The 101482-nt window shown below is 38.0% G+C and overlaps 4 protein-coding genes across 6 annotated transcripts; 2 read left to right on the forward strand and 2 right to left on the reverse strand.

Annotated features, from left to right (window-relative positions):
* The first annotated feature begins 13548 nt into the window (after positions 1 to 13548).
* Positions 13549 to 40701, forward strand: LOC584395 (ZZ-type zinc finger-containing protein 3). The gene is made up of 12 exons (XM_030998026.1): positions 13549 to 13701; positions 15340 to 17283; positions 18986 to 19124; positions 20184 to 20326; positions 21219 to 21291; positions 22008 to 22088; positions 23173 to 23274; positions 23985 to 24083; positions 24708 to 24857; positions 26454 to 26549; positions 27417 to 27544; positions 38946 to 40701. Exons 2-12 carry the CDS (start codon positions 15383 to 15385, stop codon positions 39100 to 39102), a joined length of 3069 nt encoding a protein of 1022 aa, XP_030853886.1. The 5' UTR covers positions 13549 to 13701; positions 15340 to 15382; the 3' UTR covers positions 39103 to 40701.
* Positions 40702 to 44263: 3562 nt separating this feature from the next.
* Positions 44264 to 69763, reverse strand: LOC762572. Its single transcript, XM_030997439.1, has 11 exons — positions 69432 to 69763; positions 68408 to 68497; positions 55481 to 55573; positions 54670 to 54766; positions 53906 to 53997; positions 52825 to 52927; positions 49564 to 49755; positions 48767 to 48937; positions 48326 to 48455; positions 46777 to 46844; positions 44264 to 45583 (listed from the first exon to the last, which is right to left on the reverse strand). Exons 1-11 carry the CDS (start codon positions 69512 to 69514, stop codon positions 45176 to 45178), a joined length of 1527 nt encoding a protein of 508 aa, XP_030853299.1. The 5' UTR covers positions 69515 to 69763; the 3' UTR covers positions 44264 to 45175.
* On the forward strand, positions 56530 to 58666 carry LOC115929139. Of its 2 annotated transcripts, XM_030997443.1 has the most exons (3): positions 56530 to 57634; positions 57749 to 57961; positions 58212 to 58666. In XM_030997443.1, the coding sequence occupies exons 1-3, from the start codon at positions 57377 to 57379 to the stop codon at positions 58641 to 58643; spliced, it is 903 nt and encodes a 300-aa protein (XP_030853303.1). In that variant the 5' UTR covers positions 56530 to 57376; the 3' UTR covers positions 58644 to 58666. The 2 variants fall into 2 exon arrangements, with proteins under 2 accessions (XP_030853303.1, XP_030853304.1); XM_030997444.1 differs by having other exon boundaries at positions 56530 to 57961.
* LOC115929138 lies at positions 69746 to 72553 on the reverse strand. Of its 2 annotated transcripts, none has more exons than XM_030997440.1 (4): positions 72490 to 72553; positions 71730 to 71889; positions 70869 to 71051; positions 69746 to 70459 (listed from the first exon to the last, which is right to left on the reverse strand). In XM_030997440.1, exons 2-4 carry the CDS (start codon positions 71840 to 71842, stop codon positions 69769 to 69771), a joined length of 987 nt encoding a protein of 328 aa, XP_030853300.1. In that variant the 5' UTR covers positions 71843 to 71889; positions 72490 to 72553; the 3' UTR covers positions 69746 to 69768. The 2 variants fall into 2 exon arrangements, with proteins under 2 accessions (XP_030853300.1, XP_030853301.1); XM_030997441.1 differs by having other exon boundaries at positions 71730 to 71884; positions 72490 to 72550.
* Between the last annotated feature and the right edge of the window lie 28929 nt (positions 72554 to 101482).

Genomic DNA, 101482 nt, shown 5'->3' on the forward strand with positions numbered 1-101482 from the left:
AAAAATTTCAACCATACATGCACCCAAAATATAATAATTGCAAATATGTTTCTATACTCCCCCTGCAAGGAACAAATATATATTCCGTCATCAATAACGAAGAAAACATGATTTTATGGCATATTATGCACAAAGCAAATGAAGAGGCTCGTATAATAAGTCACAGAGTTACCAATTTGTATTTGATTGATCACAACTTCAATAATTCATAACTTTCTTATTTTCATTCAGAATTTGTTCAAACTTTCACTCACCTGATTTTCTTATTATTCTGCCTCTATCGAAACAAACTTATTTTGGGGGTAGACTTTCCCTTTAAAACGGAAACTGAAGGAACAAATTGCGCGAAAATTAACGGGCTTCGAGACGATTGACTGCCAGAAAATACGGGGATTGCGGTTGCTCTGATGAATGCAAGGCGGAAGGCGTCAGAATGTCTACATTCAATCATATTCTTCGCTTTCTGGAACCAAACAAATGAGAATGTTTCTTAATGCCCTGTTGAAAGATGATGTTCACGGTCCACTTCTGCACTCCTGTCATTACATACACTTAAAGGCTTTACCCCACCCTCCTTGAGAAAACGATGATAAAGATTCAATGCTATGATCAAGGCGCAGAAAATATTAAGAACTCGAATTCAATGCATGATCTGACAACAGTACTTGGCATACCACCTTCTAACATTATCAAACTCAAGCTTGGGTATGAGCCATCATAACTTTAGCATGTTTGTTGAGTAAAATATACCCAAAATTGGTTAAACACTTTCTAGTATTGGTATGAAGTCTTTAATACCCAAGAAATATATATGGTCCGTTTTTGTCGATGTAAATTGTAGCCAACTTCTTCGAAGGGGAAATCTACCCTTATATTAAGTTGGTTTTAATGAAAGCAGAAAAATAGACAGAACGGGCCAGTGAAAATTTTAGCATAAACTGATTATTAATAAGAAAGTTATTCTTTTTGTTGAAGGTGCAATCAATGCAACACAAATTGCCAACGCTGTCCCCTCCCATTTGCCCTGTACTAAAAGACTTCAAAGATTGATATATTCCTGTAAGACAATATTCAAGCATACATTCACCCTAAATATAATTATTGCAAATATGTTTTATACAACCAGACCTGTATGAAACCAATTACCAATCTATCCTGTCATCAATTTATGAGATAATGAAAGTTTATGAACTTTTCTGTACAGACCAAATTATTATTATTATTATTATGTATTTGGCGTCACCTGAGCCTGGGAGGTGGAAAGCAAACTGAATCACTGTAACCCTCGGGTATCTCCTTCCAGTATAACTGATTGAGGTATGCAGGTGGACCACTACAACGGGGTTTTCCCCTACTCTTGTACGAATAGTGCAGTGGGTTCTTAACGTGCAAAGGTGGTGACTCTCCTCTACACGGGTCATCCGTTTAACGCCCTATCCGAGGGACGGGGTGCTTTCCACTTAACATAGCCTGTGTCTGTGAAACAAGGGGAGGGGCACGTTAAAACACAACGCAGGCGTCAGTCATCCGCCTGGGTTGGATTCGAACCCGAGATCTTTGGTTCGACAAGCAGACGCTTTACCGACTGAGCCATTGGAGAGTGGGTCGCAAGATACGTCACAGTGTTGCAAATTTGTGTTTCACTGATGACAGCTTCGAAAGGTCTATTAAAACATACATCTTCCGTCAGTAATAAAGCATGATTTACCTATTTATTAATGATGATGTTTCTATTCACATTATATTACTGAGTAAGCGATAAGGTCCCTTTTTGTTAATAATCGATATCATTATCAATACAATTACAAAACTGACAGAATTTATAGAAAGACGTCTCATGTGCAACAAGAATACTTGGGCCTACCTGATTTCGATGTGATGTTCTAGTAGAATTCTGTGAGATGATAAATGATAAACTTTCTCGAGACTTGATGTGACGAAGTGTCTCTATCCAGCTACCTGTTGAAGTACTGCCTAGATAGCTTCTACTAGTTTTATAGAATATCGAAGGCCATCGCGACCATCTGCTCTAACCTTGGAAGAGAAAATACAATTATTAACTGACAATTCTCGTGTACAACTATTAATTGCGTCCTTGTCAATATGATCGAATTTGTTGCAAATATTTGGAATCTGAACACGGTAAACCTCATCCGATCTAATCATTCTGCTGTATCTGAATATTGCGCGATCAAGGCCAGCAAAGTACAAGAGTACAAGATAGGTCGTATTAGAAATGTTCTTGATCGAAAATCCACCGAAACGCTTATACACGCATATCATATACAAGAATATCGAAGGCCATCGCGACCATCTGCTCTAACCTTGGGTGAGAGAATACAATCATTAACTGACAATTCTCGTGTACAACTATTAATTGCGTCCTTGTCAATATGATCGAATTTGTTGCAAATATTTGGAATCTGAACACGGTAAACCTCATCCGATCTAATCATTCTGCTGTATCTGAATATTGCGCGATCAAGGCCAGCAAAGTACAAGAGTACAAGATAGGTCGTAATAGAAATGTTCCATACATGCCAACATTTGAAAATCAGAAATCTGTACAAATTATGCTATTTAAAAAAAAAAGAGGAACAATCCTAACTCTCCTATTCAATACTACAGACAAATTTGTACAGGAAGAGGAACACCTGCATTAAAATGATAATTATCTTCTCCCAAAAAGAGGAATGTTCCTCTTTAATCTGAACAGTTGGCATGTATGATGTTCTTGATCGAAAATCCACCGAAACGCTTATACACGCATTTATCAAGATAACAATCAATCAAAGCAGTAGCCTTCGTTGTGGCCTTCCGGCCGGACTCACGCATTGCAAAACTCCAGAGAATCCAAAACTCTGCTGCCAGGCTTGTAACACGCACACGTTCTTGTGATTACATTACTCGTACTCCAGGGGGTGTTTCACAAAGACTAAGATCGACTTTAAGTTGGACTTGACTATTGCAGGCCGTTCATGCCACTGTTTGCTGAACTTTGCTCTCACCATTTCTTGGTATTGGTCTCTCAAGGGACGAACAAATCAAGGTCACAAATCTACATTTTTTTGATAATTTAATAATTGAAGGAAAAATAGTATCTAAAGACCATAATGGTGAGAGTAAACTGTGGCATGAACGGCCTGCCATAGTTGAGTCTAACTTTAATAATTAAGTCGATCTTAGTCTCTGTACGTGAAACACCCCCCAGTACTTCGCAAATTGCATTGGTTGCCGGTGATGTACCGCATATGTACAAAATCTTGGTTTAACTTATAAATGTATTCATGAATTGGCACAAATTTATCTGCAAGAACTAATCCACGAATACAAACCCTTACGCAATCTTCGGTCATCTTCACAATTCAACATAGCGTCTACTTCGGTGTCAACTCTTTCTTATAGTCACCGCTCTTTTTGCAAAGCTTCTGTTGAACTTTGGAACAGTGAGCACATTTTTTTTTTTTTTTGATCCTCAAAAAAAAATTCAATTTGCACCCCCCCCCCTTGAGCGCCAGGGGGGGGGGGGGGGCCAACCCCCCAAAAAGGTAAAAATCACGTGATTTTACATGATTTTTTTCTCCCCCCCCCCCCCCCCTCCCCCCTGGATCCGCCACTGGGATTGCCTGTACAAACATCCCCCTGATATTACAACAAAAAGAGAGAAAAAAAGGAAGAAGAAGAAGAAGAAGAAGAAAAAAATGTGATTGTTTCAATTTCAGCATAATACATGAGATTTTTGTTTAAGTATGTATAACTGTATAGCCTACACGTACTTGCGCCGTGTGTGGTCGAACGGTCAGTATAAACATAGTCTATTGTATAAAGCGCCGTTGCAGGTTAGACCGTTTCAGCTAAGAGGCTTCAAGTAATATTACACATTCTCTGTGACTGGCTTAGACCTAGTTTCTGAGGGACCAGTCACCGAAGATCCAAGTATTTACAGGTGCCTCGAAAAGAGTGCATGGTACATATGATTTCTATCCTTCTTCAAGAAGTAAAAAACTAAGAATGCGAACTATAGGCTATAAAAATACATTATATCAGGAATCAAGTACCAATTCACACCTTTGTCCAAAATACACACAGATCGACACGCACACACACACACACACTCTCTCTCTCTCTCTCTCTCACACACACACACACACACACACACACACATATATGTATATTGTCAATGGATATGCGTATATTGTACGTTTGTATAAATGTCATTATTATAATAAAGCTTGAATCTTGAATCTTTAATAAAAATATTTATGAACATAAATATTATAACTGTACATTCAATCAATGCTTACATTTAAAATGGGTCGAGTTGAAAACTTTCTAAGCCTAATCTATATCATTTGGATTTCACACCGATTCGAAAAGGATCTAGAAAGTTTTTATTGCTTTTGTGAAACTTCTACTTTTCATACATTACATAATTTTAACATTGGATAGCATCATCATGATCATCATTTATTAGAGTCAGGATTTTCACCATTTCGAGGGGTTACCGACTTTCGCGCCATGTTGACACTCCCTCCACTTCTTCTTGTCTTAATTGGGCATCTGCCTAGGTTAGACCAAACTTACTGCTTTCTCTCTTCACCATATCTTTCCATTAAATTTTCGATCTGCATTTCCTTCTTTTTAACTGACGTCCACTTCCAGATCCTTGTTCTTTTAACATGTTCATCATCTTCCATTCTCAGCACATGACCCATCTATATCTCTATCCGCTCCTCTTTACTACTTCCAAGGCAGCTTCTTGCAGACCCAACCTTTCAATGAGCTCACTTGTGTCATTAATTTCTATCTGAAAATATCACACCACATTCCATGGCTATTCCTGTTCTCCTCAAGATACCCTATTCTATCACTTCACAATTAGCATGTGCTATTTTCCTTAAACAATTATGGATAACTAATAACATTCCCATGGAAACCATTTGATCTCACAAACTTTTTGATAAATAACACTAGGATATTTAAGTGTGTAAACCGCAGAATATTCCTAAAAGATTTCAATGCAATATTATTGATGATAATTTACTTTTCTTTTTTAAATTGACTTTACTTCTCCATGCAGGGTTAAATTTTATGGCCTACTTTTGAGGAGAGAAGTAAACTTTCGTATTGAAATATCTGATGAATTTTGGAAAATGATTCGACGCCAAATGCTGGAATAGTACCGAAGATATATATTCTGCTATTCATTATCTACTGTGAATAATATAGTATTAATGACTGCATTGAGAAAAACAACTATTTTTCGAATATTAAAGCAGTCATTAATACTTTTATATGCCGAAAAAAATGAGTCAACATATGACACCACCTTGGCCTTTCTCTAGTTTATCTGCACGTTTGTTTTGTATGACTATGACTGAGTGTATCTTTGAGAGTAGACTAGATCTAGATTCTACTAGTCTAAGGAAGATATTTTTACAATTTTTGGGGTGGGCCGGCCCTGTGGGGAATATGGAGAAAAACCTGCTCTTTCATAATTATGACACCTCACTTATTGAGTATCACCTTCAGGATCACGAGCAATATTAGTTTGAATCTCATGAGTGCGCAATGCATAGGGATGTGTGCAATCTCTATAATGGCCCGGTCCCACTGGCCGATGGACACAACACGTATGCATAAAGGACACAGCGGACGAGCAAAATTTCGCGGGTGGCTCCATCCGTTTTCATCCGCTCCAGAAATGGACACAATTTGCGAAAATTTGCGAAAACAGAACGGAAAATAACGGACGTGGGTAGTATGTAGCGGGGATGTTAAACGGATGTTCATCGGAAGCCTAGCGGATGAAAGCGGATGGAAGTGGATGACAGCTTTGAATACTTTATATACGAGATGCATACGCTTACATCCTTTCTATTTCCGTGCTACTAACGATGTATAGACGTTCCGTGTACCTTATCTTTCCTCCCTCTTTCCGTTTTCAGCTGCAGCGGATGTGAGTTGCGAGGATGCCCAGAGGATGCAGAGAGGATACAGCGGGCGTTTAACGGATGATAACGGACATAGAACGTTTGTTGCTCGTATTTGTCGCGGATTTACGTCGTACACGGCGGAAGTTCATCCGTTCTAAAAGTTTTGTGCAGCTCAAAACTTTTTGCGCGGATGAAATCACAGTGGACGGATGCTCGATGGATAGAGCGTATGAAACACGTATGCAATGAGTAAACAACGGAAGCATAGCGTTTTCCAACGGATGGCAAGATTTTTTTTACGCTTTACATCCTCTTTGCATCCGTAAGTGCAGTGGGACCGGGCCTTAAGAGATTGCACACATCCCGGCCTATGCATTGCGCACTCATGAGAGTCTATGGGAATGATTTTAGCACTACTACTAGATCTATTTTCAATACATTATGGAGAATTTGACGTACCCTTTTGATGTTCTTGCTGTCAGCAAGTCTTGCATTTGATCATCATCAAGAAGTTTAAATCTTGGGAGAGTTTCTTCAGCCATTTTTGCCCGAGAATGCCGTACGTACGGTCGTTTGCTCTGTGCTGTGCTGTATCAAAAATATCGACCAATTCTTTGCACACGTACGGTATCCTCGATCGCTCAAACCAGTTTTTAACATGTGAACCTACGGGTATTTCACCAAGACTGAACTATTTCCCCGGTAACCATGGTAACTGGAATTTTGCCGGGATTTTAGAACTATTATTTTAGAACTATTACATGGGTTTGGAATTTTACCGGGAATTTTACAGGAATAGTTAAAGTTTATGAATGCAATTTCGACCAATCAGATGGCTGGATTTCTTAAGTGAGCTATATAAATAATAATAATAACAATAATATTGGATATAAATTTTATATAGCGCATATATCCACCATGCATGGTACACAAGGCGCTCCCAACTATTACCCCTGCTCTGCTAGGCAGCCGATTTCGGCGCTCACAGCATTCAAGGAATTCCTTCCTACAGGTCCCCGTTTAACACCTGGGTGGAGAGTGGCAAGTGTAGATTAATATCTTGCACAGTCCAACAACTTATCCACTAGACCACAACACCTCTACAAATGTGACCAGCTGAAATCATTCCTTTTTAATTATCAAAATAAAATGTTTGATGTTGCTACGACTACATAATTATTAATAAAGAAGTATTACGTTTGAATTTGAATTTATTAACAACACATAATAATGAAATGTTGATTGAACAGTAATGGCTTTAAAACGATATTTAGACATAGCTCTGCATACAATTAAATGTATAAAAACATAAACAGGTAAATATGTGTATTGCTTAATATTTAGGTAAAGTTGTTAATGGGAACTAGAAGTTCCTCTTTTCCCTGACAAGTTCCCAGTTTCCTTTGCAATAAGTGTCTATTTTCCATTCTCATAAGTGCCCTTTTTAATCTCTAGTAGGTGCCCCTTTTCGGGTACGAGAAGCGCCCCTTTTCACTTTTGTTAAGCGCCTCCTTCACCTCTGATAATTGCCCTATTCAAATCTTAGAGGTGCCCTTTTTACTTTGACAATTGCTCTTTTTCCTTTGTAAGAAGTGCCCCTTTTCCTTTTAATAACTACCTCTTTTTAACTCGGATAAGCACACCTTATATTTTCACATGTGCCCCCTTTCCTTTCTAATAAGTGCCCCTTTTCCTTATGATAAGTGCCCCCATTTAACAAAGAGCCCTTCGCCTTTTCATGAATGCCCCTTTTCACCTATGAAAAAAAGTCTTTTTTCATTCTCCTACTAGTGCCCCTTTTCATGTCTGGTAAATGACCCTATTCAATTCTGAGAGATGTTCGTTGTTTTTTTGGACAAGTGCCCCCTTTTCCTCCTGATGAGTGCTTTTTTCATGTCTAATAACACCCCCTTTTATTTTGACACGTGCCCCTTTTCCTTCCTAATAAATTATCTTTTTCCTTCATAATATCCGCTTTTCATAAAAGCCCCCTTTCACCTCCAATAAATGCCCCTATCAAAATCTGATCGGTGCTCCTTTTCTTTCAACAAATGCACATGTCCCTTTATTATTAGTGCCCCTTTTTCATTCTCATAAGTGCCTCTTTTCACCTCTGCTAAAGTTAACCTTTTTAACAATGATACGTGCCCCTTTTCCTTTCTTATGAGGAACCTATCCCTTTTTCAGAAATGCCCCTATCAAAATCTGATGGTTGCCTCTTTTCCGTCGACAAATGCCCAATTTACATTCTCATAAGTGCCTTTTCATCCCTAGTGAGTGCCCCATTTTCACCTCTGATAATAACCCTTTGTACTTTGACACGTGCTCCTTTTATTTTCTAATAAGTGTCTTATCCCTTCGTTAAGTGTCCCCTTTTCCTCTCATCATTAAACGTGCCCCTAATTTCAAGCGGCTAAGAGCAATATCTCCCAAAGCTCACTCGCTACGCTCGCTCACATTTATAGATGTTATAATTATGTTACTTATCAAAGGTCTTTTCGGTTTTACTGTTATGAGAATGTGCTTATTTATAACCCGATGAGGATTGTTTTTTTCCTCTTTAAAAGATGTAGTTTTTGCACTGCGACCTCACAAATCTTATATTTTTCCTCGCTCGCTTTGCTCGCTCGCAAATGATTTTTTCGACCATCACACCCAACTGCTAGGTATGATGCTAAAGCAGTATTTTATACGATGTATAAAGAGAAACAAATATTGAAATCATCCCCGATAATGTAATCAAATTATAGGGGTATATACCAATGTCTAAAAATTGTATATTTTCGCTTTGAGATTTCCCTTTGTAGGTGCCCTTTTTTGTTGGTGCCCCCCCCCCCCCCACTTTGGAAGTCGCTCCGCCGCCTCTGACCGTAAGAGTGAGTGATAGGGTTATATAAATCATGCAGAATCACTTTTCATCAACCCATCGTTGGCTCAGTCAGTAGGGACAGCTTGTTACTAATTTCACTTTGATTTGAAGTTGACTTGAGAGTTCAAATCTCAGTTTATTCAGTTTTTTCCTCTATAAATAGTGAGGCAAAGCAATAAATAATCAAAGTCTAATTGTTTGTGACCTTATTCCAAGCTGCTAATGACGTAGAACATATCAGCCAATCAGAAAAACGGGAATATAAGAAATTGCAAACCTGTTTGGGAATAAAAAATTTGCAGCCCGGCTCAATGAGTTGCCCAAATCAGCGTAACACTACATTATCTTCAAGGTTTGTTTGTTTAACTTGTATCATAGGACGTTGTTATATATATATATATATATATAATGTAAAAATAAATGGTTCTGCGTCGGTGCATAAAATGAATAGGACACAAGGTAGATAAATAAAAACACCGGAGAAGTGAATATTCCACTGACGTTTCGGGCATAGCCCTTTTTTCGGGCTATGCCCGAAACGTCAGTGGAATATTCACTTCTCCGGTGTTTTTATTTATAAAAACACCTATTTATAGAGGATTTGGGCTTTGATAAAGGGCTATGCCCGAAACGTCAGTGGAATATTCACTTCTCCGGTGTTTTTATTTATCTACCTTGTGTCCTATATATATATATATATATATATATATAGATAATCGAGGGGAGTGGGTACTCTCTAAAAAAAATCGAGTGATCACTGACGTCACTCCTCTGGAGAGTGAAAATGTAGTGAAAATAGAGTAAACATTCACTCTTTTCTTCTTAGAGAGCACTCTAAAATCAATAGATATTCACTCCTTAACAAGTGATCACTGACGTCACTCCCAAAAGTGAAATTAGAGTGAAAATTCACTCTTGTCATTTTTTTTTTTAGAGTAGATGACCCCTAGCTCCCTCCCATACCCTCCCTCCGTCCTCTTATCCTTATCCCCGGGCCTTATCCTTGGCACCGGCAAGTAAAGAAATTTACGGAAGACCTTCTGTTTGCTTATCGGATAATTCTCAGTCGATTTGGGGGGGGGGGAATTTCGTCATTACGGTACAGACATCACTTGCCAGATTATATACTTAGAAGATGGTTGACATTTTATTACCTCTTATTTGTCAGTATTGGAGGAGTCACGGTATAGTGGTTATCACTTGGCTCTCAATCAAAGGGTTCAGGATTCGAATCCCATTTGTATTTTCCTTTTCATTAACATCATAAATGATAGCGATTCAATGATCGCAGACAGATAAAGTCACTCCATTATCATTAAGTAGCATAAAATATATTTTTAATCATTTAAATGTATATATAAGCATTTTCATCTCATAATCAAGATAGACAGTGTTAGAAATAAATCATAATTGAACAGACATATATCCAGAGGCAGCGGAGCGACTTCCGAAGTGGGGGGGGGGGGGCACCAACAAAAAAGGGCACTTTCTGGAAAAAAGGGGCACCTACAACGGGAAATCTCAAAGCGAAAATATACAATTTTTTAGACATTGGTATACCCCTATAATGTGAATACATTATCAGGTATTTCAATATATGTTTATCTTCATACATCAAATAAAATATTGCTTAAGCATCATACTTTAGGCCAAATTAAAAAAAAAACATGTTTAAACGAGGAGGCCCTTTTTGTTTTTGTTTTTTTTGTTTCAAAATGGCCGCTCAATACATTTTCCCTGACAGTCGGGTTATTTTTCAAGATGGCTGCCGACCTTTTTTTTACATTTTTAAAATCAGAAATAGATCCATTTTAACAGTGTTTTTCATGTTTTTTTTTCTTAAAAAATTCTTTTAAAAAATTCTCTAAAAAAAAATAATAGGAGGCGGCCCCCAAAAAGGAAGCGGGCGGGGACGCTAAACATGTATATTTTTTTAATATGGCCTTAGATGTGATGGTCCGAAAATCCTTTGCGAGCGAGCAAAGCTATTAAGATTTGTGAGGTCGCAGTGCGAGAAATTACATCTTATAAGGAGAAAAAAACCCAATCCTGATAGGGTTACTGAGGCGGCCCTCTTGGGGGCAGGGGGGGGGGGGGGGGTGCACAGTGGCCTCACTTTTTCAAGCTCCCGAAAAGTGCCCCTTTTTTCTCGTAGGAAAAGTGCCCCTTTAACTTTGTAAGAAGTGTCCCTTTTTACATAGGAATAATGCCCCTTTTACTTTGACAAGTGCCCCTATTAATTTGTAAAAGTGTCTCTTCCCCTTTTCAGCTCTGATAAGTGCCCATTTTATTTGGACATGTGCCCCCTTTCCTTTGACAAGTTTCCCTTTTCCTTTGCAATAAGTGTCCATTTTCCATTCTCATAAGTGCCCTTTTTAGAAGTGCCTATTTTCACAAGTGGAATTTAAGAGAAAGTGAAGGGGGTTGTTGTTCAAAAGGGGAAAGTACACTTATTAAAAAGGAGAAGGGGCACGAGTCAAAGTTTTTAAAAAGGGCAAAAATATCAGAGGTGAAAAGGGGAATTTCTCGCACTAGCTGCATGAAAAGACGAACTCACCAGAGATGAAAAGAGAGGAAAAGACAGTTATATTACAAAAGAAAAAGAGTACTTGTCCTATGTAAAAAGGGACTTTTGTGGGTACCTGAAAAAGTGGGTGGCACAGTGAACCCCCCCCCCCCCCAGATAGCAAAATGTTGTGGGGCCCATCTGGGTTTTATCTGGTTACAACTGGGCTGGCCCACTTGGCCCAGATGGGCCAGCCCATCTATTGCCCACTTGGCCCATTTGGCCCAGATGGGTCCCAGATAGGCCCCATGTGGGGCCCAGCAATCTGCACCCGGGTTATAGAAGGGCCCCAGATGGGCGGCCCAGATTGGACCCACTTGGCCCAGATGGGCCCACGTGGAACCCAGATGGGCCCCACAATTGGCCCATCAATATACACAAGGGTTACCTATTGGGCACCAGATGGGCCATGTGGGTTTTATGTGGGACCTACCACATTCTATATATGGGTCAAGTGGGTTCTATATGGGCCCCATATGGGCTATAAGCGGGTTTATATATGGGATCCATTTGGGCCAAGTGGGTTTGATCTGGTCCCATATGGGCCAATTTGGTTTAAATGGGCTTCATATTGTTTAAATGGGTTCTATTTTTACCCCGTTGAATTCATTTATCCCATTTCAATATACAGGGTTACCAGTTGGGTCTAACTGGACCAGTCGTACCATTTGGCACAACTTTCAACCAGTTAAAAGCTCCAATTAGCAAACTTAATTAGTAGCTTATGTAGCACTTGTACTAATTAATTTTGCCAATGGCAACAACACATTGTCTAAAATTTCCAATGTAAAGGCATTGGTGTTAAGAAGACTTGGTTAATTTACTGTGATGAGACATTTCCATATACTTGTATTTTATTGAATCTGTTTTAGATCACAGTTAGTGTTTTTCCTAATTCATGTTTAATTAAATGAAATTTATACAAAGTAGTGAAATATCCTAAATATTAGCAATTTACATTTTGTAGTATGTTCGAAATGAATTGCATATAACTAAATCATCAGTAATTAGGAAATATCCTGTAAATTCAGATAAATTGTAAAAAAAAACATAGATGTTCACGCACCCCATATTCATTATGCAAATTCTGGGATATATTTGTGGGTTTTGGGTGGGAAGGCCCATCTGGTTTACATCTGGTTTTTAGCTGGGCCCGGCCGATGCTCGATGTGCAACTTTCACCACCAAAAGACCCACATGAGGCCCACATGGGGCCCACATGTGTTGGTATACATGTGGGTTTTGGGTGGGAATGCCAATATGGGTTTTTTATGGGCCACGTGAGCTCAATATACTTGTGGTTCTGGGTGGGAAGGCCCATCTGGTATACATCTGGTTTTCAGCTGGGCGAAGACAATGTTCGACTTGCGATTTTCATCACCAAAAACCCACATGGGGCACATATGGGGCCTATATGTGTTGGTACTTGTGGGTTCTGGATGGGAAGGCCCATCTGGTATTCATCTGGTTTTTATATGGGCCACGTGGGCTCCGTGTACCTGTGGGTTCTTGGTGGGAAGGCCCATCTAGTATACATCTGGTTTTCAGCTGGGCCCAGCCGATGTTCGACGTGCGATTTTCACCACCAAAAACCCACATGGGGCCCATATGGGGCCCATACTTGTGGGTTCTTGGTGGGAAGGCCCACCTGGTATGCGCCTGGTTTTTAGCTGGGCCCAGCCGATGTTCGACGTGCGATTTTCACCACCAATTAAAAACCCACATGGGGCCCACATGGGGCCCATATGCGTGGGTTCTGGGTGGGAAGGCCCATCTGGTATACATCTGGTTTTTGTATGGGCCACGTGGCTTTAGTCAGCCCATACAAAACCCAGATGGGCCCCAGATATTTTGCTATCTGCCCCCCCCCCCCCCCCTACCGGGAGTGCCGCCTCTGGATTAATGGGCAAAAATGAGAGAGAGAAAAAGGAAAATCATGTCATTTCAGCAACATTTGTAGCTGGTATCGAATTAGAAAACCACGTTTTTTATTTTGGGGGTCGACTGCCCCCCCCCCCCCCATCAGTACTTATATACGTATGTATATACAACCACAAAGTTTTTTCCCTATCCGTGGTGTCCCCGTCCCCACCCCTTTCCTCCTTTTCTTCTATGTCTTGCCTATCATGCGATTAAAAAATGTAGCGCCCGCCAGGGACGTCTACTACCACAGCACAATGAACTGTTAGCGTACTAGGTTAAAAAAAAAACAGCACGTTTAGACGGCGAAAAGGAGAGAAAATAACCTCATGCTCACGCTAATAAATAAATATGGAGACTAAACAGATGAAGTGAAGCACAAGGATAATTCCAGACTCATTTTGAGCCCGGTAAGAGATAATTAAACCCATGAGTGATTCATGGACTTAGACTAATTTGATTCCGTTTCACTTCATATTTCACTTCAGTCCCACACCTTCAACTGCGTGCAGTGTAACATTAGACTCTAGTCTATTTTACGTGATGTTTATCGAGTTGGATGATGATGTGTGTGCATGTGCACTCACTCGAGCAAGCATTGGAGAGTCAATGCTAATGTGTATTGACCTCTAGCGCTGTACTATGTGCTGAACTATGTGCTGAACTACGTGCTAAGAGTAATAAGGGGCAGAAATTGCACACAATACACACATTACACACTATTGCACACGTAATGCACACAATTATTGAATACAATGTGGCTGATCAGCAAGTTTGACAGCTGACAGTAGACTCACAATTTGAATTTTCAAACTCAAAGTATTCTTTCTAACATCGTAATTTGAAAAGATTGTATTTTACTGCTATTTAGGTGTCATCAATTGTCACTAAAGACAAGTACCAATTTTTAGTGAACTCGGTTGAGTTTTGTACAGTCACAGTGGTGTTTGAAAAGATTGTCTAAAACAGTTTTTAATACACAGCCAAGCGCCAGGATAGTAATTGTAGCGGAAGCATCTTTGACTTTTTTATTGGTCATTTCTTTATTGTTCCAATTCTCTCGTTGCTCCAAATGCTCCGTAAAAACTGCACAAATGAAAATAGATCGAACGGATCATAAATTAACTGTTCATCAATATACATATGCTTATCAATAATATGCACCTTACAGCTAAATAACCCCTTGTTTTAACCTTTGTTTTAGCTCTTTTCCTAATCTCACACATTAACTTGTACTGCATATAAACTAAATACAATTCTAACTGTTTGTTACTACCATAGTACCAGTTCATGTATGCTTAATTGAACTAAGTCAGACTTCTGACATACATCCTTTGTATCACTTCTGTTCATAATTACAGCATGTATCTTTATAACTAAACCATCTGTATTATCAATATAAACTTGTATAAATCATATAACAACTTTCCCATATTATGCACCCCAAGTACTCATCTTTGTACATTAACTCAAACTAGGCAAATATTTGTTTACATTCTTGCACACGTGTACCTTTCAATCGCATGCCGTAGTGTACATTACATAACAATAACATTTGGTATGTGAGCCGACCGTCTCGGCTACTGTTCAATCAAAGTTACATCCATGTAATGTACAGAGCGAGTTAGGTGCGAATGAAAGGTACTTAATCATAGAATAACGCATCATTACAGCATTTATATACAACATTCATCACATTGCATCATTACATACCTTCATTCTGCCTTCTTAAGTGCATATAACATCCATATTCACAAAGATGCCTCCAATATCAACAGATTTTATCCACTGGATATCAAAAAGGGTGCCATTTCTTCACACGAATTTAGTAGCCTCCAGATGGCGCTAAACATAAATATAATCAATCTCTTTGATCGACTTAATAAAATGAATTCATATCGATCACTGAAACAGTAATGCAGCTATGTTTGTGTGCACTCGTCATACTGATCATCGCCCGCGCCCCTACAGTAGTACAAACAATGCAGGAGGTCTAACACTGTATTCCCGCCTAACTGTTACTCTTTGTGACTTTTTTATCATTGCAGGGTTCCACGACTTGGCTTTGACTTTGTTCACTTGTCACTCACCATGAGGAGAGCCACAAGATCCTCTTCAGGGCGTCCTACCAGTCCTGATGCAGAACTATTTCAGGAGTATCACAAGGATAGGAACACAAGATCTAGGAAACCCTCTGGGCTCCCAATCAGTCCAGACGCAGAGCTGTGGCAGGAGCCCGAAGAGAGGGCCACACGATCAAGGAAGCCTTCAGAGGACCTCGTTGTCCTGGAGCTGCCTCGTATCACGAGGATAGGGAAGCGCAGTGGAAGTAGTGGGAGGTCTCCAGAGCCCCCAAAGCTATCTCCAAGAGGTGGGAGAAGTGCAGAAGGTGGACACAAGCATGAGAAAAGAGGCTTGTCCCCTGCAGAAGAATCTCCAAGAGAAACATCCACAAAGAAAAGGAGACGATCTGGTCGCGTGGTAGAAGAAGATGTTGAAAAGGAGAAACAGGAGATGCAAGAAAAAGATGAGAAAGATGATGGTGATAAACGGGACAAAGTTTCAGAGAAGAAAGGTAAATCTCCCCGAGAAAGAAAGCATGATGGCAACCTGAAAGAGAAAGGTGTAAAAGAGAAAGATCCAAAAGAGAAAGAGGACAAAGAAGTGAAGGCTAAGGTAAAGGATAAGCATCAAGACAATGTTACCAAAGAGCACAAGAAAGTTGAGGACAGTACAACTGCATCAATAGAGCCAAGCGGTAAATCTCGGAGGAGAACCCGCTCTGGAAGACAAGGAATTGATGGAGATGAAGAATCGTCTACTCACTCACATCAGACAACTCAGCAGGACTCCAAACCTGATCTTCCGGAGAAGGGTGATGGAGGCAAAAGTACAGATGAACCAGCAGCGAAACACCAAAGTAGCAAAGATCATGGCAGACCTTCATCCAAGAGCGGACAGGACAAGGAAAAATTAGACGTCCCCAGACTTCGAAGTCCACCAAGAAGTCCAGAGAAAAGCAGGAAGGTAGAAACTGCCAAAGTAGAACTGCTTAACATCAATTTAGATCTTGGGGAACTTACAGTAAAGACCTCAAGCAAACCACCCCCAAGAGGGGCTCTTAGTCCATCACTTCGGATGAGTCCTAGAAGGGCTAGACAGCCAAGTGGACAGAAGTCCTCTGATGATCCTGAATCCATCGAGAGTAAAGACACCCAGGATAAGAACTCTGGTGAAGAGATTAAAACACCTTCAACAGCTCCAAGCCACAAAGAGTCAACTGAACTCAACACCGCATCAGAAAAAGATCAAACAAAAGATAAGCCGGGTAAGAGGAAGAAATCTGCAATTGCTTGTAGGGATATATCAAAAGACTTTGATGAGTCTAAAGAAATTCCTCAATCTCCCACACGGTTAACCAGAGCTAGGAAAGAAGAAGATTTCCCAGCCCAAAAGGAGGATACCCCTGGCAAAGATGATGAAATATTGTCCTGGGATTCCAAGTCGAACAAAGCAAAGAAAAGTCGAAGTCCGATGAAATCTCCAAGAGACAGTCTTTCACTCTCTCCTCGGAAGGGCTTGAGGTCAGGAAGGGCTGATGGTACTCCTGATCACAACAGGGCCCAAGAGCAGGAACAGGTGAAGGTTGTTGCGATGGAGATGGAACAGATCCCCCCACCAGTCTCCGCATACACTTCTATGGCCCAGAAGGGGGTAACCGTCAGCCAGGGGGAAGAGCAGGATGTGCGGCCATTGCCGGAGTTGGAACGCGCACCAACCTTCGGCGAGTTGCTCGCAGCAGAGAAGCAGGCCAAGGCGGCTGACGATGTGACGGAGATCTCTGATGAAGTGGCAGCCAAGATACGAGAATGGAGGGTGCATGAAGAGGAGAGCGTTGGTTTCCAGGGAGAGGAGTGGTACGCAGAGGAAGTGGATGAAGGTGAACCGTTTTACTATGAATCTGATCACATGGCACTCAAAGGCAATAAAGAGTGAGTATGAGTCAAGTTTCTGTTTTTTGTAATGCATTCCAGTTAGCAGATTTTAAGCATGAAAAACCCTCCAGTCTTTTCTGTCTTGAGCTCTTTCCTCTTTTGGCATATCATTTGCCTTGATACCATGCAACATCATAATTCTTTTCCTTTCCCTTCCTACCCTCCCTCAAAGATATCTCTCGGGGCCGGTATTAAATTCAATAAAAGGTACTTAGAATAAGTAAGAAGTTTACTTACGTGTAGTAAATGGCTAAGCTAAGAAGTTTACTTATCTCGTATTCAAATCGCATTTTAGACTTGTACTTACCTGAGACAAAATCTAACTAAAATACTCAAGCAAAACTAATGTGCAATTAATGCGTCGCAATAAATGCGCGCTTACCGCGCGAATATAATTGTGCGCAGGTTATAATACTGCGTAAGAAAACCATATGCCTGCCAATCAAGGCCTCCAAATAATTGGCTTAAGTCTGGTAGGGAGCTGTCTTAAATTTAGGGTAAAACACTTAGCCAAAAGTTTGAATTGAATACCAAAATAGGCTAGGTATTTTATCTAAGCCAAATACTAAGTAAAGAGCTTAAATATTGTACTTAAGTATTGATTTGAATACGGCCCAGGAGTCCGTCATGCTGTAGGATATGCCAAATCTGTTTCTCCTGTCTCTCCTTCCATGTTGTTACTAACTTCTGCTCCTTCCCCACTCTCTGTAAAACTCCATCATTTGCCTCTCTTTCCACCCAACTTACCTCTTCCATCTTCCTCCACAGCCACATTTCAGAACTCTCTAACTTTTTTTATGTCTGCTTTTTTTCAGAGTCCATGTCTCTGATTCATAGAGCAGCACACTCCAAACCATAGTTTTCATGATTCTTTTCCTTAGATACAAGTTGAATTTTTTGCTGACAATTTGCTGCTCACGTAAAGATACCTTTGCAATTTTTTCTACATGAACCATTGTCCGTAATTATAGTCCCCAAGTACTTGTACTATATAATGAGAAAAATCAGAATTGTTAATCAAGAGTTCATGAAAAGGCAATCGATTAACATTTTGTCATAGTATGGGCACGTTTTCACAAATGTACAAGTACCGGTAAACAGACTGGCCATTTGTCAAGGACTATCTTTGAAGAAAAAAAAGGGATTACTTGCATTTAATTTACCAAACATTAAGTGAACTTGAGGGCATGTATTAAAAGTTTGTGTCGCCCGACAATGGGATGCACACCCGACCTATCTTGAATTTAAGGGTATGTCTTCACGCATGGTTGTGTAACCCGACAACCCAGCTGGACCTGAACACCAGTAAGCCAACACTACTTGACCTGTGGGGTGTTTCACAAAGATCCTAAGTTGAACTTATCTCTAAGTTGGACAATTATGGAAAGCCGCTAGCATCCTTGAAAATATTTTGTAAAAGTTATTTTAAAAGGCATAAAATGTTGATTCAAATCATTAATATTTTCTATTATAATGGGAGATTTCATGTTCTTAATGTGAAATTCATGAAAAGTCTAAACTACTAAAATTTTTGCTTTTGAATATTATTCATTATCAGGCTACAAATGGCTCTCCATAATATTTAAGTCCAACTTTATAGAGTTAAGTTTGACTTAGAATCATTGTAAAACACCCCCTAGGTAATGTGTTCATTTGTGTGTTTATCTTTTTTTTTCCCTCTGTGTCTTTTGGCTTTCAGCTACAGGATGCTGCTGCGTACCATCACCACGCTGGAGGCCCAGAGGAAGCAGGCCGTCAAGGATCTGGACAAACTGGTGACGGCTCAAAGAGAAGCACTCCGGAACCCCCTCAAGTTTGTTCATAGATTGCAGAAAAAGGTCAGTCAAACTTGGGAAGGTGTATTTGATCGTAAGATGTGGACTGTTCAAGACATTACCAATGATGTTAGGCATGAGTAGTTATTGTAATAATAATAATAATAATAATAGCCTAATAGTCCACTCCAAACCCACTCTTAACCCTTTAGCAACTAAAACGCCCCTCCTTTTACTTACTGACCGCCCGAAACCGCCCGTCCGTTTTCATTTGTTTTCAACGTGCTGTAGTATCCCTCTATGGGGTATACTGTGATAATGTTATACGTGCGTAACCCTTACAATGTCTCCAGTAGGATTCTGCATAAAAAAATAGCGCATGTTTCGTATGTTTCAGAACAATGTTAAAATGAAAGCAATATTGCAACATCTTCCAGTGGGTAATAGGCAATTTTTACAAAATCTCTGGTTGCTAATGGGTTAATGCCTTATTGCTATTTTACATTGTAATGTGTCCTCCCTGTCACAGGTAATGCTTTTTAAAAGGTAAAGCTTTTAAAAAGAAGGGCAGTCATACATGAAAATTAAAGAGCTTGAACATATTTCTTGAAGTAATCCCCTAGTAAATTTTGATCAGTTGGTTCAAAAAGCAATTGCATTTATAAGGCCAAACAACAAAAATTTTGTGTTTTACCTCCCCTCCTGCCTTCTTTTTTAAAACTATTTACTATTCAGAAAAGAAAAAGTTAAAAAGAACAAAAAAAGATATACATTTTGTTTGAATAGCTTCTACAGTGATAAAAATCATTTTTTTTGGTCATAGATTGCATCAGTATAGTCACATAGCACATTAACTGTGAATAACTAGGCTTGGCCAGCTATAATTAACATGGCAGCCATCTTGGAAATAATCATAGCAAAAAATTGGAAAATAGTAATTAGTAATGCCCTGCCTTGTCCTTTGGACAAGAAACACGTTATTTTTGTAATTTGGCCTATTGCTATCAAAGAAGTAAAATAGCAATTTCTAAAACATATTAAATGGCAAAAGATGAACTTTAGATATATATGCATTAGGAAATACTTTTTCTTCATGTTTTTTTCGTGCTTACATTTACAAAGGACACCCTGCACCTGCCGTCACCCCAGCGCATTGTTCTTCTCCCAGAGATCCCGTGGGGGCGCTATTTAGGTCATCCGGACAGTAAGGAGCTGATCCTAGGGCTGTCTCACCAGACGAGGGCCAGCTTGAAACCAAAAGGTATGTATAGATTATTATTATTAAGAATATGGCGTCACCTGTGACGGGGAGGCGAAAAGTGGACCACTACACCGGGGTTTCCCTCTTCTCTCATACAAATAGTGCAGTGGGTTCTTAACATGCAAAAGTGGTTACTCTTCTCTACACAGGCCTCCATTTAACATCCAAAGGATAAGCCCTTTGTGTACCATGCATGTATATCATCAAGTGAACAAGAAATAATCAACATAAATAACATTAAAGTACCCATTTACTACACCTGGGGGGGGGGGGGTGTTTCACAAAGACTAAGATTGACTTTAAGTTGGACTTAAATATGGCAGGCCGTTCATGCCATTGTTTGCTCTCACCATTTACTGGCATTGGTCTCTCAAGAGACGTACAAATCATGGTCAGAAATCTACAGAATTTACTTTTTTTTATAATTCATAATTGAAGGAAAAAATATATCGAAAGATCATAATGGTGAGAGCAACCAGTGGCATGAATGGCCTGCCATAGTTAAGTCCACCTGAAAGTCGATCTTAGTCTTTGTGAAAGACCCCCCTGGGTGGAGAGTGGCTACCATGTAGCTAAACCAGGATAAGGCGCTCAAGCATTCACAGAATTTCTTACTACAGTGTAGTGAGTGTACCTGTTTACTACACCTGGGTGAAGAGTGGCTACCATGTACAGTACATGTAGCTATAACAGGATAAGACACTCAATCATTCAAGAAATTTCTTCCAACAGTGTGTCTCGTAATAGCTATTGGAGCCTCAACCTGTGCTTGTGCAAAGAGACAGCACATTATACCAAAATGATGTTGTTTGTAGTGTTCATGAAAAATAGCCCGAGCTAGAGGAAAATGTGTGTCATGTCGAATGTCTCCAGTGACTCTGTTTCATTATGTCTAGATTCGGCGGAGGACCCTGGGCAGGAACAAGCTCATCATCAATTCCAATCGATGATCAGGATGAGGATGAAAAGGTAATAGGTTTCTCTGTGCCCCCTCTCTTTTACTTTCCTTTTCTCTCTCTCTCCCTTCCTCCCTCTTTCTCTGTCTCCCTCCCTCCCCCCTTTCTCTCTCTCTCTCTGTCTCCCTTCCTTCCTCCCCTCTCCCTCCCTTCCTTCCTCCCCTCTCTCTCCCTCCCTCCCCTCTCTCTCTCTCTCCTACTTTCCTTTTCTCTCCCTCCCTCCCCTCTCTCTCTCTATTACTTTCCTTCTCTCTCTCTCTCTCTCTCTCCCTCCCTCCCTCCCTTTCTCCCTCCCTCCCTTTCTCCCTCCCTCCCTCCCTCCATCCCTCCCTCCCTCCGTCCGTCCCTCCCTCCCTCCCTCCCTCCCCCTCCCCAATGAAACCAAAGTAGGGTAGACACTTAACATTCCATGGAGGAGTTGAATGAAGTTGAACCATGTTAATACAGTGAAACCTGCCTATGAAGACCACCCAAGGGAGACAAGAAAGTCGTCTTTGTAAACAGGTCATCTTTGTAGACAAGTTATCATTGTAGACAGGTGGTCACTAAAGCAGGTTTAACTGTAACTTTATAGTTCTTTTTACATTTCCAATCTCTGTCATTTCCTCTACAACCTCAGTGTTTCAAATCACAGCATTCCAAATATTAAAAACACAATCATTTTATCTGAATACCTGGTTTTCTTGTCACTTGTTTTTTTTCATTGTTACTTTTTTTTGTCTTGCGCAGAACAAGAGTGTGATCCGTGGTCGCCTCTGGGACGAAACCAAACCAGACACGTTCAATCGACTTTGGACAGTCGGTGAACAGGTATGATCTTCATCAGTTATGATTTTCGTGTTAAGTGTGAAAAATTAATTTCAATATCCATATTAGAGGGCAAGCCCGAGATGTGTTTTCCATATATATTTTAACTTTAAAGTGTAGCTGATGGTTGTATGAAGTTCACAGACTAATTAAAGGATGGATCGGGGCCCTGTTGCATAAAACTTACCATTGATGGTAAATTTGCCATCAATGGCAACTGCCATGGTATATTAGGGCTCAACAGCCAATCAAAATCAAGGTTTCCATGGTAGTTACCATTGATTGCAAACTTACCATCAATGGTAAGTTTTGTGCAATGGGTCCCAGATCAAATTCAAAGGACAGTGATGGTCCTAATGGTGAAGACCCTGACAGAAGTGAAAACTAAAATAGATCAATTATATATCAATGCTGAACTAAAGAATTCCATAGACACAGAGATCAGTGTTGGAAGTAGATGAACATATAATAAACCTTTGCTAATTTCCTTTTTCTAGTTGTTATGTAAACAGGAGCTTCAAATTAATTTCTATACGTTTGAATTAATAAATATTCGTCAAAATAATTTGATTTATATAGCGCCTTTTCCAAAGGGTACAAGGCACTGTCCCTTAGTCTATCAACAAATTGATAAGAATTGTTCAGGTATTTTTTCAGATGTTTTTGAAGAAGTCAAGTGTCTTAAGAAATTCTTTTTCAGGTTTGAATTTACAATATTTACATAGCATTTTACATTTTCTTTTCTTTATTGTTTGTTGAAGAAATCAAGGACAACTTAAAGCCCGTCTGTACTAGTTTGGCCACGAGGGATTAGGCCACCAAGCGTGGTCACTAACAGGAGGCTATCTCATCAACTCAGCTCTCAATTCACGTAAAATATAGAGGATCATGGGGGACCAATGGTCACCGATTAGGCATTGTTTTCTGTATAGAAGGAGCAAGTAGCTACAAGTAGGACAGTTGGGCTTTAATAAGAAAGCTTGATATCAGTGTTCTACAAATTCCCGGAGTGGAATGCCCTGGAATGAAATTTACAATAGTTAACCATTGTTTATTTGCTTGTTTGTTTGGTTTGTCATGGAAACAGAAGCGTCTAGAGGACCTACTGACCACGCACCCGTCTGAGGAAGTGGAAGCGAGGAGATGGGAAAAGATTGCCAAGGATCTTGGGAACAGGACCCGCCATCAGGTTAGATTGTTTGTTTGGGGTTTTTATTTCTGTATAAAATGTGTATTAACAAAATACGCCTGTTCTTCCAACATCAAATATTTTGTACAATCATGGGGAAATAAGAATTAAAAGTAGATTCAATATTAAAAATTTCAATAAACAAAACATAAACGATATAACTGAAGATGTATAATATATTTTTGAGTGTAAAAGATTCAATTTACATTTACAGTGTATTTTATAAGGGTTACAGAACTGCACGAACCCTGACAAAATAAAGTAAAAAGAAAGAGAGGTAAACAGATTAGCTTTTCATGCTAGAGATCTTTGCCTTTGTCTTTGTTGATGATGATGATGATGGTCATAGAGATGGAAGTCAGAGAGATGAAAGAAAAGATGTATATGTAATGAATATGATTGTATTATGATGTTTACCCCTGGACATCTATAACCTACATCAATTAACCTATGTAGTTGTCTGGAGTGTAAATTTCTGAGGAGGTGGTTTTCCAGGAAAGATTTTTTTTTTTTTTTTTTTTTTTTTTTTTTGAGGGGGGGGGGGGAGGAATTGATATGTATTGATGTAGTACAAAATAGTTTCGAAATGAGATCAGAAAATGAGGAGATATTAGTAGTAATTAGCTCAATCATTAACTGTTATTTTCACTGTATTCAAGCAAAGAATTATAGCTTATGTTTTTAATTCCTCATTAATTACCTCCATTCAGGTTGCCAGTAGAGTGCAGAAGTATTTCATCAAGCTCGGCAAAGCTGGGCTACCCATTCCTGGTCGAATGCCTAACATGGCCACATACACTCTGAAAAAAGTAAGATCCTGTACTTGAATACCTATTAACATCAGGAAATAGCTTTTTCTAGCATTCATTGCAGATGTTTATGCTAGAATCCACTGGAAATCATTGATAAAACACCAAATGATCTTGTAGATATTTATAGATATATATATAAATATATATATATATATATATATATATATATATATATATATAACCCTAAATGGTACATTAACAGGACATCATAAAAACTGGTATATTACCCTAACCCTTCACTAACCCAAACCCTAACCCTAAATTCTAAACAATATAACTAATTAAACTAATGAGTAATGATTGAACCTATTGTTTCTTGGGGGGGCCTTTAAGTTTCCTCTACCCGCAAACGTACATGTACATAGAGGACAGTAATTCTATTGTCCAAACGTTAACAGGACACGAAAATGTCCTGCTAATGACCATGTTTACTTAATAACTCAATTTTTTACTACATATATGTGGCTGTATTAAGATGTATATATATTTACTTATATCTGTAGATTAAACGAGAACAACAGACTATATTTATGTTTTTTTGCTACCAATACTGTAAGTGAGCTTTAAAATCTTTCTCATCACACCTCACACTTTTCTAATGGACTATGTTGTACCCTACAGCCAACTCAGCGTCGCTACATGAACCCTTACAACAGACTGACGTGCGCGCCCTCTACATTCCTTCAGTCGATCCGAGCGCCTGTCCTCATGAACGAAGACGATGACGATGCATTCGACTACGAAATGGACTACGATGCAGATTCCATTATGGTACAATTACCCATTTATACATATTTATTGCAAACGCACAGTAACAGAAAGTCATCTTTAATCAATTCTATATTGTACAATTACCAATTTCTCTCTATTTCTTCAATTCCATATTGTTTAATTGCCAATTTCTCTCTATTTCTTCAATTCCATATTGTACCATTACTAATTTCTCTCAATTTTTCTATTCCATGATGGTACAAAAACCATTTTCTTCCCATTTATTGTAAACACAAAGTAACAGAATAGAATGTCATCTTAAAGTGGAGGTATTTCTCCTTTTAATGACCCGTTAATGAACCGTTTTTTTCAATGAAAAATTACAAAAATCAGGGACAAATCTGCTGATATTCAGAAGCAAGGATTTCACTAGCTTATAACAAAAACTGTCATTTGTCACTGATGACAAGTTTTGTTAAATTGGGCCCAGAATTGTCATTATATAGGTGAAAGGGAAGCTACCGTAATTAACCGCACCCCTCTTTTTTGCCCTTAAAAAAAAAAAAAAAAAAAAAAAAAATTGGAGGAATTATTATTATAAACTACATATTGAGATCTATCAGAAAGATTACTTTCAAACCAAGATGACAGACAAATTTGAGTGTTGTTCTAGTTTCCGAGTGGTGAGTCAACAAACCGATTACCGAGCTGGGAGACATTGCCAGGCATAGCACCAGGTAGAGGGGCATAAATCAAAACTTAAAAAAATTTTTTTTTAAAATGGTGCACCGTGTATAAGTCGCACTTCCGACATTGAATTTTTTTCGGCGGCAAAAAGGTGCGGTTAATACACCGTTAATTACGGTATATATTTAGCAAAAGTATCCCAGTTAAACATTTTAGTCTCTATGCTACTAAAATACAAACTTAACAATGGGTTTAAGTTTGGTCTTAAGTCCATTTTAACAAACAAATTTAGACAGCAGTCTAGGTTTTCCCTTTCGTAAATATGACTTAACCCAGGTGTCAGGCCTCACTGAGTTAGTAGGATGTTCAACTCATCCATAGGAATTTTTATTTAAAGGGACCCAGAGATGTTTTCTATCATTCAGCACATTATTTTTTACATGTTTCTTCATTACTTGTACTTGATCAGTATGTAGAGGATTGAATTTGAATTTATACTTCCAGTATCCAAAGAAACATAATTCCATACCATTTCATGCAGATGATTATCCTTAAAGATAAACTTGAGTTCTGGTAATGCGATTGCATTGTGAAAAAAAAGGTGTGGAATGGATCAGAAAAGTTGATCATATAGCATGTAAGTAATGGTGTGTAATGCAAGGTTCTGGAGTCATCAAAATCATCATAAATTTGGCAGAGTCTTGGTAAAGTAACAATCACTTACACAGAAAGATGTATATGGGACAACACACATGGTGTCGGGGCTAGTACTACCCTGATTTCCTTATCTTTCTATGCTCATTACTCAGCCGGTATACATTTTCTTCCAAAATTGTTTGGCACATGACATTTATTTGTAATCTTGAACATTCAGTCTAAGTTTCGTTAGATTCTGTGAGAATTCGTTTTCTTTTTTTACCAGAACTCAAGTTTATCTTTAATAACGCTTTTCATTTCTTTTCTTTGAAGGAAGAAGACGACATCCCAAGTGAGTTGAAAGGCTCGGAAGAGTACAAAGAGTTGGTGAGACTCAAGAAGTTAAGAAACATCACGCTCAAACAACAGGTAATTAGAGGAAGTTCTTTGTATGTTCATTTGTCTTTTTGTTTGTTTTTCCGTTTGTTTGTTGTGGAACACACAATTTACAAATGTTTATTAAGTGTACACATTATACATCAGAGAGCAACTAGGTCTTATCCCTGACCCAACCAGATAGAGAATAAATATGCAAAGACAGTTTGAAACACTTTTTATTGTGTTCTTATTGATATATTTTTTACTGTACCGGTAATACACAGTGAAACTTGTATTTAAAGACTGCCAAAGCAAGGCAAGAAAATTGTTTGTTTTTTATAAGCAGGTGGTCTTTATGAACAGGTTATTTTATCAATGAGAAACACCATTCAAGGGAAACAAAAAGTGTGGTCTTTCTAGACAGGTTGTCACTCAGTATTAAAGGTAAAGACCAGTATTGGAAATGCCCCAATTTCAAAAAATGAAATGGAAGCTCTTATTACCAATGGTGTGAAAGAATATGTTATGACTAATACATGATGACAAAAAATTTGCCGGGAAACTGCCTACTAATTCATATATTTGGTAAATTTGTTTCTCTCATGGTCTGTAAGAGATATAGGGTAGTCCCATATACATCTTTCTGTGTATAGTGCTTGTAACTTTATGAAGAATGGGCCAAATTTCTTATAATTTTGATGATTCCAGAACCTTGCAGATGCTAGATGCTAGATGATCAACCTTTTCTGATCGATTCCACAACGTTTCTTTCACAATGCAATCGCATGACCATAACTGGTCTTTACCTTTAAAAGCAGGTTTCACTGTACCATCGGTTATTTGTTGAAAAGGAAATGACCGTGTACCTTGTCCTGCAACCCTCTATTTGCATTTTTTCTCATACAAATCTTCCAACAGACGGACATGAGCCATGCTGGCTATAGCTGTGATGGTTGTGACGTTTCACCCATCGTTGGTGTGAGATGGCATTGTGTGAACTGCCCCATGGAAATCTCCACAGATCTGTGCCAAAGCTGTGTGAATGAGTAAGTATGGGTAGGCCTGTTCCCATGGCATAGGGACTTTCTTTGTGTTAGTGATATGCCCTATACAAATAACGTTCATTATTATTATTTTGGCTGCAAGGTTTGTGAGTTGTACAGTGTACTTATCACCTGAAAAACATAATTTGCCTATAGGTAGAATGTATAAAAGAAACCTAAAAAAAACGTTTACTTAGCATTCTTTGGGTTAATAATTAAGGAGTACGAAAAGAAATAAAGGATTACATTGAACTCGGCATTTAGGGCACGGAATCCCAAGTGTGACATCGATTCCGAGCGTGCCCTATTCTATGCGAGTGTGTAGGGGTGTCTTAGCTAGTCTATTCAACAAGACGTTTTACTGCTCACTGAGAATGTATTTTAATTGCAATATCTATTTGTAGAAGTAATATTTGAAGCTCATAGTTTGACTACAGTATAGCAACAGGAAGAAATCAAGGGCGAAAAATGTTTCGGTGATTGGTACACTTTAAAGTTACACTATTCAAAGAAACTTTAAAGAAAAACCATAGCTGTGGAAATTATATGTTCATGACATTCAAAAAATTTGATTAAAATGTTATGATGCCTGTCGATTTGTGTTGGCTGAAGATTGCACCTTGAGAACTGCCCTATTAAGGCCCCTCTGCACTACTTATAGCTACTTGCACCCTCTATATAGCAAACATTGCGTAAGTGGTGACCGTTGGTCCCCCATGGTCCCCTTTTTCTTATGTTAATTGAGAGCTAATTTAATGAGATAACAACCTGTCAGTGACCATGCAGGGAGGTCTAATCCCTCCTGGTCAAACTAGTGCAGATAGGCTTTAAAGGAAATCTCTAAAGACATGTGTGCACCAAACCCTGTACATGGATAAGGGTTTATGGTTTTGCTAAGACTGTAACAAATATTTTCAGGGTTAAAAAAAATGTTGATAATACGTAGGGTGAAACTTATTCTGCTCATGTCCAGTAGAAAGATTAAATGGAGAGAATACATTGGGATCCCGGTCGCACATGCGCAGTGAATTTTTATAAGCAAGAAATGTGACAGTTGAAAATGGAAAGATGACTTGCATGTGTATCTTTATTTTGGCGGAACACTGTCTTTTTTTGCCAACGAAATCAAACATAGGAACATAATTGTGCGCATGTGTGCATATCAAACAAAAATTCAGCCCAGGTCATGCAGGGGTTACTGACATGCATGGCAGCAACAGAAAAAAGTATACCGGTAGTATACTGAAGACGATGAATGAAATTATATATGTGTAAAAACTGTTGTTCAAATTGTTCAAACTTTGGAAATGGATAACGTTTAGTAAGGAGGGCTGAAGGTCAGAAGGGCTATTACATGTATATTAAGCATGTATCTTCCCAACTTCCATTTCTTAACTCATATCCTGCCATGAGACTGCTAGCGCGCTATTGTTATAGTGCTCTGTGCACGCGAGCGCGCTATCGATTGATTGCTACGTTCATGCTAGCGAGCCACCGCTACTCTGCTTTGTGCACGCTAGCAAGCATATGTAATAACAGTCATTGTTCATGCCCATTGCACCGTGCTGAGTGCTTTTGCAGCGCTATTGAAAGTACCATCGCGTGCATCAGATTATCGGCTTTGGATTACGCGTCTTTGTATACAACAGTCAGATTGGATTTTCTCGAGTAATTTAGCGATTTGTTTTTTGTAAAGATTTAAATAACACGCACTTGAACCAACCCTAAAATTAACTTGGCACACAGGAAATTTGTGGCTGGCACAATAGAGATTAGCACTGTGGCACTGGGGGCATTGTATGGGTGGCAGCTTAAGAGTTAAGTGATCATAAAAATTGTCGGGAAGAGCATTTACTTTTGATATCCAGAGCTAAAGATTATGATATAAACAGCATATTATATGTCAATGGATTGAGAGAGATTGAGAAAGACATAAAAGTGCACGAGCAGAGAAAGAGGGGAAGAAAGGGGATGAGTGTGTGTGTTGTGAGAGGGAGGGAAGGAGAGAGAGAGAGAGAGAGAGAGAGAGAGAGACTTTTGTTTTCTTTCTGAATTGCTCATCGCTTAATATGTAATGCTACAAATCCTACAATCAAATTCATTATTGCTTGTGCTCACCCCCCCCCCCCCCATATGCTTTTCCATGAAAATCCCTTTTCTTTCTCATTTTTCTTCCTCTCTATATTCATACATGTACATATGATTATAAATGACTCAATTTCTCTTGCTATGTTAAACAATCATGCTCTTCAAAATTTGGTTTATCCTTTTCTCATTTCAATTTTTATTTATCTACTTTATGCCTTTTTTCAATCTCTTTCTCTCTCTTTTATCTTATCTGTATTTTTCAATCTCTCTCAGAAATGTCTCTTGCTCAAACTGTATGTTTTAATTTATTTTCCTCTGTCTTTCTTTCTTCCTGTTTCCATTTCTTCTTGGTTCTTTTTTTTATATACTTTTATCTCTCTTTACATATTTCATGTAAACAAAATTGTGACAAAAAATAATTATGTTTTTGCTTTTTGAATCGAAATCTAGGTCAAGAACTTCTATCACATGACCCGTGTGAAACAAATTGTGCACTGCCTACATGTACATGTATATTTAAGTCTCTAGTGATATATTTTCTCTCTCGGGCAAAGGACAATTTATTTTCATTGTTTTTTTGTGTAACCTTAGTTACCAGTTTCATTTATAAGGCCCATTCACATTGCAAAAAAAATTTGAGAGCGAGCATTTACACTGGAAAAACCGGTGGAGTTTCAGCCGGCGTTTAAAAAAAAACACCCTCCAGAGGTTGTAGCAGCTTCTGACAAAACTCCGGAATGTTAGAAAAACCGATGGTTTGTGCTTGCAATGTAAAATGCCCCTGAAATCTCTCATGCCAGTGCCAGTGCCAGTGTGTATTCACTCTCCCAAACTTTGTCTTTCCTCCTCCAACTTTATTTTCTTTTTTGTTCTGATCTCTCATCCTTTCTCATTCTCAGGACTGTGTTCTCCTCCTTTCATTCCCCCTAAACTCATATCCTTTATGATTTCTTTTCCATATTTGCAAATCCACATTCAGTAATGCACAAACCACAACAAGACTTAAAGATAAAGTTGAGTTCTGGTCATGCGATTGCATTACGAAAGAAACGGTGTGGAATCGATTAGAAAAAGTTGATCATGTAGCATATAAGTATTGGTGTTACTGCATGGTTCTGGAATCATCAAAACGATAAGAAATTTGGCCCAGTCTTGGTAAAAGTAACAAGCACTGTACACAGAAAAATGTATACCCGGTAGGATGCGAACGTTCATGTGGTTGAACGAGCAAGTGTGCGCCTGTAAAATGGCGACTGGCTGGAATGCTCCCCAGGGAGTGGAAAATGTGCACACATTGTGTGCGGGTAAGCCTGAATCCGATGACCGGGGTAATAATATATCTGTAAAGCGCTTAGGTACATCGTTGGATCGGTGTATTGAGCGCTATATAAAAAACCGGATTATTATTATTATTATTATTATATGGGGCTACATAAACATGTCCTCATTTTTAAGCTTTTACATGTAATATTTAGAATATGAAGGCATTTGAAGAGCCATGCATTCCATGAAATATTTTTTCCCTGATGTTCTTCCACACTTGCATAATAACAACGAAAACGCTCACAAATTATTGTTCACCTCTCCCCAAAACTCAATCTTCTCTTTAAACAGCAACACAGCAACATCCACACATGTACGGTACATGTAAAAAACATGTAAAAAGAAATTGAACAAGAACATAAAACAAAGAACAGCATATATGTTTATGAATTTTTTTGCATGCAAGCTTTTAATGATGTGAGACAGAGTAAACAAAACAGGATTTTAGCAATGATTTCTTTGTTTGGTGTCCAAATTTGTAATTAGGATGTTGAACAATATAGAGCATATATAAATGTAATACTTCAATGTGTTTCTACATAAGACTCAAGAAGAAAACAGTATTGTCTACCTAGGAATTAAAAACTCATAACGGCATATAGTTAACAACATAATTATTCACAACCTTAATTATGAATTTAATAATATTTTGTTCAGTATGTGAAAAATTGATCTGTCCGGATTCATTTATTTACTTTTTTAAATTAAAGCAAGTACATGTATAGTACTTCTTATACATTTGGAATATACTGTATGGTTCTACTGTTTTTACTGTTTTTATTGTATACATGGATTTACTGTTTAGGACAGAAAATTACGCTAGTATCGATGTAATAAATCCGTTATGATACAAAACGGTTATAAATCAATGATAATGAAGCTAATATACAAGAGCATTTTTTTATAAATTAAGTACTAGCATTTGGCGTCACCTGTGGCTGGGAGGCGAAAAGCAAACTAAATCCCAGTAACCCTCAGGTTTCTCCTACCGGTATAAATGATTGGGGGTGTACATCATTTTTGTAAAGCACTGTATTTCAACGCATATGGACAACAAATATTGTGCTAGTGCTAGTGCTTTCACTTTAAGTCCTATACATGTAAGTTAACAACTGAATTATTCATACCCTTTAAAGGTAAAGACCAGTATTGGAAACGCCCCAATTTCAAAAAAAGAAATGGAAGCTCTCATTACCAATCATGTGAAAGAATATGTTTTGACTAATACATGATGATACAAAATTTGCCGGGAAACCGCCTACTAATTCATATATTTGGTAAATTTGTTTCTCTAATGGTCTGTGAGAGATATAGGGTAGTCCCATATACATCTTTCTGTGTATAGTGCTTGTAACTTTACGAAGAATGGGCCAAATTTCTTATCATTTTGATGATTCCAGAACCTTGCAGATGCTAGATGCTAGATGATCAACCTTTTCTGATCGATTCCACAACGTTTCTTTCACAATGCAATCGCATGACCATAACTGGTCTTTACCTTTAAGTTTATAATTTTTAAGTACCGGTACCGGTATGTGAAAAATTGATTTGTCCCAATATACATTTCTTGACAATGTGACACATTAAAGCATACATCCAAAAGTATTCAACGAATACCCTAATTCAACCAGCTCACCTTTTCATTCTTGAGTTACGAAAACAACAAAAACCATGAAATTTACAAGAAGTACAGTACGACTAATTTGGTTAACTGCACATTGTCTGTTTACAAGATAATTATACAAAAAAGCACAAGGTATAAGGTATATATGATAAGCGGTTGATTAAATATCAGAAGCATTTCCTTGGTATATAGTATCAGATGATGCATGCCTTTTGATATATTCCTACAATGATTTTTTTTCTTTTCTTTCTACACATATTACATGTACATGTATAATATATAGCATGCATTGCTTAATACCGGTAGTCAGTATAACATATTTTCACCTCAAAATTAATTATTTCTTGTGTGCCATTATTTCAACCTCGGCCTGTGACCATGGTGAAATATGACATCAATCTGGAAATATTGAATATGTCAATTTATATATTTTGTAATATGCAACGCCAGAGCATGCAACATTTGTATATTGAACTAATACAATATTACTGACATGAAATGAAAAAGCAAAACACAAAATCATATAAATTATACCGATGAAGAAATGTATTATTTTCTTCATAATAATAGAAGTACTTATGATTTTAAATCAATGAATGGAAGAAGTAGATTTGTAAAATAAGAGAACATACATACTTATTTCCATTACAATGAGAAATTTATAATCATATACAGTAGCGCTTACAACTCAAAGAATATACCTTTAATATAGTGGATATATGTATTATGTCCAAACACAAATACTGGCAAATTATTAAACTTGAATTTACACTAATAAATGAATAATGTATAGCTATATCAAGGAAATCAACAATACTGTTCATAAACATGGTGGCAAAAAAAGAGAATGAGCATATCATTGAGGTGGGAAAATAAATTTAGTGTAAAATCAAGACATTTTACCCATGTCAAATTGCTACTCTAACCGACTATGGTTTCTCTTTTTGTATGAACAAACAATTCATAACACAACCTTTGTGTAATTTTCAAGAGAAAACGTTGGCATATAACTTCTTGGCCACAATATATATCACCTAATTGTACAGTATTGCATACTTGGACGTCTATTAATAGACTAATGCCATAGCTATAATGTTTCATTGGTGCGTGCATACATTTTATTGCAAAACTCATTGCAAGATATGTTTAAAGCACATGTACACCCAGCATAGACAACAGATTTCTTTGGTGTTAGTTTTATATATTATGCTGTATAAATATGTGTACCTTCAGATAATATTTTACATACAGGCTGTTGACATTGCCACAATGTTTCATATGTGCATAAATGTTGTTGCAAAAACTGTTGCTAAAAAAAGGTGTATATTAAAATAAAAGCACATGTACACCCTGCATAGACATACTGAAATAGGTATTAAAATAACAGATTTCTTTGGTGTTATTTTATATATATAAACATGTGTACCTACATACAGGCCTAGTTTCTACCACAAAAATAGCACTCATCTTGCATACTATAGTTACCACATGTACCTGTGGATATACAGAGTTCAATAAGTACTTTTCAGTATTGTGGTTATGACAAGTACCGCCATGAAGGAAATAGTAAGAATCATTTTTAGTAAATTGCCATAATTATTACATATTTCTCATTCTCAAGCATGGAAGCTGATGTATACATTGAAAAATAACTATTTTAAAAAGCGATGTCCATACATGTAGTCTGTATCTTAATCATAGATTTTGTTCTTAATCCGTAAAAGTCTCCTTTTTTTCTCTTTTATCACAATTATTTTCACCCATCCAATATCTCTTGTTCTGAAGACAATCCTTTCATGGAAGCAGGGAAATTACTATATATCAGAAATATTGAATATATATAATCGTGTCTCTATAATCCATCTAAGAATCATAAGTACTCAAGATATTGTCTATTTAATAAGAAGACTAAGGCACAGAATTTTCCAATTTTATTACTATTCATTTTCTTTTACAAAACTATTTATTGATACTAGTGATATATCCATATAAATAGTGCAGCTACTATATGAATATATTCTGCTGCGCTTAAGACATCATCACATTATTACCCCGGCTGTAGCTGAGCCGCCGTAATAAGGCGCTAAAGCATTCAAGGAATTTCTTCCTACAGGGTACGTATTTACTCCACCTGGGTGGAGAGTGGCAAATGTAGATTAATGTCTTACGACATATCCACTAGACCACAACACCTTTACATATTAAAAATATCTGTTTCCCATAATGATAATCACTACACACATGTACATGCACATTTGTTTCAGGTGTACACAATTGTTTAACTTCATATAAAGAGGAAGACCCTTTTACACGAGGCACTTGTTCGAAAGGCATTGTTTTGAACAGAAGACTGATATAATAATGATTTGGTACTGTACTGCACCTGTTGAAAGGGAATTTTGACTGTTTCAAAAATTTGAGAAGCACAGGATACATACAAAGGATTGTATGAAAGAGGATGGATACCTTTAAAAATTGCACCTTTTATCACTGTGCTTACGTGAAGGAGGGTTGCCATTGCACATGAAATCATTCACAATGGCACGTTTTCTAATAATTTGCGTTTCACAAAAAACAACATTAATCCAAACAATTTTTTGATGCAACTAAATTTCTCTTGCAGCACCCCTAGAGGTGTCTTGTGGAGCCCCAGTGTGCCGCAGCACCCTGGATAAAAAAATGCTGGGTTTAATAGACATGTGTGCTTGCCTTTTGTAAAATACTTAAAATTTGGGAAAACTTTACTTTTATGTTTATCACACTCACACAAAATAATATTTGTCATGTTGTGCAGACTTGGTATATACATGTTTAAGTATACTCTTATGCATTGATTTAAATCTGTTCTGATCGTTAAAAGTAGGGCTTTTTCCTTCGGTTTCGTTTACCCACCTCGTGAGGCTCTTCATGTATCTTTACACGCGGTGAATTATGAAGTAAGTGGAGGATTTTGCAGCAGATGGCCAGGATGCAAAGGCATATTGCCATTACGGTGTAGATAGGAATCTGCTCAAGTATTCCTATGGTGGGTTTAGCCTGTAAATTAGATTGGTAAAAAACAAAATTAATTCCTGCATGTAATCAGTAAATGGTAGCATAAGACAGGAGATTTTGAGGTATATGGAAGTTGAGTACAAGATACAGCACTCAAAAAATTAATTCTCCCCTCGCCGACGAAGTCAGAGGGGATATAGAAATGCTGCCGTCCGTCAGCTTCCTTTCGTGCGTCCATGCGTTCGTAACAAATTTGGTTTCCGATCGATAACTTCAGTAAGGATTGACGGATATTAATTAAATTTGATATGAAGGTTCATGATATCAAAATACAGGCTAAGTTTGATTGTGGAGTACGTAGGTCAAAGGTCATAGCTCATTAAATATGCGAAACTGGTTTCGGATCCATAACTTTAGTAATGTTTAGTGGTTAACTTCCTTGTCTAGTAATAAAATAGTATAGTCCAATGGAGGTAACTTGTTCTGATGTATATAGGCCATTTGTACCCTGCAAGAGGATGCTACGCTTTGCGTTGACTTGTTGAAATAATGATGAAAAGGGAGAACTATCTTTTCATCATTTCAATTTTCTACACTTGGAGTATTCTAGTTTGTATCATATTACATGAAAATCAACATTTTGGGGGGTAAAACATGGAAAGTACAGATTCCTATTATACTTGCTCTTCAATGAATGCATTCTGTCTTTAAAAAAAACAAACTTGCAAGCAGATTTGTACTGGAATGTGCAGTAAGTGCATATTGGGCACTGTGTTTGTATTTGAACTCACCGGAATTGACGGTTCGGTAGGATCAGTTGTACAATCTTGATTGCTGTCTCCTTTGCCCTTGTTTGTCACAGATGCCGTGGTTGGTTGTGGACGTTGTGGACAGGCCATGTTAACGTGAAACGTTGTGTTAACCGAAGACTCTTTCATTAATTTACCACTGTGACTTTCGATGATGAAAGCATACAATGGGAAAGTTTCGTCAAGAAATTCCAACGCATTGATATCCAACCGATACTCCACAGTCCTGCCGACGTAAGACATTGTTACTCTGTAGCGATCATGTTGTATATCTCGATTAGTTCCATCATGAAAGTTGAGTTCAGTCCCATTGCTCTTAAAGACCGGTGTTCCATCTTTTTTTTTGTTAGCGAGAGCTACTATGTAGCTATGTAAGGGTGTAGTACCTGTTACATGATAAGATAATGTCAATGTACCATTGTCTCCTTCTTCGTAACACTGCTTATCCGTTGTAGGTTGTTGGATGAACCGTACTGTTTCTGCAGTTGCTGCATATATACATGTACATACGATTAAAATGATTAACTTCATTTTGGCCTGTACTGTACTGATATCTACGGGTCAACAGTTTTGATTGTTGTCTCGTTGAATAATTCCTGCGGAGCTGGTAAAAATGTTGCACTCTAACAGACGAGAAGGTCTCTAAACAATTTCTGCCGGTTCAACAATCCTTTATGCCTTGCTCTGTCGACAATAACAAAATTCAACAGTTTTAATTGTTGTCTCGTTGAATAACTCCTGTGTTGCTGGTAAAAATGTTGCACTCTAACAGACGAGACGGTCTAGAAACAATTTCTGCCTGTTCAACAATCCTTTATGCCTTGCTCTGTCGACGATAGAAATTTACGTACAAATGCCAATCTGTTTTCTCGAAGATTCGAGAAAACAGTTTGGTATTTGTTCGAAAGAGGGCAGCAAACAACATTCAAGTGTTTTTTGTATAATTTTTTTGCCTTTGTTATTTTTTTCTCATAATAAAGAGTTTCAATTCTTTTGAATCAACAATTCCTGTTCAAATGATTTGAAAAGAATTCCCTTTTATAAGGCCACATGCGTGACTGACTTCACCCTCAGAAGGCTTACACAATTGTTGATAAGAACTTGCTTTACAAACTTACAATAATTGAACAGTAATTCCATCATTTCAGAAATCACATAATGGAACCTCAATAATTCAATTCAATTCAGTATTTTTTGTTGTTGTATTAGTATAAGGGCAATTTGCCAATTTGTAAAATATTTACAGAGTTTGACATTTATTAGAAATACAGTAGTCGGGATAATGGGGGGGGGGGAGAGGGAGAGAGAGAGAGAGGGGGGGGGGAGGAAACAGACATACAGAAAGAGATAGGGAGGGAGGGGAGAGAGGAAGAGAAAGACAGAGACAGAGCAAGAGATAATAATAATAATGATAATAATAATAATAATAATAATGATAATAGTAATATTAATAATAAATAATGATAGTGGATATTTTTGTAGTGCACATTTGCACCACACAAGTTGCTCAAGGCACTCGATTATATAAAGTACCGAAGCTGTGACGTCATAATTTTTTTTTATAGAATTTCTCAATTTGGTGGTTAGGAGCATATAACACTGAGTTCCTATAGGACATATATTTATTCAGATGGTCATATCTCAGAAAATACTTAACATATTCAATTGGCATTCAACATTTGGACATTTTTTATGCTCTTTCGGAAAATGAAGAAAAAATTGAGAAATTCTGTAATTAGATTTTTGATGACGTCACACTTCACCACTCTATTCCATGGGCTTTAACATCAAGCCTACAGATTTCAGTGCTCACAACATTTCAGGAATTCTTTCCTATTAAATGGTACCCATTTAAAGACCCTATCTGATGGAAATACAACTTTATATCAATGGATAGCTGATTGAACCTTGAATACAAATATAAATAAAGGAATACAAATATTTTCCCCTTTCAGTATTACACAAAAGCAAACTAAAACCTCATTTTCTGCATCCCTCCAAATTACAGATCAATAGGGGTCAAATTTGCCACAATTACAGTGACAGTTACAAATGGAATCAAAGCTTATGAAAATTTCTGTGCAAGGCGATAGAGAAACTTGGACGGTACGATGAACATGACTTATGTCACAGAGTTGCCCATTGGCATTGAATTGATTGCATCTTTAAAGATTCATGAATTTCTTAATGTTGATTGTATTTTCCTTATACCTTTTATTATCTGTTTCTTTCAGGTTTTTCTTTTTTTGTAAGTATAAAAACAAATTGATAATCAGGGTGGATTTCCACTTTAAATCATATTACTTTCATGATTTTGGTTACACGCCTGACTAATGACCAAGATGAGGTGTCCCTCTCAATCATTGTTCAGTTTTCTGACAAAAGATGATACTAAATTCTGTCATTATTCTGTTTCAAGTTTACCAGTAGTTTATTTCTACATTTGGTTCATAAAAAAGCAAAAATACATACTGTACATGTCCAGACACATAAATATAAACATATTGTTGTACAATGCTTATTGATGACATAAATTTCCCTTTTTCCCTCCTCTTCTCCTCTGCAGTGATTTCCAGTCAGAGGTTCACCGTTCATCCCATCGTATGGACCCTGTTCATATCGGCCAATCAGCAGGCTTCGTCGACTCGGACTACACCAGCTTCACGGGGACGTCGGGGGACTACAACTATCTCGACCCAAATTACAGTCCCGCCGTTCTTTGATGGATGATTATTCTTATTTCCATTCAAATATTCCTGTTCGTCAACTCGAGAAGGCAGTCTTAAGATGTGCATGTATGTCAATGAGTTTCAAAACATTGTTGTCCCTGCAATGGAGACATCAGAGCCTGTATTCAATTCCATACTTAAGTTTAATATATGAGTATTTTACTTAGTCTTCAGCTTAGATAAATACTTAGCCAATTTGGGTATTCAGTTCAAACTTTTGGCTAAGTATTTTACCCTAAATTTAAGACAGCTCCCTACCAGACTTAAGTCAATTATTTGGAGGCATTGATTGGCAGGCATATGGTTTTCTAACGCAGTATCATAACCTGCGCACAATTATATTAGCGCGCATTTATTGCGACCATTAATTGCGCATTACTTTTGATTGATAAAAATTAAAAATCTGATTTGAATACAAGACAATTAAGTAAAGTTCTTAGCTTAGCAATTTAGTTACGTAGTAAATTTCTTACTTATTCTAAGTATCGAATTGAATACCGACCCTGGTGACTACAACTATCTCGATCCTTATCACGATTCCGCAAATTCTAGAATTTGTCAGATTCAGACTTTATTATCTTTATGGGGACTTTGAATAACCACATGTACATTTGCAACAACAGCTTCAAGCTGTCTGTTTCTCTGGTATGCATGACAACTCCTGTATTAGTGTAGCTTGCCATATGTGAGCTAAGTAATGCTGCAATATTGTAATCATGTTTCTGATTTGAGCTTTTTTTGTTTACTTCATGTATGACACAAACAGTAAGAAATCAACCCGTGAGGTACATAAAAGTATTGTCTAAATAGACAGATACATGTATGTATGTCTAGAAGGGAGCTGGGCTATTATTGTCAACGCGGACTCGTTGGAAAATCTGAGTTATTTGAGAGAGCTGTATCGCATTCAAGTACATGGGTGAATTTTTGCATCAATCAGATCTTTTAGAATGTGTAAAGTAGTTACCAAAAAGGTAATGTTGAAATGCATTGAGTTGTTTTAAATTTTTTTTGATGGGTCATTTCATGAGGTTGAGGAATTTTTGTGATGTACCAGAAGTGAGAAACTAGCTAGGCCATGATTTTTGTACTTTAGCTTCATGGTGAATCAGCATTAATGACCCAAAGTTTATGTAATTTTATATACAGTAAATGTGATGTCTATGTAATGCTGGTAAAAGAAGTTTACACATATTGAGCAAAGGTTTTGAAGAGAAGCAACTGAAACAAATGATTTTGGGAGGGCACTATAATTTCATTTTTCGTGTGTAGTAGAAGATCTGATACTAATGTTAAATAGACATTGTCATATTGTTTTTGCCCCAAACTCATGGAATGACCCTTATGGCTGTTTAAAGTCCGGTGTGTATCTTGTAATTCAACTCTTGAAACCTTACATTGCCTAGCGGTGCCAAGTTCTCCCAAACCCTTTAGAAGTCAATGGCCAGAATTCACAAAGAGGTTTGATGTAACATATGAACCTCCTGTATGTATTTGGGCCTTTGATATGGCTTACACTTTATGTGAACTTGTATCTCAATGTGTGTAAAAAAAAAAAATTTGTCGTCAAATAATTTGGGCATGTATAAAATGTTACATGGACATTTTTTATTCTAGTCTTAATTCATCTGTATATTATTTGAGACTATCAAGGAGCTGATGTGGTGAAGACCTGAGGGAGGCAGAAAGAGAGAGAGAGAGTGAGAGTGAAGAGAGAGAGAGAGAGAGAGAGAGAGAGAGGATGAGAGAGAGAGAGCAAGAGAGAGAGAGAGAGAAAAGAGTTAGAGAGAAGAGAGCAAGAGAGAAAGAGAGTCTGCTCTCCATCTCCAATCTTCTCTTCCTATCCAATATTCTCTTCCTATATTTCAGTCTGATCTCTTCTCTCTCTTTCTAATCACTTCCTTATATCGGTCTCTCTCTCTCTCTCTCTAATCACTTCCTTATATCGGTCTCTCTCTCTCTAATCACTTCCTTATATCGGTCTCTCTCTCTCTCTCTCTAACCTGTGCCTTATCTCTCTCTAATCACTTCCTTATATCGGTCTCTCTCTCTCTCTCTAATCACTTCCTTATATCGGTCTCTCTCTCTCTCTAATCACTTCCTTATATCGGTTTCTCTCTCTCTCTCTCTCTCTAACCTGTGCCTTATCTCTCTCTAATCACTTCCTTATATCGGTCTCTCTCTCTCTCTAATCACTTCCTTATATCGGTCTCTCTCTCTCTCTCTAATCACTTCCTTATATCGGTCTCTCTCTCTCTCTCTCTCTAACCTGTGCCTTATGTCTGTTCCTTATCTAAGTCTGCTCATTCTCTTTCACTAATCTTCTCTTTATTTCAGTCTGCGCTCTCTAATATGTTCCTTATCTCATCCTGCTCTCTCTATCTTATCTTCTCTTCCCATATTTCAGTCTGCTCTCTTTAAAGGTACTACAAAGTTTTGGGAAATTTTGAAATTGGCTGGATAATGATTCTTTACAATTTTGATATAATTGGATACCCCTGTGGATGTATTATAAGCACTAGAAAATTTAGCCCCTAAAACCCTTCTGCTTTCGATAAAAATTGAATACAAAAATTTACCGGTGCTCCTGGTAAATTGTTATAAATTTCAAATAGCCCATAAGGTCGTTCAATGGTAGCTGCGACCATGAAAATCTCAGAATATTAGTTGTGATATATAATTTCCAAACTGAAATAGCTAATCGGTCAATTTTAGTCATTTTTTTGTTATAGCTTAATTAATATCTTGATCTTGACCTTGAGAGGGAGCTATACAACATAAATAGTTTATTATTTACAATTTCATAACTTTAGACTCGATTTTCAACCGCGACAACAATCACTGAATATTATAGGATCACATATGCTTCCAATATGTTCATTTGAACCAAATTCATGACCCCATACCAAAACTTTGTATTACCTTTAATATGTTCCATATTTCATTCTGCTCTCCATCTCTCCCCAATCTTCTTTTCCTTTATCTCAGTCTGCTCTCTCTAATCTGCCATTTTCCCTTATCTCGTTCTGTTCTCTCTAATCTGTGCCTTATCTCATTCTGTCCCTTATTTCATTCTGTTCTCTCATCTTCTTTTCCTTAATTTATTCTACTCTCTAATGTTCCTAATCTCAGTGTGCTCTCTCTATGCTGCTCTTTTTCCGTTTGCTCTTTCCAATCCTCTCTTCCTTTATTTCAGACTGCTCTCTGTAATCTTCTCTGCCTTATCTCAGTCCTCTCTCTCTCCAATCTTCTCTTCCTTTATCTCAGACTGCTTTCTCTAATCTTCTTCATCATCAGCATCATTATATTCAACTCTGATTAATTATCTGTATTAATATTAACACTGTCAAAAGACAAATACTACAGACATCAGTTTTCTTTGGTCCTTTATCTCAATTCTATAGCCTAAATTTTCTTCAAATCACATCTGGACTTTTTCATTCTCAGAGTGTTACACATTTTACGGGTATACATGATATAAAATCTCACTATCCACACACTTTATACATTACATTCAATGTAAACATCGCAGAGAATTATATTTAGACAAAGACATTATTTTCATCATGATTACACAAAAACACAGCAGCATGTACATATGTCTATTAAACATTCAACAGTCTAAAAAATCAGAGTTCATATACCACTGTAAACCACAAACTTTGGCAGGAATGAAATGTTTACAAATTTCGCCAGTGACTAAGATTTGCAGCAAAGTAATAAAAAACAGCAACTGCAAGGGACAACATCGATCAGTAGTAATTTGTTTTGTCATGGCAAAAGTTATCCTGTCACAGCACTAATGTCCTTTGGCAAGACATTAATCTACATTTGCCACACTTCGCCCAGGTGAGGTAAATAGGTACTTGGCAGAAATGAATACCGGTACCTTAAAATGCTCGAGCGCTGTAATGGCAGCCAGGCTAAAGCCATCTAATGATACTGGAGCACTATAGGAGTGGCAGTGTGCTAGACACTTTTATTATTATTATCATTATCATAGGAATACCGTTGAATCCTGATAGAATGAACAAAAAGCCATATTTCATGTACATTGCACAATAAAACAGACCTGCAAAAGGCAGTTGCTTTGAATGATGACACCAAAGTCATGACACACACAAAGATGTTTTTTTTAGAGGCAATCCAAGCAATATGCCTTGAATGAAGTTTTCCCACTATATTGCAATCATTTCTTGCCTATTTGCACACTAAACACGAGAAGGAAACATTTTTTCTTTAACGAACTGAGGTAGCGAGTAGTTGCCATAGACACTATTTTTTGTTTACTTCCAGTCTCATGGGTAAATTGTCATAGGATTCATAGAAAATGAAATTAGAACAAGACATTGGTTAAAGATAAATATAACCTTGATTGCAAACTACTTAATAGTGGAAAGCAACAAATTCAAAGAAGCCTACTGCTGAAAGTTTGACTAAAATTAGACAGAAAATGAAGGCGGTGGGATAAAATTTCAGATATTATCTGATTTAAAGATAAAGACCGGGGGGGGGGGGGGGGGGGGGGGGGGGGTGTTTCACAAAGATTCTAAGTCGAACTTAACTCTAAGTTGGACTTGATTATTATGGAGAGCCATTTGTAGCCTTGTAATGAAAAATATTAAAAAGCGAAAATTCAAGTATTTTAGACTTTTCATAAATTCCACATCAAGAACATGAAATCTCCCATGGTAATAGAAAATATGAATGATTAGAATCAATATTTTATGCCTTTTAAAATAACCTTTAGAAAATATTTTCAAGGATGCTAACGGCTTTCCATAATTTTTAAGTTCAACTTAGGATCTTTGTGAAACACCCCCCAGTTATGGTCATGCGATTGCATTGTGAAAGAAATGTTGTGAAATCGATCAGAAAAGGTTGATCATCTAGCATGTAAGTATTGGTGTGTACTGCAAGGTTCTGGAATCATCAAAATGATAAGAAATTTGGTCAAATCTTGGCAAAGTTACAAGCACGTTACACAGAAAGATATATATGGGACTATACGCACACGTGAGCGACACGTGCGTTTATCTCTCACAGACCAATAGATAAACTAATTTACCAAATATATCAATTAGTAGGCGGTTTCCCGGCAAAATTTGTATCATCATGTATTAGTCAAAACATATTCTTTCACATGATTGGTAATAAGCGCTTCCATTTCATTTTTTGAAATTAGGGCGTTTCCAATACTGGTCTTTACCTTTAAAATAAATCTCAGAATACGACCCCTGGAATTTCCCTTTAATAAGCATGCAGTATCATTCCTCATTTGTTATATTAGAAAGCTCTTTTATTACAAAGGTGTGATTGGTCCATAGCTCATCACATGATGTTGATTGCAAGGATCATAACATTTCAATCCCGGTCATTTTTTCACTGATATATTGACCGACCAGTCAAATGAGTACATTTTTGTATCATACCATATCCAAGCAACCAAACCGGTTGATTTTTTATAAAATTCATATAAATTAAAGTTACAAAATAAATTGGTCTTTCTCAAATATTTACAAAATCACACAGAAATATATTGCATCAGTGGAGGTTTAAGTAGCAAATTAAGACAAACTTTGGTATAATTGCACACATCAAAAAATGTATAAAAATCTAACATAACGTTCTTCTTTTTACCAATAACATAGTTCATACATTGCAAATAAAATGTTTTCCAAACATTTCATATATTTATACAACAAACCAAACATATTCAACATGAAAGTGCCATGCCTGCATCCTATTCAATAAAACATATCATGCTCTACAATTTCATAATATTGATTATCAGATATTTCTTCATGTGGTACACTCAAAGTAGTGAACTCATTTGATTGACTGATTGATTGATAGTTGTCCCACTTCATGTACATATACAGTAATCATGGATACATTGTATCAAACATGAATCATTACGTCATATCCCATCATATTCCATTTCAATGTCTACATTTTAGCTTGCTTACAATTGTACTCTACATGTTACATATATTGCTCCCAACGGAATAGTTTTGGGAATGCATCTTTATGGATCAACATATTTATTTGTTTTTATTTTTATTTTTCAACGCCCAGGAGGGTGTCTTCCGTCCCTTGGCCTTGTTGGTCTCTGAGCTCCACCCACACCAGCCGCCCCTGCTTCTTCACCCCTAGACCTACCAGTTCCATTACCCCTTGCTAAGCCATCAGCTCCTCTGCCTGCTGCACCACCCCTACCTGTTGCCCTTGCAGACCCACTTTCTGCACCTCTAGCCGGACCATTTGTACCCCTTGACGAACCTCCTGCACCCCTTGATGAACCTGCTGCACCCCTCGATGAACCCCTTGCACCCCTTGCTGACCCAGTCCCTCCTCCTCCTCTCCGGGATGAGGATGGGGCAGATGATACGGAGGAGGCCGAGGAGGTGGAGGATGCAGGAGACGAAGCTCGGAGAGGATGGGAGAGTGTCCTCCTCACCTGAGCAGACTTGGGCTGAAAAGTAAAAGATGAAAAACAAAATCATCAGAACCGGGGAAATCCCGCAAAAGAAAGTCCATCAGGGCCCTGCGATATCAAGAGTTGTAATTGCTTCACATCAGAAGTCTTCCAATCAACTGCAGGCTGCTTCTAATGTTAATCTTGAAAGAGCTATGCAGCCTATCATTAAGATCTGTATGTCAATTACCAGTTTTGTATACAGGCACACTTTACATCGGGTTTACACCCTTCTCTTTGTGAGATGTGTAGCGTATTAACATGCATAGGGTGTGACTCTCCTACACACAGAACCTCAAGTTCTGTCTGATGAGCGGAGTGTCTTCCCCTGAACTCAAACCTACTTCTAGAACGAGGTGAGGGGCACAGCTACGAGGCGACAATCATTTTTGCATTTTATCTGCTCCGCGCAGGACTCTGTGCATGATGATTGCCTAAAGGTTGTATATCTCTTATGAATAGCGTTGCAATTGATATCACACTCAATTGTGATCAATAAAGGAATTGCCCACGTCATACAAACAAGCAGAGTTCAAAACAACGAAATATCAACAGATGAGACAGAACAATGGAGCGCAGGTGTCGTAATGTGCCAGCTATGAATCAAGAAGAAGTTTTCAAGAACTCAAAAAGATACATGTACAAGAAATCTCTACTATAGACATGGCTTTCTTCTAACATGTTTTCGTATAACAGGCCACCGAATAGTCACCCATTATCACATTGTCTTATTTTCACTACTGGGTATCTCTGATATAGTCAATCTACAGACTTCTCTACTCAAGTACCACAACTTAAAACATCGAGCCCCTCCTACCCCATCCATCCTCTTCTTACTATAGCCTATAACAGCGCTATAGTTCTTTTTAAAACTATAAGATCAAGAAAGATTAAACCAGTCCATCTATCACTACCACAGTCCTTTTTAGGACTATATATACACAAGAAAGATTACCAACAGTCCTTTTCAGGACTCCCCAATCCTCGCCTCTCACATGGTGTACGGTAATCATAAGCCTAATTTTTATCAAAACCTTAGAAGTGTCATAACTAAACTAAAGTCACAGTAATCATTTCCATAGCATATTATTGAATATGTAATATGAGCTAGATACAAAATTGATTATATCATCAAAACAGAAAGCAAGAGAATTAAATGTAAAATGGGGCAAACAAATGGAATGCTTTACCCTTTGCGAGCTGGAGAGAACAGGTTTCTTAAGTGTCTTGGACATGCCTGTATCCACATAAACTGCATCTGCAGAGGGAAAACAAACAAAAATAATTTCAAATCCACAGCAGCTTTCTCTGGTTCAGCCCGATTTTGTATAAATCCTGAAATATCTATAAAGCATTTATTATACTGCAAGTCATTTTGTGTTCATTTGTCTATATCTGTATATTTTGCAGGATTGCAGAACAGATTTGGTTATAAAAGATATTTGTATTTTTGTAGTGATTGAAGAGTAAACACGACAATGTTATCTTCCTTTATCCACACTGGCATTCTTGAAATGCAGAGGAAAAGCGGGTATTTCCCCAATCCTATGGAACAGCAAAGGAGAGTTACATGTTCATGTGTTTGTTTAAATCATTTAAACTAAGACAAATAAGCCATTTGAAACAAACATACACTGTAGTAGTTTGTGCCGCCCACCACAGAAAAGTAGAAAGAAACAAAACTCTGATAGCAGACCTACAGGAAATTATTAAACTGTACTGTGATAGTAAAGGCAGTAATGATGGGGCAACGGGGCGTTGTGGCATGTGCCTGTAATCCAGCTAACAATGGAAGTGACAAACTGATTCAGCCTAGGACGCAGGTTCGAAGCTGAGTCACGTCTTTCGGATGGTGACGTTAAAGGTTGGTCCAAAGACGTAAATAATCATATCTGATTGATACACGTCTATTAAAAACCCAATTACACACACACACACACGCAGATGGGGCAAATCAACAAATCTAACAAACAACGACCAAAGCGAGTACCTGATTAATATAACTATAATGTGGAACCCCAAAACCTCATACAACTAAAGTAAACAGGTATTCTTAGCGTCTTTCATTACACTGTACAGCAGGAAAGGACCGGTCTACAGCCCATCATGTAAGATTATGATGATGATGATGATCCACAGCACTTGTATGGCGCCATTTATCTGTTTCAAACATTCAAAGGCGCCGGCTTCTCCAATAGTCATGTACTACACATTTGCTTGAAAAGATGGGTATCGAGGCCTGACTTAAAGCTTTCTAGCTTGTCAGTTACACAAAGAGTAGGGAGTTTCAGAGGCGTGTCTACCAGATTACAAACTAATTTCATGAATTTGATGTATATGCCTGTCTTTATAAGCAAATGGACCTGGTAGAATTGCAACTTTCTCATTATCATGTCTACATCACTACATGGTTAAATGATTTTCATGTTTTCAAACATACATGTATATGTTTACTCTGTCTGTATTTTACTGTACTTGAATAAAGTAATGATATCAACAATAAGGAACTCAAACGAAACAGAACAAAACGATCTGGACATATTACAGTCAAACCTGTCTATAGCGACCGCCCAAGGGATACATTAAAAGTGGTCTTTGTAGACAGGTTCCTTTAGTACATGTTTCAATGAGAAACCATTTTCAAGGGAAACAATAAAATGTGGTCTTTGGAGACGGTTGGTCAGGAAAGCAGGTTTGACTATACAAAGGATATGACGTGCATATCATACAGATTCTCACCTTTTCTTATCTGTTTCTGAAGATCTTCAGGCAATTGTTTAAAGACTTCTGTATTGACGATGTAACTTGCGTTGCTCACCACGTAGTTATAGATCTTATCATAGAATCCACCAAAAGCTGTATACGCATCCTACCAAAAAGAAAAACATGTCAGTTTTCATACGATTGCATATGAACCTCAATGGTTCAATCAAAGTGACTAGGTAACATTGTTGAATGTTGATGAAGAAACTGCGTAATTTTTTAATGAAATGTTACCCTATATATTCCTTCTACTGTACTAACCCTCTAACATGCAAAAAATCCTGAAAAATTCTCAAACCACAAAGATATTTATGATTTTCTTTGAAGGCGTCACTGTGCGACACCCTCTAACAGTAAATTCTCCAAACCATTTTTGAATTCTCCCATGAACTAAGACATAAGACAGGCTTTACTTACTGGGTTCCATTCCTCCTCTGGCGTCTTCCCGTCTTCCTTCTCTTTGTCTGTTCTCTCCCTCTTGTAGAGTCGCCAGACGGCCCTGAAGTTCAGATCGGCGTTCCCCAGCGACAGTCCGGCAACCACCTTCCTGAACAATGGCTCCATCACGTCCTTCTTCCAGCCCATGCCCTACATGGAGGAAAGGTCAAGAAGAGTGTTAATAGTGGAGTTCACATGGGTCACAAGAGGTCATATTGTAATTGACCTTTCAGTTTTTGCTTTAACACCAATAATATACCAGCTTTTAAACTCCAGATTCATTACAAACTTCCTCCACATCCCATGCCATACACAAAGGAAAGGTTAAGTTGAGCATTAGTGGATTTCAGATGTCACAGGAGGTCATATTGTAATTGACCTTTCTGCTTTGAACGCCAAAATAAACCAGCTTTTCTTAACACCAGATTCATAAAAAACTTCTTCCATCCCATATCCCATTCCCCTCAAGATACATGTAAGTATTGAAGGAGGTCACAGGGGTCATATGGCGTCAAAGTGCACTGACATACACACTACTACCAAGATGCAAAGTTTGGTTTATTAAACACTTTCACTCCCTCATCTTGTATGTTTGGCACACACATACTTGGTACTTTAGCAGTGAAAAAAACAATATAAGGGGCTTCATTGTACCCAAGAGCCTCTGTAGCCCCCTCCCCTTCTTTCCTATGACCAAGAAGTGTTTCATAATTCAGGGGGGTGGACATGAATAAATACTATTAAAATTGACATAATGCAAAGAAGGATATAATTACCTTCAGATATTTATCCTCAAACATTGATCCATCAACGATGTCGTGAAAGTAGCTGGCTGCAAACTGCAGGACTTGTTTCCATGTTTTGGAGGTGATCTCCTTGGCGGGTTCGGCCCAGGAGCTGTGGCCTAGAGGAAGGCCAAGTTTGATTTTATCCAGTTGGAACAAGACCTCAATAGCATTTTTACCGTTCTGAAAAAAGAGAACAATACAGCTACAGTCAAACCTGCTTTAGCAACCACCTGTATAGAAAGACCACCTGTCTATAAAGATCACTTTTCTTTATTTTCCTGTTGAATATGGTTTCTCATTGAAACCTGTACTACAGGAACCTGTACATAAAGGCCACCTGCCTATAAAGACCACTTTCATTTTTCTCTTGAGCGGTGTTTATATACAGGTTTGACTGTACCCAATACCATTATACATTTAAATGTAGGTACAATGCTGTGTCGCTTATGGGCACTAATTCAATGTAAAATGTTTTTCTTATGCAAGGGTCACTCTGTGGCCTGGACCCACCCTCCTCAGGTCATCACCTTTCTTCACCTGAGCCAATTATTTGTAACCTCAGGGTTTCACCATCACTTCATGTGCTTTACAAAAAACAAAGGCAAAGCATCACTCTTATCAGCAAATGTGTTAGTCCAGGCTTCACCCTTTGAATTATTTGCATAGGTGATGCTTCACTTTTGTCAGTTTTACATAGGTGAGGCTTCACTTGTGTCAGTTTTCCATAGGTGAGGCTTCACTTTTGTAAGTTTTCGGCCGGTCTGAAGCTTCACCACTGTTTCACCATACTGGCCATTTGCATAGTTCAAGCTTCACCACTGTTTCACCTAAGCCTGAGTCATTACGGTTTTTGTGCTAAACGGTTAACCGTTAAAAGTATACGGACGGTTTCGTTTAACCGTTTAATAATAATCTGAAAAAGTGAAAATACAGTATTTTTAATAGTGCTGTAGCTCGGAACCCTGCTGGTCTTCAGACTGTCGGGCTGAGCATTCCCAGCCCCGGACTATGGCACAAATTGGGTCATCCTGATAAACAGAGACCAGTAATAAACAACATAAAACATGTCTTATTATTCCTCATCTGAATTTGATATCATGATTAACCTTGCATAGTTACTCTGTGAAGATAGCTGATCTGTGACGTGTTTATATATGCCTTTGCAATGCAATGTTTGCACATGGTCAGGGAGAGAGCTCCCTGCATGTATCATTGCCATATGAAATTATGTGGAAGTGTGTATCACACACACCCAAGACACACCCTGCAATGAGCTGATCCAAGTTAGTGACCAATCAGGAAGGTTCTCTAGCTATGTGGGTGGAGTTTGATACCAGCATAAATTACAGGTTGGTGACCGCGCGTGCTTTCACCGTACCCGTACCCAGTTCAGTGGGAGGTCAAGAAGCCACGCCCACATGTGTGCATGTGACAAGCATGAGCTCTCCATCTGTGTGTATGTACAGTGTATTTGGGCGCCGGAGGTTTGTGTGTACATGTGTGTGTGACTGAGAGAGCATGCATATGGGCTAGCATGTCCCTGCATGTCCCTAGCATGGACGAGGCAGGGACATGAGTGAAGATCGAAGTAAGAAAGGGTGGCTGTGTTAATCGGCTGAATTGAAGAATGATCAAAAACTTAAATTACTCACAAATAATATCCAAGACTTTGTTGATTGATATTTCCAAAACTTCAATTATTATTGTTATCAATATTTTTGTATTTTATTTATATATGAACATTATTTTAGGGGGCGAGTCGGCAAGGGATGGATATTAATATTGAAAGAGAGAGAGAGAGACTCGGGGGAGAAGGGATGTGAGAGGAACTGACCATCGAATGTGTAAACATTTAGAAAGTTGTGAGCTGAGAGTGCAGTAATAAGAAAAGGTACATGAGCGATGAACACATTGCAGAGAGAAGGAAATAAAGAGGGTGAGAAAAGAGAGAAGGGGGCTGGTTGTTTTATTGTTTACAAATTCATTCATGGGGATAACTGCTGCCAGAAAGCTAGCGCGCAGCGGCCAGGGTGTAATATTACACTGCGGTTTCTTTGATTATCTTTATCATCGGCTATTAGCACATTCCAAAATGTATGTAAATAACGGTTAACCGGAGCGAGAAATGCTAAACGGTTTTGATGAATCATGCGAGTGCATGAGTGACCGGAATAAAAATTAAATAGTTGTTTTGAAACGCACGATTTCGACATGATTTCGACATATTTTCGACGCGACCGGTAGTGGCTTCGATGTCACATCACCTGAACAAACAAGGCGACCGATTGGATTCGATGTCACATCACCAGAAAAAACAAATTACTCGTCAAAGCTTCACACATTTCATCAATTTGTATAGTAAAGCTTCACCCAATGAAGAAAAACGAACGTTAGGACTTCACTACAACAACAAATAGGTCAGGGTCAGGCTTAGGCGTCGAGTCGACGTCGATATTTGGCGACCTCTGAGGAGGGTGGGTCCAGGCCACAGAGTGACCCTTGCATTAGTGCATCTAGTTGTCTGAAGCCCTAGTCCAAATCAAGTATCTTTTAAAATCATTTTAAGCTATCAGAGGATCCTAAAAGATGGAAGCCTGGCAAACAAAGCCATATATTCTCTTTAACTTTAGAGTTCTTTTTTTTGAGAATTTCCCCTGATTCAATCACCCCTTGGCTGCTAGGCTTTGGGTATTAAACTAGGGTGTTTTTAAGGCATGGTTGTATACTAAAGTAATACCGTAAGTCTCTGTGTATAAGACGCACCTTTTTCCATGCCGAAAAAAAATTGAAAGTCTGCGGTGCGTCTTACACACAGGTACAAAAACAAAACAAACAAAATTTCTTCTGTGCCTGGCAATGTTGCCCAACTCAGTCATACATGGTGCGTCGACTCACCACTCGGAAACTAGAAAAACACTACCTGTATGGCCGGATTTCTGTTTGGACTTAGAGAAAAATTTGTCCGTCAGTTTTAAAAATGACATTGTTACTATTATTTGTGACAGGATCACAAGCACAAATCGGTGCCTTCAACTGCACCTCGCAGTAAAATAAAGGCCCTTTTAAAGAAGAAAAATTTAAATTATATTTATTTATTAATTTTTAGCCCCCAAAATAGGGGTGCTTCTTATACACAAGAGATTTATGGTAGTCCTGAGGGGCTACTTGTGTTCAGTTGTCTGAAGGGTACTTGTCCATGAGAAGATATTCTCAGCATTGATCTCTCCATGTACTGTACATTGTTCTTACCAAAATCTCCATGACATCTTTTGAACACTTTTCATGCATCTCTGGAGGTAAATTGGAGAATGTCTTTTGGACCCAGAAACGGTCCATGTTTTTGGACATCCACCTAGGGCATAGAATGAAATACGATGATTAAAATTAGGGGACCTACAGCTTTACATCCTACCCAAGGGCCTGAGTAACTAAGGATTATTAAAGTGATCACTTCAATGTTTCCACTTGGTAGAAGGCCGGTTTAATTACAAATTTGACATCGAAAGCCTTACTGTGGAACATTGCTTGTTGGAATCATATTATGATTACATACAACATTTAAAATTGATACAAAGTAATAAATCTTATACTATTGTTTACATTTTGACCTTTCAAAACAGTTTGCTTTGATAATTTTAATAGAATGTGTACCAGATATTTTCAGAAATGTAAAGCTCATGTAGCGAATTTACAATTTACAATTGCTCTCATATTTATTTCTCTAACAAAATAAAATTCACTGTTCATTCTTCAACACACAAGGATACTCACAATTGAAAAAAAGTAGTTTCAAGTATCAACAATAAATGGAACTTAATAATAACCATTCACCAACTTCTTATTATTTCTAATCACTTTGATATTCAAATGTAACACCCTACTATCATTTACTGGTAGACAAATTATGAACCTGTGTACTCGACTGACATAACGCAGATGCTTTCATGTGATCTCCTTTTTTTCTTCTTTTTTTTTCAAAAGTGCGCCTTGAGCATTAGATTTGAAGCAGATTCGGCACCTTACAAATGTCATATATTATTATTATTATTATATATTTATTTATCTATTTACAAATATTTATACGGGATGACAATATTAGCCAAAGCTGTTATTGACATTGGTCCTGTATATACATGGTAACATACAAAATAACAATGAAATAAGCAAAACATAACATATATTACAGGGATATTGAATAACATGACATAAAATAGCCAGTGACTAGAGACATGGATGTCAATTTATAGATTTACCCAGAATCACAAAATGAGATTATCCAATGATTTGAAACACATTAAGAATTTTTTTAATCATTATATATTATACTTACCTGAGGCACATTTGAGATAGGTCAGGCAATCCAAAACTCTCACTTAACGCATAGCAATGTGGTACCAGGGCCGAGCACTCAGCACACAGTGGCTGTAAGAAACAACAAGGATATTGAGTCATAGGCAATGAAAGACTTGTAGATGGTACTACATTTACACAGAATCTACTGACCTTTTCATTGATTACTAAAAAGTTGAAAATCGTATCAAACAGAATGTTACACTTGATAAATTTGAAGAATGTAAACTTGATTTTGGAGTAACTTCTGTGCTTTTTTTATTTTACAATAAGATTCATATGATAACTTTTTGAAATTCAAATTAGATTGATTTTTTTTAAATGAATGAGTACTGTAGCTGTATCTGTAACAGTAAATAAATCGCAAAAGTGAAGAATACTATTATCAATAGCAACTGCCACATCACAACATTTTTCATCATCAATAATACATGACACTTGCTTGGAGGTTGGTACATACATTGAATCATCAGAAATCAGAATTCAATAAAATATTGTCATGAGCAGAAATGAATTCATATCGGGAGGGACCAAAGGGTTGCAGTGATTTTGTTTGCTTCCCCCTTCCAGGAACAGGTGACACAAAATACTAAATTAATCAATAATAATAATTATTATTATCTTAGCATAATCTTCCTTTTGCTACTTGATCTACATGTATTATGAAAAATTTCTAAATTCCCGACCAAAGAGCAGATTAGTATAGTTTCTTTCTATGACTGACATGAAGATGGAAATGCTCACCTTGTGAAAGAGATGACACCAGTCTCTTTTGAGATGAAAGGCAGTGACTTCTTTCAATCCCTCTAACCCATACATATCAGCTGCACCAAGGAGATCTCTGCAAAAGATTATTTAAAAAAATTGCATATTTTTTTACAAATTTAATGAAAAAAAACAATGTAAGACTATGTTAACCCAAGTTCTTTTTTAATGCAAAGGTCGTAGCTACAAACTTTCACTAGAAAATTTAATTACTTATATAGCTGAAGATCAGGATATTGTTAACAGAATCATTATTTCAAGGATCCAATCAAACAAACTAGGGCACTATGATGAAATATGATGAAATATGATAACCACCATTTTCTACGTACTGTAGCGCTTCATTTCGTCACACGCAATACTTTCCTCATTCCCACTCCATAGACTTTGCACAGTGGTTTTCTGAACCAGGTTTATAGCCCACACAGGTAAACAGCACAAAACAAGGACCTTTAAATAACCATTTGTCAAGTATAAACATTCAGTATTCTCAAATTCTAGTAGATAAAGATACTACAAAATTATATTGTAATCAATGCTGTCTTCGAGGCCACCTCTTTACAAAAGCCACCTGTGTTTAGTGGTCACTTCCCTTTAGGAGGAAACATGTGTTAAAGAGCCTGTCTAGAAAGGCCACCTTTCTACAGTGGCTACTTTTTGTTTTTCCCTTGGGTAGCATGGCCTTAAGTTTGACTGTACTTGGTTAATGTAACCCTAAAAATGAAATGAATCAATATTCAAGATTGCGTTCATTGGTGCTCAAACTTCAAAACTTTTTTCCCAAGCTTACCTGAGGTTAACATCATCTGAAAGACTGGCAGCACCTCCATACAGGAACTGTATAATGGTTTCCACAACCAGACGACTCATGGTGAAATCAAGGCTAGAAAAGAAATGAAGTGTTTTTTTAAGAAGATTTAAACATCTACATATATTCTACAAATATATACATTTGATACATTCAGGGCCCCGTTTCATAAACTTTTTATCAATAAAAAGATACAATAATTATTATAAGCTACTAAAATCCTCACATTTGAATAGCTATGAGCAGATTTGTCATAGATGGGCAGTTATTATTGAAACAACTTTTTATAAAACAGGGCCAAGATCAGCTTCATTGTAATTGCAACCTAGGAGAGTATTTGTAAGAAGTGAATTTACTCTGGTTTATTTGTGTTTATAAAGATTAAGCTCATGATATTCATGACTTGTACCAGTTTCATAGAATGTCTTAATGGAAGAAAAGGTCATTCCAAGGGTTTATAGCCATTTGTTCTACAACTAGTCCATCTACTTCCAAATTGGTCTATTCCCATATGGTCTACACCTAGCCAATCTACTAACCACATGGTCTAATAGTCATTAGATGATTATTATTGCTATGATTAAATGATTATTATGCCATATAGAATAGAAGACAAATTGGGCATCATAGACAGACTGACTATTAGACCAAATGAGTGATAAACCAAATGAGTAGTAAACCTATTGGAGATTAGACCAAATGGAGATTAGACCAAATGTCTATTAGCCCAAATGGTCATTAGCCAAATGATAAGTAGACAAAATGTGGATAGAAGACGGGCTGGGTGTAGACAATATGGGAATAGACTGATTGGGAAGTGGACGAACTGGTTGTAGACTAAACGGCAATTCACCTTTAAAAGAGCAAATTTAATCAGTTTTCCATCTTCAAATTGGCAACATTGATATGTAGTGTAGCTATTGACCCACTGGAAATCTTCATGCCATTTATTTTCTGTAACAACTTCTGCAAACTGCTTTCTGCACTGGAGAATACATTTTGCTTTCTGCTAATACTTAGCATTGCTTATGCCTAGTTGACACTTTCACGATTTTCGGTTCCCGCATAGTTCACGCACTGAAATTGCATCATGCGTGCCAATGCGTGGACACTTGCGGGAAGGGGCGGGACGATGCGCGGCAATGCGCGGCAATGCGTGAAGAGCGAAATTTTTTTTCAACATGTTGAAAATTTTGCCACGCACTTCCCGCATTGCAGCAGTGCGTGAACTGTGCGCAAACTATGCGCAAACAAGTCGTGCCAATGCGTGCCAGTGCGTGGCGTAAAAACAGTGGGTACCCCACCCCCGGGAATGTGGCACGCACTTCACGACTAGTTCACGACATGGTCCCGCATAATTTGCGCAGTGGTTGCGCATCCTTCGCGCACTTTCACGCAAGGATCGCGCATATCAGTCACGTGATGCGTTTTGTCAAAATATTCTTGTTTGAGCCAGCAGCAAAATCATGGCTTCATCCTCCTCATCAGATAATGATGGGACAGAGAACACAGAGCATGAAGAGAAAACTAAGCGAACAAAAAGAGCACGTACATCTAAAAGGGATGTCCCAGAGTACAAGTGGACCGAAGACGCTGTTCAATTAATAGCCGATTTTGTGAAGGAAAATTCAGCACTATATGATAAGACCCAGAAAGATTACATGAATGTTGCTACGAAGGGAAGGATGTGGGCGAATGGCGGTAAATTATTGGATCCACCTGCCACTGGTAAGTTCTCAATTTTGATGGTTGGTTAGTTAAGTTCCATACCCATGTTTTAAAAATCCTCCTTTTGTTTTTTGTTGTCTGCATTACTAGTTAATAAGAAAGTAATTTACTGGGACAATAATTGTTGATATTTTCCTTTATAGAAATTAAATGTTTTTATTTTTTATTTTTAGGGTTAAACTTCACCACACAAATAGCCTATTTATTGTTTTCCTTGTTTTTAATGTAGGGGACCAGTGTAAGAAGTTGTACGAAAATAAGCGAACTCGGCTAGGAAAGATATTGAACAAGGAGAAAAAAAGTGGATCTGGGCAAACCAACAGAACGACACGTGATGATGAGATAGTGAACACGTGGGGATTTCTGAAGCAACACATTGTTCGTGGCAAGACAACGGCAAGTGACACGGTAGGTATATAAATGACCAATTCACAATTGTTATATTGAAATATTAGAATAACCTTGAAATAACCTTCAGAACCCTTTTCATAATTTTCATTTTGATGTTTCTTCACCTTGCAGTTTGATAGAGAAGGGGAAGTGCACGAACGAGAAGATGATGAAGTTTCTATCATGTCAGTTTCAGAAGATATGGATAATGAGACCTTGATCCCGTTGAAGGATCGGGTCCCAAAGTCGGCACGCTCCGAAGCCTCTGGAACTTCTGGCAGTAGAACTCCAGCTTCTCGATCAAGTACTGTTTTGCAGAATAACCTCGACGATGCTCTCCGTCAGGTAGGCATTATAGAACTTTTTTTAAAATTTTTTTTTAAACAATTGAATACATTACCTAAGCCGGATCCGCTTTCAATAGTTCCATTTGGAAACTATAGAAATTAATTCACAACAAAAAGTATCATTGAAAATTAATTCTTCGACAATCGATCTAAATTTGTTGAGTATATGGCAGTAAATGACAGTAATCAGACCCTGACTTTAATTGCCTTACTAAATTACATTTGGTTATATTGTTTATGCCTTTCAGGTTCTTTCAAGAGCGGATAATTTGGGCCAGACAGCTGCTTTGACAGGTCAAAAAAAGATCGTCCATGATTTTGCCTGTCTTCTGGAGGGCCATATGCAGAAAATTCCAGAGGAATCGTGGCACAGTTTCCAAATTGAATGTCTGCAACTCGTTCACAATTTCAAACAGCCAACCAGGCCAACTCAACCATGTCAACAGCAACCCTCGTCATGGCAGTCAAACCAGTGGCCAATCAATAGTCATTGGTCCAATTTCAATCAATGGTCTCCAGCAAGTCCATCCTTCAACAATGTTGGGATGCCAGCCGCGCCTTCAGCTGTGCCTGTACCGATACCAACGTCTTCTCAGCAGTCCACTGCTTCGACCCCACCCTCCCGACGTAGTAATGAGATGGTTTCCTCGGTTCTGGAAGAGCTTGGAGAAGAAAAATAATGTGTTCAACAGCAGCCGGTGATTAAGAAAAAGCAATACTGATTGCAAAACTAACGTCTTCCATATCGGGACACTCTTTCAGTACTTACCTTAATTCTTACATGGTAAAAAAAAATAAAAGTAAAAAAGAAATTGTTATTTGTTGTTGCCTTTGCAAGGAATTTTATTAAAAATCCACTCGGCAAGAAAACCATTTATTTATACATTTGGAACAGAGGTATAATATTTTCTGAAACGTAAACCAGAACTACACACTGAAGAGCAAGGGTAAAATGTAAGTCGGAAAATATATTCCAGATTTTTGAATGTTCTGAGTTCCAGGGAGAGCTTCGATGGATATTCTCGATTTAGACATTTTGACATATACTCATGCATGATGCTTTTATCAAGAAACAAAATGAAAGGTTTACTGAGTGGAAGATTTTTTGGTTCCTACGTTTTTACATTTGTTCTAGTAGTTGATTAGTTCATGTTACTCACTTGTTACAACTTTAAAGTGTTCAAAATATCATTGAGAAATCTTGGTAATTATAACATGTCTATAAGGTAGTTCAAATTGGAGATTCAGTTGTCAGTCACCATGAAACTAAACGTTATCCTGCAGACTTATTTTCTTTTCTTCATCACACGTTATTTAAATTGCATTTATGTGAGCATATCCAGAATGCCTAAGTTTTCTACTCGGTTATGTTTCTTTTATTAAAAAACACGCAATTCGTGCATTCTGATTGCTTCTGATTACAAGTCTCTTATTACACACAAAAAACAAAACATGTAAAGTTGTTTATATTAAGAGTAACATATTGACAAATCAAAGGCTAATCAAAGACTGCAAAGATAGGTGAATATCAAGGCCTTTAATAAAATGGGTAACTATAAGCACTTGATATTTTTCATTGGATTTCAAAAATGATTGTTAAGTTTCCGCACAATTCGTTCAAGTGCACCTATTCATACGAGATAACAGCGTCAACTGTTTGACTATTACATATATACATATGTTAATAGCATCTTCTTAAACGATGTAAAAGCATGATCGTATCAATAAATGATATTCAATTTCCCAGTTTTTCCTATCTCTCACAGATGTTTTGTGTAACATATGATTGATGAATGGATACAATAATTCATTAATAAAGCGCAAGCTGAACGTCTCCAACGTCAGTCTACCGTCTGATCCGCGTTCAGGAAGCGTTTTTAATTTTCAAAAACGCTGGGCCGACGCAGGCTAAAAACGCAAAGGTGTGACACAGCCTTAACACGTGACTCTTGGTCACGTGTCATGACGTATGTCATGCACTTCCTGTCTGTTATAGCTTATTATAACTTTTTGTTTGTAAGAATCCGTTTTAATCCATGAGTGGTTATTTTTCAAAACATTCTAAAGGTTGAATCCATAAATGTATCTGTACCCGTGTTTATATCGACCCCCCCCCCAAAAAAAACCAAACTGTTCTTCTTGCGTTAAAGGGTTGCAAAGGGGGGATTTAAAAACAATAAGATATAATAAAATACCTGCAGAGAAGTGCATGGCATACTTCATGCCACGTGACCCAGCGTTGCCAGTTAGCATGATAAATAACTTTTGCGTTATATTCATAACTTTCTTATTTATTGTCCGATTTACTTCAACGTTTTTGGTTTTGTTTTAATTGTTTTGTTTTTCGTCTGATTTATCTGCTTTTAATCAATACAAGATTTTTTTCTGGTGCGGACCCAGTCTTTAAATGTGCGTTCGTGTGTATGTGTGTGTGTGTGTGTATGCGTGCGTGTGAGGAGTGGGGTTTGTGCAAGCTTACTAGAAATACGAAATTTCTATGCCCCGACACCAACTGCATCACGTTTAAGTTCAACAACAAAGCTTACCAAAACCCCTTAATTTCCTGACAACATTAATTGCTGATACACTGTAGAATTTTTGTGTACATAAAGACAAACACATTATAAACACTGATCTCATATCCTAAGTTTAAAATCAGATGTACAACAGACGGTTGATATTGGAACGATGTCGGGCCTTGTTGAAATACATAACCATTCAAGAAATAAAATGTCATTTGTGTCAGTGTCATTTGGCATTTTTTGTGGAATTGAGCTAGTGCTATACTGCATCACAATAATGTCATAGTTAATCTGCTTAGGTTATCATCTTTTCTTGCCAGGAAACTGCTCCAGCGCGGGAGGTGTAATAATGTGATAGATATGCACGTTGGCTCTTAGCTTCCTTGATAGAAGTGTTTCCTGTCGGAGCTCTCAGACCGTGAAACACAGGGTCGTCTCTCCATGCACCAGGTATCATCGCATGCGTAGATGGATCTTCATGGTCTACATCTCCTGATGCCAGTGGGTACCTGGTTAATATCAGATTATGTAGGACGCAGGCACTCATGATGATTAAGTTGGTAGTTTGGGGCTTCTGCGGAAGTGTAGTTAGGAAACATCTGAACCTAAATCAAGTAATACCATAAAACAAGAGCCCATCAATATGAAATATATATATATTTTTTACGATCTGTACATATGAATCTTGATTTTAAAATAATCACGCTTCATTTGGAGTAAAAACAAAATATTGTACTTGTTATTTGGAGAAACTAGATATACTGAATACTAAAGAAAAAGATCACTATAATAAATACAAACAAAATGAGAGCATCTGCTTAGTGTATCATTTCAGATTTGTTAGCAATTGCAGTCTCGCATGGTATTTTGTGCGTAAGCTGCAGAAATAGCAACATGTGTTGATAAAATAAACACCATATAAAAATTCTACGTTATGCTGGTTTAAACAAAGTGGGTTATGATAACAACTCCTTTCTGGGGGGAAGTTAAATATTTTTATTCAATGTGCTTGAACTTTTAAAGCAATAGGCACTGATAATGGAAATGAATACAGAAAGAAAGGGAGACCTACCTGTGAGCCAAAATACCAAACGAGTTTTCCACTACTCGCCTAGCTCGGCTTAGTCTATAACTGAAGATGATCTCCTCATGAACTTGGGACCTATGTGAGAAGGGCTTCATTAGCCAGGGCTTCATCGCAAATGCATCGTCAGCCACAAATTGGAAAGGTATGGGCATGTCATCATTGGGCATTGGTTCCGGTGGCGGCACCCCTGCTCTTTCCCCTTCTATGGCATCATACAAGTTGCAGTTTTTCCAAGTTCCACCATCTGAAGAGCCACCCTCTGCTCCAACATCCACATACAGAAACTTATATTCTGCATCTGCTACAGCCATGAGAACAATACTATGGAAACCTTTATAGTTAAAGTACAAGGACCCAGACTTTGGCGGCTTCCTGATTGCCACGTGTTTGCCATCGACGGCACCAAGGCAATTATGATAGTTCCATCTGGAACTGAACTTCTTGGCCACATCCTTCCACCCATCTTCAGTTTTTGGACAGCTGAGTACTTCCTTTTTATACACTTCAATGAGTGCATTACATACTTCGGGAATAAATCTCGATATGGTGCTTTTCTCAACTCGAAAGCTGTACTGTAAGGGAAGGCAACTTTATTATCACTCGCGTTCGTCCGGGTTCGGGACGCCTACTTATCTCTTAATCCCCCGTTCCCGGACGCGTATTGTACGCTGGCGGTCCCTTGGCGTCCCTTGCTCGCGTCTATTGTTGTCTGTTGGACAATAGAGCAGGCAGCCAGAAAAGAAGCCATCCCGTCCGCTAGGACCGCTGTCAATCAACCTCACCGCTATCCAGCCCCTCTCTAATCCTTTCTAATCTGGCGTCCCCTGACAATAGCTGACCCGTCTAGAACGCGTTAATCTGGCGTTCCCTGACAATAGTAGCACCCGTCTAGCTCGCGTTTAGAATACGATAGTAGATTTTCATAGATGAATTTTCAGTCTTGAAAGCAGAGCTAGAGCTGCAATCCCCCGGGTTGATTGATAATAATTTGTCCCAAAAATGTGTCGCGCGCTAAAATAATAAACCTAACCAGCAACGCCTCAAGTCTTTCTACATACAGCTGCATATGAGTAAAAGCTTCTGCGACACTGCAAATATATAAATCATATTTAGTAGTGTCTGTATTCCCCAACCTATTAATCAGTACTGCATTGCGTGGATCAGCAATTCGCGCAAATCACAACATGTGGATAGCCCCCTAACATGCGGTCACGTGATCTGAGCCCGACAGCGCTGGTAAAGACGCAGCACACTCGAAGGCCCTCGAAGGGCGCTTGCGATAAGCCAAAAAAATCGTTACAAAATCTCTGATTTCTTGATTTTAAGCGCTTTTTTTTGGCGAAGCCGTTTTTAAAACTTGGCTAAGCCACCGCATGCTTTGGAAATATGGCTCCGATTCCGCACTTTTGACAGCAAAATTTGGCTTTTGGGGTGGATTTTTGGAAGTGACATCGGGATTTCCTTGTACTAGTGAGTGACGCTGTGTGTAGTGCAGTGCACTGATATGTAATTTGCGTGTGTTGTGGATGCTGGTTTGATATCACGATCGGATGCATGTATGTGTGTATGCATAGCCTGGGGTAATGCGCACGTCTTTGAGTGGTGTACATCCCCTGTGTTGTGTGTAATGTGCATGCGTGCGCGCCACAGGAATTGCCAACACGAAACATTGGCACAACTATGCATACGCTCGTTCTCACAGCCAACCTGTAGCCACGTTCGCACAGCCAAACTTAAAAAACCTGTATAAATACGTTAAAAACGTTCTGCTTGGCAGCTCTGTGAAGTCTGAGTTTTATGTAAAATCACAGCAGAAAATTCAGTGTTTTTACAAAATAAATATAGAAATCAAAATTAGGATTTACATTGCATGTACTACCTACAAGTGAAGATGTAGATGTAACTTTGCCTCCCTGTTGTTTTACTTTTCCCTTTTGTTGATTTTTTTAATTCTATGCATAATCAGGCCTCTCGCCAAGAAATTAAAAAGGCGTGGCGCGACACTAGGGAAAATTTGACCCCGCTCCCCTAAAAAAAAAAAAAAAACGTTTACAAGTATTAAGAGTAATTTGTTTAATTGTTATCCCTTTATTATGTTCCGGGTCATTGTCATATTTACCCTTGCACTAAATAATCTCAATTATCAATATTTATAGTATGTTGGAATTTGTGAAATTTGTTATCCAATGTCACGAAGAAAAAAAAATGAATATGATCATAGTTGTTTGATTTTTATCGAGCTAGACCAAGTCATGTATTTAAAGCTGTAATTATTTTCCTTATATTAAAAACAATATTGCATTTTCTTATTTTCACAAAATTGCAGTACTCAAATTCTCTGCCTCAAAATGACATATACACCCGTTGACTCCGAGACACCAAAAATAAGAAGAGCTGTCGACGTGTTTGTAGGCCCGCGTCATTAACATGGCCAGTTCATATTTTTAATTTGCTGGAAATTGTTCTTTAAAAATGAGAAATTCACGAGTTTGAGTAGGATCTCACTATATGATTGTTAAATATCAAAATTTTGAGCTTTTTTTATTGCCCGATATGAAACCATGCAGCCACAAATGAATTTGAACATTTTGATTGACTGCATAGTTGCTTAGTAACCAGACATACTAGTCAGTTCATTCATGACTTATGAAGCCGCCTCTGAGCTAATGTAAACAAAAACAAAGCCATTTATGGGCCGAGTGAATGAACTCAAGTGAATGTGACAGAGAAGAGAGCGTGAGAGAGGTTTTCCCACGCTCATCTTTTCAGGGGAAAGGGGGGGGGGGGGGGGAGGAGGAGATAACTTCACGAAAGAGACAGCGCAAGAGAGAGATAGAGAAAGAGAGGGAAATGTATGATGGAGAGCGCGCAAACATGAAAGGGCTAGGCCGCCAAGAAGGGATCGGAGCTGAACAAAGGGGAGACATTAGCATTTTGATAAGATTAGATCATCGACCAAGGCCACGTGATGAGTGATTGCTCACTCGTAGTTGGTTTCTCAAATAAATAACAGATAGTGATGAAATGTTCCAGAATGAGTGAAGTGAAGTTGTGGGTCTATCTTTGCCTTCCTGTTGGTTTTACTTTTCCCTTTTCTTGAATTTTATTTTGTACAATGCATTTTCGTATTTATTTAGTCGCCCTTTTTACCTGCGGCTGCCATCTTTCCGTCTCCCGATCCTTTCTTTCTTCTTGAACTCTAATATTTCTTTATTTATATCTTCATCACCAGGCGCGCACGCAGTGAGAGGGAAGGGGGACCCCCCCCTCATTTTGTGTGTGTGCTTATGGGTGACCCCAAAAACATCATTTCCTGGACCAAAAAAAAAAGTGCTCTTACCCCCTCCCCTGCCTGTCAGTACAAAATTTTCGGCGCAATTTAACCCCCCCCCCCCCCTACGAACAAATCCTGGGTACGCCCCTGTTCATCACTTACTTCATCTAATTTTGTAATTCCATCTCTTAGATTTTGTTTTCAATGATTAATGATGATAACGTTATTATATCGTTTTTCAGAATTTCATTGAAATTAAAAATTTGAATTGTGTTGAAGACTGCGAATTCATTCTTTAATACGTCTCCCGATTTCTTTATCTTGAAATTCAATATTTTTTCCTTCACCTAATTTATCTGCCCCCTCTAATTTTTTAATTCCATCTAGTCTTTTAAATAATTTTTTTTTTTTGTTCTTATTTTTTTCTTCAATTAAATACAAACTTTATTTTTTCTTGGAATTGAATTGAAATTGGGGAGGGTGTGCATATTTATTCTTAAACAAAACAGAGAATGTCATAGATCATTGGAGAGTGGGACAGAGAAAGACCGAGTGAGAGGGGAATTGGAGAGAACGAGGGAAAGAAAGAGGATGCAAGAGATGATGGATGTTGAAATTCTTATTGTAATCCTCTGTATATTTACGAGAAGTAAAAAGAGTTCTATTTCTTATTTTCAATCTAAATGGTCCGTATATGCTCTAATAATTGAACAATGTTGTTCTCATGCCACATGGCATTGCTCTTTATCGTAGTCTAGTCACAACGGGAAACAAAGAATGACAGATTTATTATGACATTCCCGCTCTCAGAACAAAGGCGCGTAACGATGTTAAATATACGCGATGTTTTGGAACTTTGGTGTTGATTGACATGACGCCTCATTTCAGATAAGCAATCGACAATAGTTATAATGAATAAATGACACATATTTGTAAAGCTTAGATCCTCTTCTTTCATTTGATGCAACTCATATAATGCATATTTCACGAATGAGCGATTAAAAAACAATTTGAAGACATGATCCTTTGGTAAGTTCACTTTCTGCCCTTTCATAAATTAAACCTCGGCTCAATCAGGAAAAATGAGCCGGGAATAACAAATTTCTGTTTGTTTAAAGTAATGCTTGCACTTCCATAATTTGATTAAACGAATTCGTTTTCACTGGCTGCCTGCCGTAGCAACAGAGTTATGGAAATTATGGAAATGCAAGCATTACTTTAAACAAACAGAACTTTGTTATTCCTGTACAAATATGTGTCTTATATTTATTATAATTTTGATTAAGTTATCATAAAACATCGATAATTTTCCGTTTCGTTTTCTCATGGGACGCACTAGCTAAAGAAAGTGTTGATTAAAGAAAGAGAGATAGTGGTAAGAGGTAGAGAGATAGTGGTAGAGAGAGATTAGAAAGGTGACTGGATGAGAGAGAGGGAGAGAGGGCTAACAAAAAAAGGGTCGTAGAGAGGGCCTGGAGAGAAAGATAACAGATAAGAAAGGAAATAGTTGTGATTTGAGATACAGATGGATTTACTACTATCGAGAGAGAGAGAGTTTCAAGGTGTATTCCCGAATTAAAAAGGGGAATTGTTGGATCTGTTTTTGTTATCGGAACAAAAATTCTCCTCACCATTGTCCAGTCGCAACAACGACATACAAATAATGACAGATTTATTATGACATTCCCGCCACAAGTCGGCGCTCTCAGAACAAAGGCGTAGGCTGACAATCTTAAATATCGCGGTCTGTCTGAACTTGGGTGTTGATTACAACATTTCCAAGATACGGTTATCAATCCAACTTTCTACTTCATTTGTGCCTTTTCATTGCACCCACGAAAAGATCGATAGAAATGTCAGAATGTCTATTACCCTTCCCAGCTCAATGGGCGGCACAGGGTATGCAAATTAGAAATTGTTCTAGCGCTGCTGGTCGCTACAAGGCGGCCGCGGCGTAGTATCATTCATTCAAAATCAGTTTTCATAAGACCAAACGTCCAAAATGATGACAAAAGATGACATATAAAAATACATAACAGTCTCGTAGAGTAAATATTTCAAAGAACAAAACATGCATGTCTACGTCCCTCTACCTCTCTTTCCCTCTCTCTCTCAACCTCAAACAACGGACCTCTGCATCGATTGCGATTCACACAATTTTCATTTCATTTACATTTCATTTAAAATGGGGAAAGCCTTCCGATCGCTAGAAGGAAGAAATTTTACTGGCAAGGTGATTAAACGAGTTCTTGCCCCTCTTAGCGCGACAAAAAGAAACCCTATTCCTCTCAAGAATTATGTAATATTATGTAAGATAATCCCCCCATTCTTGCCCCTTTCATTGGGTACGCGTTTGGGACGCTCGCGTTCTCTAAACAAAGGAGGGTACGCGATGAATGGAGAAGGTTTTAATCCACCATACCTTACGCGTTAAGGACAGTCGCGTTCTGCTAACAAGAGAGGGGACGCGATCGTCCTGAACCCGGACGAACGCGAGTGATAATAAAGTTGCCTTCCCTAATGTAGCATAAGAATTTCCTGTTGCCAAGAAACGGAGAGTGACGGCTAGTTTCAGTCCAACTTCTAGTGGTTCTCGCATAAACGTTGTTTTCTTCTCCAGATGAGGCGTTAGCTTTCCAACCATTTCCTCAAACAGATCAGGAGTGATTCTCAAGAAATTCTTATAGCTCTTTTGATCCTCCCTATGCAGCTCTGCCAGTAAATGATCAAAATGTCCGTGGATGTGGCGTCTTGACAGCCAATCTCTCACCCACAATGTCCTCCTTTTTCTTTTTCCTTTTTTCTCCTCTTCTCGTCTTTCTTCAAGATCTCTTTCTCGTTGATAAACTATTAATGCTCCTGCAGCTACATATAAACACCTTCTCTGTTCTAAATTAGCTTCTTCAGAATTCAACATCTTAATGACGATAGTTATGCTGAATTAATGAAAAACACGAGAGCGAATAGACGTCTGCCTTGTTTTTTGTGATAGTTAACACAATGCGCAAACTAGTTGTGAATAGTCGTGAACTATGCGTGAACTATGCGTGAACTATTCGTGAACTATGCGTGAACAATGCGTGAACAATGCGGGAACTATGCGTGACAGTGCGTGTCACTGAAGTGGCACGCACTGTCACGCACTGGCACGCATTCAATGCGGGGCAGTGCGGGACCAAAAATCGTGAAAGTGTCAACTAGGCATTAAAGGGGTGTAGCATGGCAAATACTGGTTAAACGCCATCTACGACTTATTTTGGACAACTGCACGTAAACGAATGGACTTGATTAACGGTCAGCGCGTGCTAGCTTTCGCGAAACAGACCAAAGTTCTCCTCATGCTTTGGTTTCGCATATGTTGCACGCACGTATATATTGCGGTCGTGTCATCCGTAGTCGTATTTTATCGATTGACCCCGAGTCAGGCCATGGGAAACACACGTAGTCTCATCATGCTACATCCCCTTTAATCAAGGTCATTCTGAGCTACAGTGTGTACAAAACAATAATTACACTTTTGTTTTTTTGCAGCAAAGTTATGTTCTATCATAGCCGACTCACCCTTTCATTTGTATCTCTTGCGTCTCACTCTCTATCCATCCACCTCCTAACATAGCAGCAAAGATCTCACAGCGGCAGTGAAGAAGAAATCTGTGAAAGTAGCAAGGTCAGACTAGTCATTGTATGCAGTAATCAGAAATAAGCAGGTTCTTTCCCACAACCTTAGAAAGTTAGTTTAATTACTCATTATTTCTACGTATCATTTGAGGGAGCCACACTTGTACAAGCACTGCTTTTTAGTGGACGCCTCTGTTTCTAATATATGTATTCCTAAGTTGTTATAAATGTTTATAATTGATTTGTAATGTTTCTTTGGAAACACAAATAAATTGAATTGAATTGAAAGTGAATAAGCACTTCTCTTTTCATACATTGTACATTCAAAGTTTAATGGTCATGCACAGAAATAAAAGTTCCTTTTCTTTGGCATAAAAATCATTGTCTGCCCTTTTCTTTATCCATGAAACAGCAAGATATTCTCTACAGAAATGATGTCTTCTAATCCGAAAGTACTTCTTGACAATATTATTTGAATTCCGAACTTTAATCCTGGCTCAATTACTGCTTACCCTACACATAACATCAATTATAATTGTAACTTCAGCCTAAACCCTGTTTTGTTTTGTTTTTACAAAATAGAACCACAGAGAAGTGTCACAGGGGCAAATGCCTGATCACTGAAATGGACAAGTTCATGCAATTTGAAACAAAGATAAACCAATTTTGCCACAAACCCTGACCACAATAATATAAATGTGACTGGCTTTCAGTTCAGACAAGGAGCGGCGTAAAAACAGGGCCTCCTCTTATAAACAGTTGCAATATCACAACTTATTTGCGATTGATATCCCCTTGAACTATGTAATCAAGAAATAAGAGACTGCAAACTTGCAATCGATTAGAGGACTTGCGATTAATTTGGATTGATTTGGATCAATCGGAACTCTTTAAAGATGGGGCCTAGATTGAGATCCTGTCATGCACAAGTTCAGAGTTCAAAGTTCACACCGTACAGTAACCATACCTATGCGCAGGAATCCTGGTATCATTAGCAGGTACCAGAGCAACATCACTGAAGGTGGAAGAATCGCTGTCCAGGAGACGCATCAAGTTTTGCGCCAGGGTTCCGGAGGGCGCTGGCAGTTTATGAACCCTTGCAACAAACTGGTGCAATTCATCACTGTTTGTGTTACTGGCATTGAGATCTTCTACAGGACTCTCTTGCTTCTTTAGTGAAACTGCTTGATCATCAGAGTTTTCCTGTTGACTACTTGATGTTGGATCACCATTTAGGAGTGATTCGTTGGTTATCTGTTTATGCTCAGTGCCATTGGTCTCTTGCACTGTAGGACCATTAAGAACTAAAGCAGGGATACCATTAACGATCGCTGCATCAGCTTCATCGCATTTATCCAGTCCACTTTCCTGCTCAGAGTGCACTCTTGGAATGTTTTGATCAGTAATCGGCCCGGGGCTTGAAGCTTCATCCCAAAGGTGACGGCAGCAGATTCCTCCTTTTGCAGCAACCGCATGGGAACGAGGCCCATAGGTGAGTCCATAGTTACGTACTGACAAACATCTAGCTGTTGAACACTGTCCATCTGAGATCCTGGTGTGGCTGCTGAAGCAGCTTCTGTTCCTTGATGATCATCCACAGGCAATTCTAGTTGTTCAGTCCCATTTGTAAGGGGAATGTTGGCAGAATCAGCCTCTTCGGTATGCAGCAGTGAATTTGATGTCCGACCATCTTCTCCTGGCCCTTCTTCTTGATCCCGACATGCAGGATCTACACTCTCTACGGCGTTGTGTCTTTGACAGGGTTCCTCAACCTCTGAGGATTCCTTTGGTATGGGTACATCGGAGGCAGCTCCTCCACCTTGCGCACCCAACAACACATCTTCCAGCTCCTTGACACCTCCAGGATGTAGCTCTGCATCTCCTGCAGACGAAGTCTCCTCTGGTTCTCCACCTGCTCCTTGCTCGTCAGGAATGGCAATGTGAGAGAGAAACATTTCCCATGCCTTCGCCAGATCATCCTCCTGGTATACACACCTAGAAATAGAAATGGAGATGGCATTTGAATACATGTAGTCATTCCAAACAGCAAGTCTTTGAAGAAGGTTTGAGTCAACTACAATCTGCATACCTTCCCTTAAAATTTAAGAGGAAAACATATTTTCAGACAGTTGCACACAAGAAATAATTTATGACAAACAGTTTTTGTTTTCTCAAAAATACAAGAGGGAGCATGACTGTCCTTCATCTAAGAATCAGTGCTCTATTTCAGGGGTTTTATACACCCTCTGTGTAGAGCTAGAAGGATATTAACTCATATATTTGAACAAAGAGTTAACAACCTTCTGGCTCTAAAGAGATGATATGGAGAGAGAAAGAAGTCATCTTTCCATCACAACAGTCAATCTCTAATGTGCTTTCAGAACAAAACCATCAAACTTCTTACTTGACAAACTGTGCCAGGTCTTCAGCCGCTATGAGGTCTAGGATAGTCTTATTTGGTACACCATCCGGACAGAGGATATCCAGAAGACCAGGAACCCTTGATTCAAAGATGGCCCTATGGATATGCATGGGTGTTGGCCCACATGGGAGGGTGGTGTCTGAATAGGTCCCATCTTGAAATAACCTGTTTTGATTGGGATACAAATGGGACATAAACAGGGAAATATTTTAGACATGGTTCAGGGATTCAGATACCGGTACTAGTTACAGATGGTAAGTATTTCTTCTATTTTTTTCTTATCATTCTTTAATTTCTTCTTCTTTGTCTTCTTCTTCTAATCTTCTTATTTTCTCTATCTTTCTTCTTCTCTTTATTCTTCTTGTTTTACTTCTTTTTTCTTTCTTCTGATGTCTGAATAGGTCCCATCTTGAAATAACCTGTTTTGATGGAGATACCAATGGGACATAAACAGGGAGTATTTTAGACATTGCTCAGGGATTCAGAAACTAGTTACAAATGGCAAGTATTTCATATAATTTTTCTTATTATTCTTTATTTCTTCTCCTTTTTCTTCTAATCTTCTTATTTCTCTATCTCTATCTCTCTATCCTTCTTTTTTTTTAACTCCTTCTTCTTCTCTTTCATATTACTAACAGCTAAATAAATGGTTTAATTATTCAAATTATCAATATAGTAATAACCCCCATTTAAAAAGAATAATCAAATTAGATACAGCGTCACTGAGGTAAATGAGTAGTAATTCAAAGATTATAAGCCTACTTTCATTGTATTATTCTTTTAAGTAATGTCTGTGTAATGTTATTATTCATTCAGCATAAAATTAAATGATTTGATCGGTACCTGTAAATATCAGCTTTAAGTTTAATGTGCAGTTTCTCCTGGATCCTAGTCTGTTCTTTATTTGCTTTCTCTAAGAAGACAGGCGTCTTGTGTTTGTCACGACGAACAGCCATGATGATGTCTTCTATTCCAATTTGGTACTATTGTTCACATGTCTGTACTTTGAGGAAGAAAAAAAGAAGCAAAGAATCAACACATGCACACTAAAATAGAAATTGTATTTGAAATAGAAACAGATCTAGATACAAATGAATTATAAGTTTATTCAAGAAGAAATATTTAGTATTTGGTCGCACATGTTTAAGTTTACAAGCCAATAATTGGCAAAGATTATTCAAACTATAATCAAGTGATTGACACATTTGACGAAAATATCGTCACTTGACGACGATATGAATTTATGATAATCTCAGTTAGAATCAATTATTGTTTATGGTTATATACAAAACAATTGTAAATTAATCTGGATATTCAAGGGATTAGATAATCCTAACAAGTCCCCCTCCTTTTTAGGACTGACGCTTTCCCACCCCCCCCCCCCCCCCCCCCCTTTCCCCTTCCCCATTTCTAATGTAAATACATGACATGAATGTTAACAAATGGGACTGCTATAATTAATACCTGATTCAGATATTTTGGTTATTGGCTTATGTTTAACCAATCTAAATGCCATTTCTAGAAAATTAGTCGCTGAATATCAATAGGAATGAACTAAATAGTCCGAATCTACACATACAATACTAAAATATACCTTTATTACCTTTGAAGTTCTGTACTTTTGACGTGGAAGTGGAATTTGAATTGCGAAATATGTTGTTGTTGTTGGTGTCTTTGAAAGGTCGGAATAAAAGAAGAAAATACCTGACGTTCAAAAGTCATTTTATAAGACTAATATTCGAAACAATCATGTTGATTTGGAAAAGCAACATGTTTTCTTCTTGTATTTCACATAAATATTATCACACTTTTATGAATAGATCATTAGATCTGATACAATAAAGTGAAAAGAATACAAGACTTTAGTTTTGAACTTACGCACTTGTTTTCAGAAGCTTTGAATATACCGGTATCATTGTGTCCATTCAAATTGATTTAATTATGATTATCAAAGCGGGCCCAGATCCAGGAATGTTGCCAAAAATGGAGTGCAGTAGTTCATCCTCCAATTTCGTGACAACCAAAGCAAGCCAGAAAGTTTTTTAAAAAATAAGGGGGTGTTGGGATTTTAGAGCCTATATAGTTACTCTAAAATTTCCTGACAAGAAGACCAAATTTTCCACACATGCCAATGAAGGGGCACATTCTTTTTCCTGTGTACTAAAGGCGAACGATGTACTTAAGTTCAAGGGGGCAGGCTCAAGGCTGGCCGTGTCCCCTCCCATAATAGTGATAACAAGAGGGGAAGAATGTACATTAAGAGAGAGAGAGAGAGAGAGAGAGAGAGAGAGAGAGGGGGGAGAGAGAGAGAGAGAGAGAGAGAGAGAGAGAGAGAGAACAAAAAATACTGAGCGGTTATGCAACGCAGACAGAAACTGATACTAAGTTGATAATCCCTCCCACAAACGATTGCCTTCGTATATTCTGCCTTTCTGCATTTTGTCTATCAGCCCTCCAGTGATATCAAATTGATTAATTTGAAATGTCACTATGATACCGATGTCAGACAATCCATTTGTCCCAAAGTTGTATATATTTTGTTTTTAAAACATTGTGATTCCTAGCTAGTATAAAGGATCTTTTACGAGGGGAATTATTTCTTGTTTTGGTTCTTGTACTCTCTCTCCCAAGAAATAATCGGATACATGAAATCAAAAATATTACAAAATCGATATATAACATGAAACTTAATTCTGTAACTTGCCCTGATATTGAAATGTATAAAAGTGATAGCTTATATTACTTTGATATGCATGTCGGAGGCAAAGTACTAGTTTTCCCAAAATTATTTTGTACTCATTAAAAATCTTTTAGTAATACCAAAGTATATATTTCTGTTATTGTGAGTGAATCAAGATCTTCGAGATAGTGGTTAAAAAAAATGAAATGAAAATAAAGTAAACGAGGGATATTTCCTTATGAACAGAAAGTCAGAATATATCAAGCAAAACAAACACAAAGGGAAAATCATAGCGTATAATACAAGATTGACTTTTCAATAATTGACCAATCTGCATAAAATTTATAATAAAAGAATCAAGTTTCAGTTAAAAATGGCTCTAATTATATTAAAACCTGCAACATGTTGAAATTTTGATCGTTTATGTCTTTAACCCAAACATTTTTTTCTGCTTGGCTTCTCTCTACCGAGGTGATAAATGGGTCAGGCGCGTACGCAGGATTTTTTCAAGGGGGGGGGGGGGGGGGGGGGGGGTTTAACATTTATAAATCGGGCCGAAAATTTCGCAACGACTCAGCCAGCCGCTGAATAAGCGGGGGGGGGGGGGGGGGTAAGATGGTCACTTTTTTTTTTTTTTTTTTGGTCCCAAAAAAATCGCAACAATTAACTCAGCCGACCGCTGAATAAGCGGGGGAGGGGGTAAGAGGACACTTTTTTTTTTGGTCTCGAAATTTGAAAATTTGACATTTTGCTCCGTTGGGGGGGGGGGGGGGATAAGGTCAGCTTTTTTAGGTCAACCATGGGAATTTTTTTTTTTTTTTTTTCTTTATAAAAAAAAAAAAAAAATCCAAAAGGGGGGGGGGAGGGGGTTTTAGAGAAATTTAGGGGGGGGGGGGTTTACACACAAAAAATTACTAAAGGGGGGGGGGGGTTTAACCCCCCAAACGCGCCTGAAATGGGTTCCAGGTATGATGCGAAAGTCATTATACTTTGCTCAACTTTTTGAGCGTTTGTAAAATGGTACCTGACTGAAAAGCTCCCAAGAGTGCATAAATCGTTGCCGGGCAAACCTGAATCCGATATTATTATTTTCGACATGTGTTTGACAATTGATTGAAATTTTTAAAATGAAAATAATTATTATTTATTGATACTGATTGATTGATCCAACTATTGTGTTTGTGTTTCTCCAATGATCCCATTCCGAACGAAGGAAAACAAAAATTACCGTAACAAATTTGCATGGGTTCTTTCTGCACCACCATATCGAAATATCTGAGCACCTCTACTTCGGTTGCTCACTTCAGCCGGCCATATTTCTGCTAATGTTATGTATTTTTTGTACGTAGCAAACGGAATCACAAGTAGCAATTCTAAATGGACAAGTTTCGTGGTTTTAATTCGACAGATGTACAATTGAACGGATGATATCTAATGCATACGTTTTCATCGGCGATTAAACCTGCTTTTATATACCGCCTATCACCGTTTTGTTGGAGGAATTATTTCTACTGGGGAACCGCTGTATCGGTGGCAGCGGAATACCATTCATTGTAAAGGTGTGTAGACCCCCGTACTTAATCTAACTAAATACAACGCTAACCGGTCGGCGCAGCTCCAAGGAGCTGAGCGCTCGCGCTCGGTCGGCATGCACTGAACAAGTCCGAAGGCTTGAAACGCAAAGTCTATTTCACTTCAGACGTTGTGTAAATACCAACCATCATTCCATTTCTACTTTGCTTGTACTATGTACCTAGATCTATAATAGGATTAAGAACATGACTAGATTTAGATAGTCTATGAGTTAGTAGACTCTAGTAAAAATTAATTTCTTTTTTGTTTTTGTTTTTTGAAACCTGCGTCATCGCGACATCAGCAGTAGGGGGCGCTGGTCCGAGAATAAGAATCGATCGCACAAACGAGGATCGTCTTCACGTCTGTGAAAATAGGCATCGTCTGCTTTTTTCGCTAACGATTCTGATTTTGGATCCGCAAGTTGGCGATGCCAAAAACAGATTCCGCGATGATTTTCTTGATGCATTTTACATTGACTTTCACGAAGACAACCCATAAAAGTAGCCAGTGAATTGAGATTATTTTATTACGCGGACTTCCAATAGAAATGTGTGTTAATTCTAAATGGGATGTCCAAGAAGTTAGACTGATGACGGTTTTGAGTATTAACGGCCACAACACAAGGTCAATCTTTTACTTGACTTTGTTTTGTCTTTGATTGAGTTTGACTGAGTTTGATGTTTTTGTCATTATTGCTTTTCTTTAGAAATTAGAGGTCTGGAGTGTGGACTCTACCTTTCTATTTGTTATCTCGTAGATCTCTGTCTCGTTCATCTTCAAGTCTGTTCCCTGAGACATTTGTTTTGTTTTTAAGAAATTGTAACTGTTTTTTTTTCTTTTTGAATTTTACACTTTTTGCCATATTGATTTAAACAGTTGTGACATTAAAACCCAGGTCAAGTGAGAATGTTTGTTTATGCTACTGTAATTACTGATTTTTGCTGTTGTGTGTTTAAATGATGTAATCTTTTAAGTCTTTCATTCTCTTTCAAATTTGTCGGTAGTTGGTCATATTCATAAGGAAAACATATACATCATGTATCTTCCAGCACAAAACCCCCAGACCTACTGTTTTTTCTCCAACTATTAATAAAGAAATTGACTTATTTGTTTACTTTGCTGTAGACCAACTACATCTATGAATCATGATGCATATGAACTCTATTACATTTGTTTCACAAACTTATCTCTTTCCATCAACCACTATAGTACATTTACATTAAGATTATTTTGATGCATAACAAAAGAGGGGGTACCCTTTGGGGGGGGGGGGGTTAAGATTACCGAGAAACTTTGTGAAATATAAATGTTATGACAGTGTAAAACTTGTCTAAACAAGTGAACTGTGAAACAAACCTTGCAATCTTTGCATTCGTGAACAAATTCCTCATGTTTATGGTCGTAACTGAACTTGCACACTATTTCTTACTATTCTACATGTAAGTGCACAGTAGTCAGTAGCTGTGTGACCGTGTGCTTTTGATGAATATCAGTCAAAGATCAACAGCTGAGGCAAAGAGGAAATCAGATGATCTGATTCATGCAGGATGGGAAGGGGATTCCCCAATGCAAGCATCATACTGATTAGGGGACTTTCCCCATTGCTGTTGCAAGCTTTCAACTTGCTGCCTGTAAATCTACATGTAAAAGCTACCGGTACTTGCAGTTACATGTACATTTACTTCTATGAGTTTATAATTTAGGCCAATTTATTTATTTGAACTGTCATTTTACGACCCTGGTAAACCTTGGGAAGTCCAATATAAACACCTCTTATGATTCATAGAAAATACGAGAGTTACAGTGTATACATGTACATGTACATTCTCAACAAGGGATTTTCCCCATTCATTGCAAATTGATATTTTTGTTTATTTCAGTAGGCTTATGTACATGTACATGTATACACCTGTACATGTGGAAAGATGTATATAACAATGTACATGTATGTACATTGATAGGCTTATGGTTGCTTAGGCCAGGCCTTAAATTTCAATATTTTTAGGGCAAGGCCACTTTTCTGTAGGGAACATTCCTACATGTATATTACAGCACAAGTAGGAAGAACTGGAAAGGGCACACACATCTCCAAGGCCAATGAGAGGGGCATTGAGGCCAATCAAAAGGGCATCCATGGCCTGGGTGGCCCTGGATTATTTTAAGCCCTTTTAGGCCTATGTCTTTATTCATTTGAAGTGTCCATGGATCAGGAAAAAACTTGACAAACCACTCAGAATAGGGAAAAGGCACCCCCAATGTGAGAATCATGGTAATTTGGGGGATTTCCTAAATATATCGCTCAGTATAAACTGTTTCAACTTTCAGTAAAAAAATGTAACTGTATGTACTGTACGTGTTTGCAAATGCTACACTCAGACTCATATCTGTTGTTCAAATTTTTTTGTCGAACAGATATATCCAGAGTTTCCAGACCTATCGGTTAACTTTATATACTACATGTATGTCAACATATTTTATTATATTAGATAGCTTAGACAGATACCGAGATGTGATTGGTCCAGAGCTCGTCACGTGATATCAATTGTGAGGATCCAAATTGTTATATTTTCCTGGCCGGTCACTTTTCGGTGTTATATTAACCAGCTGGTGAAATGAATATATTTTTAATCAATGCATGTCGCCCTCTTGAGGACTGTATGTCACCAATTACACACATTACACCATTACCGAGGGTCATTTCATTTTTTCAATATTTCTTTTTCATGAATTTTTTTTCCCCTTGAAATTATTTTTTCCGCATTTTTTTTTTCCCCAAAAAATGCTTTTTTGGGTAATTTTTTTTTTTTCCTGAAAAATGCTTTTTTGGGGTAAGATTTTTTTTTTTTCGTTTTTTTTTTTTTTTCCCCAAAATTGTTTCATAATTTTTTTTTTGTAAGGTTTTTTTTTTCTTTCTTGAACTATTTCGACAGATTATTTTTCTGTAATTTCCGAAAAAAAAAGGGGAATTTTTTTGGGGGCAAACAATTTTTGGACCCCCCCCCCCCCCCCACAAAAAAGGGCTATCTAATATAACAGTTATTGACTGGCAGGGGGTATATAACACTCTTTGGACCTGAAGGGAGTTATATTTCCCCTCGTGACCATATTTTCCCTCAGCGCTGCGCGCTTCGGGAAAATATAACCACTTGGGAAATATAACTCCCTTGAGCGGTCCAAATAATGTTATATTACACCCCCTGCCAGTCAATAACTGTATAGTATTGTACTATTTTTTATATCGTTGAATAGAAATGAATTTTTAAAGAAATTGTTTCTCTTGAGATTCCTTCCACTGTAACAAATTTACCTTTTTGTTTTCCAAATTTCTTTAAAGAGGAAGTTTATTTTTTTTTGGCCAACAATTCCTATACATTTGTATCACATGATGTTGGGGAATTAAAAGAAGAAAAAAATCTGGTAATTTTACTGGTAATTAAAATCCATGATGTACATGTGTTTTTTTTATTTCGGTACCTAAAAGTTGTTCTTGAATGCAAATTCTGTGAAAATACATTATGTAAATGTATGCTTCTTCACTGCTGCAAATTGTTCTAAACACATTTTAAGGGAGGTAATACAATTGTTATGTGATTTGTCTGATGAATTGTTTGAAAATAAGGTTTCAACACAAACAGAACATTAATTAGTAATTACCAGTATCAAGTTATAATAAAAATGAAAGTGAATAAAGTTGATCTTCATTTGCAAATAGTACTAGCATGAACAATAGTTGTGATGTTATGATTGAAACATGCTATGATTAAAGGTAAAGACCAGTATTGGAAACGCCCCAATTTCAAAAAATGAAATGGAAGCTCTTATTACCAATCATGTGAAAGAATATGTTTTGACTAATACATGATGATAAAAAATTTGCCGGGAAACCGCCTACTAATTCATATATTTGGTAAATTTGTTTCTCTCATGGTCTGTGAGAGATATAGGGTAGTCCCATATACATCTTTCTGTGTATAGTGCTTGTAACTTTACGAAGAATGGGCCAAATTTCTTATCATTTTGATGATTCCAGAACCTTGCAGATGCTAGATGCTAGATGATCAACCTTTTCTGATCGATTCCACAACGTTTCTTTCACAATGCAATCGCATGACCATAACTGGTCTTTACCTTTAAAGTGAAATGCAAACACATACTGTAAAAGATCTTTACACACACACTGTACAGATGTACATGTACATACATGCACAAGCCTAATGCATGTACTTTGTACATGCACAGGGTGTGCACGTACATGTATGACCTCATTGTCCTAATTAACTACCAATACATGTAAATCTATATTATAAATTCATGCAGGACCAGCACATTTCTTAATTGGTCTAATATTACATTAAAGGGAAATCCAGCCTTGATAGCAAACTACTCTAGAAAAAGCAAAAAAATCAGAGAAGCAGACTATGGAAATGTGTAATCACTACAGGTATGGGCTCTTCAAATTGGCTGAAAAAGTAATTTCTCTGTGAGGTAGTGGCGGACAACTTTCCCATTTGTTCCAACACACAAAATTACTAAAATTTCAAAAATGTATGCCTTAGGAGGGTTTTTCTTTAGAGGACCAGTAATATGCTATCCTTGCCAGTAATACATTTTGAGTACATGTATTGCCCCAAGGGAGAAGCTTGGTTTGTAAAAACCAACCCAGATACATAATTTGGCCTACATTCATTTGTCGTTGGCTTGGTTTTAACTACGGTAGTCATACACTTTTCAGGTATGATTTTTTTTTTTGTGGACAAAGTAAGAAATTTATGTTCAGTTGAAAACCTAACAGATTTTAATTTCATACACATGTACATGTATGTGAAATATAATTTCACTTCAATGTGTGCATTTTTTCTCAATATTTATACTCATACTCATGACAATCTGTCAACCATGTTTTTCTTGTTATTATATTTTCTGGTTATCCTGGTTTGATGCTCATGATGCTGGCATTATGACGTACACATATATACCTTTACTAGTATTAATAATACACAATCTGTATTTTAAGGACATGTACTGTAGGCCTGGCCTTCATACCAGCAAGACTGTGTTTAGACTTTGTAATGCCTGTACCTCAGTCAATGACCTCATCTTAGGCTCTAATCTAGCTACATGTAGAATACGCTCTCATGCTGGATACTTGACAGTTCGAAGTTTGTACTCTGTACCGTATGTAAAGTCAACTTGAGAAATGCACTCTATCTTTTATAGTTAAAGGTAAAGACCAGTTATGGTCATGCGATTGCATTGTGAAAGAAAAGGTGTGGAATGGATCAGAAAAGTTGATCATATACTGTAGCATGTGTAAGTAATGGTGTGTAATGCAAGGTTCTAGAGTCATCAAAATCATCATAAATTTGGCAGAGTCTTGGTAAAGTAACAATCACTTACACAGAAAGATGTATACATGGGACAACACACATGGTGTTGGGGCTAGTACTACCCTGATTTCCTTATCTTTCTATGCTCATTACTCAGCCAGTATACATTTTCTTCCAAAATTGTTTGGCACATGACATTTATTTGTAATCTTGAACATTCAGTGTAAGTTTCGTTAGATTCTGTGAGAATTCATTTTATTTTTTTACCAGAACTCAAGTTTATCTTTAAGATATATGTACTGTACATGTACATGTACATGTACAGTATGTACCTGTAAGGGTTTGACTGGTTTTAATTAGATAATTGTTGATGAGGTCCGAAATTCTTAAGGAAGATATACGCTTGTCGACAATTGTAATAATGCATCAGTGATTCCTGCAAATGTCAACAAAGCAGTAATTTGAAAGCACTTTGAAAAGAGGGACTTTGAGGGTATTTTTACGGGTTCAACAAAAGTAGAATTTACCACACCTCGTCAATGTACATGTAAATACACTGGGTCTGTTTAAGTTTGCAGATTCAATATTCATTTAAGAAAGGAGGGCAAAAAAAATCACTTTGCTGTCAAAGGGTCATTACTAAAAGAAATGTTTACCAATAGGTTGCCACAAAAGCTCCTGGATTAAATACAAATTGGATGTTCAGTCAGGATAACAGTTTATTGTTTGCAGAGGAAACTTTTTTTTACTGTGATTGAAGAGTGAAAATGAAATACCACTTTACACTATATACTGTATGTACAGTTAGGTTACCAACACAATACATGTAGGTCAGTGGTCACCCAACCGGGGAGAGAGAGAGAAAGAGAGAGAGAGAGGGGGGGGGGGGGGTTAAAGAGAACTACAGTATACATGTGTATCTGTAAGGTTGCCTGCATGTGCAGTTTACATGTATCATTATCCCTAAATCTAAAATGAGCACTTTTTTCTCAAATTGAGTACAGCATCTGTCATGCTATTCCTAAAAATTGATATGTCATGAGTCTAATATATATAGAATCGTGCTTGGTAAAATCAAGTGTAATACATGACGATTTATTAAACAGGGAGATGAAACTTGAAAGTATAAAAGATACATACTGTACAGTACATGAACATGTATAATTGTATACAGTGTACATGTATGCATTGCACATTTATGCAAGCCTACTCTGTACTTCAATGCTTTTATGCGATCTATGGAAAACTCAATATTTTGCTTTTTTTCTTGTGCAGAAAGTACACAATGAATGTGGGGCTGCAGAAAGAGAGAGAGAGAGAGAGAGAGAGCGAGACTGCTTTCCAAATCTAAGCTAAAACCCTAAGTCCCTTTGAAATATGCACCATGGAATCTGAACATCTGAACCGGCATTGATTACAAACTGAACTTTGATGTTTTCTTTACCATTCATGTTCACTGAGCATATAGACACAAACCGACTGTGTGTGGGAATCTCTGCGCATTCCCCAATACTTAGTCAGCATGTATTGTTGTCTGGTTCAATAGAAAGATTTGTAAATACTATTGATCGACCCTGCTGGACAGTTGGAACAATACATTGTCCTGGGTTCAAATACGGTACTCGGATCACATAGCTCGTACCTAGTTGTAGTTCCGTTTACAAATCTATGCAAATCTCGTACAGTACGCCTAATCCTTTTTTTCTAATATGGCCTGCTGAGAGTACGAGACAGAAGGGTGTTGGCTTACACAGTGCGTCCCAGAAAAATTGAAATCGCGAATTATTGATGTTTTATCATAACTGAATCACAATTATAATTAATAAATGACACATATTTGTAAAGCTTACATGTACATTAGATCCTCCTCTTTCATTTGATGCAACTCATATGATGCATATTTCACGCATGAGTGATTTTAAAAAACAACTTGAAGAGAGGGTACCAGAAAGGCATTTGGCGGGCGGTATATGAATTTTGAAGAGAAAAAAAGAAGATTTTTTGGAACCCTCTCTTCAAATTGTTTTTAATCACTTATGCAGGAAATATACATCATATGAGTTGCATCAAATGAAAGAGGAGGATCTAAGCTTTAATCGTGATTAAGTTATGATAAAACATCGATAATTCTCAGTTTCGTTTTTATGGGACGCACTGTATATTAAAGTTAACGCCCTTCTGGCTGTCAATAAATGATACATATAATTATTATCGATATCAATCTGTGAGTATTCAAGCCCAAAGTATTATATTTGTCATACAGGAATAAATAGGATCAATCGATATTACATACATTTACACTGTATCATATATTGAGAGTGTAGTATGTACATGTACATGTACATGTATGTGTGGTAGCCTATTCTTCAGTGACATATTTTACCATCAGAGTAGAAGTCAAGGATAAATTTGCCTCGTTCTCCATGTATTGTAGCCTTTATTGATGCGGTGGGTGGGAAGCTAAATAAATGTAGCGCGTTAGAGAATAGAAGAATCATATTTTGTAGTGATGGGTGAAATCTGAAGGAAGTTGCAAAAACATATAAAATAAAGGAATGTATACCGTACATACCAATCAGAAAAAGTCTGTGTGTAAATAAATAAACTTGGTTTGCAGCAAATTGTTCACAAAATATTGGTGCTACCATGCTTGTTTTACCGCGTACGCAGGGGGGGGGGGGGGGGGTATGGGGATTGACCCCCCCCCCTTTAACTTGTTTTAAAGTGTGTGTTTTTTATGAAAACCTCCCCCCCCCCCCCCCCCCATTTGGTTTGGTGAAGCTGAATATTTAATGGCATCTGTATCATAGTTGTAATGCTTTTCTACTGCTTCAGTTTGAAATGGGAAGAACCGTACAAGTAAAAACTGTGATGGTATTCATGGATTAGAATCATTACACTGAATTCTACAGAATAATATTGTATGGCTTCGCATCGTTAGTGGTTTATAATTATAGCGCTTTGGGATTATTTGTGGTCCAGACACATTTTCTATACAGTGTACATGTAGATGTACATTGTACATATACATGCAGACATTTTGTTTGTACAGTAGGCGCACATCAAACTGTTCAATGTACATCTATGTATTGTATGTATACAAAAAAGGACAAAAATACACACATACACAAAAACATTCACTTCTTGATCATAGCATATAGCCTGGAGTTACATCATATTCTGAAGAGAATTATTGTTTGATGCTACACGTAAAATTTCATATGTTTGGAATTAGAAGGGCATTAAATCTAAAGTGTTAAGAGCCCTTATCGCTCTCAGCGGACGATTGATAAAGGTTGGTGTCTGATCAAATAAAATTTAGGCAAATACCGGTAGGCATCTCCCTTTTTGACAGTTGAGTCTGAAGTCAAGGAGGAAAATTTTAATCAGTACATCGAGATCAGAAATCATTTGAAAATAGGAAATTTATGCAATGCTTACATGTGTTTTGGTCAAGAAAAGTATCTCATATGCCTACATGTACCTGCGCATAGTGTACAGTGGAAAAATTATGTCAAATGGAGTATTTTGTACATGTGTACATGTTGACCTACATGTATAGTACATGTGTGTTTTCATCTATTTTTTTGTAGCTTCCTTCTCCTCCATCGCCATGCCTGTTACATGTACATTGTATCTCTATCGTCCATTGATCTTACGTATCGTATCGGCATGGCAGGCGTCGTGGTCATGTGATCGGCGTGACTGATTGATTGGCGTGATGAATCTCTCCTCGGGCGGTGGCTTTCTCATATGGAGGCTTGCTCTCCTGAGGTGGCTGCCTAACTAATGAAAATCTGTTGGCCGCCATAAACAGCTGTGCGGCGTGTACATGTACCGGTATGTCCGTGGTGGCCACTTTAAACAGATAATTTGCATTTGTATGAGGACTATTTTATGGGTGGGATGCGTATTGCCTGCAGTATATAAAGTCTTTCTACATGTAAATGTGTTATTTACTGTACATTTCTAAAAAATAAAGAAATGCATGATCATATGTTTCTCCTTGCAAAAGTTTATGACCCCGATAATTGAAAATAGAGGTGCTACGGCAATGGTATGCGCTATTTAAAAGCACTGTAGTACTATTATTATTGTTGTTGTTGTTATTGATTATTATTGTTATTGTTAGTTATCATTATAATTGTTATTGTTTTTATTACTATTATTATTATTGTTAGTATTAATGTGCAAAGCCTCATCATATGGAGGATGAAATTTGCAGGCACAATCCTTTGTCACTCGCTGTGTCTGCACTGCGAGACTAGTCAGACTACTGAGTAGTATTGTAAAACTGTATTGTTTTAGTCTGAAGTAGGTAGACTAAATATGTCTTTTTGTTCTGCTTCTGATCACCATGTACCTCGAGATGTCAGGGGGAGATTGGTCTTTTACACGTATGCCAGACCTTGCACACAACAGTTTCATTTATAAATTGGAGCAGCGAACACCCACTCTGCCTGGAACTCAGCCTAGAAAAATTAATGGTGCTGTGTAGTCAAAATTTTAGTCTAGACTCAGTTTGTTTTTGTACATTTTTTCTTCTTCAGTCATCTTTGTCCTCTTCCTTTGGTCTCAATGAATGTTTTTGCAAGTCCTGGGCCCCATTTACAGGCATCCCACACAGCGGGATGCCTCCACTGATCATGCGATCCCCCCAAAATACACCCGTCAAAAAAGAATGAAAGGACCGTCTCGGTTGCAGCTTTGAGGCTGTGTTATTTTCTCAGCTGATTGGGCACGCGACGACGCGGAAACAGACTGTATCAACATTTATGTTGTTGATTTGGCTACTGGTAGTTCATCAATCATTTCTGTACAATATATCATTCTTTACAACAGGTACATGTTGGACCAAAACATTGTTTCTCTATTTAAAACATATTTTCATTTCCTGGAAGACATTTCCCAGTCTTTAAAGCCTATCTGCACTAGTTGAGCAAGGAGGGATTAGACCTCCCTGCAAGGTCACTGACAGGTGGTCATCTCATCAAATACGCTCTCAATTAACATAAGAAAAAGGGGATCATCGGGGACCAACAGGTACAGCTTATAGGCCTTGTTTGCTATATACACTGTAGAGGGCGCAAGTAGAGCAGCGCAGTGGGACTTTAAGGGGAGATTTAATTCTACTACCGGTAATTCATTATGTAGCATGTAATGTATTTACTTGTTATAATGTGTGACAATGACCCCAAAAATGATGTGACGTGACTTATGAAACCTTAATGACTTAACATGGATCTTGTGAGAATCCTAACAGGAAAATGAGGAAATACCAAAGTACATGTACATGTACATGTAGCCTGTAGGTCTTCAGTTCAACTCTTGGTACATGTACAGGTGTATTAATCAATTTTGAAACCGAGACATTATTCTAGTTTTATGATATCTGCTTCCTCTTAAACAGACATTTATAGGAGCTGTGTTTGCACGGGACTGAGGCAATTTTAAATTCAAGTTTGCCAACCATTGAAGCCTTTATAAACAAGAAGCAATAATGCAGGTTCACATGGGAACCAAAAGTACAAGGGTACTAAGTTTTAAACTACTGTACACACATACAAGCCGCGTAAAAGGCTTGTGAAACTTTTAAGTTGATCGCATCTGCAAGGCAAATATTACATGAACATGTAGTTTTTACTTTTGAGTGAGGACCTCTCCGTGGATTGTAGTTTTTATTTTTGAATTGAATGGTGTGTTAGAAATACTGAAAATAGCATCCCCTAGATCTGAATTACATTCGGTTTACAATAAAAGCCCATGAAATACATACAGTATTGCTCGAAATAAAGTAGACAGATTACCGCCGGGTCTCGCGGGAATCAATCCAAGATTGAGTCCCGCGGTACTCCCGCGGTAACTCTTCCCTGTGCGGTACACAAATGGCGGTAATTACCACGAAAATGTACCACGAGATTTTCAAGAAAATCTCGTAATGAACCATCACGTACGTCACTCCCTTTGTCATGTATCAAACGGAAAGGATTCGCACGTCGCTTTACCATAATTGTTTAATCACTTAAACGATGAATGACGCCGGGAGAAATGCTTTCATTCCTTATATTTCTGTCGACGGCTAAGGTTGTGATCGCGCCGCGCGAAAACGTGGGCTTATAAAAATTAGCTGACCAGTTGATGCTCGCCGGCGGGCGGCGTCTCCAATCGCCTCGATCAGCTCAGTTACTAATGTTGGAGTTGGAGAAGCATAACCGTCCGTAGGTCATAACATGATCGCACTCCGAAATGCTCTATCTTTCATGGTCTCAAACGGCCTTTGTCATTTCTTGATAGCACTGTCCATGAGTTTGCATTGAAAATCATGTTTCTTTAAAAAAAAAAATATTGATTTGTAAAGATTGCCGATAAGCCACTTCAATTTCTTCGCATGCCAAAGCACAACGAACTCTCCTAAAATAAGGCTCACTACCCCCCCCCCCCCAAAAAAAAAGAAAGAACAAAAATTAGTGCTCATCCCCCTCCCCCCTCCCCCGAAATATCGATCGGCGCGATTTTCATATTTCAACCTCCTCTATTGGAAAATCCTGGATCCACCCCGTGGCCCATGTCACATTCCACCAGTCTTCAACCAGCAAGTCCCCAGAGAAACAAATTTATCTCTTATCTTCTTGACATAATTAAATCATTTAACAACTCGACTCTTATCTCAATCTCTTCTGTGTGACTTGATGACAGAGAAAGTGTATGTTACGCAATGTACGGTCTCTACGTACCCAGGCAGGGAGAAAGTTTTGGTTCCCACGATATGACATGACTTCTTGGAGCCTTGCCAACATAACAGCGTGCGTGATTATGCGCTCATGAATATTGATGAGTACGGACATGCTGAAAAAACTGCTATATATGCAGAGCTGAAATCGTAGGTTTTTTTTTATCGATTTCCAAGTGATGTCAAGGGTAAATCATGAGAACGAATGTGTGTAAATATTCAAACATACTAAAAATAAGATAGTTGCGGTGTGAGAAACAAGAGAAAGAAGTAAAAGCATAAAAATAACAACGTCAATGTCTCCTCTTCCCCCCATCTACTTCCTCTCTCTATTATCCTTTACTCTGAACGAGTCTCCTCTTCTCCCCATCTATTTCCTCTAGTATCTTTTATTCTTAACGAGTCTCCTCTTCTCCCCATCTATTTCCTCTCTCTAGTTATTCTTCCCCGGGTCTCCTCTTCTCCCCATCTATTTCCCCTCTCTATCGTATAATTTATTCCTACCCAGTCTCTTCTCATCCCGATCTATTTCCTTCTCTCTAGTATCCTTTATTCCTACCCAGTCTCTTCTTCTCTCCATGTATTTCCTCTCTCTTTAGTATCCTTTATTCTTACCCAGTCTCTTCTTCTCTCCATCTATTTCCTTCTATTTAGTATCCTTTATCCAGTCTCTTCTTCTATCCATCTTTTTCCTCTCTCTATAGTGTCCTTTATTCATACCCATTCTCCTCTTATAATTGTGATTAAGTTATGATAAAACATTGACAAATGTCGGTTTCGTTTGTTTTTTCCTGGGAGGCACTGTATAGGCCGATTGCGTATCTTAAATGTGGTGTCATGTCAATCAACACCAAAGTTCTAAAACACCGCGAAGTGTTACGCACCTTTGTTCCGAGAGCGCCGACTCGGGACATGGCGGGAATGTAATAAATATGTCATTATTTTACAAGCCGTTTGTTGTGACTGGATAACGATACAGAGTAATGCCACGTGGCATGAGAACATCATTGTTCAATTATTAGAGCGTACGGACCATTTAGATTGGAAATTAACAAAATTTAGGAAGCATTGGCGGATTCAGGATTTTCCAATAGAGGGGTGGGGGGGGGGGCAACGGGGGCCTTTCCTCCCTGGCAAAAAACACCGACGGCCCCCACCCCTGCCCAAACAAGTTTTAAAATAAGATGGTAACCACAAAGTTACTTTTTTCTCAAGAAGGGGGGAGGGAGGGGCTGTTGAGTAAAAACATGATTATAGTTGTAGTGCTCACACTACCCCCCCCCCCTCGAGCAACAAGAAAAAATGTTTAAATTTTCGCCCCCCCCCCCCCCCCCCCCACCTCAATTGGAAAACCCTGGATCCGCCACTGCTTGCTTTACTATTTTCACCATCTCTCATATATCCTCTCTCATACAATTGGAAAACCCTGGATCCGCCACTGCTTGCTTTACTATTTTCACCAATTCTCATATATCCTCTCTCATTCTACCTTAACGTATCATTTACTCAGTCCTCTGATCTTTCAACAGTCTCCATCTCTCTCTTGCATCCTCTTTCTTCCTCTAATTTTGATCATCTATTTCACCCGCTTTTTCATGCAAAATGTTTACTTCATTCTTTCCCAATCTTTCTTCTACTCTTTTCACCACCTCTCATATCCGAAATAATCCATAATGGCAAACGATGTTAGTAGGATTTACATCGTAACACAAAGGATAAATCAACGATGTACATGAAGTTTTCTCTCTATTTCCCAATCGATATTTTCTCGGCGTCATGATAAACATACAACACGTCCAAACACATTGCTTCCTGTCCTATAATTGACGTGAAACTTGCATCAGAAAATGTGCTCAAACCCAAGATTTTATCGAGCACTATATGCAATCAGTATTTAATCGGTTAATGCCATTAAATACCATTAAGGGGACCTTTAGAATTGGTTCATAAAAGGTGTATTGTTTCTCTAATCTCCCAGCCAGCGCCCTCGTCATCGGGCTCTTTGAAATAAGGGGACCTTTAGAATTTGTTCATAAAAGATTTCTTGAAGTCCGGTTTCTTTCAGGCTCAGCTCACATTTTGATGTGTAAGGGGTTCTCTCTCTCTCTCTCTTCAGATGAACTGAACTGTATTGTTCCCATTCCAATACAATTTACATATACTTACGAACCAAGTCATAATTGTCTGGCGGCCGCCAGATAATTCTATCTTTCCTTATCATGATTATGTTATTTTCCTTCTATCTTCTTCACTTTCAACCTTTCCTTATGGTATTCTTTGTTTTTATCCTACCACCTTCTTCTCTTTCTATTTTCTGTATGTTACTCTTTGCTTTTATACTTCTATCATTTCCTCTTTCTATTTTCATTTTGAAATTCTTTGTTTTCCTTTCTATCTTCTGTTCTTTCCTGTTATTATTCTTTGTTTCTATCTTTCTATCTTCTCTTTCTATCTCTCATGTTATTCTTTGTTTTATGTCTCTTTCTATCTGCATCATAACGTGAGGAAATATAGCTAGATTATTTGGCGGCCGCAAGAAAATTCTTTCCATATGTTATGTTGCTTTATTTCTATCGTCTTCTCTTTCTAATGGCTGAGTGCAAATGAGGTATTGCCTGGGTTATCGGGCTACACATGAAGAGAAAATATTAACAAAATTATCCATTTTCAATTTTAGGCAAGATTTAAAGCACTAGCTGACATTAGAAGGCGGACGTGGTTTATTTAAAAACGCTCAAGAAAAGCCTGAAATACAGGCGCGGATCCAGGGGAAGGAGCGTGCTTGGCCCCCTCCCCTCCCCGCCAAAATAAAAGAGAAAGAGAGAATGAGAATAAGGGAAATAAAGAAGAGAGGAAGAAGAAAGAAAGGGGGAAGGAGATCCTCTATTGTAACTATTTTTGTTTATACAACTCGTGAAATATATTGACCTGTTCCGTTTTGTTTGTTTTAAAATTAATCAAGTTTATTTGTAAACACTAGATCCAGCGGGAGGGGGGGGGGGGGGTTAATATGATGTACATTTTGTTCCCATAATAACGGGAGACGGTTAATCCCATGAATACAAGAAAGAGGGTGGAGGGGAGCCAATAACAAATACCAAATAAATAGCAACAAACGAACAAACAATAAATGAATCAGAAAATATTACGAAATCGGTGAGATGGCCTCGGACCTCCAATTATCACCTTATTAATCAATCAATAATGATAACCCCTTCTAACTTTCACTCTATATCACCGATTGCGCTCTTATCCCTCCTTTTCTAATATTCCTCTCTTCCTTCATTCCTTCCTTTCCTTTTTTTATTTGTCCTTTATACTTTTCTATTATCTTTTGTTGTCTTCTACTATTTCTCCCCGTCTATATCTCTCTCTACAGTTATTTAGGATCTCTTAAGTCTTATGGGGGGGGGGGGGGGGGAGGCCGTCTCGGCCTCCTGAATTCATTTTAACGTTCGTTTCTTTTTAGGTACCTTTTTCCAGTTTCGGAATTATGGACCCTATTTCATTTTCGGATTATGAACCCTATTGCATTTTTCGGAAATACGAACCTTCGGACAACCACCACCCCCCCCCCCCCCCAGGAACGATAACCCCCGTGGGCTTTAACATCCGAGGACAAATATCCCCCCCCCCCCCGGGAACGAATATCCACGGAGGAGAATTAGCTCCCCTAGGACAAATATGCCCCAAGGATACGCCCGCCCCCCCCCCCCCCGTTCATTGAAGGGGAAGTCCACCCTGATGATAATTTGCATTTTTTTCGGGGGGGGCTGAAAATCAAAGGGGGTAATTTTCCGAGGGGGAGGGGATAATTGCCTTGGCCGGGGGTGTTCGTCCTATAACCCTTTTATTTATATCAAGTCTCCTCTTCCTCCCATGTAGATTTCCTCTCCCACGAATCCTTTATTCTTATCCAGTTTCTGATTCTTCCCATCTATTTCCTTGTATACTTTATTCCTTTACAGTCGCCTCTTCGTTCCATATATTTCCTATCTCTGATATCATTTAATCTTTAATATCTACATGTATTTCCCTTCCTTTTATCCTTTATTCTTTGATTCGTCATCTGAAGACATCACCCTTCATGGGTGTTTACAAGTCCCGTCAAACATTGATTGATTAACAAGTAAATGACATGAGGTCACTGTCCTCCACACCTCTACCTAACCCCGTCTTTCTACTTCTCTCTCTCTATCTCTCTCTCCCTCCTGCACGTGATTACATTTCCCAGACATGTTTTGACAGTTCTTATCTAAGAAATATGACACGCCCCAGCCAGCTGAAACTGAAAGGGCTTGCATAGTCTGCCAATTCAGACGCCATACCATAAATGACAACTGAAAACGAGCAAATAATTATTTGCTTTTAAAAAATAAAGTTGCAAATTATTATTTAGCCAATGAGAAGAGTTAACTTTTCATCTGAAAATCACCATTTAGAGATAGAACGAGATTGTACGAATCGTTGTTGTAGTGGTTTTAAAAATGGAATTATTGTGTCCGAAACTAGACTTAGCTTTTATACCATCGGTGGTTCCAACAACGTGTGTAAGGGAATTAATCTTTCGGATAACCATGGATGTCCCTGGGATAACTTTCATCTGATTTTCGGATTTATAGTTAAACATGGATATTTTAAAAGTGGGACACGTCATAGAATCAGGTAAGTATGCAATCATTGATCAATCTGTAGCTAAACAAATTGCAGCTACGTGATTATGCTTAGTTAAGTCGTTTGTATTTTCAAACCAGAATGAGCAAAGCGATGTGGGAATACTTTATAACTCATGTCCTATGTAGTTACCAAACTTGCGTGCCTCGCGTATCGATGAATGAATTGACCTACATTCATCCCTTTGTTTCATTGTGTTTGGTTACTAGGTTACACGCTGGGGTAGTTTAAGTTTATCAGACCATTATAATGTTCAATGTATTTGTGGCTGCTTTTACCTCTTGAAATAAAGGCTCTTCGTTATTCAAATATTCAACAATTGTTCTGAAATAATGATGGTATGGTGAAATCCTACCCAAACTCGTTTATTCTCATTATCAATGAACATTTTTTCAGCTAATTACAAACGATGCCTAGTTGGCTAACAACCATCATGTGCAGTACGTGCGAACTTGTAGAATCAAGTCAGTCAATCGGCAATTTCCATTCATTACAGATCAAAAAATTGAAACCCCCATACATCTCTCACTCACATTAACACACACATTTTTATTTATGTTTTGAGGATAGACTAAACATACAAGAATCTCGTGTTCTACGAGACTGCGGACTCCCAAATGTGGTACATTACCGCGGGACATTATGGTAGGTGGGAGTACCGCGGTAACCAGTTGGGTGGCGGTACTCAATAAATTACCGTGGTAATTTGCTCCCGCGCGGTACACGGCGGTACGGTGTCTACTTTATTTCGAGCAATACTGTAGCAATGTTTTAAAAAAATTACATAAAACTTACAAGAAAAAATTCAAAGATAGAATTTTAGAAGCTGTGTTTCCACGGGACGGTGTAATATTTAAATTTAAGTTTGCCCAACCTCGAAGCCTTAAACAACACAATGAAATTATTACAAAAACTAAACACAACTATTCTGAAAGTTAACACATGTACATGTACAGCTGTGTAATAACCATACTTATATGGCTTAAAGCATTGACTTATTCCTGAAGTTTAAAAAACATGTACCGCAGCACTGTCTCTTACTTCAAGAAAACCTTCAAGTTTTAATAAAACCACAAGCTCAACTTAAAGTTTACAGGCTCTCGTGCGAACCTGTCTACGGTTTCATGAACTCTCGAACGAGCTTTATCGGATTAGCGCCTGCCCTTTGAACTACCTGTCAGTGTTGTTTATGTGTCGTCAGTCAGTGAAGGGATGGAAAGAGATATGGCAATATCAATATTTGCAGTGTGTCCGTAATGGGAGGTATAAATGTCATTGGTAATAAGTTTGCTTCGATTTTGTCTATTGACATTCTGAAGAAGGCTATTGTCTGTCAATCTGGCATTGAAGACTGTATGATCAGGGTCGAATGAAGACTATTTGCTTGATTTAATGAAAGAGATAGGGTAAGATTGATGAAACACTTGAACAGAGATCTTGATTACATTGAAGGGTGCAATTACTAAATTTAATCAAGTTTGATCTCAATAATTACATGAATGACACCTTAGACAGGTACAGTATATGCTGAGTGTATGTGAATTCCCTCAAATGTACCCAATCCATTGTACACTGTACATAACAGAGAACAAAGTGATTTAGGTTACTAATTTTTTATTTTATGTACATGTATTCATAATGCTTATATGCCTGAAACCTCAAAAAGAAATTAGAATTATTGAAATGCTCATATCTAATCCCATAGCAATTTCTTTTTCTAAAATCTCATCATATCATAGTGGATTTGTGTTGTGTGCTAAGTCTCTAAGACCCCGTTCTCACTCACTTCGTTGGAGCGCTCTGGAGCGCTCTAACTAAGACCCGCTCCTCAGGAGCGGTTCTTAGGTGAGTGAGAACGCTCAAAGTGGTCCAGGAAGCAGACTTCTGGACCGCTCCAGAAGTCCACCTTCCGAGGTGGTCTTGAGGAGCGGGTCTTATTAAGAGCGCTCCAGAGCGCTCTAACGTGCAATGTGAACGGAAAGCGTACTTTGAACGGAAGTGAGCTAGTGACCTTCGGTGCGAAACATGTAGTACGGTACATACGGTTTGGATTCCGCGGGGCGAAAAAATTGACCCGCCTACCTGAGCTGCCAGAGCAACAAGACCACTTTGACTCATGGAGCGGTTTGAGCCATAAAAACTGCTCAGAGTGTGAACGCTCGCAAACCGTTCCTCAAGACCCGTTCCTCTGGAGCAGTCTGGAGCGGTCTAACTTAAGACCACTTTCAAAGTGAGTGAGAACGGGGTCTAACACTCTCTACAGAATACAGATACATGCCTTTCACTTCAGCTTTTCAACCAATCCATTTGAATAGGTGCAGGGCTGTAAATGTACTTGTACAATACGGAAGTGGTACAATGCGCGACCCTAGGCATTTTTATTTGACAAGAAAAAGAGATAGGAAGGAGTTGATTGATGAATCGGGTACATCCCTTGGTGAATATATAACCCAGAGCCCTGAAGTAGTTCGTAGGTCGTCGGCATGCATGCTCTGGCGTTTGTTAGGAGCATAGGGGGAAAGTGCGTTGGTCAGGCTTTTTTAGTTTTGTGGTGTACAAAAGTAAAAAGCCAGAAAGGGAGAGAGAAGTGAAAGGGTTGTTAAATACGTCTACATGTCCAGTATATTGTATCTGTCTCTATCTCTCTTTCTCACTCAGCCATGCATGCATCCTCTATAATCTCTATTTCTCTCTGTATCGGTGTACAGTATTTCACTGCACATGTACATGTATGTCTCTCTGTTTCTCTATCTCTCTGTCTGTCTCTCTCTCTCTCTCATATCTCTGTGTCTCTGTATTTCTCTCTTCCCCCTTCTCTCTCTCTCTCTCTCTCTTTCTCTCTCTGCCTCTCTGTTAATTCTCTCTTTGTATCTTCTGTCTCTATCTCTGTATATCTCTCTCCCTCTCTCCCTTTCTCTCTCTGTCTCTCTGTCTTTCTCTCTTTGTATCTTGTCTTTCTCTCTCTCTCTCTCTCTCTCCCTCTCTCTCTCTTTCTCTCTCCCTCTTTCTTTCTCTCTCCCTCTTTCTTTCTCTCTCACTCTCTCTCTCTTTCTCCATATCTGTCTCTTTCTCTAGAAATATTCCATCAAGAGGGGTCACAAAAGGATATAGCATATCATGAAGCAGTCTATGTTTCATATAGGTATGTCACTATCATTTAAAAAAAAAAAAACTTCCTAGGACTGTAAAAATATTTTATCTTTCATTTTCTGTGTTTGACTTCTTGTTTTAGTATTCCTTTCCTGTTCGTTTCTTATACCATGAGTCTGTGGAAATCAAACTTTTCAAATTTACTGTTATCATTATTTAGCAGGACTTAAAAAAAAAACAATATCCTTACAATTTCCTGAAAGCAATATATGGCCCACATGTTATTGATTGTCATCTTTCAAAAGAAGATGTATACATGTATGTAGTTGTTGAAATTGTTTGCATTATACAGTATGTCTCGGTACTAATCTCCTGTGGCCTTCGTGAACGGTATAGAGGAGGATTTTTGTTTAAAACATAATATTTACGAGCTACAAGCAAGTGACTGCTTCATGCTTTTGTGTTTTCATCCAGGATTTTTAAACAAAATGGAAATTTGTTGTGAGCGCTTCTTTAATGGATGCAGCCAACCACCGCTTTGGCTTTGAGTATTGTGTTCATTCTTTGGTGGCTTTGTGCATTGCGCTTTGACAGAAATGTCTTTATTCCTTTTGTGGGGCTCTTTTCAGAGTTTTTAAGGCAAATCTAGCTCAGCCATCACTATTTATCCTTCTGCTTTAGGTAAGGTGGGTATGCATGTACACCTGGTTCGAACCCAAATAGAACAGCTCTTGAAAAGTGTAGCAAAATATCTGGTAGGACCTTGTTGGAATGAAGTAACTGTTGTAACCAAGCACTTAAATTTTTGCTAATAAGCCACTTTACTTCGTTTATGTACACTCTTTTATGAAGATTGCTCTCAACAACATGAAAGCTTGCCAGAGGCTTACCTGACATAGCAATGAGTAATGTAATGGATTGTAAGTATTGTAGTTCATTCATTAATAATAGGTTAAGAAATAACTCGTCACTAGGTCCACAGGTATGCAACGTCCATAAATTTGAATATGTTTAATAGGAAACCAGTCTATCATACATGTACTGTACATGCTGTACAGTAGGCACCAAAAAGACAGGGCTTTACTGGGGAACATCCTACAATTCTTAAACTTAGCCTAGCACCCCCAACCCCCATTCCCAATACGCACTTACAAATAATCAGATACTTGATATGAATTTCAATCCAACTACCAAGTGAAATGCCATCCAGCCTACTTCTCTTTCAGCGTGTCCACACACAAAACAATTCATCCCGAAACTCTATAACGAAACGTCGTATAAAGAATCATCGTATAAATTTCAGAGTGTCCACACACAAGAATCGTCGTATAAATAATCATCGTATAAATTCCAGGATGTCCACACTCAGAAGAAAGTAATCCTGAAACTCTGCAGCGAAATGTCGTATAGGTGCGCAGTTTGCTTCTGCGATCATGAAATGGAAGCGAAAATGAGAGGTCTGGTCTCCTTTCGCTCGAGGTCACGTTAAGCCCCGCCCAGTTAGTTACACTAGTTACACTCCCCCTGTCCACACACAACATTTCCGTGATTAGGCGTGATTCTTTATTGAGTTTCAGTTCGAAACGATGCCCAAACCTGCGTTTCGTTAGACTAGTTTCGTTATACGACGTATCGTTAGTGAGCGTCCACACACACAATTTTCATCGTAAAACTATCACGAAACGGTATCACTATCGCGAAACGGTATAGCTAATCACGGAAAATGTTGTGTGTGGACAGGGGGATAGTTGATATCCATAGAAGTACAAGTAACTTTCAAGTCACTGAGGGCTGGCACTCTTGACAAGCAAGGTCAAATTTAAAGAGTATTTAGAGGATTCATGCATGGTGAGATATCAAATTACAATATCAGCCCATTTACACTACAAATTTTTGTTGTTGAAAAACTATCTGTTCTTTTAAACTACCGTTTACACTTCTAGAATAAGCCATGTTTGCTGATTATTTTTGTTGTTGTGTGTTTGTAAAAAACTTGTGTACACTTGTGCATGCATGGCTGGTCACTGCCCTGCATGTAATAGTGCAGAAATGAGGAGAGTCACCTTTAATACCCAAAAACAAAATAAAGAGAGAACAAGCAATTTACATTTAAGCTGTAAAACCAGCAGAATTATAGAAAAAAACCTTCACTCTAGAGATGTGTTTTTCCATTCAGGTTTTTTGTGTGTGTTTATGGGTGGTTGCCTAGCGACTCCTAGTGAAACTCTGGAATGTGAGAAAAACCCAGAGTTTTTGCCTTCAGTGTGAATGCCATCATCCAAAAAGTTGAATTATTTGACCTTTCACCCGACCCCTGAGATGTCCACAAAGTTGCTGAATGAAAGTACATATTACACTCTATTTGCCCTTGTACACCTCTTTATCCTCTGTAGGAGGTCAGGTTCAACAATTTCATGATTTTAAAGAAATGAAATGCTTTAATACCTTGTACCTGTACATGCCAAGACTTTGAAACTCTTCTAAGAAGTATGCAGCCTAGATTTTATTAAATTCTGGGTCAACTGTCTTGTTGTTAATATCCAAAGTTTAGAATATCAATGACTGTATTAGATACAGTATAATGTACATCCACTTGCACTTGTGAAGAATGAGATATTCTGTTGACTAATAAGCAGCCAGGGCACTGTCTTATAAAGAGATTTGCGATTGATCCAAATCAATTGCAAGTCCTCTAATCAATTGCAATTTTGCAGTCTCTGTACATAGTTGCGACTGATATCAATCTCAAATAAGTTGCTTTTAATCCCAACTATTTATATTAAAGACAGGGTCCAGGTTGATAGCCAAAATGCCAAAACACCAAAATACTTTCTATTGTGATGAAATATTCCTCAAATTTCCTTGAAAAAACTTAACAACAACAATCAATGAAAATAAATGAGAAAAATCTACAGTGCTAGGTCACCTTACAGTATGTACAGTATGACTTTTAAAGCAATAGATTCCATTTTACATACACATACAAATATATTTAGTGCAAGGTCAACCAAAAAGTTTGCCCTTTTGACTTGCTCTTTAGAGGTTGAACAGTTGTCCTTTTTGTATTTATAGATGGTTTTTTTCACGAAGGTTGCATATGATTTTCCAATGCAATTTGCATTGATTGTTTTCCTATTTTCAACTTCCAAAATTGCATTCTATATTTTCCACTGACACATTTTGAGAATTTAGTCCATTTGAAGCAGCATTTTTCAAAACAATACCTTAATTTTTTTTCTTTCTATGAATACAAAAACAGGTAGGGATGCATATTGTAACTCACATTTTACTTTGCTTGTGATATTGAATCAATTTTGGTACTTCAATACCTTAAATGATAATTTTTTCTATGGATACAAATGAAATATAGGGATGCGTAACATCGTAACTCACTTTTATTTTGATGTGATATTGAATCAATTCTGGTACTTCTTTCCATCAATCAATCATATTTGAGAGTAATTCTCATTTGATAGGGCCCGACGCCACTTTCATTTCTCTTCATTTATTTCTGCCTGAGATGAAAACAGAAATACTGTATATGTAGCCTATATTTGGTCTTGTCTGTTTATTTTGAATTCTTCAAATAAATCTTGTCAAGATTGGGATTATATGTACAAGCATGTTGTTGCTTTTTTAGCTTTTGGCCAAATAAATACCAGTAGTCGGTATCAAAGCACTGTTCGTTTAATTTGCTTTTAAAAAAAAAACACCTAGTAATATGAAGTACATTTCAGAGAGCAGAATATCTATAGGAGTGACTTTGTCTTATGTTCTATCGTAAGAAATTCAGATTGTATTATATACAGATCACATCCTTTATTATCAAATCATTTACCTTATTGCAGCAATCTTTCCACATTTTGTGGTTTGGCTCAATAACTTTTGGTTCAGAGCTTTACAAAATATGCCAGATGCATGAGTTGAAAAGGGCAACAATTTCTGCGTACACTGCATCCTTTTTTGTTTCATGACTAGCTTGCGATTGATGTCATGAAATTTTGAAAAGGAAATTAAGTTTTAAGATCCATAAATCGGCAACACCTTGAGAAAGTGAAAAACATTGTTTTTCGATCAAAGTTGGCAATTTTCAACTTTTCAAAACATTCCCATCATGTTTATTGTTTTCAGAGACATTAAATTTTGTTTTAACAATGTATCAATAAAAGGAAAAACATTACTGTTGCCAATTTGAAGGCAATATGTGATCAATTCATTCCTAAAAATAAATCCTGTCCTGAAAGGGTTAAGAGACCAGAAAGTTGTTGCAAGGATAGGGGTCAATGTCCTTCTGGCTCACAGCAGAGGAAATACGTCTATATTCTTCAAGTTTAGTGAAAGAAGCCAATTTGCTCAATTTAGACCTAATGTCAATAATACTTCCAACCCTTTATTATACCTTCCAGACTTTATTATCCCTTTACATGTAATAACTCACATCAGACAGGAAGAGGACTTTGTATTGTACATCGGCCCTTCCCAGAATGGCTCCTACATGTACATGTATATTTAGCTTCTAAGAGTGCGTTTATGCTCAATTTTGAAGGCAGAATGAGCGATTTGAAACACTCATCGTAAACGCTCATCGTAATTGCAGTTCCACTGTGTAATGTTTATGCTCACTTCTCTGGCTCCTCCAGGCATGATTCTGGCTCTACACTCTGCAGCTGGGTTCGCTTCCCCAGAAACCGTCTTTTTGCAGAATCGCCGATCCAAAATGCACCTTTTTGTGAGTTTACGATCAGCGATTACGGTTGCCGTGTTTCAATGATTCTACAAAAATGAGAAAGGACGCAACCATGTTTTGAACTAAATGCGTAACAAATGCCTCATTCTAGCCAGAAAAAGTTTAGCATAAACGTACCCTTAGACTGCACAGTCATGTTGATGGAGCCGCTTGTCTGTGTGAGCACTCAGCAGAAACGTGCTGCTTACATGTACTTCGGCCCATTCTTGGGATGTTTCAGTATGTGAATCACAGGTTGAAGGTTCCCGCCGAAGTGAGATCGGTTTCTGGTCTAGATAAGAGCAAGCATTCTGAAAGAGGGATGAAGAGAGGAGGTTTGTGGATTGGGGTGGATGGGGGGGGGGGGAGGGGTGTCGACATGAGGACAGAGTGGGATACAGAGAGATATGGGAGGAGGAAGAGATACCCCGATAGATACAGCTAGAAAAAAAGAAACACGATATATGTGGATGAGAGGAAAATATTGAAGTTTAAGACTATCTAATCTGCATAAATCATCTGTTTGGACTCATTTACAGTACATGTACATTATACATGTGTACCTTAACACAGAGTTAAGCCCTTCTGGCTCTGAAATTGACAACATTTTTTCAAAGAGTGTAGTGGTCCTACTGTAGCATCTCAAATGTAGGTTTTGTCTAGCAAGTAGCATCATATAGTTATGTATCTGTTTGGAGCCAGAAGGGTGTTAACTTGTAAACTTTAACATAGAGTTAACACCCTTTTGCCTCTAAATATACAAATTGTTCTCTATTTCCTGATATGATATTGACTATTCAAAGATAGAAGGTTTTTCACTTTTAAACTCAGGGTTAAGACCTTTCTGACTCCAAATAGATGATATATTGATTATTCACAGCTAGAATATACAAATTGTTCTCTATTCCTGAAATCATATTGATTATTCAAAGCCAAAACGTTATTAATTGTAAACTTAGAGTTGAGGTCCTTCTGACCCTAAACAAATATTGAGTACCAAGGTGTTCATTTTATTTGCACCCCCTCACCCTTCCCATAGCCTCCTCTTTCCCATAGCCTCCTCTATACAAGATGCCTTCCTAGATGCCTGCCCGAACCTCTAATCCCTTCCATGGATGCAGGTTAGATCATGTCTCTGTCACGTAAGGTATCACATGATGGGCAAAGCCGATGTGCATGAATGGGTCGTGAGGGCGGAGAATCGATGTGGAATTCCTGGAAATCCAATGATAATGGATCGTACATGAAAAAACAGTTCATGTTCATGTATGACTCATTACATACATTGTTCATGTAGACTAACTTTCGCGACCATCATTCTACAATTTGTTGTTTGGCTCAATAAATATTGATTCAAAGCCTTTGTATGAGAAGAAAGGGCAAACATTTCTGCACACATTGTACCTATTTTTATTTTTAAATTAAATAAAGCGAAATGCTTAAATTGGCAACATGTTAAGAAATTCAAAAATTCGAAATCATTTTTATGCCTCCGCCACCGAAGGTGGTGCCGGAGGCATCATGTTTTCGGGTTGTCCGTCCGTACGTCCGTACGTCCGTCCGTACGTCCGTACGTCCGTCCGTACGTCCGTCCGTCCGTACGTCCGTCCGTCCGTCCCGTTTGACCGTTATCACAATATCTCAAGAACCATTTAAGATTTAAACTTAAGACTCGGGAATAGTATTTATCACCATAGGAAGACGATCTGATTAGATTTTGGAGTACGTAGGTCAAAGGTCACAGGTCACAGAGGTCAACTTATGAAATTCCTTGTATTGAGTTTGTTAGCGCGA

This window comes from Strongylocentrotus purpuratus, unplaced genomic scaffold (genome assembly GCF_000002235.5).
Source record: "Strongylocentrotus purpuratus isolate Spur 01 unplaced genomic scaffold, Spur_5.0 spur5_scaffold_4, whole genome shotgun sequence".
NCBI lineage: Eukaryota > Metazoa > Echinodermata > Echinoidea > Camarodonta > Strongylocentrotidae > Strongylocentrotus > Strongylocentrotus purpuratus.

Bases quoted from the DNA above. Each gene is read 5' to 3' on its own strand.
- LOC584395 (XM_030998026.1), top strand. From the start codon at position 15,383: ATGAGGAGAGCCACAAGATCCTCTTCAGGGCGTCCTACCAGTCCTGAT. The intron at 24,084-24,707 runs GTAAGATCCTGT...TGTACCCTACAG, and splicing joins CCACATACACTCTGAAAAAA to CCAACTCAGCGTCGCTACAT. The intron at 27,545-38,945 runs GTAAGTATGGGT...TCTCCTCTGCAG, and splicing joins TGCCAAAGCTGTGTGAATGA to TGATTTCCAGTCAGAGGTTC.
- LOC115929139 (XM_030997443.1), top strand. From the start codon at position 57,377: ATGTTTTTATTTTTTATTTTTAGGGTTAAACTTCACCACACAAATAGC. The intron at 57,635-57,748 runs GTAGGTATATAA...TTCACCTTGCAG, and splicing joins AGACAACGGCAAGTGACACG to TTTGATAGAGAAGGGGAAGT. The intron at 57,962-58,211 runs GTAGGCATTATA...TATGCCTTTCAG, and splicing joins TCGACGATGCTCTCCGTCAG to GTTCTTTCAAGAGCGGATAA.
- LOC762572 (XM_030997439.1), bottom strand. From the start codon at position 69,514: ATGCGTCTCCTGGACAGCGATTCTTCCACCTTCAGTGATGTTGCTCTG. The intron at 54,767-55,480 runs GTAAGCTTGGGA...AATCTTTTGCAG, and splicing joins TCAGATGATGTTAACCTCAG to AGATCTCCTTGGTGCAGCTG. The intron at 49,756-52,824 runs GTAAGAACAATG...CTCTTTTTTCAG, and splicing joins AAGATGTCATGGAGATTTTG to AACGGTAAAAATGCTATTGA.
- LOC115929138 (XM_030997440.1), bottom strand. From the start codon at position 71,842: ATGGCTGTTCGTCGTGACAAACACAAGACGCCTGTCTTCTTAGAGAAA. The intron at 71,052-71,729 runs GTACCGATCAAA...CAATCAAAACAG, and splicing joins CTTAAAGCTGATATTTACAG to GTTATTTCAAGATGGGACCT. The intron at 70,460-70,868 runs GTAAGAAGTTTG...TTCTATTTCTAG, and splicing joins GACCTGGCACAGTTTGTCAA to GTGTGTATACCAGGAGGATG.